Raw genomic sequence first — 130,915 nt, forward strand, 5'->3', positions numbered from 1 at the left:
TGACCCCAAGTTGCGCACCATATACATAAGCAAAGTCATCGTACCATGTCCTTGTTAGGTCGCCGGAGTCATTGGTTGGGGAAATAAACTGCCCCCCAATATTCACTCTAAACATGGTCTGCAAATTTGACCTCTTGCCGTCAAAAGTCTGGTCCGAAGACCCGACTATTGCAGCGTCGCCGAACATGTCAGGCGTTCCAATCAGCTCAATGCCATTCACAAATGCAAACCCCGAGGAAGGCGAAAAGGTGACCTCTAGAGAATCCTTGTTGAGGGGTGCCAGCAGATACTCTCTCATGATATAAGCTTGTGTAAGGGCCTTGCAAGTGATTGAAGCGCTAAAGTTTTGCAAGAGAGTGATTCCATTGGCGACGACCGAAAAATAGGACCCCTCAGCGTTGTTGCTGCCGTACACAGCCGGATAGAAATAAAGTCTAAGCATGTACCGCTGCTTCGGTTTCACAGGCAACTTGTATGTGGCATTCGCGGTGAAAATCCTGGCTTTCATGTATGGAACCTCGGAAAGAAGCTCAGGGTCCTGGTACTGCGCTTGTGCCGAGGTTGTCTTTGATGAATCGGCAAGGTACTTCGTGTCTGGTTGCCATTTCCTCCCATCTGCATCTTTGGCCTCATTTTCATAGCCGCAGCCAAGGATCAGCGGATCTGAGCCCGAGTTTGCAGCATTGAGGCCGTTCAAGAGCACGGATGCAAAGGCGAGAAAGAGAAGAATCGGGGTTTTGATGTACATTGCTAGCTAATAAAAAATGAAAACGAAAAAGAAAAGAGAGACAGAGACCGAAAGCTCTGTCAACGGCGTACAGGAAAACGGAGGACTCTGATCAATGAAGAAGTACAAGAAGTTCTCCTGTACGCCCGGAGAAACGACAAGGGTTTCTTTGGTCTCTGGTTTTTTCTTTGTATTCTTCTTCTATGGATGATGGTGTTAACCTAAGCCATACCTAACCAAACGCAAAAACGGTTAGCAGTCTTACCTGGACCTCAAGGACTAGACCAGGCAAGACGAAGACATAGGCAGAGGGTTGATTATTTGGTACTCTTCTATTTTTTGTAAAATGTGGGTTCTTTTGTTTGCTTAGTTCGTTTCGATTTCCATTTCTGAGACGTCCGTTGTTGTTTGACAGACGGGAATGTAGTCGGAAACCAATGGTTCGGAGCAAAAATCGAAGATTGTACAGGTTTTGGTTGGTCGTAACAACGTCTGAAGTTTCTGTTTGTAGTAAAAGAACATGCTAAATTTAGCAATTTCTTTATAATGTTTTTGTTTCATAATTTTGGAAAAATGTTTTGTGGAACCAATGAAATCTGAAGGAAGGAATCCACCGTTGATTTCATGGACTTATGAGCTGACTTCAATCAGTATATTGATTTCCATATGAACGTACCCCAAAAGCTGGAGAAACTACTCTAACGACCTCCTGCAATGTAGAACAGGAGCATTGCCCAAGCTTTTAGGTCTCTTTGCAGTGAGATTTTTAGCCCAATGACTAAGGGCTGGTGTGAAAGATACTTTTAAAATGATTGAAAGTGTTTTAGAGAGAATATTTTTGGATTTCAAAAGCATTTAAAGTGCTTCTTGCAATAAACGCTAATTGTAGAAAGCATGCTTTCAACCATTTTAAAAAGATGGTATTACGTAAGGACTATAAAAGTTGAATTTGGGAAAAGATTATACTTTTTTATCAACTAAGTGTTGTTTATAAGATTCGAACTCATGACTTCTTATCACAAAGTAGAATTTGGATGTCGGTAATTACGGTAGTACTTTAAAGATATTATAATAAGTTAGATGTTATTGACACTTCCAAAACTTCATTTGAAACTTCTCTTTAATAAAACACGAGAGAAAATGCACACAAAGGAGTGTAGGATAATAATTTTTGTTTCGTGCTAATAACAACTCTCTATATGAATGTTAAATTAAGAAACTTATTAGCAATGAACAGTAAACATCTGGCACTACTCTCTCTTATTTTTTGAATGGTATGGAGGAGTGTATGATGACTGTTTGGAGTACTAGTACTAATAACTCCCTTAATTTCAAAAGATCATTCAAAACTTTTCCTTAATTAAAACACTTAAAAGAGAAAATGCATACAAAGGGATTGGAGGGTAATAGTTTTTGGTGCCAATAACGGCTCTCTACGTGAGTTGCAACTCCTCTTTGGGGGAGTGTATAACGACTATTTTGGAGTATTATTAATGAAGTGCTACTAACAAATTCTTAAATTAAAAGATTATTCAGATGTGTTACATTATTCATTGTTATTTAAACTACATTTACTTATCACATTACCTGCAATACAAAGGTTGTCAACAATTAGTTCAAATAGTAGCACTCGTTTGTAAAGAGAAGTGATTTGTGCACATTTATTTATTTATTGTGTTTCTAAATTTTAGAGTGAATAAATCAAAAGAAAATTACAGAATATGAAATAAATAAATAAATTGTCCTCCATGAGCAAATTGGTCGGAAAATCCTAATTATCCACAATATTAAAAAATTGTAACTTCTAGAATGATACTGTTGTCAAAGGTAGGTAACCATTGATCATGTTATCATTCTTTTTTTAGTATCACCAGCTAAATCCAAGGACAAAACGTACATAAATTTAGGGAGCATGCCTGCACACGATATCAGAATGTGAGAAGATATGTACGTGCTATGTACCCTCCAAAATTAACAAATTAATTAGGGAGGGTTTTGGTTAGTGACAGTTAGAAATGGATGGTGGAAATGGCAACGGATGTGCGTGGCCACCGCAGGTCCATCCACCCTCGATGTCCCCATTAAAGCCCTTCACACAACATCTGTGTTGAGCTGGTCGGGTTGGTGAGAGATCATGCACCTCAGAAACCCTAAATTCCTCTGATCCTTTTCTCCTTCTGATTATCTTTTTTGGGGAAGAAATAAAACACCGCCACCCCACACCAACCCTCCAACCCGGCCCCGTACCACACTCAGATCGAAGGACCTACCTTGTTCGGTTGGTGCGGCGGCTTCCTTCTATTGCCGCTGTCACCACCACCACCTCCGTATTAAGAACACACACACTTATACACATACATAAACCTTATACCGTACATTCAATACCATACACCACCACGTACGCACGTGCATGCATTTGGTTAATCAAGCAAACTCATCGTTTGTTTAATTAATTTTTAGTTACGTAAAAATGAAGGACGAGAAATTACATCGACGGAAGATGTCGTCATCGTCGCCATCACTATCCCTTTCGTCCTCCTCCGAGGAGCTCCAGCACATGCCGCTGGCGCCACCCAAGATGTTGAACCGGAAGCGCCTGAGCAAGCAGCTGTCCATGTGCGAGACGCCTAGGGACATCGCCTGGGAGAGGCGGCGGCGCCAGATTCTCAGCCAGGAGAGGAGGATGCACGGGATCAGAGACTCCGAAGACATGCATCTGACCGACGAGGACTTGCATGAACTCAAAGGGTGCATTGAGCTAGGGTTTGGGTTCAATGAGGAGGAAGGTCAGAGGTTGAGCGCTACCTTGCCCGCTCTTGACCTTTACTTCGCTGTCAACCGCCAGTATTCCCTGAGCCCCGTGTCCACGCCGAATAGCGCTAGCTCCCGCCATTCTACGTCGTCAATGGGTGGACATTCCTTGTCGTTTGGAAGCCCTACGAGCGATACCGATGCATGGAAGATATGCAGTCCAGGTATGCCGACTTTCTATCGTAACAAAAGTATGACAAGGGAACATTTATTTATTTATTTTATAAATATACACAATATTTTAGAACTTTATCTAGTCAAATGGGAAGGATGCAATTCAGACTTTGAGCTTCTTGAAGAAAAATATTTTTGAACTATCAATTCATAAAATATGAAATATGAGAATTTAATATTATTGTTTACCATACTATGCATGGATATTGTAGACAATTGATGGTCATAGAATTAGTTTTTTAGATTTTAAACTTTTATTGTATTTTACTCCGAACTGTTTGTTTTGAAAAATATTAGTTTGATCTTGTGGATTTGTAGGTGATAATCCTGAACAGGTGAAGACCAAATTGAGGCATTGGGCACAAGCTGTGGCTTGTTCAGTGATCCAGTCTTCCTGAAGAGTGGAATCATCATCAGATGGCTTTGCTTGTACAGAGGACTAAAAAGCAAAAGCAAAAACATGAAAAAAAGAGGTTGTTCTTGTTCATGAGTGAGTGGTGCAGTTTAAGGAAATTGAAGTGTGAGATGGCTTTGCTTGTACAGAGGAAACTATTTATACTTTCTAGAGAGAGAGAGAGAGAGAGAGAGAGAGAGAGAGAGAGATAGAATTCTACAGGAAAAAAAAGGAGAAAGGAGATCGAGAGGAGGAAGAAGATCGATCGAGGTCGGCTTAAGGTTATGCTTAATAAGGATTTCTTGATTAAATTGTGCTACTAGTTACCATCTAAGAGAGATTGAACATGTTAAGCAGCATGCATGCATGCATGTATGCAAAAAACTGCTAATTAGAAGGATCTATTGGCACTCATCAGACCCTTCTGGTTGGTTTGGTTGGAGGATTAACGTATTTAATTTTCTAATTATTTATAATCCAATTAAATTTCTTTTGGGTGCTCTGCACAGCACTTTTATCATGTAAGATATCTTTTTTGGGACACATAGAGAGTTGATGATGTATATTGGGGACATCTAACATGCAACCACACCATTAGCACATCCGGCCTCATCGATCAAATATGAAAGTGGAATTGGAGGAATATACTGTATATGAAACAATTACCTTTAATAAATAGAACTCTTCTTAGAAATTTTTGTTACTTCTTATTATTTTTTCTTAAGGATTAATTGTTACTTTTTATTAGATATAGATGCTAATTGTAAAGACGTATTGCAATGATCATAAATTACAATATTTTTCATACCAATATTTGTCAAATGGAAAGGATGATTCAGACTTTAAGCTTCTTCCATCTTTGTGAAGAAAAATATCATAATATCAGCCGCAATAGATGACAACAAAGGATTTTCAGCATTTGGCTGCAAAACAAAAATAACCACACAATGAAATAATATAATCAAATCTCACCACATATTTCAGTGAGATAAAGAAGACCCTTTGATCTAATATAATTATCAATGAACGCTTTACCAGAATTAGTGAACCAAATATTAAAACTGAAGGTGAACAAATCCTACACAAAAGAGAGTTGTAGAGAATATATGCTGCATAAAACGAGTGTCCTATTGTTTATATGACAAAACTAGAACAAGGAGAGGCCTAAAAGCCTGAAAGTGGTAGCAGCAAACATAGTCGAGTTGCTGCTATCTTCACCGAAGGCTTGCAAGCTCAAGAAAGCCTTTAAAGCCAAGATACCTAGTCTGCAAGATAAAGGTAGGAAACTGCACAATCCGTGCCTATCTATCTAGGAAAGAGAAATGTGAAGGACAATATCCCTAACCAGGAAAGGACAATGCTCAAAAGAACCTTCCCTGCAGAACTGCAAAGCAAATAAGCACCTAAGTAAAACAAGCATCTTCATAAAAGCTTACATTAGCATGGTGTTCTAACAAAACTTTCACGGCATCTTGTTGTCCATGACCGTTGCCCATCCCTACTGGTGCCAAGGGAAATATTAGTGTTGGTGGTGCAACCCCTTTGCACATTGTTGCTGATATTGGGAACACACAGATTTTACAGTTATTGTTAAAAGGTGGAGGTGATCCCAGTATCACTGATGAGGTAGTTAACCATCCCGACGTATGAATTATCTTTCTTAATATTAGAAAATGGTGATTTCCTTCTTTTCTAATTTAGATTGTTCGATCTTTTAGTGGCACATAGATTAATGGTGACTTTTTGTTGCACCATAGGATGGTTTGCAGCTGGAAGAGGGAACCGCAGTGCCGTTGAGATTCTCTTTCCTTTGACATCAAAAGTTGAAAGTATCCCAAAATGGACGGTTGACGGCATACTTGAGTATATGCAATCTGAAACAAGCAGACAACAGGTACCAAGATCTTGACATTTCGTAGTATACATCCACAAAACTACATAATGGTTGGATTGCTTAGATTTGGCCCAATATTGCCTCATAAACTATGTTTTGTATATGAAGAGTGAACACATAACATAACATAACAGGATTCCCTGGATTTGGCTCCCATTCTTGAAGCTAACTCTGACTTGTCGAAATTTTCAGGAAGCGGTGGGAAATTTTAAGGAACTTAATGTGTCAAAAGACTCTGCATCCCTGAAGAAAGAGCTGCCTGAGGTGCTCACTTTTACCCTGTAACTTAATGTGCCATACTGGCTTATAGATACTTTGCACATTCTTGATATATGATTAGCATTAAGATTTATATTGTGTTTACGTCTAACGATTTATTCAGGTGACACCTGAAGCGAAGAAGAAAGCTGCAGAAGCAAAATCAAGAGGAACCAATGCTTTCAAAAGAAAGGATTATCAGATGGCCATTGATGCATATACACAGGTGTAGTATACATCTTACTCTGCTACTAACATTAATCATTTTCCCAGTTGTGTTGCAACTTACCAGTTACGATTTTCTTTTGGTCATTCCCACTCCCATACTTAAGACAAGTTTATTGGATGACTGTGGGTCCTGTTCTACATAGAATAGTCTAAGCGGTTGAAGCTGGACGAAAATTTCATGGCGCTAATAAACAGAAACCGTAGTTTTCCCGATCCTCGTATCCTAAGGTGACCAGTCCGAAGGAGGCGGACGGGCGATTGTACCGGATTGAGATCGTTTCCTCTTCTTTCTTGAAAGTGGCGTGTTGTTCTAATTAGGAACTGTGAGATTGCTGTAGTTCTTGCGGTAGCTTGCCTTTCTTCAGTTCTGCTAGGGATGAATGTTTGTGATTTTGTGGTAGTGATATTTTGAGCATTTTGTACCCTTTTCGTTTTTGCCTATTGCTCTTCCCGTCTAACTCGCGTAAGACTAGCTAAGAGTATCGCCAAATAAGTCAAATTGTCTAAATTAGCAATAACATAACAGAAAATAGCATTAATGTTTTCCAATCGAGAAGCCGAATCTGATGTGGTATAACATAGATTGACATCTCTCCTCCCCTTGCTGTCAAATTTAACAGCACCTTCAGATTTTTTTAATTAATTATTAAATGTTTTTTTTATTAATTTTTTATTAGTTTAAAGCATTATCCTTTTGTTTCTTTTTATTCGAAAGTACATGAATTATTATTTTATATTTAAAATTTGACATATCGGTTGGAAAACAAAAGTTTAAAAGATGTCAAAAAAAATGCCATGCAAGCCTTCAAATTTAAATTTTAGGTTTAAAATTTGACATCTCATTTGAAGATGGTCTAACTAACTTAACTCATGTTTAAAATGTTTTTTTTAATAAAAAAAATTAATCAAAAGGACCTTCGAAAACAAATTTGTATTAAACACACCTTATAATCATTTGGTAAGTGTTTTTTATTAATAAAATCTTCCAAGGAATAAGATAAAAAATAAATTTACATACACTCTCTTTTAAGTTGCGGTCTAAACTAATGCATAACTTTGGGTTTTCATCAATGCGATTCGGGTTTGAAACTTTTTGCTTCCCTCTTGAACGCTTTCCTTTCTCTTAATAATAATAAATTTAAAAAAAAATCTAGAAAATAAAACAAATAAAAAACTGAAACCTTGACTTTATACAGAAGGGCACCACACAAAATTCCAATTGAATTTCAACACAAAATACAATTTTCTCACTTAAAAAACAGAAAGGCTGCAAACAATTAAAAAATAATTAAAATAAATTAAATTTCCGAGCTTTCTCTAACATTCTCGAACTTTCAATCGATCCAGGTCAAAATCTCCCTCCGCCGCCCAAATTTCCGATCTCGCATCAAAATTTTCCGGATTTCCACCAACATGCCGCTAAAACCACCGTCGAGTTACGGCACCACCACCGTCACCGCCGTCCAAATCGACCCCAAAACGTCCAAAGATCTCACCTTTACCTCCCGCCCCAAACCCCAGACCTCCTCCCAACCCCTGTACCCCACTATCACCTCCCAATCCGTGTACCCGACGCGCCGCCCATGGCGCGAGCTCTTTTCTCTCACCTCCTTCTCCGTCCCATCCAACTACGCCGACGCCATGGCACGAATCAAGCGCAACACCGCCTACTTCCGCGTCAACTACACCATGGCGGCGCTCTTCATCGTCTTCCTCAGCCTCCTCTGGCACCCGATCTCCATGATCGTCTTCCTCATCATCCTCGTCGCCTGGCTCGCCCTCTACTTCCTCCGCACCACCCCCGTCGTTCTGTTCAACCAGAGCTTCGACGACAGGGTCGTCGCCGTCGCACTGGGATTTGTCACTGCCGTGGCGCTGGTATTCACTCACGTGGGTTTAAATGTACTGGTGGCGCTGATCGTCGCCGTCGTGATTATTGGGCTGCACGCGGCGTTTCGGGTCACGGAAGATTTGTTTCTCGACGAGGAGACCGCCGCGGAAAACGGGTTGGTCTCGGTTGTTGCCAGCCAGCAGTCCCTACGCCTGCCGACCACTTATACCCGGATTTGATTTGAACCCGGTTAAATCGGGTTTCCGGGATAATTCGGATTTAGAGTTTACTGAGGGGGTTGGATATTATTTTACCAGGAAAATTGGGATTTTTGTGGGAATTTTTTGGTTTTTGGAGGACTGTTATGCAAATCGTAGGGGGAAAATGTAGCGATTGCAGTGGGAAAGGTGTTTGATTTTTTGTTTTTGCTTGATATCAAATGGTCGGTAAAGATTTGTTACTACTACTACTTATGTAACAGTTTATGGTGTATTTTCTAGTATATTCAGAGTATTTTATACTTCGTTAATACTCCAGAGTAATGTAGAATTTTCGTTTGAATGTTGTTCAATTGATGATAAAATCTTACGGCAATGTTCTACAATTCCTGATGGACATGATCGAATTAAGTAGTAAGAGTATATTTAGTCTCTCTCAATCCTGAGACATCAGTAGGACTCTCCTGATTATGGTAGCTTTCGTATTGGGTATGACCGAAGTTTATATTTTTATGACAAGGATTGTCTATCCTTCTACTTTCGGTGTCTTTCTTTCGGTGTTTTTCTGTTTGTGTGGTCATAGTAAAGTTACGTCAACATTTTATATTACTATTCATTTTTATCTTATTATCTTTATAAAAAAATAATATAAAATGTTGACGTGTTTTAATCGTGACTACACAAAACAGAAGGGCACGGAAGGGCACCAGAAGTAAGAGGGTAAACAATCTTTGTCCATATTTTTGGGAGAGATGTCATACAAACGGTTTTGTCAGACAGCCCTGTCAAAGATTTTTTTAATGCTTGCATCCAAGTTTGAGAAGAACTTTAATAGAAAAGCTTGATGGTGTGCTTGGTTGGGCACTTTCACAAGGAGTGAGATGCCGTGTATTGAGAACTGTAACTATATGAAGTTGAATGGTACCTTAAGAGGGTTAGTTATTTTATAAAAGTGATGTGACCAATCACGTGATCAAACTAACTAATATTTTCTCAATTTTGATATTGTTTTAGTCGTCTTTGCCAAATGGTTGACATGGTCATTTTTCCTGTAATTTCATAATCTAATTTAACTCAATTTTTGAAGTTTAGAACTTGGAAATAGCAAAAACTCAATTTTGAGTCTTGGCATTTGAACTACCACAACTTTGATTCAAAGTTTTCAAGACAAGTGAAACATTATTTGTGTTCTTCAATCCACCATGTGGAGGGTAATTCGAGAAGTGGGCGCATTACATTAGCTAACAAACCTAACTCACGTCTGCCGAATTTCAAGGTTTTACTGCAAAATCTTAATCGATTTTCAGAAATAAAGAAGCCGATGAAGACAGAGAGACCATCCAGATGGTAGGAACAAGTTTCTTCATGTATTAAAAATATAAGTGAACAATTCCTTCTCAGAACAACATTCAACATCGCAATTCGTATCAACGACAAATCATTCGGGAAACAGAACTACGGAAACACAGGCCATGCTTTTAATCCTCCTCTAGATTGATGGAGTCCTTGAACTTTCCATACAGAATTTTCTTCAACTCGGCCATCTGTGCAAGAATAGAATCCTTCTCTTCTTCAAGTTTCTCTAAACTTTTGCTCGTCGCCTCTTGCATCGCTTCTATCCTGCTCTCCACTTCTTCTTTTGGCACGTGGGCGAAGACTTCACCTATCTGGAACCGGACCACCTCCTCGTCAGTCAGAATCAACTCGTTGCTAGCATCCTCCAGATTATCCGTTGATTCCTGGACGGCAACATTGGATCAAGAAGAAGGCACATCTTACAAAATACCAGGATAACAAATAAATAAACGCACTGGTCAATAGAAATGACGTTCAAGTCCAACTGTTAACAGTAAAACGTATGACTGAGTGTTGAGAGCCAACCTGATACAAATTCTTAAAAAGTTTAAGAGGAGAAAGGCAATATCCAAAAACAATTAATGTCACAAAGTGATGGCCGACTACTCAATGGACTAGAGATCTACGATAAGACTCCCAAGGAAAATAGAAAACGTACATCAAGTTCACAAGACTCGGGCAATGGAACAGTCAGGCATAAGCCTTTATCCTCCCATGGAAAATCAATGGTGCCAAAGTAAACTTTGACTTAAAGAAACACGCAAAATGATCATAACACAAAATCCCAGCATGGAGGCGTACTGGATAAAGTTGATGATTGGTAAGTTGGCACATAGCAGGAACCATATTCCACGCCGACCAACAAGTTTTTTCATGTTAAACCATCCACTAAAACCATGGAGTCATATGCATTTCCACTATCAACCTTCTTCGAGGCGACTTTCTGAACTTACTGCCAGTTGTACAACATAAAATTGGTTGCTTTCAGGGTAGTTTGAGAAATCATTTGACAAACCAATCCTGCAAAACCTAGAAGACTAATGAACAAACCAATCCGTCTTTAGCTTAGCAGCAGCGAGGCAATCGGTAATCATATGCAATTCCACTATCAACCTTCTTCGAAGCGACTTTCTGAACTTACTGCCAGTTGTACAACATAAAATTGGTTGCTTTCAGGGTAGTTTGAGAAATCATTTGACAAACCAATCCTGCAAAACCTAGAAGACTAACGAACAAACCAATCCGTCTTTAGCTTAGCAGCAGTGAGGCAATCGGTACCATCTCTTTTCTTTTCGTTTAATCAATAAACAGCCAGTTAGCTTCTCTCTTCACTGTTTTGCACTTTCAGATTGCAATCGCCCTCTCTTCCCGCACCCTTAATTCAAAACGCGTACAAGTTCTACATACCGTCGACACGAATCCATTTAAACAAGTGCATTTCTGATTTTATCAGATTCAAGACACAAACAGAATATGCATTCTACAAATTTTTGCAATCACATCGAGTATAGGAACAAAAAGACTTGATCTTTAAACAAAAATAAGAAGAAAAAAAACTAAGCAACCCCAAACCCATGAAATTTGAGACAAAATTACAACGTGGTTGGACGAATTTTCGAACCTCATCTCAAGAAATGCAACAAATCAAAACAAAATCCCATTAAATATAAAACAAAATAAAAAAGCCAAAAAATTAATTACCTTGGCAAATTTGATCTCGTCCTCGAGCTCGTGAAACCGGTTATTCAATCTGCCAAATTTGTTGATGTTCTGCTGGTCCTCCCATGTCACCTCCGTCTCAGATCCTCCACCCTTTTGCCCCAATACCAAAAATTCATAAGTTGAATAAATATAAATAACAAAACTTTTTGCACGGAAATATTTGAAGTAAATAAGTACAGAGACATTAATTATGCGAATGAAATATTGGGTTCGAATTCACCTGCTGCATATTTGATTCAAAGCGTTGAACGAACACGATGAAGAAGCTCAGTTAACGGTGAAGAGTAAAGTCTGTCAAGAACACAAGGGGGTACTGTGGGCATTTCCGTGCTTATACCTAATTAGTCAACGAATTGGGCTGTTAACAACACAAATACAGTTGTGGGCCTTCCAAGTAAAAATAAGGAAAATAAAATTTGGGACTTTTAGTGATGAATTGACAATTTACATATATAGTTCTACAACACTTATTACATGATTTTCTGTAACGACTAAATATGGCACCAATGTTTATTTGCAAACACTCATCATGTGTCTTCATGCGACGGGTATTTTTTTTAATCCAAATATAGCTTCAATATTTCTTCTTACAACACTCATCAGGCGACTTACGCAATAAGGAAGTTTTTTCTCCAAATGTCGTCTCAAATCTTCCTGCAACGTCTATCACATGACCTCATGTATTGAGAGAGTTGTTCTCCAAATATAGCCCAAATGCCCATCTCTTTAATACTCTTTTTGTAATCTGACTAGTTAAGTTTTTCTATAACACTTATAACGTGACCTAATAGTTCCAACTTTAGAGTTACCTTTTTCTTTGGCCTCATCTGGGCAAACTATGTTAGGATTTTAAAAAGCCCATTCCAATGCCAATGCATGACCTAATCTGGAAAGACATCCTCTCCAGATCTCACTTTCCAAAGCACAGAGATCAAGTGATTCGGGTCTTTAAAATTTGATCCAATAGCTAAAAACAGAGAAGTTAGTGAAAACTTTTAAAAACTATAATAATTTTATCCATTGGATTAAATTTTAAAGATACGGATCACTTAATCCCTAAGCTTTGGAGGAAAAGATATGGAGAGGATCTCTTTCCACCTAATCTGGTGGGAAATAAAACAAGACCCTAGAAATCAGGGTTTTGTCAAAATTAAGAAATGTCAAAGGTTTTTTGTGTCTAAATTCAAAAATACCCAAGAAATCAGGGATTGACCTGAAGAATTGCATCCAATTAGAAAACAAGTGGTAACAAAAATGCCACCAGTAAAATAATCACATAAAACTCTGTAGCTAACATCATCTAATTTTAGCCATTCTTGCAAATTTACCACCTTCTGTTTCTGGAAAGAGTTCTCCACTTCATGACCTAATTTTGCCTCAAAATTGCATGCATGCCAGCAAAAACTCATGACAGCTGCACATCAGACTACCCATCTAGTGACTATTAATCTTTTCTTTTATCTTGTATGTTCTTCTTCATCAGCAAATAATGTCAATGGTGGCCGATTCAGCGTCGAACTCATTCGCCGAAACTCGCCAAATTCACCATTCTACAATCATAATACATCTCCCCCAAAGAGCTTAAGCAATCGTTTTCGACGTCTATCGGAGCCGTCCAATCCAAACATACCGCAATCAGAAGTGAGACGCGACTTTGATGGCGAGCATCTCATGAAGTTTTCAATCGGAACTCCACCTGTGGATATTTATGGGGTTGCAGACACAGGCAGCACATTAATATGGACGCAATGTGAGCCGTGTATCGATTGCTACAAGCAGAAAAATCCCAAGTTCGACCCGATAAAATCGTCAACGTATAGGAACGTTTCATGTGGTGCACAAGAATGTAATTTACTCATAGATTCTGGCCCTAACTCTTGCTCAGCATCTTCTGATCATCGTCAAGAGCTCTGCAATTACAATTACAGTTACGTAGACGGTGCAACTACCATTGGATTACTTGCGAAAGAAACAATCACGTTGAAGGCCGCATCCGGGAAACCGATTCCCTTACAAAATATTGTGTTTGGTTGTGGACATAATAATACAGGAGAAACGTTTCAGGAGAACCAAATGGGAGTAGTAGGGCTTGGAATCGGAAACATGTCGTTTATTTCCCAAATTTCCCCTGCAGTTGGAGGCAAAAAGTTCTCCTACTGTTTGGTACCATCCCATGCAAATCCCTCGTCCACAAGCAAGATGAGTTTTGGGAATGGGAGTGAGGTTTTGGGGGAAGGGGTGGTCTCAACGCGGTTGATCTCCGAGCTTGACAATAACGCTTATCGCGTCACGCTCGAAGGCATGAGCGTTGGAGACAAGTTTGTGCCTTTCAATTCATCCGGTAATGGGGCTTCGCCAGGGAATACTATTCTCGATTCCGGAACACCAAACACGTACTTGCCTCAACAATTTTATGATCCTTTGGTGGCGGAGTTGAAGAAGCAGATTGCGATGAGCCCCAGTGAAATAATGGACCCAACTTTTGGGACACTTGTTTGTTACAACAACAAGAACATTTTCAAAGGGAAAAAAATTACCGTGCATTTTGAAGGTGGTGCTAAGTTGCAGTTGACACCAAGTCAGATATTTTTCTACCACCAAGAGTTTCAGAATTTCTGTTTTGCAATGCAGAATTCAAGTTATGTCACCCGTGATGATTTTATTGTTTATGGGAATTATGTTCAGTCTAATTTCTGGATTGGTTTCGACCTAGAAAGAATGGTGGTTTCGTTTAAGCCAACTGATTGTACAAATAGTAGTAGCAGTGTTATTGCTACTCCCTTTTCCTTTTCCTCCACTTATGTTTTGAATTTTCTTTTATTTGTAATTTTGACCTTCTAGAAAATTAGAAAAAATGGTGTATTGTGAATATTTTCTCTATTTACCTTTTTCAACTTATTTTCTCTATTTACCTTTTTCAACTTACTTTGTGTATTTCTGCATGCATGTTAGACAAGTCATATTTAAGTAACTGCACAATTTACGCTTTTAACTAAGATGATCTTTGAAATTATCATAATTCTTTACTTTGGTTTCTGCGATTTAAAATCGATATATAGAATTGATCTCTAAGATTATCCATCATCAATCATTTTAGTCATTTTATCATAAATCTCTGTTAAATTGAAAAAACCACCAATTTAAGGTGAATGATTGATTTGACAAAAATATCCTTAATTTAAAGGAGATTTCTCACTGAATGATCAAAATGATTGACGGTGAACAATCTTAAGACCACTTATATCGATTTTAAATCTTAATGATCAAGGTAAAAAATTATGCCAATATCAAAGATCATTTTAGCTAAAAAGCCTTACAACTTCTAGATCAATGGAATTCTTAAAAATAGACACAAACTAACACGCACGTGTTCGAATCCATCCCAGATGTATCAGAAATTCATACAAATGAAATCATAAACGTGTTCAAAGTTTTAAGTTTTTGTAAATTTTATTTAATATTTTAAGTTCAAATAGATTTTTTTCCATATGGCATATAGAGCTGGAGAAGTCAAAAGTTTGAAAACCCAAAAAATGAGGTTCAAGCTTTGACCAGGGTCGACAGTAACAACAGAACCTAATAAAACAAGTGGCATGCAGCTTTTCACACAAAAACGTGGCCCCTGTGTCCTCTTCCAAATATTCTAAAATTAAAAATAAGAACTCCATGGGTTACTAATGCATTTTTAGCCATTAACACAACCCTAGGCACCTTCTATTTTAGCACTAATTCCACACTTTCTCTGTTCTCTTACATCTTCTTTACTGAAATTGAATGTAATATATGGCATCTGCAGATGTAGTGACTATGATTTTGATCATTTATCTAATCCTATATTATAGTTCAGCTATAAAAGTGGTGAATTATGATATTAATGACGGGTTTAGTATCAAACTTATTCGCGAAAACTCTCTAAATTCACCACTTTACAATCATAATCATAAAATTTATCGACATCTTATAGATGAAAGTACCCCACAATCAAAACTAAGGCGTGACAAGGAGGGTGGTGAGGGTGCACAACTTATGAAGCTCTCTCTTGGAACTTCACCCTATGAGATTTATGCAGTGGCGGATACAAGAAGTTTGATGTTGTGGACGCAATGTGAGCCGTGTCCGAATTGCTACAAGCAGAAAAATCCCAAGTTTGATCCGAAAAAGTCCCCATCATACGCAACACTTCCATGTACTGCACAAGAATGTAGTCATGCTAATGGCACTGGCTACACCTCATGCTCAAAGGATGATCAAAAGGTCTGCAACTACAATTACACTTACATGGATGATTCAATAACGCAGGGGGTGGTGTCAAAAGAGACAATCACATTCGGATCCAGTTCCGGGAAGCCAGTTTCGTTCAAAGATGTTGTGATAGGTTGTGGACACAACAATACTGGGAAAACCTTGGCGAAAACGAAATTAATCGATTATTTCTCAACTTGCTCCTTACGTTGGAGGCCTTATGGTTGACTTAACAATTGGGATACTGGTTTCACCGTACTTATAATCCATCTTTCATTATATGCTAATTTCAGTCTATTAGTTCATAGCGAAGCTCAGCTGGGCTGAAGAAATTCTCACATTGTCTCGTGCCCTTTGATCCGGATCACCCCAATGATGCAAGCATCATGAGTTTCGGAAGGGGAAGTGAGGTTTCGGGTGAAGGTGTAGTTTCGACTCCATTAATCACCAAACATTGCAAAACCCAATATTTTGTCACGGTTGAAGGAATCAGCGTCGGAGAACAGTTTGTGCCTTTTAACTCATCAGGTTCGGTTTCAAAAGGGAACATGTATCTCGACTCGGGTACACAAGTGACAATGCTGCCACAAGATTTTTACGGCAGATCGGTAGAACAAGTAAAGAAGACGATGAATTCGTCACTAAAACCAGTCGAAGTAAATGACGAGTCTGGAACTTTGCTTTGCTACAACACCACGGAGAATCTCAAAGCACCATTATTCACGGTTCATTTCTACGGCGGTGCTAAATTGCAGCTGTCACCGGCACAAACTTTCTATCAAAACAAACAACATAAACTACACTGCTTTGGAACGCTTAACTCGAGTCATACCATAGGTGAAGGAATTGGTCTCTATGGAAGCCATGCTCAGTCAAATTTTTTGATCGGTTTTGATCTTGAAAAGATGTTGGTCTCCTTCAAGGCAGCTGATTGCAGAAAAACTAGCAGTACTAGTAGTTCTAGTCCTAATAGTGCTTTTGCTATTCATATTTCTTATTTTTTCAACTACGTTTTCAGTTTTATTTTGATTGTAATTTTGAGAATTAATTAGTTGAAGGAGCATATGGGTGTTTACGTAAGCATTTCTTTTCCAAAAACTAGACATTTTTATGATTAATGCTAAAACGTACTTTAACTAGCATCCTAAGTCAGCCTTCCTGCCTCCAGGGTGTTGGAGACCAAAAAAGGCATCCCATGACGAAGAAACATTTCACCTGCACATATATAATGTTCCAAGAAAAATATTAAGTCGCAACTTAATGTGCCAACCAAAAATATAAGACGTACAACAGCAAAACCAAAATGTAACTAGTTTTTTTGTGCTTTTTAATAACGAGACCGGGCGGAGTTGAACTTCGAAGCTCTCCCAATATTTGGAAGGAAAATAAAAAACTACAAAAGCTTGCTTGAATAAGGGCTTACTCTCCATAAATTCTTCTTTTTTTTACTTGCCCTCATGGATCTCCAATCGAGAAACTGTATACAAGCTCTGCGGCTAGTCTCTGCTCTTTGGACTAGTATGGTGGTTGGTTTTCTCGTTCTCAAAAAGGTAAAACATCACATATGTCTTGACACACGGAGCGTGACATTTACTTTTATAAAGTCTGTATAACTTCTTAAAAAAAATTCATTCTTATGAATAAAGTACCATTCAAAGAGTGCATTTTTGACATAAATAAAGGACCGTTCTCTACCAAGCCTCTAATTGGTAAGATATAACTTTGTGTAGTATGGCCAAAATAGTTCATGCGTAGTTTCGAACTTTCAATGTCCCAACTTTTTCCTAGATCCTCTTTTTCATGCAAAAAATTACCATTTCCTATATCCTCTTTTCATGCAAGACATCGATAGTGTGTAAGCGGGAGTGAATTTAGGACCTTGATCGGATGCATGGATAAATTAATGTTCTTAATCACTTAAGTTATGTCATGCTCTATTTTGTATTCTTAGCCAAATTCTCTTACATATGCACTCTTGTGCTATTTTGTAACCTTATTGAATTCCTTTTGAAGAGAAAATTTTCAGTGTGCTCAGAATACGGTCATGTACACCAAATATTATATTACAAGTGGTTGAAATTTTTTTTAAGTATCCAACCACTTTATAATGATTGTTGAATTATAAGTGTTGAGCTGAAAAGTTTAAAATAAGATGTCTTAAATTGGTGTATTCACTTATGCAAAATGATGCAAAGTGTAAAGTTTAATTTTGTTAAAAGGCCATGAGTGCCATGTGTTGATTGATCCATGTAATTAGTTAGATGAGTGACTAAGATGAAATGTAATGTGTGTGTGGTCCCAAGTTAAGGCCAACAGTGATGTAAAAAGCATGTTGAGTGCTCTCCTTTTATATATGAAGAAAGTCATCCTCTCTGCACCTTAGGCGAGAGTGAAAGAAAGAAAACCATTCAGTTTCCTCTTTGTGTTCATTTTTGTTCTCTGTCTAGCTCTTTCTCTCTAGATCGAAACCAGTGATTTCATATACACTAACAACTTAGTGTACCTCACCGTGTTCTGGACATATTGAAAAATCTCTCAGGTTCAATTTCTTTGCCACCTAGGACTAAGATTAGATTTTCTTGGTTTTATCAAGTGGTGGTGATGGCAGAAGACCCAGTAATATTCCAAGCCAGGAGCCAAGTATTTACTCATGTAAAATGTAATTAATATGGATATTATTATTACTGTGATATTAAAAAAAAAAAGTTGATTGCCAAAAAAAGAACTTGAAACCAAAGAAATGAGGTTCTTGCGCATGCATGCTTTGACCAGAAAAGCGTGGCCTGAAAACCTCTCCCATGCAAATTTTCTAAAAACAAGCATTGCTAGCTACTTTCTTATTAAACCCATCTTTGCAGTACTTTTCTTCTTCTTCAATCTAAATCCCTCTCCTAAGCTCTCCTATGGCAGCTGCAGGCACTACTGCTTTATACAATCATATAATTTTGATCACTGTTCTAATTTATCTATGCCATAATTCAGCTACATCTAGAGTAGCAGCATGCAGTGGTATTAGTACTAATGGCGGGTTTAGCGTACTACTTACTCGCCGAAACTCCCCAAATTCGCCATTATACAATCGTAACAAAGTTTTTCGGCGTCTCATGGGACCAGCCGGTGACCAAAACAGCCCACAATCAGAAATAACACGGGACACCATAGACGGTGAGGGTGCACACGTTATGAAACTCTCAATTGGAACTCCGCCATTTGATATTTACACCGTGGCTGATACTGGCAGCTCGCTCATATGGACGCAATGCGAGCCGTGTCCAGGATGCTACAAGCAGAAAAAACCCATGTTCGACCCGCGGAAATCCTCGACGTATCATATCATCCCATGTTATGCGCCAGAATGTAATGCTACTATTGATGATTTCTCATGCTCAAGAAGTGGTGATCAAAATGTTTGCAGTTACAATTACGTTTACATGGACCAGTCGAAGACACATGGAGTAGTCGCAAAAGACACGATTACCTTGGCGTCCGGATCAGGCAAGCCGGTTTCGTTCAAAGATGTTGTGTTTGGTTGTGGACATAACAACACTGGGGAGAATTTTTCTGAAAATCAAATGGGAATGGTAGGGCTTGGCCTTGGGAACACATAACTTGTTTATTGGAAGAAAGCATGGAAGAAGTTCTAGGGCTGCTTTACTTTTCCATGTTTCCTTCCATGTTTTCTGCTTCCATGTTTTCTGCTTTGTTTTTTCTTTCTTTCTGTTTTTGCTTTTCCTTGTTTTCGGCTCCTCCTGTTTCTTTTCCTTTCTTCCGCTCAGTTATATGAGCTTTCCTTGTACTTGGTTTCACATAATACAAATATAGACATTCAAAATTCAATATGGTATCAGAGCAGTGACCCTAACCGGCCTGTCTCTGTGGTGTTCTCTTGAGAGATTTGTGAGCTTCTTGTCCTTCAATCATGGCTGAAGAAAGCTTAGTAAATTTGGAAGGAGACGGCTTTCATGCTACTCCACCATCACCACACTCAGATATTGATATCAACCCAAATCAACGTCTTAGTTCTGTCTTGCTAAATGAGTTTAACTATCTTCCATGGGAGAGAGCAGTTTCTCTTGCTCTGGGAGGACGATCAAAGCTTGGTTATGTTAATGGTGCTATTCCAATGCCTGAGACTACCTCACCGGAGTATGATGCTTGGCTATGCAAAGACCAGTTGGTCATGTCGTGGCTACTCAATTCCATGGATCGTAAGATTGCAGAAATTTTTAGCTATGCTGAATCCTCCATGACTCTTTGGAAAAATCTCAAGGAAATGTATGGAAATCAGAACAATGCGGCTAGAGTGTTTCAGTTAAAGAATGACATTGCTGGTTTGCAACAGGAAGGGAAGCCATTTGTGCAACATCTTGGAAAGCTGACCACTATGTGGAACGAGCTGAATGTGTATCGACCACACACCATCGACGCTGCTGTGCTAACTAAAAGAGCCGAGGAAGACAAAATATTCCAACTCCTAGCAAGCCTGAGCCCTGAATTCGAAGATCTTCGAAGCCATATCCTCATGAATCCCGACCTGCCTTCTTTTTCAAGTGTGTGTGCCACAATTCAAAGAGAAGAGGTTCGAAGGAAAGTCATGACCTTGGACATGAAGGCAAATATACCAGAAGCTAGGGCTTACTTCTCTAACCAAAAACTTGGTGAGGAGAGAGGCTACAAAGGAAAGAAAACTGGCTTAAAATGTAGCCATTGTGATGCTGGTGGGCACTCAAGAGACCGATGCTGGATTCTTCATCCAGAGTTAAAACCAAAGTTTCCTAGGGATAACAAAGGTGTCTCGAAAGGCTCGTACAACCCTTCTTACAAGGCAAATCATGTTGCCACAACTTCTTCTGATGGAGCACTGAAGTTCACCACTAATCCAGCTGCACTGATCAACGAGTTTGCTATGTTTCTTCACAAGAAACAAGGTCTTGGAGATAGTGAAGGACCACTAAATCAGTGTGACAACAATCAAACTGCACTACTAGGACAATTTGCTGGCTTCCTGGCTGGAAATGAAGGCGTGGTACAAAGGGACATCCCAGGTATCTTACACTCCTTCTCAACTGCTCTCAACATTGGTAATGTGCATGATTATTGGATTATAGATTATGGAGCCACTGATCATATGACTAACAAGTCTACAAACTTGCATAAATTTGAAAAATTTTCTATTCCATCCCAAGTGTCAGTTGCCAATGGAAAAAATGCTATGGTTGTGGGAAAAGGAAAAATACATTTGATCTCAAGTGATGTCGAGTCTGAGGCTCTTTATGTTCCCTCATTCCCTTTTCAACTTTTATCTGTTAGCAAGATCACAAACTCATTAAATTGTCTTGCCATTTTCTCTCCCAAAAATGTGATCTTTCAGGATGTAGTCACCAAGAAGACGATTGGTGAAGGATTTTTCTTAAATGGTCTCTACTATCTTTCCAAGCATATTCAAGTTCCCAAGGTTTTTCAAGTCACTTCAAGCTTAGCTCAAGAACAACAACTTTGGCACCAACGTCTAGCACATCCTTCTGAAAAAGTTCTATCCACCTTGTTCCCAAATATGTGCAAAGTTACAAGTCCTTGTGATGTTTGTCATTTTTCTAAGTTTACTAGATTACCATTTACTTCCTCTTTGTCTAGGGCTAGTAACCCTTTTGAAATTGTGCATTCCGATGTTTGGGGACCAACTATAGAGTCTTTTGATGGATACAAATATTTTGTAACTTTTGTGGATGATTTCACAAGGATTACTTGGTTGTATCTTTTGAAATTTAAAAGTGAAGTGATGGAAGTTTTTCAAGATTTTCATAGACTTGTGGCCACCCAATTTGCTTCAAAAATTCATATTTTACGATCAGATAACGGCACAGAATATATGTCTCATAACATGTCACACTACTTGAGCACGCATGGTATATTACACCAAACAAGCTGTGTTGGAACACCTCAACAAAATGGGGTGGCCGAGAGGAAGAATAGAGATCTACTTGAGAAGACTAGAGCTCTTATGTTTCACATGAATGTGCCTAAGAAGTTTTGGTCTCAAGGAGTCCTTACTGCGGCATATCTCATCAATAGATTGCCTAGTAAAGTGTTGAATTTTAAATCACCTTATGAGGTCTTGAAAAATAGAAAGATCAACTTTTCCCATTTGAGAGTCTTTGGGTGTACATGCTTTGTTCACATTCAAACTCAAAATCGTGACAAGCTAAACCCAAGGGCTGCCAAATGTGTCTTTCTAGGTTATTCATCTACCCATAAAGGTTACAAGTGCTATAATTCAACAACTAGAAAAATGGTTGTTTCAAGGGATGTTAAATTTGAAGAACATGTTCCTTACTTCTCACAATCACTGGATTACTCTAGACAGAGGGAGCATTTGATGGACTTATTTCCTTTTCCATATCCAAACGGAGAAGATGCAACATGCACTCCTAGTGATCATGTGCCGGATGATGTTAACCTTCACTCGGTGGAACATCTTGAAGATGAAAACCCTTCCTCATCAGAGATTCACACTGCACCCTCCAGTGATCCTTCCAACCATGATGTTGTTCAAATACATGTAGTTCAATCTCCTACAGTTTGTCGCAATCCTGCACGAGAGAGGAAACTTCCATCCAAGTTGCATGATTATGTGACCTACACTGCCAGGTATCCCGTGACTGATATTATTGATTATAGCAAAGTCTCATCTTCTTTTGCTACATTCCTAAGTGCCATTAATGAAGCTCGAGAACCTCAAAGTTTTCAAGAAGCCAATCTTCACAGTGAGTGGAGAAATGCTATGGCAGAGGAGCTTCAAGCCTTCCATGAAAATAACACATGGACTATAGTGAAACTTCCAAAAAGAAAGAAGGCAGTGGGGAGTCGTTGGGTGTACAAAACTAAGTTTCATTCAGATGGCACAATCGAAAGGAATAAGGCTCGCTTGGTTGCTCGAGGTTTTACATAAACCTATGGCGTCGATTATAAAGAGACATTTGCTCCGGTGGCAAAAATGAACACTGTTAGAGTATTGTTGTCGGTTGCAATTAACAATGCATGGCCTCTCTTTCAAATGGATGTTAAAAAAGCTTTCCTGCATGGTGAACTTGAAGAAGAGGTTTACATGAAGCTACCCCAAGGTCATCCTCAATCAAACAATCCAGAAATGGTGTGCAAACTCCATAAATCCATTTATGGTCTCAAGCAAAGTCCACGTGCATGGTATGCCAAGCTCAGTCATGTTCTGGAAAGGGTTGGTTTTTGTCGAAGTATTGCGGATTCTTCCCTATTTGTTCGTTCCAGCTTAGTGGGTAAACTAGTTGTGCTCATTTATGTTGATGATCTAATTGTGACAGGTGATAATATGTCAGAGATTAATGCTCTTAGACAGTATCTCAACAACAAGTTTGCTATCAAGGATCTTGGCACTCTCAAATAGTTTCTGGGCATCGAGATGGCACACTCTCACAAGGGTTTCTTCCTCAACCAACTCAAGTATGTCATGGATCTTCTTCACGAAGCAAAAATGACAGATTGCAAGCCTGCTCGTACCCCCTTGGATAGCAACTTGAAGCTAAAAACTCACGGTGATCCAGTTCCCAATTTAAGTTACTATCAAAGAATGGTTGGCAAACTCATTTATCTGACTATTACACGTCCTGATATATCATATGTTGTCAGCATTGTTAGCCAGTTTATGCACTCTCCAAGCATGGATCATTTGAAGATTGTTCATCGTGTGCTACGTTATCTTAAGGGTTCCATTGGTAGAGGAATTCTTATGCGCAACAATAGTCACACTCAGATCTCAGGCTATACCGATGCTGACTGGGCAGGCAATTCTCTCGATCGCAAGTCTACCACTGGGTTTTGTACGTTTGTGGGAGGCAACCTAGTTACCTGGAAAAGCAAGAAACAAAGTGTTGTTGCACGTTCTAGTGCAGAGGCAGAGTATCGTGCTATGGCGTCCACTGCTTGTGAACTTATTTGGCTCAAAAGCCTTCTGTTGACTTTAGGTTTTCCTCATCAACAACCCATGTCCCTACACAGTGATAATCAGGCCGCGATGCACATTGCATCGAATCCTGTATTCCATGAGCGAACTAAACATATTGAAGTTGATTGTCACTACGTCAGAAATCAAGTTCAGTCCAAGGTGATCGACACTCACTACACGCGCAGTCATGATCAACTTGCGGATATTTTCACAAAAGGATTACCCTCTGCTGATTTTCAACGTCTTTTGTTCAAGCTTGGATCAATTAATCCCTTTGATCCAGCTTGAGGGGGAGTATTGGAAGAAAGCATGGAAGAAGTTCTAGGGCTGCTTTACTTTTCCATGTTTCCTTCCATGTTTTCTGCTTCCATGTTTTCTACTTTGTTTTTTTCTTTCTTTCTGTTTTTGCTTTTCCTTGTTTTCGGCTCCTCCTATTTCTTTTCCTTTCTTCCGCTCATTTATATGAGATTTCCTTGTACTTGGTTTCACATAATACAAATATAGACATTCAAAATTCAATATTGTTTCTCAAATCGCTCCCTACGTCGGAGGCAGAAAGTTCTCCCATTGTCTCGTGCCGTTCGACCCTGATCACACGAATGCTGCAGGCACGTTAAGGTTTGGGAACGGAAGTGAGGTTACTGGTGAAGGAGCGGTTTCGACGCCTTTGATCATTAAGGATCAAAACGACAGGTACGCGTACCAATATCATGTGACAGTTGAAGGAATCAGTGTTGGAAACACATTTGTGCCTTTTGACTCATCGGGGTCGGTTTCGAAAGGGAACATGTTTCTTGACTCTGGAACCCAAGTGACAGTACTACCACAGGATTTCTATGGCCAATTGATGGAACAAGTAAAGAAGGCAGTTGATCTGAAACCGGTTCTAGTAGGTGACCCGAAAAATGGAACTCGGTTTTGCTACAATACAAGCACGTTGGATCATCTCAAAGGAGCGACATTGACAGTGCATTTTGACGGCGGTGGTAAAGTGCAATTAACACCGGAACAAGCCTTCTTCCATACCGAAGATGATGGATATAAGCTGTTGTGTTCTATGTTGATGAATGCCACCGAAGTTGCAAGTGAAGACCTTAATGTTGCTATTTATGGAAGCAACGCTCAATCGAATTTCTGGGTCGGTTTCGACCTTGAAAGAATGACGGTCTCCTTCAAGCCAACTGATTGCAGAAAGAGTAGTGGAGATAGAAAGAGTAGTGGAGATGGAAAGAGTAGTGGCGATGGAAAGAGTAGTTCTACTGTCATTCAATTTTCCTATTTTTACACCTGCCTTATTAATTTTCTTTTATTTGTAATTTTTTCATTGTAGAAAATCGTTGAAAAGAAGAAAAATAATTTCCGCACGCTCTTTTCACGACTTACACCTCCATCAATTCTCTTCTTGACTTATTTAATTCAAAAATTAGAAATAAACAAAGAGTGTGCACATGAAGAAACAAGATGATTGGAAATTACTTCCTGAAAGAATATGAATATGAAAAGAAAAAGAAAAAAAAAAAAAATTTAGGGGGTGTATTCAATTGGGGTTTTGAGGGATTTTTATTTTTATTTTAAAAGAAGTTTATAACATTCTAGGTGTATTCAATTAGAAATTAATTTTAAAGAATTTGAGAAAGTTAAGGAATTAGAGGGAATTTGAGAGATTTCATAGTATATTTTAAGCATCCACAAATCTCACATCGTCCCATGGAATTTCAAGAGAATTGAATCAAAATTTTATATGTAATCTTTACAAATCAATTAAACTCCATAAAAATCCATGGATTTATAAATCTATTAAAGTCTCTCAAATTCTCAATTTAATACACCCCTTAATATATAGAAGGGTTATTATACAAATGGTCCATGAGATTTGCATGATCAATAGAAATGATCATCGACATTGAAAATCAATAGAAATGGTTCCTAAGATTGTCCACTATCATGATTTTGGTCATTCCGTTAAAAACTCTTTGGGCAATTTTCAAAACTTTGTAACTCAATCGATTCTTAATCAAATTCGACTCATAATATATCAAAATGAAGATAAGAAAGTATAGAACAAGATTATACCTATTTGGAAGCCCAATGATTGCCTGAGATGACTGGAAAATAGTCTGAAAGGTGACTGGTCCGCAGGAAAACTGGAAAACTCGCTGGAAACTGGATAAACTTTAAACATTCATAACTTCTTCAATACTCAACGAAATCGAGTGATTAAAAAACGAAAATCATACTTCTCGACGATACAAAGAGAATGGTATCTTTCTTTACTGCTAACTCGCTGTGGTTTGGCCAGAAAACGGCTCAAAAGTGGCTAACTCGAAAATGATTAGCCATTTTCGAATCGTTGTCCGACCAAACTACAACGAGTTAGCCTTCGAAAAAGGTACCATTCTCTTCGTCTCATCAAGAAGTATTATTTTCGTTTTTGAATCACTTGATTTGGTTGAGTATTGAAGAAGTTATGAACGTTTAAAGTTTACCCAGTTTCCGGCGAGTATTCCAATTTTCCCGCGGACCAGTCACCTTTCAGGCTATTTTCCGGTCATCTCCGGCAACCATTGCGCTTCCAAATAGGTATAATCTTATTCTACACTTTCCTATCTTCATTTTGATATATTATGTGTCGAATTTGGTTAAAAAACGATTGAGTTACAAAGCTTTGAAAATTGCTCAAAATCGTTTTTAACGGAATAACCAAAATCATGCATGGTGGACAATCTCAGGAACCATTTCTATTGATTTTCAATCTCAATGACCATTTCTATTGATCATGCAAATCTCAGGGACCATTTTGTATGATAACCCTGTATAGAACAAACATATGATCTAGCAGATAAACTCAGTTGAAATGCCAGTAAAATCTGACAACAGGTACTATACATATTGAACTGGTAAACGATGAAGACAACATGAGATGAAAATTTTATTTGTTCTTTCAGAGATTTCGAACCCTACGATCAACAACAAAAGAGAAACTTTCATTGTTTTACCTAGAAAACGAGAGTTTTATTGGTTCTTTCAGGGATTTGGAACCCTACGACAATAATTGAGGACCATTACAAAATCTTTAGCCGAGGAGCCAACTGTTGCCGGTACCCTTTTCGTTGTTGGTGCTGTTCGGCACCACATCTCAACTAGGGTTTCTAGATGCCATGTTGGAAGCACTGGCTGACCCCGACACAGTATCTCCACCTACAAGGAAAAAAAATTAAAACTTGAAGGCTTGAAGCATAAGTGGAAATGAAATCACGCCCTATTGCTTCTTTTATTGAAAATTAAGAGAAACATTCGTTTCAAAATGCATGCAATAAACATCAAAGTGTTCCAATGCGTCGCGTAGAAAAATGCTATGGCACTTAACTCATAGCATCCATGTCAGGGAAAATGCAAGCTTTGTGTATAATAGGAAACAGAAGAGAGCTCAGGTTGCGGTGTCAAACTATGGTTTGATATATCAAACGTGAAAATGAATTTCTAGGTTTTCATGAGCAGCCATAGTAATGTCAAAAATTCGAAATCTTCTCAGCTTTGTAGGAAGACAATCAAAATATACTCACCTCATTTTCACTGCTAAGTTCAAGTTTCATCGCAAGGTACTTCTGGATTATTGATACGGGCATTTTACCATCCCTACAAATTAAAGAAAAAGTAAAGTCAATACAACTTAGTCCCAATATAAACATGGAAAACGCTTATGCAACTTAAAAGCCAAATCGAATTTTATCTCCCACACTGTAATAACAAGCTAGATAACTGCAGGAATCCAGAATAACAAGTATGAACACTCAAAAATAGAAATATTGCAAGATTTAATACTTGTGTCAACCAAAACCATTTTTTAATCATGGATCGACGAAGATTTATTGAAATAATTTCTCAAATACTTCTTAAATCTAAACCTTGAACCAGTTACTTATAGTGCTCACTAACAGGAAAGTAGTCATGTAGTATTTTCAATATCGCTTCACATTCATGATTTTTTAAATTCACAAATTGGAATGGATTTGGAAAGACTTGGGGAAAATATGTGGTTCAAATATATATTTGGGAAGGGCAGTTGACCCAACACTGTTCTGTTTACGTTTCTGGTGTATACCATTCTTACCCGTTGATGATATATTTAAACCATGTGACAAGTTTACACACGGTAAAAGATTAAGAAATTGTAACCTAGAACCCTAAAAAAACCATAGACAGACACACAAAGCTGAACACACATTTTGGTACTCGTTGCTCTGTCCTATACATGTTTCAGATGATTAAATCACTAAGATATGACAACGGATCAGTGTAAAACAACATTACCATAACATCAAAGGAAGTAAAAGGAATACAGAAACTAACTTTATTTTCAAGCAACATGCTGATATCTGTGGCAATGAAATTTCTCCTTTCCTGAAGAAATTTACATCAAAATCAGGGATCGGCAGAAGTCAAAATTGAGCTCCCAAAATATAAAAAACCATATGAATTTTATAATCAATAGAACATCTCACCAGTCTTCAGATGCTACCAAGGAGAACCAAACAGGAACATTTCTATACTGAGCCCCACATACATCTAGCATAGGTTGAGTTGAGGCACTTGCTTCCCCAGATGCTGCTACCCTCTTCTGATTAGCTGCACGCACCCTTTTACGTTTCACCGGTCCTGATGCCCCTGCTCCATTACTATTGTTTTTTCCTCTTGCATTCTGGTTGGCCTCCTTTTTTTTGGTTTTGGGCGTATATGCATTCCTGATGCAGTCCAGAGCATTTGGCGATTCTCCTTCTGCCTTATTTTGAGACATATAAAGTTCATTATCAAGGGAATTGATTGGATCTGACGTGGCATGCAACCCTTGTGAATTTGGCTTCGAGGACTTGGTTCGGTTAGCAGCCTCTACAAGACAGTTTAAGGGCGTCCACAGGTCAGCTTTCCCTTCTGTTATTTCAACGTCATTGTTCATATCTTTGTTAGGATTTCGCTCATATGAATGCTCAAGCAAATCCTGCATAATTGAATAAACATGCAAAAATATATATCGTTAACAGGTTTCAAATGTACTCAGGTCCCCCAAAACCATTTATACCAGACAACAAATTGCTTCAGACTCTACTTCACATTGTATGTATGTTGCCATGATGTCCTCGAGAGTCTTTTTTTCTATAATTTATCCCTCATTGGTCGGAACAATTGTAGTTCATTACTCATGTTGGACTGTAGGCCATGGATCACCGTCTCACATCATCTACCTTAACTGGGCAGGTGTCTCGTCATTCTATGGTGTTTTTGACTTTTTCTTATTTCTATTAAACAACAATGTCAAATCCACTCCAACATTGCTATCATGTAAAGACATTGTGAATATATCGATAAAGAAAAATTCAAGGTACAATAAGTTAGGGGGAACATGAAGCAAAACCCTAAAACAGTGTTGGAAAGCCAATTAGAAACAGAGAATGGAAATGGGAAAGTGGGAAAAGAGGAACCCTGCTCAAACCAACAGCGAAAATCAAATCTAGAGGATGAGAAATCACTTGAAACAACTCCTAAAAGAAGTGAACGTTTGGGCCCCAAAAGATCATGAACAAAAACTGCACCAACACACAGAGGACAAGAATCCCACCAACGAACCCCGGTATGATCAACACCAAAGTTTGATAAGCAATCAGCTACCTGACTACCCTCCAATTATTATGAGAAACCCAAATCCACATGGAAGAGAGAATGATGCAACAGTTAGATAAACCAACCGATAAATGCAAGGGCACCTGGCAAGATCTTTGGGGTTTTTTTGACTTGAAAAAGGTTGAGCGTGATCATTTTCACTCAAGCTTGAGAGAATGTTGAAGAATAAAGTAACGAAGACCAGCTAGAAAATCTTATTTCCTACCATAAAAGAATATTGGTTTTCCTTTCTTTTTACAGGGTTTCCTAGTTCGTGTACGAGTGTGACCTGATTTCCGAAGTGAATAACTTGTGTTAGAGTTATGATGGATGTGCCGTATTTTCTAACTGTTGTCTCAACATAAAGCATTGGACTTGTTTGGTTTTGCAATGAAACTAAACATAAATGCTATTGTTTCTTGCGAATAACCAAAATCCTGCCCCCCTTTACCTGGCTCTTATTTCGTGCGAATTCAACAAGATTACCAGTTGAGTTAGAGCTCACTGGATGGTCTTCTGTAGAATCATCCTTCTTCGCAGGTTCTTCAGCAGAAAAACTGCATCCTCGTAAAGCAGCACCCTTTCTTGACAAAGCTCTTGATCTCTTTCCAGTCATACCTGACTGCACTGGAACTTTGGGGGCACTGACTACCAATGAAGATAATGATCTCTCCTTCCTTTTCACTGGCAACGAAGATGGCGTAACATCAGGATCATTAGCTTCGGGCTTGTTAGCTTCAGGTGCATCAACTTTCTTTCCTTTAACGGGAAATATCTTGGCTATAATATCGTGCAAATTATGGTCTGGCCTGCAGATCATCAAACAACATCCTAAGCATGTGTGAAACATTTTAATATAAAGCTCCAGCGCACATTTACGATGTTGTGAATGGAAATTCAGAACAACAAAAAAAACTATTGACTTGTATAAACTCACATGACAGAGTGCAAGTAGGCACCCTAATCACAGTTATTGGTATCTTTATAAAGCATTAATTATGGGATAAAAATCCACCTTTATCTCCATCTGGAAAGTTTCAAATTATTCTGATGATTGATTCTAAGCAAAACCACTATTCTGATGATTGATTCTAAGCAAAACCACAGTTACGTCGTTAATTTTTTTAGAACCATTAACCAAATCTACTTACTTTCCCTATTGCTAAACGATAATAAACAAGCGTTGATTTAATATCTCCCCTATGGTAGGTTGGGAAGCAGGGCAATGCAACTAACACTACATAAGTATAGGAGTCCACTAACTTCACTTCTATAAGTTACCAACAACACCATGCATTTACCTAAAACCGGCTAACCAATACGTGAAATTGTAATTCAAGGGAAGATGAAGCGTCATCGTTTCAGAATATAGGTACATTTACCTGAGTTTTTCGACAGGTAAAATTCCGAGATCAATTTCACAGACGGGACAGCAGTCCCCCTCGTCATCTGATAACTTCTCGTAAATGCACGTCCTGCAAACTGGTTTCGAATTCAACATTTTACAAAAGTAAGCATTGAATTACAGAAATAATCGAGAAAATTCTTCGAAAACAAAGCCTTCTCATTCAATTCTATGGAAAGGCATGGCAATAGAAACAAATTAAACAAAAATTCAAGGAATGACACGAAAATTTCACGACGTGCTCAGGTGTTGATCAACACAAACAAGAAAATCACACATTTTAGTGTCCAAATTGCAGAAACAATCGAAAATTTGCAACCAAAACACAAATTATGCAGAAATGGAAAAACAAGAACAGACCCAGATCATAAAATTAGCAGAAAATTATGAAACAATTAAGGGAAGAGGAGATTAAAAAGAAAACTCACACGTGTGGAGGCAGAGTGAAATAGTTGTAGCCTCCTTCAACAGCTTATTACAAAGAGGGCACGTCATGCATGCCTCCAGTTTCGCCCTCTTGACTTTCACCACCTGACCACCACCATCACCAGCCGCCATCTCTTCCTCCGCCTCCTCAGTCCTTATAATCTCCGAACCTCTGTGTCTACGTTCCCCTCCCCCACCCCCCAAACCACATTCAACGCCCGACCCGACAGAGACGCAGAGGTTTTCGTATGATTATGTGAGGAAATTAAGGAAAGGGTGGGGCTTTGTTTTGGGTTTCATCGGACGTGTCGGATGGTTGGAGGTGTCGGATCTGAGGGGAGTGAAGAAAGTGGCGGGCTTTTGGGGCGAAATTAAGAGAAGGGTTGTGATTGCTTGCGGGAAAATCACGTTCGGTTTGTTGGGGATTTTTGGACAAGGTTGAGCTTCGATGAAAAAACACGAGCGAGAGAGTTTGGAGTGAGAGAGAGAGAGAGAATGTGTGTGTGCGTGTCTGTGAGAGGAGAGAGGGAGTTTTGCCTGTGATTTTGGTTTTACCAACTCACTTGTATACACGTTACACGTAGCGGTGAGTAGGCCCTGCACCTAATAGGTCTAGGTTCAAATATTTTCTTCCAGGATAAGGTGGTTTTTTTTTTTTTTGGAAAATGACGGATTTGTTACCGTTTTAGGTGGCATGCTTATCCAACATGTAAGTATTTCCATACAACAAAGTGACTCTATTCGTTGTTACAGTAATATCATGTGATTTGTTAATCTTTTGAATCTTTTTAAGTTGGTGTCGTTTTAACAAGTTTTTAACGTTGTGAATCATTTTAGGAGGGTGTATTCAATTGGGAATTTGAGAGATTTTAATGGATTTATAAATCCATGGATTTTTTCAGGGTTTAACTGATTTGTTGATATTCTATGTAAAATTTTGATTCAATTCCCTCGAAATCTCATGGGAAAATGTGAGATTTGTGAATGCTTAAAATACACTACAAAATCTTTCCAATTCCCTCTAAGTTCTCAACTTTTCCAAATTTTCTAAATTATAATTCTAATTAAATACACCTTGAATGTTATAATTCTTTAAAATTCTAATTGATACACCCGGATTTATAATGATTTTAATAAACTATTTTTAAATCCTGATTAAATACCCCTAAATTCATTAAAAGAATTAAAATGTCTCAAAATCCCAATTGAATACACCTTCCCTTAAATTGGCAGCGATGTAATAATTGTTTAACGTTGTTAAGCATTTTTGATTGCATACTTATTCAAAGAATAAGTTTATTTCTGCAAACAAAAGTGACTCCATTCGTTATGACATGCTTATTTTGTGTGAATCGCTTTAACGATAAGGCGGCCTTGGCATTGCCATTTCCGTTGGTGCTGCACCGATCAACACTCCTCACTGTTGCTTGAACTCCAATTCCGGCGTTTGTCACCTACACACACACACATGCATACATACATTATCTAAGATTCTATAATACGGCCCACAAGTCGTAGTTGTTTTGCTGTGGATTATAGGGAAAACTTGTCGCTCTAACATTCGTCAGCACTTTGTCTCCATGCACCGCCCACCATGGCCAAAACACAGAAGATGACTTTGAAGATAAGGTGGGAAGGCTTTTCAACCTTGTTGAATGTTGGTGATGCAGTAAGATTTATAAGAAAGAGAAATCGAACGAAATTCCAAAGTTAGAATCCACAAGGAAATTGAGTAAATTCAAGTTTGTTGAATAATAGTCGAAAAGATGACAATTCTAACACCCAAGCGGTGTATTTATACATCCAAAACATAAAACCAAACCCATAAGAAAAAGTTAAAGAGAAAACAAAATAAACAATTAACAAACTGCCAAAGTTATCCCTATGTCAGGAGCAAAGCTACCAACACACTGTTCTTTTGAAAATGACATATTATAACCCTAAGTCCGATGCCAAAACCCTAATTTGTAATCCTTGGATCATGTTGCCTGCTTTGCACTTCTTGACCTACCCTTCAATCCAGTCATCCATCTGTTCATCAATTGGACTAATTACTTTTAGAAACACAGTTAAACAAACACTACTGAAAGTGCTTAATCTAGAAGCCATAAAAGCTAAGATAAAGCACACATAATTAATCAAAACCCTACCCCCGTTTACTAGCAACTTATTTTGAGAGGTCATTGCATGCGCAGGAGCTCACTGGATAATATTCTGCAGAATCATCTATTTCCAGAGGTTCTTCAGCAGAAAAACGGCATCCTCCTAATGAGGAAGGTGTAACATCAGGATTATTAGCTTCGTGCTCCCTAACTGCCGGTGCATCGACTTTCTTCCTTTTAACGGGAAATATATCTTGGCTATAATATTTTGCAAAATATGGTCTGGACTGCAGATCATTTAAATGACATCTTAATTAAACACGTGTAATTAAGAACATTTCAACGTAAAGCTCCCGCACACATTTGCAACATTATGATCGAAAAACTAGTGCAACGAAAAAAACTACGCACTTGCGTAAAGTCATATGACAATGTGCAAGAAGAAACCTTAGTTACAGAAATTTTAAATTTGTTAACAATTTTCAATGCAAAACCACAATTAGGTCATGATTTTTTCCAGAACCATTTTCCAAATCTGTTTCTTTTCCTGTTGCTAATCGATAATAAACAAGCATCGATTTATTATCTTCCCTACGGTACTTTTTTTTTTTCTTTTTTTTTTTTCCAAGAATAGAATTATCTTCCCTATGGTACTTAACTTTGGGAAGGAAGGTAATGTGACTAACACTATATACGTAGTCAAGTCCACTAATTGCATTTCTGTAGGATATTTACTTTCAAAATGAGTAAGGTTTATGTCTCCCCTCTTTTCTTGTATTTCGTTTTTCTTGCTCAATGAGGGGTAAGGTTTATGTCCCCTCCTGACTAGGTGTAACTTTTTTTTTCATATCAATAAATTTCTCTTGTACCTTCCATGTTTTCCTAAAATAATAATAATAATAATAAATGAATGAAAATAAAAATTTCGGTAAATCCTTAATAATGAACCCCAGGAATCAGCGACACGATGCATTTACCGTTAGAATATAGGAACATCACCTGAGTTTTGTCATAGGGAAATTGCCGAGATAAGTATCACATACTGGACATCTGTCATACTCCTCTGACAGTTTATCGAAGATGCACTTTCTGCAAACTAGTTTGGGATTCAGCGTTGAATTACAGAAATAATCGAGAAAATTCTTCTAAAAGAAAACCTTTTTCTTAAAAATTACTAGGAATGATACGAATTTTCGCAACGTCTTCAGGTGTTAATCAGCAAAGACAAAAAAATCACACATTTCAGTTTTCAATTGAGGGTAGAGGAGATTAAAAAAAGGAAACTCACACGTATGGAGGCAGAATGAAATGGTTGTAGCCTCCTTTGACACCTTATTACAAAGACCGCACTCAAGCATGCCTCGATGATCTCCCTCTTCACTTTCACCACCTGACTACCACCAGCGGCAGCCATCTCTTCCTCCTCCTCCTTAATCCTCATTATCTGAGAAAGACAATGCTTTTTTGTTGTGTATTTGTGCTTGCACTAAAAAGCTTTTACCAATTCTGTTATATAACACGTAACATATAGTGAGTAAGCCCAGCACCTAATAGGTATAGGTTCATATATTTCAATTTTATTTAATGTTCTTTCCTTTTGGGTAAGGTTATTTGAAAACTGATGGATACCTTACCATTTTTGGTGGCATACTTATCCAAAATATGGTTTTATTTCCATTAAAGAAATTGACCCCATTCATTGTGACAGTTATATGTTGTGAGTCATTTTAAGTTCGCGTCTTGTAATAATTGTTTAATGTTGCAAATCATTTTAAGTTGGCGGTGCCATGATAATTGTTTAATATTGTGAATTGTTTTAAGTTTGCGGCGTTATGATAAATGTTTAACATTTGAATCATTTTATATTGGCAGCGCTGCGATAATTCTTTAACAATTTGAATCATTATTGGCAACACTGTAATAATTATTTAACATTGTGAATCGTTGTAATAATTGTTGAATGTTGCCAATAGTTTTAGGTTGGTGGTGTTAAGATAATTGTTTTCGTGCAAAAACCAATGTGTCATTAATCGTTTTAACTTGATCGTAATATTGTTTACGTAATTTTAATATGAGAAGATTCGAATCGTCAGCTAAACATGCAACATAAAGTTTTTTTTCTAAAAAGAACAAAGAAATTACAAAAAAAAACTTCTCTCCTCGGGCAGCCAACACCAACAAAGTCCCAACAAGCAGACCAAATACGGGACTCAGAAGAGAAAGCTTGACCCACAGCAGCAAGGGCATGGGCAACAAATTCAATTGGCCTCACGGAACACATGATGGAAATCAATAGCAAAGAAACGACAACCAAGACTCTGGATGTTCCAAATAATAGTACGAAGCCTCCAGGGGACAGGATTTTAGAATCACCTTCAACTTTCATGTACCTTAGCCTGCAGTATTAAGGGCTGCATGCAGCCCATCTAGCAAAGCTTGACCCTACGCAATCAACACATTAATTAGCAGTACCAACTTTTCGAGCTCCAGCAAATAGAGGGGAACCGGACGCATCACGGATAACAAAAACACTAGCAGCTTGGCAATTGAGGATAACAGACCCATTAAAGTTAAGCTTGAGAGACGCACCATTAGGCGGAGACCATCTAATCTGGGAAGAGGGCTCCATAAGAATAGTGAGAATTGTGAGCTTAATTTATCACGCCCCGGACCCGGGGTTGGCAAAAAACCTCAAATCCGAAGTGCGAGTCAAAAATAAATAAACAAAAATGTTACAAAGACCTTTGGATGCGATCCAACAATTCATTAGGTCCCGAAATCATTTTTTATTGATTTTAAAGTTGAAAAATAGAAAGAGAAAAAAAAAAGTAATAGACTGTCACCCAAATATATTTTTATGTGTCAAAAATCTTCGGAATGTTCTAAATTAATTTTACTAAACATGTGGTGCGACGAGAATGAATCAAATTTTGGCTTATAATGAATCTTGTAAAATTCCCTAAATCGATTTGAAGTGGGTATAACTCACATTTTTGTGAAGAAAAAAAAATTGAAATTTTTAGTTTTTGAAAAAATTTTGCGTGGGACCTAAGGAAAATGTTGCAAGACCTTTGGATGTGATCCTACCATTTATTAGGTCCCTAGACTATTTTTTATTGATTTTAAGAGTTAGAAAATAGAGAAAATAATATAAACTAATTGAGGGCCCCCAAAGTGATTTAAAAGTGTTGAAATTCTTTGGAATGTCCTAAATTAGTTTTAGAAACATGTGGTGCAACAAGAATAACTCGAATTTTTGCTTATAATGATTCTTGTAAAAATTCTCAACATCGATTTAAAAACGTGAGTTTAGAAATTTTTATTTTTACGAAATATTTTATGTGGGAGTTTAGAAAAATATTGCAAAGACCTTTGAATGGATCCTACAATTTATTAGGTCCAGAAACAATTTTTTTTATTGATTTTTAAAATTGAAAATTTGAAAACCCCTAAATATATTTTTTTGTGTCAAAAAATCTTCAAAATGACCTAAATTCATATTAAAAAACATGTGGTGTGAGAAGAATGACTTGAATTTTGGCTCATAATGAATCTTGGAAAATTTTCCAAAATTGATTTTAAAACATGGGTTGTAACTCATAGTTATCGTGAAAAAATTGAAATTTAGTTTTACGAAATATTTTATGTGAGAGCTAAGGAAAATGTTATAAGGATCTTTGGATACTATCCTTGTCACATCCCGACCCGGGCGGGACCACTTCCCGGGCCCGCCCTCTATCGTAGCACGATATTGTCCGCTTTGAGCCCCGACCACGCCCTCAGGGTTTTGTTTTTGGGAACTCACACGAGAACTTCCCAATGGGTCACCCATCATGGGAGTGCTCTCGTGCGCTACTCGTTTAACTTCGGAGTTCCCATGGAACCCGAAGCCAGTGAGCTCCCAAAAGGCCTCGTGCTAGGTAGGGATGGGAATATACATATAAGGATCACTCCCATGGGTGATGTAGGATGCCACAATCCACCCCCCCTTAGGGGCCTGACGTCCTCGTCGGCACACACGCGACCAGGGTTAGGCTTTGATACCAAATGTCATATCCCAACCTGGGCGGGACCACTTCCTGAGCCCGACTCTACTATAGCACGATATTGTCCGCTTTTGGCCCCGACCATGCCCTCACAGTTTTGTTTCTGGGAACTTACACGAGAACTTCCCAATGGGTCACCCATCCTGGGAGTGCTCTCGTGCGCTACTCGCTTAACTTTGGAGTTCCTATAGAACCCGAAGCCAATGAGCTCCCAAAAGGCCTCGTGCTAGGTAGGGATGGGAATATACCCGAGCGGGACCACTTCCCGGGCCCGACTCCACCGTAGCACGATATTGTCCGTTTTGGGCCTCGACCACACCATCATGGTTTTGTTTCTGGGAACTCACACGAGAACTTCCCAATGGGTCACCCATCCTGGGAGTGCTCTCGTGCGCTACTCGCTTAACTTCGGAGTTCCCATGGAACCCGAAGCCAGTGAGCTCCCAAAAAGCCTCGTGCTAGGTAGGGATGGGAATATACATATAAAGATCACTCCCCTGGGCGATGTGGGATGCCACAATCCACCCCCCTTAGGGGGCCCGACGTCCTCGTCGGCACACACGCGATCATGGTGAGGCTCTGATACCAAATTGTCACATCCCGGCCCGGGCAGGACCACTTCCCAGGCCCGCTCCACCACCGTAACACGATATTGTCCACTTTGGGCTTACCATTCCCTCACGGTTTTGTTTTTGGGAACTCACGAGCAACTTCCCAGTGGGTCACCCATCATGGGATTGCTCTAGCCCCCTTCTCGCTTAACTTCGGAGTTCCTACGGAATCCGAAGCCAGTGAGCTCCCAAAAGGCCTCGTGCTAGGTAGGGATGAGAATATACATATAAGGATCACTCCCCTGGGCGATGTGGGATGCCACAATCCTACAATTTATTAGGTCAAGTAATTATTTTTAATTGATTTAAGCTGAAAATAGAGAAAATAATATAAAATAATATATAGGGGAGCCCAAGTATATTTTTATGTGTCAAAATTCTTCGGAATATCCTCTATTGATTTTAGGAAACATGTATGTGGTGCGACCACAATTGCTCAAGTTTGGGCTTATAATAATCTTGTAAAATTTTCCAAAATTGATTGGAAAACATGGGTTATAACATTATATAACTCGCAGTTTTTGTGAAAAAAAATTGAAAATTTTAGTTTTTTGAAATATTTTGCATGGGAGCTAGGGAAAATGTTGCAAGACCCTTGGAGGTGATCCTACTAATTATTTGGTCTCGAGACTATTTTTTATTAATTTTTAAAGTTGAAAAATAGAGAAAATAATATAAATGCCCTCCAAATATATTTTTATGTGTCCAAAGTCTTCGGAGTGTCCTAAATTAATTTAAGGAAACATGTGGTGTGATGAGAATGACCCGAATTTTGGCGTATGATAAATCATGTAAAAATTCAAAAAATCGATCTGAAAATATAGGTTATAAATCATAGTTTTGTGGGAAAAAAAATGACAGTTTTAGTTTTTGAAAATGTTGCAAGATGTTTGATTGTGACCTTATTATTTATTTGATCCCGAGACTATTTTTTTATTGATTTTTAAAGTTGAAAATATATAGAAAATAAAATAAACTAATAGAGGGCCTGTCACATCCCAGCCCGAGCTCGACTCCTCCGTAACACGATATTGTCTGCTTTGGGCCTCGACCACAACCTCATAGTTTTGTTTTTGGGAACTCACACGAGAACTTCCCAGTGGGTCACCCATCCTGGGATTGCTCTTGCCCAAACTCACTTAACTTCGAAGTTCCGATGGAATCCAAAGTCAGTTAGCTCCCAAAAGGCCTCGTGCTAAGTAGAGATGGGAATATACATATAAGGCTTACAGGATCCTTACCCCTAGGCGATGTGGGATCTTACAGGGCCCAAATATATTTTTGTGTTGAAAATCTTAAGAATATCCTAACTTAATTTTAGAAAACACATGGTGCGTTGAGAATGATTGGAATTTTGGCTTATAATAAATCATGTAAAAAATTTCAAAATGGATTTGAAAACATGGGTTATTACTCACAATTTTTGTGAAAAAAAAAAAATTGAAATTTTTTGTTTTTTTTTTAAATATTTTGCATGGGAGCTAAGGAAAATGATGCAAGACCTTTGAATGTGACCCTACTATTTTTTAGGACTCAAGACTAATTTTTATTGATTTTTAAAATTAAACAATCCATAAAATAATATAAATTAATAGAGGGGCCCCCAAATATATTTTTATGTGTCGAAAATCTTTCGGAAAATCCTAACTTAATTTTAGAAAACATGTAGTGCAACAAGAATGATTCGAATTTCAGCTTATGAATCTTTCAAAATTTTCCAAAATCGATTTGAAAACGTGAGTTATAACTCACAGTTTGTGAAAAAATTGAAAATTTTCGTTTTTTGAAATATTTTGCATGGGAGCAAAGGAAAATATTGCAAGACCATTGGATGTGACCCTACAATTTATTAGGTCCCGAGATTATTTTTTTATTGATTTTTAAAGTTGAAAATAGAGAAAATAATATAAACTAATATTGGGCCCCAAATTTATTTGTATGTGTCGCAAATCTTCAAAATGTCCTAGATAATTTTAGGAAACATGTGGTGTGACGATAATGACTCAAATTTTGGCTTAAAATGAATTTAATAAAAAATTTCAAAACGATTTGAAAATGTGGGTTATAACTCACATTTTTTGTGAAAAAATTGAAATTTTTTAGTTTTAGGAAATATTTTGCATGGGAGCCAAACAAAATGTTGCAAGACATTCAGATGTGATCCTACTATTTATTAGGTCCCAAGATTATTTTTTATTGATTTTTAAAGTTAAAATAAAAAAGAGAAACAATAATTTAAACTAATGATTTTGGACCTTATGAAATTCACCGAATGACAAGGAAATGTTCTCTTGTTTACATATAGCATGCAATCCTTTCATTAAAAGAAGGAAGCCCTTACTAATGGTGCAATCATTCACCATGATGATCACATCTATATTTATCATAAGGTTGAAGTACATTTCGATATCTGATAATACCTCTTGTTATAATACAAGAAGCGATTCCGCTTCAATTTATTCCATGGTGAAGCTTATTTATCAGCAGTATAAGTTAAGTTCACTACTAAGCTACTGAATTCATCCGGGGTTATAGGCTTTAGTCGCCGCAGTCGACAAAATCGTAGTTGACGATAAGGTGGCCTGATGCGTAGCCACTACCGTCGGTGTCAATTTGGTTAAACATATTCACATCCAAGTCTAGCCCTCCGTTGCTGCATTGATCAATAATTCTCACCACTGTTTGTGCTCCTGTCCCAGTGTTTGTCACCTGCACATATATAAATTCATCAAATTAAAATTGTACACACACATTTAGTATAAGAGCGTTCTGGTGCTAACAGTTAGTATGTTAAAAGGAACGTTCTAAGCTAATCAGCTAATATGTTAATGTAGGAGCGTTTTAATGCTAACTAACTAATACGTACCAAGAGGCACTTTCCGCAAACGTCCTCTCCCCTAGGGCCAGCAGGTCCGCAAAATGCAGTCCATCCATATTTGCTGCGCCATTCGTAGGATTGATCGGCATCCCATGTTGAGCAGAATGCACTAACAGCCCGCAAGTCGTAATTGATTTGGGCTGGATTGTAGAGGTGGTATGTGGATCCCACAGTAGCACTTTGTCCCCACGCACTTCCCACTAGTACACAGATAATGACCGAAACTAACAATACAAACCATGGTGCAATCTTCCCTGCCATTTCGTGGTTTATGTGATCTGTAATTTAGGGTTAGTTGAAGTTAGAGGCCGAGGGTAATCTGACCTTTGGGAAGTTGGAATTGTATGGGGCGTAGGCGAGTTAATTGGCTACCACTATCACCTTCACGACTCAGGACTCAACTGAGGGATGAGTTTTTGCATCGGCTTTGGATACAATAGATATAGAGGCTTTAAACCTTACTGTTGGACGTGACAAAGACGGCATACAGCAGCGCATTGTGAAATGTACAATACATATATCATATATACTGACACGAGAGAGAGAGAGAGAGACTAGAGCAACTAGTTGACTTGTGTACTACCAGAAAAATATAGAAAATCAGATCATCACAATGATGTTTTGATTAATCCCGGTTATTAGATTAAGATTTTAATTTTATCATTTTAATTATTCACATATACACATTATAATATTTGTAGGTGATAATTTACGCAAATGAATTAAATGATCAAAATGAAATTTAACTTTTTGATGAACTTCGACAAACCAACAATAGGCATTTACTTCAGAAGGCACATATCGCACTACACAAAGAAAATTGAGCCAAGAATGAAAAAACCTTTTTTTTAAATGATAAAGAACATTCATAAAACAATGTCCAAACAGACATAATACAACGTATGTAGCTCTAGAAAAATGAAACTAGAATACCCAAAGAAAGCATTGAACTTGTGTGGGCTGCTTTATAGCTCTTTAAGAGCAATCTAACACTTTAGGATAAATACTGATAAACCAAGCCATGTGGTGTATCATTTTACGTATCATTATAAGATGGACGACTTTGAAAATATATAAAGAAAAAAATTAATTCACATGTTATAATTTGAATAAAATGGGAACGCCACAAGCCAATTAGGGAGAAAGTGTTTTCTCACATCGAGAGTTTACCAAACATTATATGTAACACCAAAGTTAATTGGTTTGGATTATTTGATCCCGTAAATTCAAACCATCCAATGCTCATAACATTTAATTCTATTTAATACTAAAGTGGACCCTAAGAAAATGCATATAAAGCCAATTAATAAACCCGACAGCAAAATGCACTCCTCTATTAAAACAATATTGTAAAAATTAATTAAGAATATAGGATTATATGCAAAAGTTCATCGTTATTCGCATGTCAAATTTACATGTAAGTTAATATTTAGAATCGATGCAAAATTTCTCATTGTTGTGTACGTTTGTTTTATGTATCAACTTGAACCTAAGAGACAATGTTGAGTAACGTAACAAGGTGATTTCCTGGATGCATCGATCGATCTGCATGGCCACTTTGACCAGCTTTCTACATATCTGCCGTCGAAGCTCACGGGCATAACTCACATTTAACATTTTGCAAGTCTTATTATATATAGTATGATGAAAGAATCAAGATCGATTTAACATAATTTACATAAATAAATTAGTATGATGAAAGAATCAAGATAGATTTAACATAATTTACATAAATAATTTGATTTGTAGTGAAGTTTTGGAAGTTTACCAGAGCCCCAGCACTAATTTCGCATCTTATTAATAAAAAAATGGCATTAATAACAAGGATATCCTCTTCGTAAGCGCAGTTGTATATACAATATCAACTACCAAAAAAATGAGTGATTTGACAAGCCTCTTGATGAAACCTGGAGAAAGAAAAAAAAGTCACTAGAAGGATCCCACCTTTTTACGAGTGGTGAATTTCATGCCAAATACCGAAACAATGTGTATTGAGTGACGTGAAACACATGTATCTGTTGGACTTCATACATAAGAAAACCCAAATTTGATGCCATGAATAAAGTTGACGTTTCAATTTAAAATCAATTGATAATATGAAAAATAGCAAGAAGGAAGGCTAGTGCCACAATAGAAATCAAGCACCCTGATGGTCCTCTGCACTCGCTTCGTGACACTCTTTTCCACTAGGCCCTCATAACCCCACATAACTATATCTTGACAAAATGTAAGTTCAATTATTTATAAGCACATGCAGGTTTTTTTTTTTTGTTTTTCACCATAAGGGATTCATCCTTTATTATTCATCCTCTAAACATAATGGATAATTAATAATTATAAGTAGCAACCTGAGAAGTAGGCACATGACTGCTCTGGCATCGGCAGCCAATAAATACCACAAGTTGATATCAAAGGGAGCAGTTTCCATTATTTATTAATCCCTTTTGGCTATAACCATAAGAGAAATGAGAGTAGCTAGTGTACGGTTTAATCGCCACAACTGACAAACTGGTAGTTGGCCTGGGGCATCGCCTTTCCCACCAGTGTCCGGTCATTTAAACACACCCTCGTCCAAATCTAGGTTTCCATTACTGCACTGATCACCAATTCTCACCTTTGCCTGAGCTCCTGTCCTCACGGTTGTCACCTGAGGTGTAACAAATCAAATGAAATTAATCATTTCCACACTACAAGAAAACACGGGTTAGTTGACAGAATTTTGTGGTGCCGACTTTCTTTTGCGTTGAATAGGTGACTCGAACAATGACGCTAACTTGAATTTCGTAAAAAAAAAACATATAGTTAAATGTGACAAATTTTCATGTTTATGTGACAAAAATTTGTAGCCACAAAAACCTTGTTTTCTTGTAGTTCTAGTAAACTCTAATTGAGCATGTGTGTTTGTCGCAAAAAAAAATTACTTACTTCATTACGTACTATTCTTATATATTCACTTAGATGTGGAAGATTTGAATAACAAATTCAATATTTAATTATTACATTGTCTCATTATATAACTTATAACTTATATCCCATATAGGGTATCATTAATTGTATAACTATATCCATAAAAATTAAAAAATCATGTATGGACGTACCCATTAGCACTTGCCACAAGATGCTTGACCCCGAAGCCCGACGGCGCCGCTAAACGCCGTCCAACCAAACTTCCGACGCCACTCCAAGGGCTTATTAGCATCCCAAGTGGACCAAATCTAGGTTTCAGTCGAGGACCTACAAACAGTTTGTTGTTTTTTAAAATACCAAGAAATAAAACTTGGTCCAAGAAACACAACTAATCCAGTGGTAGATCTTCTATCATTTGGGTCTCTTGCCTAATTAGCATCACTGAATGCTATTAAATTAAACTTTTCTCGATTATAACTGATTCCCAAATGTAGTGTCCCTTTTAAGTACCTCAAAATTCTCTTCACATTGTAAAGTGTGCAACCATGGGATTCCGCATAAATTGGCAAACCTGATGCACAGAGAATGCAATATCAAGCTTGGTGAAAGTGAGATACTATAATGCTCCTACAATGCTCCTGTACAAAGTTGGATTCCCATATGGCTGACCATCATCTTTAAGCAATCTGTTATATGGTAGACATGGAGCATCACAAGGTTTTGACTCAAACATTTATGTCTTGACTAACAAATCCTGCACATATTTAGTCTGTGATAGAAATAACCTAGTTTTGGTATTGGAAATTTGTATTCCTAGAAAATAATGCAATGGTCCTAAGTCTTTGATCTCAAACTTAGCTGTGAGAGCTTGAATGACCTCTTGATTTGCGCTAGTTGCATACCAGTAATTATAATGTCATCAACATATAAAACATAATGACAATACCAGAATCCACTTGTTTCACAAATAAAGATGAATCAGAATATGTATTCTTGAACCCCAATTTAGGTAGAAATTCAATAAACCTCTCATTCTAAGCTCTAGGAGCTTGTTTTAAACCATACAATGATTTATGAAGTTTGCAGACTAAATTTGGATGATTGGGATCCACAAAACTAGGAGGCTAAGCCATGTAGACTTCTTCTTGAAGAATGCCATGCAGAAAGGCATTCTTGACATCTAACTGTCTTAAAGTCCAACTAAAATGTGTTGCAAGTGCCAATACAATCCTCACTGTAGTTGGCTTAACTACAGGGCTAAAAGTTTCCCCATAATCCAATCCTGGTTCTTGACTGAATCTTTTTGCCACTAATCTGGCTTTATGTCTAGCAATAAACCCATATGCGTGCTTTTTGATCTTAAATATCCATTTACACACCCACCAAATTCTTGTTTACAGGCAAAGACACCAGACTCCATGTACCCTAAGAATGAAGAGCATCAACCTCTTCCTTTATAGCTTTCAACCAAACATGAACTTTTAAAGCAATCTTGTAGGTAGCAAGCTCAGTCGGTGACAAATCAACACCACCAGATTCTTGTGGAGTATTCAAGAAAGCCTTCTTTTTCACAATTCCACTTTTGCCCAACTGGCGACTCTAACCGTCCTTACTGAACATGTGATCACTGTGGCCAACCTGGTCTCCAAATCTCGTTGCTATGAGATTATGGGTTACTAAAACAATATTTAAACAAGTAAAATGTACACATTCGAGTCCACCTGTGGATTTGAGATAACTAAGTAAAACCTATTGTTCATTTGATTAAACTACGCATCATGTTTACAAAAATTTAAAAGGAAAATATGCGTGGAGCATGAAGTGCACTTGCCAATATAATATGTATATTCGCTGCAAGTGAGTTGAATGGTTTGAATTTTAAAGTGTAAATTAAAGTTGCTAAAAAAAATTGTAAACTGGAAGAATCCTAGAAAGTAAGGGACAAAGTTTACAAATGCCAAGTTTCGTGTCGGTGTTCATGCAACTTGCGAGACCCTAGCCTTTTATACTATGGATAGAGTTGACATTTCCTGAACTGAAATCGAAATCAAAATTACCGAAACTGAAATTTACTAAACTTTTCGGTTCAATTTTGATAAGCAAACTTGGTAGGTTGGATTTTACCGTAATCAAAACCGAAGTTTTATTATTATTACAAATATATGATATATTATTGTATTTGGTTGAAATTAATCTCAACTATTGGTTCATAAAAACAATTTTATTCTGTTATTCTCTCTCCCTCCCTCTCAACTCATTCTCTCACTCTCTCCCTCACTCATTTGCTAGTTGTTTTCAATTTCAAGTTTCAACTTAAACTTAATTATATGCCATTTAAAATTTGAAGTTACATAAAAATTTGACACTCAAATTCAAACCCACAAATTCGCATAAAAATTACACCAAGATTTGGCACCCGACGTTATTTAATATGGCTAAAATTGGGAGAGCCTATAATATTTGACCTAACAAACAGAGGCCGATTTATTTTTTCTGTTTACCAAACCAAACCGAAGCAAATCTAATTTGTTCAGGTTACCGAAATTTTGATTCGATCGGTTTTGATTTGATTTTTTCGTTAACCAAAATTTCAGTTTGGTTTTTAATTTGGCATTTTCGATTTGGTTACGAAACCGAAACCAGCCCTAGGTTATAGATTAGAAAATAATTCACTTCCCATAAGGAGAAGGGATATACGAATATTATAAAAATGTTTGATTTATTATCAATATTTGAATAGTTAAACATCTTTGAAAGAGAAAATTAGATTCTCAAATCCCAATTTTTATGCTGGCGGGTGATCTTACAGTTGCACAAAAGAACTACCATCTCCGGCATTCCTACAATAATATATGGTCTTTATGCATTCATGTTCTTCTCTAATTTAATGTTCATGCTTCTGAGAATCGAGCTAGCTAGCTTAGGTTCATTTCATATTCGTATCGTAAATTCCTGCTGTGACTTGTCTGAGATGGTTAGTTCAAAGGCAGGGGATAGAGGCTAGAGGTGCATGAATGGAGGAAATGGTCCATATTATTTTTCAATTATTTGGTCCCGGTAGCTATCAATGCCATCAAAAGATATGAATACTGAAGAGAGTTAGGGTTTTACCATAAAACCAATTGATAATATGGAGAGTAGCTCAACTCCTTACAAGCCCTTGTGACGAATTTTCAGGCTTAACACGTGGACAACACAAATTAGGTGACGTGGAGCATGTATGACCGTTGGGTTTCACACATGAGCCAACCTGTTCTTTTACCATTAAAAAAAAGTTTGGGTTTCATCTTAAAACTAATTGGCAATATAGGGAATAGCTCAACTTCTCCCATTCTCATAAATACTTAAAAAGAAATACAGCCGGAGGGTGATTTTTGTACTCTTATTCACCTTCTGAACAATTTTTTAAATTTGAATCATTGATTTCTTTTTGTTAATCCAATGGTTAGAAAGAAAAATGTGTACAAGTACAAAAAATAATGTGCATAAATCATTTTCTCAAAATTTATCGAAGAATTGTTGCTTATAAAAGTTTCTTTTTTTGTTGGAAGGTGCTTATCAAAGTTAGATATTAACATTTTTATGCAGAGAACAGAGTGTCATTAGACTAAATAACCATAACCATGTACTTATTTAAACAGTGCTAGAAGTTTTATTAATTCCACACAATTACCAAATATGTTAGCAACTTTATACAATAGTGCAACCAATTTATTTATATTGATATAAACCAGCAGGCACCAGCATAACTATGCACGTATTGTTGCATACATTTTGTCCGTCCTTCCTATAGAATTTTAGAAATTGCGTATTCTTTTCGTACAAATAATATTGGAGGATGAATAAATCAAACGCAAAACTTCAAATGTTAAAATATGTACCCTTAATAAATTGAGCTACAAATTTCTCGCATGAATTGCGTATTTGATCAGTCGACAGCTCGTTTGTTGCGCATAGCTGTCTAGAAATTATGCTTGTCACATACATAATTGATCAATCAAAAAATAAATGCCCCCAACAATGTGCACATGTCCCTGCTCCACCTTATCACGTATATAAAATTCATGGATCTAATTCATCGTCTTCTCAACAAATGGAAATATAAATAAATGAGTGAGAATCATTATAACGTTTTATAAATCGATTATGTGTTATTGCACTGACACTTCTCGTAGATATGTAAAGAAATTTTAAGTTCGAATTTTACCCGTCAATTATCAAAAGTTAATATAAAATAATGTCTTTAAGTTACTAATAATGTCATAATTTAAAAGGAAATGTCAGATTATTCTGAAAACTAACATTAAACATTCATCAAAAATTAAAATAAGAAAACATAATGCAGAGAATCTCATCGTACACAAGGCATAAAGTACAGTGCCAAATTAAAAATTAGAGAGAATAAAATAAAACCACTATTGACAAGTAACACTGGCAATATATATTATATAATTATTAAACAGTAGGGCTATGGACAATAAAGAAAGTTGCACGTGAGCCACTATGAAGTATGAACATCTTCTATAATATATATTATTGCTTCTTGTACCTAACAAATCTCCGAATATATTCTTCCATGTAACTTTAATTAACAACATTAGACGACCAAAAACAAAAAGAAAAAAAAATACAGAGTCACAGACATCCAAACTTCGTGCTCTCCATCTGTGTAGAGCCGGTCTGCTTACATTTGATTGTGTCCATGGCAGAAATATCAACCCACGGCAATCTAGCAACTTCTGTTCTTGCACTTCTCCACCGCTCTTGGTGCTGCAATGCAGTGGAAAAAATTAGACCAAAGTAAAAGAAGACTACCATTTTATTTTAAGTTTTAGTTTAAACTTATTTGACAACTGTTTTCCCTTTTTAAAATTTTGCTTGATTTTAAAAACTGAGAGCTGAAAACAGTTGCCAAATAAGTTCTAATTTTCGTTCAATAAAAAATTAAAAACCGAAATTGTTACAAATTACTCTTGAGTTTTCATGACATATTTAATTTAAGGCACTAACCAAGTCCAATAGCCTCAGATCCCTTCATTATTCGCAGGCGTTTGCATGAATTGACAAACATTCTGTGACAATCCAAGATAAATTTAGTGATGTGCAGCCTAATTTTGAACTAGAAATAATTAAATTCGACTACTATATATGTATATGTATATGTATAATGTTAAGAAAAAACTTACTCCCATGGCACATCTCCAACAAGCATCCAATCTCCATCCTTGTCCTCATAACTAGGCACATACTCAGAACCACTCAGAAGGTCTATTAGTTTGCTCTCGTTCACGAAATCCTTCATTCCTTGTGACCCACAGTTACCTTCAATATTCCAAAATTAAGCAAAATTTTATCACTTGTAAATTACTAAGAGGAAAGGAGGGTATGAAAATCTACTTCTAAGCAATATATTCCTTGGTTTTTATTAATTTATCACAAACCATAAAACAAGGCTATGAAACTGAAAAATAGTGGGTTGAAGAGAAAATCCCTATCAATTAGAGTACCACTTGCTTTATTACTTTGAATGTTACTAAATATCCAAAGGTATGAAAAAAATTGTGTTACTTGTAATTAAACTAAGCATTATTAATTAATTAATTAAATTACCGATGGTGAAGGAGCTAAACATTTTGCTTAAGGCAGTAGAAAGCTCCTGGTAGCTTTTGTACAGCTTCAGGTCCACCTTACGCAAGTAGGGCGCGCCATCCACGCTGACTTTAACAAATGCTGCAGTGATACTGTTGGTCTTTTCACCCTCCTCAGAGCCATTCTTTTGGACGGCCAGGATGTTCTTTCGGAATGATCGGACAGGTGGCCAACCTACAGCTTGAGCCCTGTAATAATACAATAATGTGTAGTATAGTTAGGTAACATGACTTTACTACTTTACTCGTATTATAACACATTCTTAAGTCAACAAAGCTCCTTACTTTACAAAGATCGGTAAAAGAACGTTTATGTATGCATACTTACACTTACTTTACAAAGAGATTATTTCCACAATAAATTATTTTACTAATATATATCTCAAAGTATAACATGACAACTTTATCAACTATTATTATCACACGTAAAATAGTATATCTTTGGTACTCATAGAATTTAATCAATAATATACACGTGTGTACAGTAATGTTCTTGTCTATCTTGTTTTACTTTTGATGAGTTGTCCTTAATTCACGTTTAGTGGTTGAGAAAAAAAGCAAAATAAGATTCTATATGTTTTGTTGGTTTCCTTAGTCGTCCAGACAACCAACCAAACCATTCAAAAAATACCTATAATTCAATACGTAATGCAAACATTGTACGTAGTCCATACTCATGGCAATTATTTCTCTGGATGCATGTGATCCATGGAAAATAAAACCAAAAAAATAATGTATCAAACAAAACGACTTTCTAAGTTAGTGTTTCATGAATTGTAACAAGCGATTTAGATTCTAACTTGGTACAGAGAAATAATATATAACTTTAGTCAACTTAACAAGTGCTCGTTTTATGAGCACGTACTTAATTAATTCACAATTTTACGGTCGTCTTTCCGTAGATAAAAACCATTTGCATCGTCTAAACTAATAGAAAAATACTCTAGTAACAGTGAGTAATACTCGATGAAAATTATTTGTACCGTCTCAACTGACACAGTAATACTCAACTAACACACTAAGTAATACTCAAACTAAACAAGTAATTACGTAAAAAGAGAACTTACTTGGCAGCAGGAGGCTTAATTGGATTATTTGACCTAGGAACAGGAGCAACATTCTTCTCCTTCTTCATCTCCTCCACTTGATCTTCATCACCAGCCGATTGATCTTCAGATGAAATATTGAGCTTCAAATCAACAGTTTCAGCAAACCCTCTCTTTCCAGTGTTCTTGGAAGCTTCACCATCCTTTCCAGCAGTGCCTAATATTCCACCAGGCAACCCCAGACGCAGTTCTGTCTCCTCAAAGTTTATCAAGCTGTATTTCTGATCCTGCTCTTCGTGTATCAGACCACCCATCGTGCTTCTAGGGGTTTTTCTCTCTTCTTCTTCTTCTTCTTCTAGGATTTTTCTATGTGTGTTAGGGTAAATATTTGAGGCTGTAGCTTTCTGGATCTGAACAACTCGATGATGTCTGTGAAGAGGGTGAAAAGAGAAAACGTGCAACTTTGGAAGAAGTTGAAAACAGGTGTGGTGCGGGATGATATATGGTTTGCTGAAGAAATCTTTGGGTGGAATTAAACGGTTCAGATGACGCCAAGTGGAGGGTTCAGTTAGCTGGATCGCTCGGGCCTTGTCGGAAAATTGATGTCACGGGTGATGTCAGGTTTGGAATGATTGTGGGGAGGCAAATGGACACAAGACAACATGGCGCTCTCTGTTTGCCTTTTATTTGTTTCCTTGCCATGGCTCCGTCTTCACCAATGGTTAATCATTAATTTTAAGGGGTTTTTAACGAAAAATTCACGATATTATTTATTTTAATAAAAAATTATATTATTATATTAAAAAATCAATCCTGATACTATTCATTTTACCCATTATTTTGTCTTTATCATTAAAACTCAAAGTTTTCAAGCCATTTTCATTAGTTTTCCTTAATTTCAAACTTAATTTAATTAAAGATAATATTAGAAAGATCAAAATTTTTAAATTAAATTTACAAATTAAATGATGTAGTTTTAGATAATTGGATATTAATTAAGATTTTGTTAACGTACTTATATCTTATTTGATTTGTAAATTTAGTTTAAAATTTTATCTTTCTTGCTTTATCTTTTAATAAAACGTTATTAAGTAAACAAATTATTCTTAAACGTTTATTTTAAAATCCAACTATAAGTTATTGACACTCCTTCAAAAATATCTCTTTCTAACATAATTGGTCTACTTTTCCTATTCATTAATATTTTTTAATTAGTTTTTTAGTTGCCTAACTTTACTAATTATTACAAAATGTTTGGTCCTTTTTTCCTTTTAGGAGACAAGTCTCCATGGAGATGCTTTAGCTAGCCTACCTCCAGTATTAAAAAGTTCGGAGTGTCTTTTTTTTTTGTTTTGTGATAACGAATAATAATCATTGATCAATATTGATGTAGATCAAATAGCGATTGGGTTGCAAATTAAGTTGAAAGGCGCAAATTCGGCAACAAGACTTAACTTTAGCATATTTTGGGCTCTGAATGTTATATTTTAAGCTGAATTCTATAGTTTGATATGCTTTACCAGCAATTTAAGATTTTAATTAGGCCGTTTGTGTTCTTTTCCTAATTCGTTTCTTATACGTGCTCCTAAAAGGTATAAGGCTAAGAGACATCATAAAACAACTCCTTTTTATCTGATTATACAAACAGCCTTTAGGGTGTTAGAGCCGAGTTCGTTGCGTTAATTATTAATCAATAAACTTGAGGGGTTTTTCATATTTTCTAGTGGATTTCAGTTTATTTGTTTTTTAAGGTGGTCATTTGATGCACGTTGTAGCAAATATCAACCTAATAATCGGATTCATCTCAATCAACTACTCATACTCACCCCATAAACTATGTGAGATTAAAGATTATTTTTACGATGGAGAAGAACTTTAATCTTTTAAGTCCTCAATCGAATCAAGCTAACCTTGGATCGCACAACATAATGCGTTTGGCTACACTATTAGTTTTCAACTCGAAACTTATATTGGCAATGAGTGGAGGTATTATGAATGTTTATAAGAAAATATTATGGGCAATACTGTATATTTGGAATCTTCAAACATAAAATGACTACTACACGCTCCTCTTTACCTTCCACACACCTCTTAATTTTTTGTCGTCGAATAAATTGAAGAGGATCAAAAAGCAGAAGTTAACAAGCATACGTGAGAGATAAAAAGAGGTATATATGTGGATAGCATCACATTATAAAATGGGGAGATATATACCAAGCATATGCTTCTTGCGTTATCATTGATGTATGTTTACCATTTAACATGACGGAAAGCCATTTAGTACTACGGTCCCTTTCACTCATAAGTGAGAAGTATAATTAGGTTCGATTCTCGTCAAAGGTGAATTTGAATCATATTATTACTAGTCCATTGTAAGGTTAAATCCACCCCTTCTTCTTTAATGTAGATAATATCATTTGTTAAAAAAATAAAAAAATAAATAAAAAACATGAAGGAAAAGAAAAAATGGACAGGTTTTGAAGCTTTTACCTACTTCAACGTATCCCATCTGCTTGCGTCTTTTATATCACAAAGATGACCTTTGCGGATATGAACAAATTAAAGCAAAGGTTGAAAGGGATATCAAAGATTATCCAAAGTTATTCCATTACCATCACAACAAGTGTTACAATCTAATTCGAAAAATGTAAACTCAAATACCATTTAATTATAATTAAGTTGATGTCGACCTTGAGCTTTATAAAACCCTAGTTTTTTAAAACCATAGGCGTCTACCATTGAAATCTAACCCTAAAGCCCTCTCATCTCCCTTTCTTTTGTCCTAGGTCCTAGAAATGAACAAAAAGGAACGAATCATGAACAGTAAACCCTAATTTTTAACCCAAAAAAATGTAAACCCTAATGATTTCGTTGCACAAAATTTGAAATTTGAAGCCGTTGATTATGTTGAATTTGCATGAATCATTGAATCCAACGGATTTGATTTAGCCATACGCATGAACCTGGAGGAGGGAGAGAGATGGGAACGTGTGGGAAAAGTCAACTCGATCGACTGAGTGAAAACCACGTGCATTTCTGCACTATTCCATTGTAGAAGAAGATAGGAGCACTGACAGTATGGGGCCCACAACCACCAGCATTAGGTGCCATTGCCATTGCCATTTCCATTTCCATTTCCAGATGGGATTCCATTTTTTTATTTTTTTATTTTTTTGCGTGACAGACTTTTTGAGCCATCACATGTCGAGTAGCCTCGTACTATATATTAGATTAAAAAAAAGGAAAACAAATTATCAACCAAAATAAATTTATAAAACGAAATAAAGGCAATTGATCTAGTAATTCAGAAAGAGATTTCAGATTAAAAATAACAATCAAGTGTTATCTTATTAAATGAGGTTAGAATTACATTGTGGTTGGGTTTACGCCAAATCTTCTGTTAATTTTTATCTTTTCAAATTTTACTGAAACATTTATCGTTAGAGAAATATGACACCATATAAGTTTGTTTTTATCCGATAAACTTATAATTAGTTTTGTATATGGTTTAAAAACTTCCCCCTTTTATAATTTATAGAATATTACAGTTGTTCTTATCATTTCCCGTGAGTAGTGTAAATATTGTTAAGATAAGGAGTATTGTAAAGAATCTAAGCATGTCAAATGTTGAATAATTGCAAACACCATTGGCATGCATAATTTTGTTGCTGACTTTATATGTGATTTCGGTAAATAGTGTCTGAAACCACTTCAATTATTTTCGTTCTTATATATTTGCAAATAAATAAATGAAATCTTTTTATTTAATTACAAATAGGGATAAAGAGCAGAACGTGATTGGTACTGATGATATGTTATTCCATTAATTGGAGTTTACTTAATTATAAATTACATTATCAATAATCTTGTAGTGATCATATATAATGAAATAACAATATGGGATTTCAAAATGCCTAATGAGAAACTTCCCTTGAAGATTCAGTGTCACGATAATAATATTAATTTGCCAGTGTTCTATAACTTATAGTAAAAGTATCCAAATACCAGGTAATGAGAGTCCCTGCCAGTCATACCTGAACACCTTTCTAATACATATCGCTTCCATATAGACAGTAGATATATTTTTAGGCTTATTTGTCGATTTTTCTTTCGAACTTGTAAGGTGCTGCCAATTTCTTCTATGAAATTTAATTTTAGATGATTATCTCCTGAATTCTTATAATTAGCCAAATTCCCCCACGCCGTTAGATTTTCTAATTTTTCATCTGATTTTCCGTCCATCCTGAACAACAACGTCTTTTTACAGGCAAACTGACTCGCTCAACTTAATTCACCACAACCTCCTCCTCCTCCTCCTCCGAATATCTTATGAGCCCCTTTCATTTTCTATGCTTCTCTCTCCAAAGTTCACAACAGATTACACACAAAGCAATAAGAAATGCCACTCCTGCAAAATTTCCCATCGACTTCGACAGTTAAATCTCATTTCCAATTTTTCCACCCCACGTCTCTAAACCTCAATCACTCTCCCAAAACCATCTCCAAAAATCTACTTCCACCAATTAACACCCAAATCCCAGCCTGCCCACCACCCCATGCTTATTTTCTCTGCAACTACCCCACCAACACCCATCAATTTCCACTTTTACCCACCTCTTTCCCCCTATTTCCCACAAACTCCCGCATCCCTTAAACCCAACGCCACTTCCACTCCCCGACCCCATGACCTCTTCGCCATTAACGCATTTGCACCTTCATCCTCCAAAACTCTAGAAACCCCCTACCCACCGCTCGCTACGTCACGTCACTTCGACTTTGATGGGGACCCCAATTCCAATTCCATAGTCCCTCCGCTTTCGCCATCGCCTCCTACCTTCCACCTTCCCCATTGACTTCTTGCAGAGGTTTGAGAAGGACCAGAAGATCATGCTCCCCAACCTTCACTTCTAGAAACTTTGTGTTCAACAGTTAGACCTCTTTTGCCAAATCATCAACCCTGATGCTCTCTCTCGATCAGTTTGGCTTTGGTGAGTAGCCAAATTACTTTTATGCTCGTAGAATTTTCTGGCGTTGATAAAGATAGATGGAATATTTGACGGAAAATTAGAAAATCTAACAATATGGGATTTTGGCCAATTATAATAGTTTAGGAGGGTAATTGTCTAAAATTAAGTTCAGGAGAGAAATTGACAGCGCCTTACAAGTTTCAGGGGGAAATCGACAAATACCTTTATATTTTTATGTTGAGAATGAACCTCACATTAGTGGGAGGAAGGACCTTGCATGAGCTTATAAGTAAGTGGGCTACTCCCCATACTGCCAATTGTTTTATGGTGGAACCTCAACTTTCTTCATGATATCAGAGCAGGTCGCCCCATGTGCAAAGTCAAACGGTCACAAGCGTTCCACGTCACTCTGTTGTGTTGTTCATGTATTAGGCTTGAAAATTTGCCACACGTGAGTGACTTGTTAGGAATAGCAACCTTGCATGGGCTTATAAGTAAGTTGAGCTACTCTATATTGCCAATTGATTTATGGTAAAACCTCAACTTTCTTCATGGTATAAGGTTGTAGCACGTGTGAAAGCAAACGGCAACACGCGCTCCACATCATTCTTTTGTGTTGTCCACGTGTTAGGCTTGAAAAGTCACCACATATGAGAGGGCGTGTTGAGAATGAATCACACATTGTTAGGAGGAGGACCTTGCATGAGTTTATAAGTAAGTTGGGCTACTCCTCATATTGTCAATTGATTTAATGATGGAACCTCAAATTTCTTCACTTTATTAGACATGTGGTCAATTAAAGTGATATAAAAAAACATTATTCAATGATAAACTGACTCTCTTGAGATCATCTACAACCAAGAGTTATATGCTAGTTTTAGCTTGATCATGTAAAGTTCTTCTTCAATTAGGAGTGTATATCCTAGTCAGCAAGCAATGATGAATACAAATAGCTCTCAGTATGGCTACTTGTAGCCCTCTAGCGGGCTACATTTATCCCTCCGACAACTTTTTTGTGATCCTCGCAGACTTCTTATCTCTTTCCTCTCTCTCGCTCTCTTCAAATATAACAAATTCATAACGGTTGAAAAATAATGTGGAAACATTTCTATGACGTTTTTCAAATGCCACAAAACACGTCGTAAATCGAGGAGTCGTGGAAATTCTGAACGTACTATGACATCCACAAAACACGATAAAAATATTTTTGATGACGTTTATGCAACGTTATTGTTGATTCCTTTAAAGTTTTTGGTAAATGAATAATTATATTAAAAAAGAACCAATATAAGTAACAAACTACAACACATTAATGACAACAAAGATCAAGCTAAAATTGGCTGCAACGGCAACAAACTACAACACAACAACGGCTTTTATACCGCGCAATCCAAAAGACAATTAATATTAAAATTTTCAGCACAATCGCATTGAAATAACTCTATGAGGCTTTAGGAAAGGGGAAGAAAGCTAAAGCTTTGTGGGATGTTTGGTGTTGGAAGTTTTTTGGAACATTTAGTTTTAATTCAGATTGTTAGGTGCTAACCGTGCAATCAACTAATAAGGAAATAAAAACATCTTTGCATATGCTTCGAGCTAGGGTTGCAACCGTTACAGGGATGGCCGTTTCAGAAAGCTATAGACATGGGCCACAAGGCCATGTTAAATGTTGCATGATATTTCATGGCTGGCTCATCCATCGCCATGGATGGCCAACAAGAAACAAACTGCTCCATCTTTGATTCAATTTTCTCATAAAAGCTGACGAAACACAGAAACTCAGAAAAACACAAATGACAAGGACCTGCCATCCACCACCAAACAAACGACTTAATAGAGAGAATGAGAGTCCCTCGTGTGGCGTGGACCCTTCTCCTTCAAATATCCAGGACCCAACTGTCAGCATCCTACACCTCTCTAGACCCTACACGTGTGCAGTAATTAGCATGGAACCAAAAAACCCAGCACAACAATCCATCAGCATCGAACAGGAGACAGTACAGACAGACACCACACGTGTGACTTTAATAGGGCGATGCTGATGGTTTGAAGCTTGAATTAACCTTTTCTTCTTCTTTCATGGTCCACGAGTCTCAGTGACTCAGTTGCAGCTTCTGAATTTCACATTTTTATCGCGAATTCTCTAGATGCTATGGGAGTATTTTATCTACTGAAGTTTTCTGTCGTCCGTGTTTCCGTCAAGATCCAATGGTCAAGATCTATCTTCAAAAACTCCTGTAAATGTTATATACCGGAACAGCAAATTTTCTGTGGAACCAAACGGAACAGCAATCAATCTACTGTTTGATACGGAGAGCTCTTTATTCACAACCGTTTATTTCCCATCAAAACACACAGCATCATGTGCATGTCTTTTTATCAGAAGCTTCAAATCAAGTTCAAAAGGCAAAAAATGAAAACCCTAAACGTGGCTTTGTTGAGGTCACGAGTGCATTGTCCCCCTCCTACCTTGCCTTTAATTTAATGAGAAAACGAAACTTCCATTTCAAATTAGATTTATCATATGCGTTGAAATGTAAATTTTGGTGAGATAAATACGAGCCAAGTTGCACATATGACATGTGACTTATCAAAACCGGATGAGTCATCAGGCACACGTAGACTTTTAGAAAAAAAAATTATTAAAGAATTATCTTTAATTAATCTTGATTTAAATTAAAGAAAATAATAAACAAAATGAGTGCCAAATTAGAGAGATTGGTCAAATCAAGGATGACGACCAAATTAAGGATAAAATGTGATTGGTTTATTTGATTTAAATCAAAGATTATTTGATTAAATCAAGATTATTTGATGAAGTCAAATAACGAACCAAGGCCAAATCAAGTTTAGGTGATTTCGTCAATTAATTGAGTCCAAGATCAAGACCAAATCAAGCCTCAACCAAGGTGGAGATGCCTATAAATACGAGGCTCCAAGACAACTAATGTGTACACGCTACTAAAAACTGGTAGTAAACAAATATTGTACATGTTAAAGGAAGTTGAAGTTTTACCATACAACAAACACATGTGAGCCTTTGAAGCTTAGCCACGAACAAAACCATGGCCAATGAAGAATTAGACACAACATAATCTCTGAATATCGGCTTGTGTATTTCTCTTGTCACATTGAATAATATATTTGCAGTTGAACTAACCTAACTACTTCTACATGTACACTAATACGTATCTTTACTTGTGCACGTAAAGCCAATGACGCAGCACTTCTTTGTTTTTCTTTTGTTCTATCCAATGTTACCCAACATTTACAACCTATACTCTGAAGTTGGAAGAATTTGAAGTAGCGTTTTTCCTAAGAAATGAGAAACTATATATACTAATATGTTTGGTCACAGCTGACAAGTGAAAGAAAGTAGCTAGCTTATATATGAAAGCCCTGTAAGAAAACTAACAACATAAACAAATTGATAATACTAGGCAAGGATGAAGATGAAGAAATGTGTGTGTGTGTGTGTGTGTGTGTGTGTGTGTAGCTGCAGATGGCGTAAAGGTCAGAGGTTCGTTGTGGTCGGGTCCCAAAGGATGTGAACCTAACTCTATGGGGCCTTATTTATCGACCATCATCGGCCGAAGGAGGGCTCATTATCTGCTGTCATGAAAATAAAATTAATAAAAACTTGTGGACCCTTTGTGTCTCTTGTTAGTTTGGCCCTTCCCTCTAAATAATTGTCAAAATTGAGAGAAGTTGCAGATCAATCGTGCATACGTGAGAGCTGAATTCAACTATTTACGCGATGTCATAAAAGTAAAAATGATTAGGATCAGTTTACACATATGTTCGTGACTAATCGTAGCATGCCTCTTATAGGTTTCACTTAACTTTCTACACAAATCCAACATTTCTCCGAAGGAATTATATTTAAATGTATACAAATTGAATATAGTCTCACAATTATTGGTGAATAATTCTTACCTCTAAGGCCACTTCATAATACCAAAACTGGACAAGAGATGCACAAAAAAAGGGAAGGTTGTGGAATAATTTCGTATAAAAAGATACAATCAATCAAAGCCTTAATTTAGATTGCTATATTCATCCATAATGAATCTTGACATTGTTTGTTAAATTCTAGTTAATTTTAATATTTTAGTTATGCAACGATATTCTATTATGTGGGATGTGGGATTCAGTTTATGTGCATCACGAAACAACCCTAAGACCCTTTTTCTTCTGTGCGGAGCCCTAAAATAGTAACGGCGTTAAGTTAGTACGGTTCTCCTGTTACTAATTTAAATGTTTTGAATATGAAAGCTCACATACAATCTTTTTTTTGTTATGGTTTTATTTATAATCTACTAAGTATAATAAAAATTTTCAGTTTTAAGTCAAGAAAAATATCATTAAAACATGGTTTTAATAAGGATGATCATCTCATTTTGATTGAAATAATGAAAAGAAAAAAAAGTATATTCGTGGACTCGAAGGAAACGGAGCGTATTGAGGCAAGGGCTCATGGCGTCACATGCCAAAAAAACATGCCCTAACTTTTGCCCTAATTAAAGTCATGCCCATTCGGCTGCCCGGACCACCTCATTACGGAAGGGGATTCTTTCCGGATTCATTTTATAGGAATCCTAAAAGTTCTTATATTTTAACCATTCATCATACATTATGCAGTCAATTTTCATTAGATATTATTTATGTTTAATTTTAAATAAAATAAATAAATAATTTTATATCACACGATACAAAATAAATAATTAAGATGTTAGAATCCTCGTCATTTGAATTCGGATGGATCCAAATCCCCCCATTACACCATGCCCTGCCCATCAACGACAATCCATGTGGGCCCCAAACCTCACATGGTATGCACCCACCAGCCATAGCCCTTCTTGATCCGAGGGTCCCAGATACCGCGGAATCGATTGATTCATCTGGGTCGTTGGATTAGAAACTAAAAGTCTTCAATTTAGGCGGCTAAGTTTTGTCCCAAGCTTGTCCCAATTTGGAAGGACAACCGCCTCAAATGTGCTGCTCGTGTCACAAACACCATAGCTGCCCATGTCTAATTCATACCTGCCTAATTTTGCTCTGTCCACGCTATTTTATGGCGCGTGACATCCACTTTCTCATTTTATGTACATCTATGTAAATTACATGTTCACAGGTGTGTAAATGTCGGTAAAGTAACATGTTATGAGATTAGATTGTCAATTCACTGTCATTTTTTGTGCACTATATTCCATCTTTCTCAAAGACAATGTGTAACTTTTAATCAATATTCTTTAATTCGAATAACATGTGTTGGCATGGTTGATTGTTTGCTTATAGTGTAGAATCATCCCTTAAAGCTTAAAATCTCGATTTCTTGTCTTGAAATGGTTATTCAATTCTAAAACTAAGTTCACAACCATTTTATATCTTACACATACAAATTATGGGGTCAATTAAAATTATTGTAGCACGTTCTTATTTTTATTCTTGTAACAAAGGTGTACAAAGAGATTTATTTTTACATATCTATCAACAGTTCAACAACATACTACGTTAAATTATCACTTGAAAAACCTTTAGCAAGCACTACCTTCCATCCGTAAAATTTGTGTAATAATGTGGCATGCACGCGCAAAAGGAAGAAAGATGCAAGTACCTAACTTTTGTTAATTTCCCTAGACAATGTCCTTGAACTTTACGACTATCTCCACTTCTAATCTATATAATACCATTCAGCTTCATTTGCCCTCCACACAATTATATTCTACATCTCCCCTCTCCTCAAAGCCTCCATCCATCACCGAATAGTCACGACTTGGTTATTTGCTAGTTCATCGTCAAGGTTTGAGCAGAAGAACAATCTTTGAAGAAAACACAGAGAAATCATGGTAATGTTTGCGCAGGATCTTGAAGCCACGGAGCTAAGATTAGGGTTACCAGGCACCAAGGATTCCGAGCAGAACACATCTTCTACTACTTTGATTAGCAAGAGCAACAAAAGACCACTGCAACCCGACATGAACGACGAAGACAGAGATTCTTCATCCGCCAAAAGATCCGACCAGCAGATTTCTCAGCCTCCACCTTCCAAGTAAGCAATCTTGGTACATATAAACTAGATGCTAAATATATGATTAGGGTTGTTAAATAACATGGTTAGTGATTAATTTGCGGTCAAACAACTTAAACTAATCTGGTTAAGTATTGCAGGGCACAAATAGTAGGGTGGCCGCCGGTGAGACAATACCGGAAAAACTGCCTCCAAGCGAAGAAAACTGAGGCGGAGGCAGCCGGGATTTATGTCAAGATAAGCATGGATGGAGCTCCATATCTAAGAAAGATTGATTTGAAGGTGTACAGAGGGTATCCTGAACTGCTTAAAGCGTTGGAAGACATGTTCAAGTTCAAAGTTGGTGATTATTGTGAGAAGGATTTAGGGTACAATAACAGATCAGAATTTGTACCTACTTATGAAGACAAAGATGGAGATTGGATGCTGCTTGGAGATGTTCCGTGGGAGATGTTCATCGCCTCGTGCAAGAGGTTGAGAATCATGAAGGGTTCGGAAACGAAAGGCTTAGGCTGCTGCGCGCTCTGATCGAAGAACAATTAGACGAAATCAGAAGAGGTTAAGTCGTGTTTTCTCTCATGAAGACATAGAGCTCGGGCTTTCGATGAAGAAACAGAAACTTTGTTGAGTTGTAATAGAAAATATTTACAAGGAATTGTTAGAAGAACAAGGAAAATTTTCATGTATAGTTTGTTCATGTTCTCTTCAAAGAGAGTTGTACAATGAAAAGAAACGATTAAAAAAAAAGAAAAAGAGAAGTTTGGGTCCAAATTTTTCGTTGTTGCATTGAATTTCAGTACAATTTTTCTGTTGATATTTGCTGAGGTTAAAACAGATCCCAACTATTACAACCCAACATTGCAATTTGCCCTAATTTATGGTCCGAAATCTTGGTTGCCGGAAGCATCAGCTTTGATCTCTTCCTGATGGTGCATTCAGCCTTTGAAAATTTTTGTTCATTGCAATATCTCGCTTTCTTCCCTTCGAGTTCCTCAATCGTCGTTGGGACATTTTGTTAACTGCGGTTCGACATCAATCCTTCTCTTCCATTCGAGTTCCTCAATCGTAGATGAAACTTAGGCTGCTCCACCGGTCCATATACGTTAGGGAAATTTTATTTAAACTCATGTAACTTATTTTTACACCTAACTTAAATTTTAAAGGTTAATTGTCTATTTTACCTTATTGCATAATTACTATTAAGTACAAAATAAAATTAATAATAAAACTCAAATTTATCAATAAACCCAAATACTATACTTAAACCCTACGATTATTGTTTGTTCATCCTACTTCATTCTGGCTAAAACGCTAATAGCTTTCAAAGAGAAAAATGTCACATCCCGGCCCGGAGCGGATCACTTCCCGGGCCCGCTCCACCACCGTAGCACGATATTGTCCGCTTTGGGCTTACCATTCCCTCACGGTTTTGTTTTTGGGAACTCACGAGCAACTTCCCAGTGGGTCACCCATCATGGGATTGCTCTAGCCCCCTTCTCGCTTAACTTTGGAGTTCCTACGGAACCCAAAGCCAGTGAGCTCCCAAAAGGCCTCGTGCTAGGTAAGGATGAGAATATACATTTAAGGATCACACCCCTGGGCGATGTGGGATGTCACAAAAAACGTATAACATTTCTTACCTTTATGAATTGCACAGGGTAAACAAATCCTTTCGGGAGTACCATGAGACATTGAGCAAGGGCTTCCTGTGAGAATAATATCAGATTCAACATATACTCTTCGGATTACCATGGAACCTAATCAAACGATTTGGTTTCAAGACACAATACATAACCTATATTCACCTATAAATCAAGCAAGGAGAGGAAATATATAATGATATGAATCAAGCAAGGAGAGGAAATATATAATGATGTTAAGAAGAATGCTTTTACGGAAGCCATTGAAGGGGTCAATTATGAGAGTTTGATGTCTATGCAGGATTTGTCTAAGAATCATGCCTGGAGAAGATTTCAAAATATTGTCAACATCTATAGAAGTGTCAGTCTTGTTGTTAGCTATGGCTGAATTCACACCTCAATTCTCAATGTCCATTTCCAGACAGCGTAAATATAGAGTTAAAAATCAAATAGTTGTAAAAATAAATCCACATATTGAATTGGGTTTATGGGGATATATTAGGTTTAAAGATATATTAATAGTTTAGTTAAAAATCAAATAGGTGCAAAGAGTAAGTTGAGTGTAGAAATAGGTTACATGGGTTTAAATAAAATTTCCCTATACGTTATCAGTAGCATTATAAGAGCCCTAAAGACTAAATGTAAATATATCATCGTATTAAAAAAAAAAAAAAAAGACAATGAATTTATAGAACTTAAATATCATTGGGTGCTTGTTGATTATTCAAGTTTTCTACTGAGTTTTCCTTATACGAAAATTGCACACGTTTTGTTATAAAATTTGGTACACCTATATGAACGCGTACCGTGGAAAAACCCTTCAATATGTATGTTTAGTTGATGCATTGCTTTGCTTTGTAGATTATGTATGCAGTTCAAGCAGCCATTAAACATTCTTCAACCCTGGGTTAAAACTCAAATTGCCATTTCTATTCCCCTCAAAACTCAACCCAACCCAAGGCTAAAATGTGGCCTAAAACCTAAAACTCAAATGGAAGACAAATTTAGCCCAGGATTAGTGGGGCTGACCCACTATATATGTATATTTTATTTAGTTTTATATTTATAAATTTATTGAATCCAACGGTTAAGATCTAATTTGATGAAATTTAACGGTAAAAAATTTTTAACGGTCCAAATTTAAATCTAACGACTAAAATAATTTTAAAAAAAAATTTCATTTGTTTCATATTTTTTCATAGTGTTTAACGAGTTTCATGGTGTCGGTTAGTGATTTTTCAGTATTTGTCAGAATCTAAATATTTTTAGGTTAAAATATTCATAAAATTAAATTAGGATAGTTTACATAATTTTTTATTTTAAAAAAAGTTACTTTAAGAAAAAATATTAGTCTAAATTCATTCTTTAATAATCTGGGGCTAAAATTTTAGCCCAGAAATGTTAGAGCAGAAAAGCTATTTCTGGGTTAAAATCTAAATTTTCTGAGCTAAAAATTTTAGATTTTATGCAAGGGTTGAAGATGGTCTTAAAAAGCAAATTGTAGCACCTTAGGCAGTGGCAGCCAGAATTTGATTGCAATTGGAAGAAAAAAAAAAAAAAAAGCTGATTACACTAGAGACCTTTTTTATTGCATGCATGCATATATATATATATATATTTTTTTTTTTTAAGGAGAAGGGAGAGAGTTATAAACTATGACAATAATTTAGAGGGAGGGAGTTTCAAACCTAGGACGCATGAGTAGAAACTTAACACCTTATTCACTAGGGTAATGGACCGCATGGCGTGCATATAAGCTTACTTTTAAGTTCAACTTCTTGTATTTTGTTGGTACTAAATAAGTCTAGGTTTTTTTTTTATGCTTAATAAACATACACCAGAGATTTCACAAATGTTATTTTCATTGTATACTAACATCAAATGCTCAAATTAAACACATATTGGTTAATGGAAGACAACGACTTTAGCTACCTGGAACATGTATAAAATTGTCAAGCAAAGGTCTTTCAAAATTTTTGCGGGGAAGTCCTTTTTTTTTTTTTTAATTTTTTATATATATATTTATTTTAACAAACGATATAATCTACACATTATGTGGTTCAAATTCGCATTTGGCGATAATCAAACCTAAGACCTTTCACTTACAACTGAAGATGAATACTACTAGACAACAGTCTTAAGCGGCGAAGTCTTGAATTAAATTGGTGGAAAAGTAAGTTATTGGGTCAAATACATCCAATGCATCCACCTTCCCTCCGCTACTGACCTTAGGTTTGCTGCAACAGCAGCTTAAGTTTGAGTACGTACGTGCATGTTGGGTTCTTGAACAACCATTACCCTTCGTTATTCCGGAAAGCTTTTCATCCACTAAATTATTTCTTGTAAATACTTTTCCGAAATTTGATACAAAGCATCATGTCAATTTTGAAAAATACTAAATTCTAGATTCAACTTGCTTTGGATATGTGTATATTTTTTTTATTAAATGATTTTTAAATTACTCTAATTTATGAGAAGCACGAGTGGACACATTACCTTGACCAAATAACTCCGGATAAGTAATAGGAGTACAAGATTAACAAACAAGAAAGTTAAGATTTTATATCATTGAAAGAAAATAAAAATAAAATTTTTATATGGGATTTACTTAAATAAATATTATGCGAGGTTGTTCATACTGTGTGAATTTTCAGTAAAAAAACAACGTAATTAAAAGATGGTATGTTGATAAAATGAACGCATAAATTTTATTTTTTATACACATCTCATCTGTTAGGTATTATAACGAAGCCAGATTGACATTGCCACATACGTTTTTCTCCAAATTTGAAGATATACAATTTTTTTTAATTAAGTAAACTATTTTGTCATTCGGCGATTGTCACGTTACAAGAATGCAACAACTCCACGTAAATTTTTCTTCAAACATATACTTATTTAAAAGCGAATCATTTAACTTTTATTTTGCCACCCAACACATGCCACGTTGCGGGAATGTAACAAGTGACATGAAAGAAAAACAATTAAAAGGAAAAAAGAGAAAAGAAACAAGTTGAGTAGTGTTATTCATACCATGTTTTAATGCCATATTTCTATATTACCTTAGGTGTCATCTGATATGGACAAACACATCATTTGAAAAATTTGCAAAATCCAAGGAAATGAAGGAGAAAGACTTCTCGTATACCACAATAATCGTTTAATTAACTAGTTTTTCTTAATTATTAGTTTATTAAATAATGAACTAAATTTAAAATTCTGATTAATTCAAATGATGTAACTGTTTACATCAAATGTCATATTAGATAGTATAAAAATATAATAAAAAAATATAGTATGAATAACATCTGTCAAAGAAGTTTGGAAATTGGAACCAATCAGTACAAAGCAAAATGAATTTAATCCACCCTGACCCATGCATTTCACTTCCTCCTCCTCTCTCTCTCTCTTTCTCCCTCTAGAACTCTCAAAAGTTGAAAACTTTCGAAAGAATCAGAAGCCCTTGACGAACACGACGACGCCTATGGAGAGAGAGCTGAAAGAGCACAGTAGCTCCCTTCTCTCTCTCTCTCTCTCTACAAACCCTAACGCCCTAATCTTCTCCCAGCAGCTGCGGATCTTTCGAATCCCAATCTGATTTCTCTCAATTCCGGAACCACAAGAATGGCGTCGGAGCTAGGGCAACAGACGGTGGAGTTCTCCGCCCTGGTGAGCCGCGCCGCCGAGGAATCCTTCCTCTCGCTGAAAGAGCTCACAGACAAATCGAAGGCGGCGCCGGACCAGTCCGATACCGATAAGAAAATTGGACTGCTCAAGTACTTGGCTAAGACCCAGCAACGCATGCTCCGGCTCAATGTCCTCGCCAAGTGGTGCCAACAGGTCTCGTTATTCTACTGCCTCACTCAAGAAATCGATTTTGGGTTTTTATTTGGCGGCCAATTGGGTGTAAAAGTTATACATTTTGTGTCATATTTTGTGAATTATGCGTTAAATTATGTTACTTTACGGTTGTTTTTGGTGGGAGGATACGAATTCGGTTTCTTCGGTGGGTTCGTTTCTGTTCCTTAGAAAATTGTAATGCAAGTTAAAGGCTTTATCCTTTTCGGACTAGAAAATAGGTTTCGGTTTGTTGTAGCAAAATTTGTGCTTCAAAGAATATTAGAATGTAGGATTAAATTGTATTTTCTTTTTTTTCCGATTCGATGTTTGCTTGTACTTTTGGTATTGTTTTCTGCTCGAGGGTTCAGGCTTTGATTTGGCTTTCAAATGGAGTGGAGATTATACATTACAATTTCCCTTTCAAATTGTGTTAAATAATGTCAGTTTAGGGACTTTCGGCTAGGAAAAAGCTGAGGGTTTATGGGGTTTGATTTAGGACTTTGTAAATATGTCTGTGTCTCTTTACTTCTTGGGTTTGAATAATGGGAATTAAGGGTTTTGTTTTGGCTAGGAAAGGAAAAATGGGGTCTTCGGTGTTATTTGTGTTTTCTCCCTTCTGGGATATGGAAGATGATTTGCTGGTGCATGTTTCTTTATGTCTTTAGGTGGTTTAAAAGGTGACTTATACGACAGTTTATTAGCTCGTGATAGGAACTAGTTGTTTTATCGTAGGGTACACAGTGGTGTCTGAATTTTGAAAGTCAAAAGCAATGCCATGGATGTGTTTATTGGTTAGTGTGAAGTTCTATGAACCATGCCTTATGCTGATATGCCCAGAGTTTATAGTGTCCCCGATGCTTCATGTTCCATGAAATTTATTTTAATCCCTATAAGCACTTTTCAACTCGGAAGCTATAAATTTTCAGGTATTAATAATATCCATGCATTTCTATTTGCAGGTCCCGTTAATACAATACTGTCAGCAACTTACCTCCACTCTATCAAGTCATGATACCTGTTTCACTCAAGCAGCAGATTCACTATTTTTCATGCATGATGGGCTGCAGCAAGCTTGTGCTCCTGTTTATGATGTTCCATCTGCAATTGAAATCCTCCTAACAGGGTTATATAAGCGTTTGCCGAAATGTGTAGAAGACGTGGGCATCCAGAGCTCACTAAATGAGGAACAGCAGAAGCCGGCTTTGAAAAAGCTGGACACACTTGTGCGATCTAAATTACTGGAAGTATCACTTCCAAAAGAAATTACTGATGTTAAAGTCTCCGATGGTACAGCAGTGCTTCGTGTTGATGGAGAATTCAAGGTTTTGGTGACTCCAGGCTACCGAGGGCACCTGTCAATGTGGAGGATACTGCATTTGGAACTGCTTGTTGGTGAGAGAAGTGGACCTGTAAAGCTTGAAGTATCGCGGCGGCATCTTCTTGGGGATGATTTAGAGCGCAGAATGGCTGCTACAGAAAATCCGTTCATGATATTATACTCAGTTCTACATGAGCTTTGTGTTGCACTTATCATGGGCACTGTCACAAGGCAAGTACAAGCTCTTCGGCAAGGGAGATGGAAAGATGCAATTCGATTTGAGCTCATATCCGATGGGAGCATGAGTCATGCAGGGACATCTGCCTCTGCGCAGTTAAATCAAGATGGAGAAACTGATTCATCTGGTCTACGAACGCCAGGGTTAAAATTTTTATACTGGTTAGATTTTGATAAAAACAATGGTATTTCTGATTCAGCATCATGTCCGTCTATAAAAATTGAACCAGGACCGGATCTGCAGATAAAGTGTCTTCATAGCACATTTGTTATAGATCCATTAACTGGAAAGGAGGCAGAATTTTCTCTTGACCAAAACTGTATTGATGTTGAGAAGTTGCTTCTGAGAGCCATCTGCTGTAACAGATATACTCGTCTGCTTGAAATTCAGAAAGAGCTGGTGAAAAATGTTCAAATCTGGCGAGGTGCAGGGGATGTTTCTCTTCAGTCTCATGTGGAAGAAGCGGATGTTGACCATAAAAAGGTTGTTTCACGTTTTCTTGTTACTTGTTTCTGGTTCTTCATTCTGGTTATTCTTTTTTTTTTTTTCCTTCTTAAATGTAGTGTCAGGATAATACTGTATTTTCATGAATGTGTTTTTCATGGTTCATTTTCTTCACATTTTGATATCCTAATTTTCTGTGTGCAGAAAGAAGATAAGTCCCATGCTGGAGAATATGAAGGGCAGGAAGTATTATGTGCGCGTGCCTATGGCTCGTCATTTTTCACCCTGGGAATAAACATTAGGTATCCTTGCTAATACGGTTATCAGTATATTATTACAGGATATATGAATTAAGACTTGCCAATGGACTTAAAAAACTGATTGGATGAACTAAGAAAGATGTGCAGCCAATATTGTTTCTGGTTAGACTTTGGAACAAGTTCTTGATGTGCTTTTTAGGAGTTTTCCTGATTCTTAGAATCTGAGGACATTCTTGGTGGTTCATTCAGACGCAACTTTGGTATTCTTAAGTAGATGCTTTAGAAAGGTGTCTTCTGTAACATTTTTGACTTGCAGGAATGGGCGATTTCGTCTTCAGTCCTCTCGTAATATTCTTGCTCCTTCGGGAGTTTTGTCTGAATGTGAAGATGCTTTAAATCAAGGAAGTATGACTGCAGCTGAAGTTTTCATAAATTTGAGAAGCAGAAGTATTTTGCACTTATTTGCATCTACTGGCCGATTTCTAGGGCTTGAGGTAAACATTCTCTTTCTTCTTTTGACATTATTTTCAAGAAGAAAAATCACTAGGGCTTGCCTGCTGGACTGTTGACGGTTACGTGCGGATTCACTGTATATGAACTGTGTTCTTGCAGGTGTATGAACATAGTTTTCCTGCAGTTAAAATACCGAAGAACATTTTGAATGGTTCAACTATGTTGCTAATGGGGTTTCCTGATTGCGGGAGCTCTTATTTCTTGCTGATGCAACTTGATAAGGACTTTAAACCCCTATTTAAATTGCTTGAAACTCAGCCAGATCTGTCTAGAAAACCCGATTCTTTAAATGACTTAAACCAAGTGATGCGGATCAAGAAAATTGATGTTAGCCAGATGCAGATGCATGAAGATGATATGAATTTAAGCTTGCTTGACTTGGGAAAACTACAATCCTTTCTGCCCAGTTCCAGGGGTTCTAATCAGTCTTCTGAAAATGGTCTTCTTTCGGATATCAGCCACGAAGGTTCTATGCCTATTACAGGGTGTCCACCTTCGAGTTTTTCTTCTGTTGTAGATGAAGTGTTTGAACTAGAGAAGGGGTTATCTGTGCTTCCTTTTTCTGTTCCTGGTTCTCATTTTGGATCTGCTCCGATGAATCGTCCCTCTCCTAAATGGGAAGGAGTTATGCAGATATCACAGTTAAATAATTCTTCAAATCTTTCTAGCATGGCCACCCACTATAATGGATCCTTATATCCATCAAATAATTTGAAGGGCCCCGTACATTCTGCTTCTCTTGGTAATCTACCTTCTGGTCCAGGAAGGAGTGCCACTGTGAGGAAAATACCAGTGTCAAAATCTGATCAGGATTTGGCTTCTCTTAGGTCTCCACAGTCAGTTGAGTATGGTTCTGGTACTTCAATGGATGAAGATCAGCTGAGATTTATGAATGAAACTTCAAAGGGTGCAATATATGGGAATAAATCATCCCGGTTATTATCTCCACCTCGGTCTACTGGTCCCAGAATTTCTGGGCCTAGTGTGAGACCCAACGGGCCCAAAAGTACACCTAATGGGCCTTTAACTGGACCTTCCAGAGTTGCCGGATCAAACTCATGTGCAACCACTCCCGTATGTAAGACACTTTCTCTGTGATATTTATATTATGAGGGAAACCTGCATTGTGCATATTTTTTTAGTACTATTTATACTCTACTGAGATTGCTACACTTTTTTTTTCTTTGCCAGCCCAGGCCCCAGATTCGGGAGTATGTCATAGCCCTAACCATGATGTTTCGAAAAATGATATAAAACCTCGCAAACGCACAGTTTCAGATATGTTGAATTTGATCCCATCACTTCAGGGTGTGGAAGCCGATTCAGGAGTTTTTAAAAGGAGGAAAACTTCTGAAGTAACTCGTCCTCATCAGTCTTCTTCACAGATGCTTATGTCAAGGGATATAATTTCAAAATTTGAAGTATACGGTTACGGGGATCTGATATCTGAAGCAAATAAGGGAAATGCACCTTCCAGCATTTATGTTTCAGCTCTTCTTCATGTGATCAGACACTGTTCTCTTTGTATTAAGCATGCCAGATTAACTAGCCAGATGGCGGCTCTGGACATCCCTTATGTTGAAGAAGTGGGTCTAAGAAGTACATCATCAAACATATGGTTTCGACTTCCATTTGCCAGAGGTGATGCATGGCAACACTTATGCTTGCGACTTGGCAGACCTGGAAGCATTTATTGGGATGTCAAAATAAATGACCAGCATTTCAGGGATTTGTGGGAACTTCAGAAAGGAAGCAATAGTACACCTTGGGGTTCTGGTGTTCGAATTGCCAATACATCTGACATTGACTCTCATATTCGCTATGATCCAGAGGGTGTTGTTCTTAGTTATCAGTCTGTGGAGGCTGATAGTATTAAGAAGTTAGTGGCAGACATCCAAAGACTTTCTAATGCAAGAATGTTTGCCCTTGGGATGCGGAGATTGCTTGGTGTAAGAGCAGATGAGAAGCCAGAAGAAAGTAGTACAAACCCTGATTTTAAAGCACCAGGAGTCAAAGTTTCTCCTGAGGCAACTGATAGACTATCTGAGCAAATGCGAAGGGCATTTAGAATTGAGGCTGTTGGACTTATGAGTCTGTGGTTCAGTTTTGGATCAGGTGTCCTTGCTCGCTTTGTTGTAGAGTGGGAATCAAGTAAAGAGGGTTGTACTATGCATGTAACCCCCGACCAACTTTGGCCCCATACCAAGGTACATTCATCTGCTTTATTTTTTCTGGTTTGTTTGTTTTAGCATTTTCAATTGATGGCATTCTTATTTGGTGTGAAGTGATGTTTTATGAATCTTAATTGTTTACCTTATGTGAAACTGAGTCCTGCATGCATCCTTGGGATTTTGTTTTCTTCAGTGGTTGTGCCTGAACATGCCATCTTTAATGAATTTAATAGAAATCTTCGGAAATTTCAAAATATAATTTCAACTATTTTCTGGTGGTGTCATGGAAAAATCTTTTGATATTGGATTAGGATTTGTTAAGTGCCTTAATGACATCAAAAAGGTACATTAAAACTGCATGCACAATTCTATCAAAGTTGCTTTACGAAGGATTACATCAAAATGTAATCATTGAAAAATAGTTTTTGACATGCATTCGAAGCAATTTTGATATATGTATTACAGAGATAACTTTATATTTCTCCCCAATTTTTTTTTCTGATTAAAAATATTTGCATTAATAACAATACCTTGTCTGTTCTTTACAGTTCCTGGAAGATTTCATAAATGGAGCTGAAGTTGCTTCACTTTTGGATTGCATTCGACTCACTGCAGGGCCCTTGCATGCTCTTGCAGCTGCAACACGACCTGCACGAGCTAGTCCTATCCCGGGGGTCCCTGGAGGAGCAGTCCTCTCTTCTATCCCAAAGCAGGCTGGGTACTTACCATCTCAGGGCCTTATGCCTACTAGTTCAACCACAAATGCCGGACAGTCTCCTGGCCCTATGGGGAACCCAGTTTCATCTCCTTCTACAGGGCCTCTTGCAAATCATAGCCTGCATGGGGCTGCTGGGTTAGCTGGTGCTGGCCGAGGTGGACCTGGCATTGTACCCAGCTCACTGTTGCCCATTGATGTCTCTGTTGTGCTACGTGGACCCTATTGGATACGGATCATATACCGAAAGCACTTCGCAGTTGACATGCGCTGTTTTGCAGGAGATCAGGTTTGGTTGCAACCAGCAACCCCACCCAAGGGGGGCCCTTCCATTGGTGGGTCACTACCTTGCCCTCAGTTTAGACCATTTATTATGGAGCATGTAGCCCAAGAATTGAATGGTTTAGATACTAATTTCACCGGTGGTCAACAGACAGGACTGTCAAGTTCAATCAATCAAACCCCCAGTTCAGGCTCCCAACTGTCTACTGTAAATGGAAATAGGGTTAACCTCCCTGGTTCTGCTGCTATGTCCAGGACAGGCAACAAGCAAGTAGCTGGTTTAAACCGTGTCGGAAATGCTTCTCCGGTATCCTCAAATTTGGCTGTTGTGAGCTCAGCAGGGCCGGCTTTACGTAGATCCCCAGGTCCTGGTGTCCCTGCTCATGTGAGAGGAGAACTGAATACAGCCATTATTGGTCTTGGAGATGACGGAGGGTATGGAGGTGGTTGGGTTCCTCTTGTTGCTCTTAAAAAGGTGCTAAGAGGTATTCTCAAGTACCTTGGAGTTCTATGGCTATTTGCCCAGCTACCAGGGCTCTTGAAAGAGATTTTGGGGTCAATTCTGAAAGACAATGAAGGCACACTTCTAAATTTAGACCAGGAGCAGCCTGCATTGAGATTCTTTGTTGGGTAAGTGCTTTCAGGCGAATCTTTACACATCTCAGAAACTTTATTTTCGAATTCTTATTCTTAATCTTTTGATGGTGTGATTCCATCTTTTTTATCGTTGTTGAGGAGTTACGCTAAAACAAAGGGAAGTGCCCTAAGAAAACATCCTGACAAGGTGGACACACTGATACACGTTTGTGGTATTTATGTTTATTAAAACTTCCCTATTTTATGTTCAATACTTGTACCAGATCACTTTCAGTTAGTTATGTTACATGATAATATTCACCCTTAACATTAGTGGTCCTCAGGTGATGTTTATCCGTACAAGGTTTTGCTAAATACTTCCAGGCTTATCTACTTGTTCTTTGATCTGATTGCTTGTGTTTCTGCAGTGGCTATGTATTTGCAGTAAGTGTTCACAGAGTTCAACTTCTTCTTCAAGTACTGAGCGTGAAACGATTCCATCAGCAGCAGCAAGGGCAACAGCCAAATATAAACACTGCCAATGATGAATTATCTACAGCCGAAATAGGAGAAATATGTGACTATTTCAGTCGGCGTGTTGCTTCAGAGCCTTATGATGCATCTCGTGTCGCATCATTCATTACTCTCCTTACCTTACCCATATCAGTTCTAAGAGAATTCTTGAAATTAATAGTATGGAAAAAAGGACTAGCCCAGGCACAAGGGGGAGATGTAGCACCTGCTCAAAAACCCCGTATTGAATTATGCCTTGAAAACCACTCTGGCTCGAGTATGGATGGGAGCTCAGATAACTCATCTGTTGCCAAAAGTAATATTTATTATAATCGGCCTCATAACTCGGTTGATTTTGCACTGACACTTGTTCTTGATCCTGCTCACATACCTCATATAAACGCCGCTGGTGGAGCTGCATGGTTGCCATACTGTGTCTCAGTGAGGTTGAGGTATTCATTTGGCGAAAATCCTAACGTGTCCTTTCTTGGTATGGAAGGAAGCCATGGAGGTCGAGCTTGCTGGTTGCGCGTTGATGACTGGGAGAAGTGTAAAAACAAGGTTGCTCGAACTGTGGAACATCAGGGTAGTTCGGGAGTAGACAGTAGTCAAGGAAGGTTAAGAATCGTAGCTGACTACGTGCAAAGGACACTGCATATGTGCTTCAAGGGTTGAGGGATGGTAGTGGGGTTAGTGCAACCTCCGGGGCAACTTGATAGGTTGTGTCACTCAGATAGATACTTTTGAACTACTTCATTCGGGATTAAATCTCGATGATTTTAGCGCAGATTGACCGTGGCTAGTGTTCCATTTTTCAGTTCTCAGTTTGTTGCAGGAGGAGAAACTCGTAGTGATAGGGTGGGAGAGCAAATCTGGAGGTAGGGGAATTGCCGGGAGACGGTGGCCTTTTAGAATATAGTTGCAGAGGTTAGCAAGGAGAATGACGGGGCGGTGATGGCGGAGATGGCCTAATATCTTTCTTTCTTTTGCTGGTTTGGTTCTTTTGATGATAGGGTGTACATTATTTTGGACATTTTCTGATAATTGTTGTACAAATCAGGCTTTAATTGGTTATACTTTGTAAACATTTTGTTTCCTGCAGTGGGTCATTTCTCAAGTAACTGTTAACAGATGTGAAAATTTTACAACTTTTCCAGTTTTACCGCCCGGTAGTTTACTCAAACAAGTGAATTTCATTCGCCTAGCCCCATCTGAGCGCTAGGCAGCTAGTCATCATCATGATAAATCTCTAAGCATTTGAAAATACAAAAACAAAAAAAAGCTCCTGAACTTACCTAGGCAGCCGTCTAAACTCGTCTAGGTCGCTACTCTTACTTAGAATGAAAATAGATATCTTTCAAGTCGAACATTATGTCATTGCTATTTGATTTTGATCAATTTAGCAACCAGGATTTGATTTCCGAATAATTTAGGCAATTTTTTAAGATTAGACAAAGGGGTCAAATTACAATCGTATGAATTTATACAGTGATTGATCTGGAGTTACAGAAATTGGATTGGAAATCAACAACCAGCTTCATTTCACTTTCTAGGCACTGCAAAACAAGGAATTCTTTTCCAACGTAACTTGATCATTTATTTAAATCTCACTTGCCAGTATTAACTCTTCAACTTATCTTCCCAATAAATTAAGTTAAAAGGACACGTGTCACTCAAGTAGATAAGTCACAAAAAAACCACTGAATTTTAGGTGCAAAGAATTTAAACACCATTGGCACTTAGTAGTACTTTCGTTTTCGCTTTTGATTATTATTATTATTATTTTAGAAGATGTCATTTTCCATCTTTCTACCCCCAATAACCTTCCCTTCAATAATGATTCATCAAATTTGAAAAAAGTACTCGCCTCACTTTTAAAGAAACAACAAACTCAGATCCATATTTTTCTGCAAAACCAGAAGCTTCCAACATATCTTTACAAGACAAGCAACCATCATCCAACTTTCAACTTGCATAAAAAACAATATATATTTCTGAAAATACAATAATGCAAAACCCTACATCCCTTTTGGTTGGCCCCATCTCCCATTATCCATACAAGAAAAATTGAAGAGTTCCCACCACCAAATATTAAGGTCACACTCATTCAACTAACCCCACCATTGATATTACAAGAGGAAACACATCAATTTTGCTTTTGAAAAATTCTCCCCTAGGGTTTCCAATGGCATGACAATCAGTCCCTTGTTTGACAAAACTCAAAAAATTAGAGTGATCTTGACCTGTAAGTATATCCGTTGTCATGAGTGACAAGGATACTAGGCGGAACGTGGGGTCCATAAGCGTGCTGGGAGGCGTGGATGGGGGCATGTAGTAGTGGATGCTTTGTTGGATAGGCTTATGAGGAGGAGTTTGATTCCGGCTTCACCATTGTCGTTGCGTCAGGTTGATGTGTCCGGAAGATTGCTGGGGCGAGGGATATGGGCATGATGCAGAGTGCCTTGGACTGAAGGAACTGCATGGCAGCTCCTACATCTTCTTCCATCAGCTTAGCAACTTGCTGTTCTGTGCCATCGTTCGACCACTTCTCCCATGCTTGTTGATTGGTTCCTCCTTCCATGCCCTCCCCCTTCATTGGAATAAAAGCAAAAACCGAAAAATAGTCAAAATACAGTAGACAGAAAAGGCGAATTAGTACATAGACTACTCTCATTTATCAATACATTGTAAACTGTTCATCAAGCCTAGTTATGTATTAGAGAAACTTTTGTAATTATAACATATGTGCATTTGACGTGGTGAACTGTATGAATCTAATAGCGAATTCTAATACACATGCTGCCTCCATAATATGTCGATCAATTTAAAAAATGTGCAGTTAAACCTCAACTGCTGATAGGGGTACGTCAGCAACAAGCTGAGCCACTGCACCTGCTCCCCCGAGTCGACTCATACTCAAAACCTGTTTCCATAAAAACAAAATCAGATCGATAAGCATCAAGAAAATAAATTGATTAACTCCAAAATTTTGAACAACGTTGTATAACTTGTGTCCTTTTCTATTTGATTATGACTTCATTGAAATATAGAGGTTCCAACCAGACAGTCATTTCAAGTTTGAAAAAATAATTAGTTCATACAAAGCAAGTATCAATGCCTTTAATGATGCCTCAGATATGCGACATGACCAGGACCTACCTTATGGTGAAAACATTTTGAAGACTTTAGCTTTTGGTACAAGTTTCCGAAGTAATAATGATTCAAAAAACACGTTTAATTTCGAAGCAGAAAACGTTTTTTTTGTTAAAAGGATGAGGAAGTATAATTATTTATTTTTTTGAGATGATGAATATATTTGAATTTTGATTCATATACCTTGACTTGGAGCCTTAGAAATTTTACATAATCCACAATTTCGTCAAGCATAGCTGCCCTGTCTGTCTGAACAAGGATATCATAACGTGTCAATACGTTTAGAATTTAATATTAAAAGCTAGGCGTATTCAAACATCGTTAATAATTTGACACGACGAAACAAGAAAAAAAGCGCAATTCATCCAGCAAAAGGTTCAAAAACTCGCTTTAAGACACTAACCTTGTTACAACTGGGTACCAATTCCTGCAAAGCCTTCATTCTTTCTGCAATTCTTTCCCGACGTAACTGCACCAAGAAGATAAATACGCATACGTATATTATTACTTACAGCACTGGATAAGCCGGCATAGGATTGGATGCCAGGATGAATTCTTAAGTATTTTCAGAAACGGAATCTTTGTTACTACAAAACTAGTACAGCCCTCAACGCTAATGAATAACAGATGACTTTATCAGTCACGATAAAATTGCGTAGGCTAAATATATGCAGAAGCGATTTGGACGTCTTCAATGAGAATGAACTTACTGCTAACTCTCCCACGAATAAGTGTCTAGGTTCTCTTAGATATGAAAATTTTAGCTTACCCGTTCAGCAATACTGTGGGGATCTGTTGCTTGGCCTCGCCTTGCTCGAACCCTTGGGCGGATGGCAGGAGAGTGATGGACAGCATTAGCCGGCCCTGGTGGTGGTTGGCTATGAAACTGCGGCACCAAGATTAACAAAATTAAGTCAATCCACAAATTATCCACATGCGTTGGGTTTGAACTAATGCATACTTAATCATCCGATGTGAGTACAGATACGTCAAAATTTAGCTGGACAATTGAAAGCTTTTGTATGATGTGCTCTTAATCAGCATAAGATAATATGTTTCAGATCGATCTCAATACAAGATTTCAACTTGGATTTCCATCAGATTAATCCTGACAGTCCGTAGTGGAACACTAACTTAGAACACCATCTTACAAGTCATTTCACATCCTTATTTAACTTTCCTATCATATGTTTTACAAGGAAGAGATAAACGAAATTACACGACAAGTCATTGAGTAAATTCTTGGCAACAGCTTGTGGGCGAGGATGACTGAATATTTAGTTGGACAAGTCAAGATGTTCTTAAGTTGTTTGTGCGTCTTTTGACCGTTTCAGTTTTGCCATTTAGAAGAAGTTTTACCCTGTTGAAATTCATATCTTGAACACATCTTTGATGTATTGTTCGTAGTTTTCAAACGAATATCAATCGTTGATTTGGTAATAACAAACAATTCATGCCTAGAACAAAAATAACCTATCAAACTCATTAAAAAAATTAAATAAATTCAGGATCCCCAAATTATGCACAAAAATCTGCATAAATCTGAATCAACCCTAGTCATCACCAGAAGTCAAAGTATTGAAAAAGTCAAACTAGTATGAGTCAACTCCATTTGAAGAACAGGAGCGCATGTTCCCACACTCCAAGAGGCTCGTGGCCACCATTAATCTTAGTATGACAAAGATTGCAATTAGAGAAACTCGAAAGGACCAAAATGTCCCTCGGACGGCAGAACTCTTCTACACGTTCGAACAACCCACGCGTTTATGGCGCCTTCTGTATGTCGGACACGTCTTACTAACAATTCTCTCCACTCTCTCTCAAGCGCGTGCACGACACTTCTTTACCTACTACTAATGTGATTGAAACAAAGCCCTTGATCACTACAATATTATCAACTGTACCCCTCACCCTCTAAGACCATCCACAATCCTTGGACTAAAAGTTAAAATTTTTAACCTTGAAAATTTAGATTTTAATCCATAAATAGTTTTTCTGCTCAAACCTTTTTGGTCTAAATTTTTTAGCCCGAAATTATTAAAGAATAAATTTAGGCTAATTTTTTCTTTTAAAGTAATTAAAAAAATATATATACACTATCATAATTTAATTTTATGAAAATTTTAACCTAAAAATATTTAAATTCTGATAAATATTGAAAATTCACTAAATTTGGATGAATTTTGAGTTCAATAATTTTTTTTACTTATTTTAGCCGTTGGATTTAAATTTGGTCGTTAGATCTTTTTTTTTACCGTTAGATTTGATTATATTCGATCTCAGCCATTAAATTCAATAAATGCTGAAAGACATGCCCATGTGGGTGGGGGCCTGCTGGTGGTTCCCACACCATTTTCTGGGCTAAATCCTGGGGGAATTTTCTTTTATTTGGCTTTTAGCTTTTAACCTACACATTTAGCATGGGTTGGATTGGGTTTTTTTTTGGGGGGGGGGGGGGGGGCGGGGGGAACCCGGGTTGGGGGGCGGTGGGGGGAACCCTAAAAAATAGCATTTTGCCTAGGTTGGGTTTGGTCACATGACATTGAATTATTAAATTAGAATGTCATATAACTGGTGAATTCGTTTTATGTAAGTTTCTCTCTCTCATAACACTTCAAGTTCAATAATGGCAACAATCTTACTATTTGGCCTTTGGAGAACATAACAGACATGATGGCATAATGCAGGACTTTACTTGCTAACGGTAGGTCAGCGTTGCATTCCAAACGACTATCGCGATGCTATGTGTTTTTACTTTTGCACATGACATTGCATTATCTATTTGAGATTGTATAGGGAAGTGTCTCGTACATGAAAGAGTGCATCTTTCAAATATCGAGGGCACTATAGTCATTATGAAATATTGGAGTTGGACGTACCTGGTGAGGAGGTTGCGGAGGGCGTGGCATTGGCCGGAGAGATGAGTGATTTTGCAAATGTCCAAATGCTGGAAACAAACTTGACATATGAACCGAATCTCTTTCCTGCCACACCAGACAATTACTACACCGTCAAGATTTGCAGACGTAAATTAGGTCAGTTAACTACGGCAATATGTCCGTCTCGTGACAACGGATAACAAGATTCGTTCACCAAATTAACCTTACAATACTTTTCATTTACAAGCACACCCTAACCCAGCTAGCGTCTACGTTCTCAACTCTCAAAACCAACAAAAGGAAAAGAAATTCTGGATTCCAAAATTCTTCCAAAAAAAGAAATATAAAAAAATAACAGAATAAAAAGAAAGAAAAATTCGTGCGTTTCAAATTCCAAAGAAAAAGCTGACTGAAACTGAAGGGGATCTTCTTTTCTTTCTATTTCAACACTTTTCTTGCAGCAAAGCAAAGGAATTTTCCATGGAAAACTCCATTCATTTTCCCGGAAAATGGCAAGCAAATCCGAAATCCGAAAAAAAAAAAAAAAAAAAAAAAAAAAAAAAAAAACATGTACACAATAAAAAATTGACAACTTGACATATTTTTTGGGCAAGAAAATACAATATTCGATGACTGCTCTAATTTACGAAAGTAGAAAATTCGAACTCTAAGACTGCTCGAAAGAGGCATTCAAACTCGGTACCATTATTCTGACCAACTGAACTAGCTTTCGAGAACTTTGATATCATAATCTTAAAACAAAATTAAGGTTAAAGTGGAGTGAGAGAGACTTACGTTAATTGAAGCAGAGACATTGGAAGTGTTTGTGTTGTTAGTATTATTGGCTTCAACAACTTCATCTCTGAACCTGTTGTCTTGCCCAAGAAACCTACCCTGCTCCAAGTTCAAACCCAACGGCATACCCAGCCCCATCCCAACTCCTCCTCCTCCTCCTCTGTACCCAGCACCACCACCCGAGGACCCAGCAGAACCCAGCTGCAGAGCCATGGGCATGGACCCCACTTCTCCTCCGTAGCCACCACCAGCTGACTCACCACCACCACCACCAGCACTATACGATGGCGGCACAGCTAGGATCTGCTCAAAGAAATCGTCTCCAAGTCCTTCTGGCGCATTTCCCGCCATATTACTTTCACTTGTACTGACAAAACTCCACCGGTTACTAATTTGTAACTGCAACTGCTCAGATGGGTTTTGCAATTTACAGTAAGAAAACGAAGGGTTTGGTGGGTAAACAAGTAAAGATGGGTTCTTGATGCTCTTTTTAGAGAGCGAGTCACAGAGAGAGAGAGAGAGAGAGAGAGAAACAGAGTGTGTCTGTGTATTGGGAAGTGGGAGGGAATTTGAGAAGTGGGGTTTTGTGTTGGTGAAATGGGTGTCAGACCCGATAACCCGGAAATGGTATTCAGGGATTTCGAGCTGGTTTTTCCAGAATCCCAGAGTGATGGGTTTTTGTTGGAGTTTTCTGGTTAGTTTTTAGAGAGAGAGACAGAGAGAGCTGCTCTTCTGAAAACCTTCTGTCTTCGGCTTTCTGAATTGCTTTGCTTTTGGGCTCTGAACACTCCGACTTGGGTTTGTGTGTGCGTGTGATTTATGGTTTCCAACTTCTAGAGAGAGAGAAAAGGAGGAGAGAGAGAGAGAAGCAAAATTTGCAGTCTTCGTGGGACGACAGTTTCTATAGTCCCACGCGCTTACAAGACAAGCTGTTTTTCTTCAAGAAAATAAGAAACAAAGCAATTTTTTCCTTGTCATTTTTGACAATTGAAAGAATATAAACAAAAATTTGAACTTAAACGCCAAGTAATAGGATGGTTAAAAGTTAAAACAAATCTTTTCTTTAAAGCCAAAATTCTAAAGACTTTTAAGGCGATTTGGTCTGAATATATTTTTACTTCTCATCTCAAGAACTTCGTTGCCATCCGCATATATGCTTATGGTCATTATTGTTCGACAAGGATTTTATGTGCGGTTTGACCATTGGAGATTGAATCTATCCAAGATTCGCTCGTTGCTTTACAAAAATTTCTAAAGATTTTTAAGGCGACTTGGTCAGAGTCCATTTTTACTTCTGAGACCAAACTCAATCCTTGGCTAAATGCTATTTTTTAGGTTTTATTCCCTCCAAATCCAATCCAACCCATGCTAAATGTGCGGGCTAAATGCTAAAAGCCAAACAAGAGCCAAATTCCCTCTAGGATTTAGCTCAGAAAATGGTGTGGGCACCACCAGCGAGACCCCACCCGCATGGGCATGTCTCCTAGGATTTATTGAATTTAACTACTGAGATCGAATATAATCAAATATAATGGTTAAAAAAAAATAATAATAATAATCTAACGGCCCAAATTTAAATTTAACGGCTAAAATAATTAAAAAAACTATTTAACTCAAAATTCATCCAAATTTATTGATTTTTCAATAGTTATCGAAATTTAAATTTTTTTAGGTTAAAATGTTTATAAAATTAAATTATGGTAGTGTACATAATTTTTTTTTAAATTACTTTAAAAGAAAAAATTAACCTAAATTTATTATTTAATAGTTTCGAGCTAAAAAATTTAGGCTAAAAGAGTTATAGAAGAAAAGTTGTTTATGAGCTAAAATCTAGGTTTTCTAGGTTAAAAATTTTAGGTTTTAATCCAATAGTTGAAGATGGTCTGATTTGAAGAACTTCATTGCTGTTCGCATATATGCTTTTGGTCGTCATTATTCGACAAAGATTTTTAATCGGTATTATGTGCAGTTGGATCACTGAAAACTGAAACTATCCAATATCCACTCATTGCTTTACAAACTTTTGAAAATGTTGTGTGTTATGTAACGGTGTAGTTACTATTCGTGGTGGTACTCGCAATTTAAGCGTATAAATTTGGTTAGAGTTTTGGCTATTTTGAATTAAGTGAGCTTAGGTACAAATCATGCTAGTTTTGAGAGCATACTCTCTCATACATGATTTAGCCACTTTACTCTCATACCTCGCCGAAATGAGAAATATTAACTCGTATAGAAGTGTTTTTAAAATAACTAAAAGCATTTTTAGAGAATATTTTTAGATTTCAAAAACATTTGAAGTGTTTCCTACTAAAAACACTAATTATGTGTTTCTTGCAGAAAACACTTCAAGTGTTTTTCCTGAATTCACTTTCAAAACACTTTTAAACAAGCCATTAATTAGATAGATTCAGTTATTTTAAAAACATTTTGAAAATAATCATCTCATAGATGATCCTAGCCGTCCAATGCATAAAAATATTGCAAAAAGCAAGTCCAACTTTTTAAAACGAGACAAGAGTGTTTCCATCAAATTTTACAACCTGAAAATATGGTATTATGTTTACTTCACGTAATTAAGTTTCTATGATTGGTTCATACATCTAGCTTTTGGTCCTCTTTCTTTTGCTTTCTTAAGTAATTAGGATAATCTTTTCTTAATTTCGTCCTTAGTTATAAGCCCTTCTCTAATCAAAGATAGCAACTCACTCCTTGCACGTTTTATGCGGATAATGCGACCTTTTTCATCATTTATTTCTAACGAACTGTTATTCACACCTTAAAATATAATCATTTCGAACTTTTTTTATTTGTAGTTTTATTTGTTTAATATTTCTAGGAAAATATTATTAGCATTCAAAAAATATAATGTGCTCTAGCAAAATGGATTGTGTTTGCCGTGTTAATGTCTTTTCCGTGTTGTATTCATTATTTTAACGGATCGTGTCATGTCAAACCTGTTATCTTAACGTGTACGTTAAAAATGTCATTTTGTGTCGAGTCAATCGATCTTACAAATGGGTCGTGCTCGTGTCGTTTACATGCATACACATTATCTTAACGGGTTCTTAATGACAAACCTGATAAAGACCCCATTTATTAACGTTTTCTTAACACATTTCGTATCGAGTCAATGGGTCATGCAAGGAATTACCATTTCTAATTTCTAGACCTTACAAATGGGTCGTGCTCGTGCCGTTTACATGCATACACGTTATCTTAACGGGTTCTTAATGACAAACCTGATAATGACCCCATTCATTAACGTTTTCTTAACAATCGACCCGATAATAACCTGTCTCGTTAATATGTTGACCCAAAACCTATTATTTTCGTGTAGTTTTGTGTCGAGTTACCGGGTTGTGTAAGAAATTGCAAACCTAATTGTGCACTCCTCATATTAGAATATTTTTTCAAATATAAAAAAATTAAAGCACATACTAGATTTTTGAAATGCTAATACCAATTCCCGTTTTTAATAGTGAAAATATGTCATAAACTTGGGTTCGATATTAGCAGCCCAAACAAAAAATTGCCTAGGGTTGACAGGGATCTCGGTCGGGCGGCCTAGCTGATTCGTGACAAACATTGTCCATTTGCATCTTAAACAATTAGAAGACACAAAGGTTGCTATCTTTCTAGTTTTTAATTATTTTCCCTTTCAAGGGACGGTGCCCTTTGTCTAGTGGAGTTACTTTTTATATAATACAAGGTGTATTATACACCTATATGAAACACCACAATACACCTATGGTATACAACTCTAAAACTTAAAATACCCTAATCCTACTAAGATAAAGCGTTTTCAGAGGGAAATCTTAAGTGTAACCAGAGATATATCCTCACGTGAATGTCTTACTTCGTCCCTTAACTTGTTTATGGGTTCAAGATGGCGAGACCTAAATCAAGAATGAGACTTGCATGAGGAACTGTTATTTATGATAGAGTAGAATCTCACGTTAACGTGAGGCCTTAAGGAGAATTTTGTGGTGTTATAGAAGATATATCATAGGCAAACATAAGTCTAGAAACGCCCAATTAAACTGAGGTAGAGTGGTTTCATAAAAAAAAAATTGAGTATCACCAAAGATATATCACTGTATGAGCATAGACCTCATCGCATGATCTGGTTGCATATAGAAGATGAGAGAGATTTTGTGGTGTAACCACAAACGTATCCCCCTATTAAAATATTCATGATTACTCACGTGATAAAAGATATACTAATTGGTGGAGATACAATCAACTATAGATTAAAATTTATTCAAGCAATAAGTGAGATACTCACATGGCGATATAAGCTCGGTGAAATGGTAAAATCTTTCACTTAGGCTTTTAGCCTTAATAAGGGACCTAGCCTCATATGTGTAAAGCCAAAATCTAAGGGGAAAAGCCCTAAGTTTATATGATAGCAGTTTGATTGTTAATTATGCCCTGTTTCTAACGTGAGTTCAAATTTTTATGCAATTATTTGTGGATGGTTTTTCTGTGGTCTCTATCATTGATTAACATGTATTAAGTTTATGAGGATAGATTCAAGAAGGGTTATGTTTATAGACACGTGTCAATCAATGTTAGAGACAACGAAGATGTCACACACAAAATGAATTCAAAATATTTGAACTCTTTTAAAGTAGTGTGGTATCCCACAAAGAGAAGCTATATCTATCATTAGTGCATCATTACCCTTTCATTACATATTTTTTTAGATTACTTTTGATATATGATTGAAGCCTTTTGAAGCAATCCGTTAAAAAAAAAAAAGCATATCATATAAAATTATACAAAGCAGAAATGTGGGAAAACAAACAAAGAAGAAAAAGATCATGCATTTCTTGTATTAAATTAATAATTCTATACATATATTATCTATATATATATAACAAAAGAGCTTCCAGTTGTTGCAACCAAAGAAAATAAAAAATAAAAGAGCTTTAGAAATGATAGAAAAATAGTGTCAACTATTCAAGCACCTGTTTAATATCAAAGTTTTGTAAAAGTAGGACCAACTTCATAGCAGATATCTCGCTTTATTGAATCAAAATTAAGATATATAAAGATTATTGTGTTGATTAGTTATTCGTCACATATACTCTTATAGAGTGGGGCTATTCACACTTCTTTTTAATTAATCTCACACATACTTCTGAACTTCTGCAATCAGATCGAATAAATTGAAGTAGATAAAAAAACAGAAATTACCAAGGAGCGTTTGGGAGGTAAAAATGAGTGTGTGGATAACACCGTCCCCTCTTAGATATCTCATTGTTTGTCATTCATTTGCTCCAACATTACGATTGTCCAATACGATAAATACATGGTCTATACGGAAAACCCTTTCATCTTGATTTTGCTACAGTTATAATTATGTTATTTAACTAAAAACCATATTGTTTACTCGAAAGTATGAGTATATAATTAATAAATCTTTGAGTTGGGATGATGCCATGGCCTAATGGCCATTAATAGCAAATTTGGACCACTAATCCATCATCTGTGAAAATGGTTTAGGGTTGCGTACACTACAAGACACATTTAACCTACTTTTAAGGAAAGCAAAACCCCTAACTCAGAAGCTCCTCCTTTACCTTCCAAAGCAAAAGGTTTTTCATTTCTTGGGGTAATATTCTTCCTCCCCTCCTAATTAAAAAAATCTTATATCCCTCTCCCTGTATATGGAGGAAAATTCCTACAAGCAACTGGCCGTCCCCTCTGCACATGGGTCTCATCTCGAGTTCACCACTTGTGAGTGCTGCCATACACGATCAACTAGACATACGATTTTTTTTCACCGGCTTTTTAGCTAAAATGGTCTATAAGATTGACATAACTCTTCTATTTGGTTCCGAAGATTTAAAAGCGATAGAATGAGTCCCTGAGTTTGTCCCCATCAATCATTTGTCATTCTGTGCAAAATCTCCATTATATAAGGATGAAATAACAAAAATACCCTTAGATTTTGTCATATCTAACTCAAAATTTGTTAAATTGAGAGTATTTTTGTCATTTAGGTTTTTATTTATGTTTTATAGAATGATCAAATAATTTATGATGAACAACTCAAAGCCCGCTTCTATTGATTTCAAATTGACAGTAAACAACTCAGGACCCGCTTCTTTCGATTTCAAATCTTAGAGACTAACATGAGGACTTATATACCAATCTCAGAGACCATAAAAAGCCATTTTCACCTAATGAGCATGGTTGGCAACACCAACACATTAGAAGGGGCACATAATTTGGACAAATTTTAAGGCAGTTTGAGTTGACGAGAGAGGGAAAAGTGCAAAGCTATCCTTAACTAAAGAAAGGAGTTTTCTGATACAAGCAACAGTGCAGGGGGAGGACTCGAACTCAGGAGTTCGGACCTGACTGTGTAAGGATAAATGCGCTTAATCAACTAAGCTACAAATCCCTTCCAATGAAAAGAAGGGATATTCAGCTGAACTAACTTAGCATATTCGCAAAACACTACAAGTAGATTATAAAAGAACGAGAAAATTGATCTGCATTATTCTTGTTCTAAACTTACAGCGCAACAAAAAATAGAGAATGTGTCGGATTGAGTGATCACTAAAACCTCATGCGTTTTCCTGTGAGATTGCGACCTTGGCTTCTTGTTTTTCTTCTTCACTCACCGCTGTAGGTGTCTCTGTGAGGCCCTCGGGTTCCTTTTTAAGCTCTGTCTCGAACTCCTTTGCTGCCTGCAATATTTACAGAGAATTCAAATACACTCTTTGAGAATTATGAGAAGCACAGAAAGGAGGCTGGACAAAACGAGATAATTATTAGTTATTAGAAGAACAGAACTTCGATAGGCGACAGGTGTAAGCACCTCGAGGTGTATCACTGGGTTCAAAATTTCTAGTGAGTACGTTATTCACTTAATTAAGCTCACTGAAGAAAGAAGCAACATTTAAATCAGTCTTCGAATGTGTGCTACCATATACACAAATAAACCATACTCCAATCAAATAAAGGGTTAGATGCATAAATAATGCATCCTTATTTCTTCTCTTACTCCCCATTTACGAGTGCTTGATCAATTACACTATGAACTAAACTTTTTGTTAAGGTGCCTACTGCTCAGCATTCCTTGGAATTTGATCGTTCGACAAGGGCATACCGAATTTATTTGGATATGTAATGATTAGACTATTACTTTTAGATACTCTACCGATCAACAACTAAATGAGCCAAATCTGTCTCCTTCTGGCTTTTAACAACTTATGAGAATGCTTCCATTGTCGTCCTTATTACTTAAAAAGAAACAGAATATCCAACTAGAAGACTTTATGCTTACGCTAAAGTAAAAAATATCTTCGGAATGCTAGAGAGAGTTGTACTTGGTGACCAAAAAATGAAACTCCAAACTGAGTAGATGTGCAACATAATCAACTATTTGGATTTGATATCTATATGCATCCCTCTGCCCATAATCATTTGATCCTTCTCCCGTTCTCCCGATTCCCACATCACACACTTCAAAATAAAATACAGTAAACATAACATTAAAGGTTCCATACGACTAAAATAAAAACTAATTCGCTTGTTAATATATGCTAACTTTCAATGACCAACTCAATTTCAGACCATACTGCATAAAGGCAAATTCAAAGACATATTTTCCCCTTTTTCCCCCTTCCCCAAGATGTATAAAGCCCCTAGAGATATGTAATAATTATTTGAAAATAGACCCCCACAATTTGATCACTCAAAATTTTGCGATTCACATTGTTCACTCCAAGAGAGCAAAAACGGGGAGAATAGAAAGGAGTTGCATTTTGCCCGCTTGTTGTTTGTCATTCATAAACAACAGCAAGGGTTACCATTGTATTTGTTTTCCTTCCTATCGTCATCATTTTGAACTATGTTATAACTTTGAAATCTTTTACCTTCAATACTGAAACTTCTGAGGAAAACTACCTTTGATTAAACCAATATGTTCACAATAAAAATCACTGTGAACTCTACTACGACTGAGAGGTTACCGTAGTTTCTTTCTCCAATATGAAGGCACCAACGAATGTACAGTTACTTAAACCAAAAGTCATACACAAGGTGCCAACAACTTCTTAAAACATACAACTCCACTATAATCAACAATCTACAACATTTCAAGAGTTGCCCTACTCATAACAACACAAAGCCGGAAAGGGAAGTAAATGGAATATCAGAATTCCAACTTTTCGCCATTTAACACCCGAAGTATAAGGCATTTACTTACCTAATCACCAATACAGCTATGAGCTATCCCACTTAATTCACTCCACTTTAAAATGACTTCAATTCTTCTTCCCCCTTCTTACACATAGTGTTTTCTCCTATCGATTATTACCACTAACAAGCATGTTCTTCGACTAGAGTCCAGCACGCGTAGTACAATCATGGCATGTCATTTTGTTCTTCCTAATTTGACTTTTAACTTCCCATTTTAACACAACATCCTCAAACATAAAAACCCAATTTTGCTTCTTTTATTCCTCTTTTTTCCACAGAAACTAAAGCCAGTGCAACAATAATTCCAGATATTGCATAAATTTTCTCAAGAACAAAACCCCTATTTAGATACATAAAACTACCGAATTTCTTCCAATTCCCAAATACACAAACAACACTAACAATAAAAACAATCCAATAAGCAATAAAGTTCATAAATTTTCTCGAGAACCAAACAGATCCAGTTGAAAAGAAACCAACCTGCTGGAAGCTCTTGACAGTCTTCCCAATGCTCTTCCCCACTTCAGGCAACTTCTTGGGCCCAAACACCAGAGCCGCCACACCAGCTATAACCACAATCTCCGGCATCCCCAGACCAAACAGAGCGTTACACGTCATACCCTTCTGGGCTCTCTCGGTTCTCGTTCTGCTTCTTCTCAGACCAAACGCACTGTCATTGACAGTGCTTTTGCTGAAGGACAAAGAGGTGGTGCCATTGCTGGACAAGAAGGTGGATTGGGATGATTGGAAAGGGAGAAAAAGTGGTGATCTTGGAGTGGACAGAGTAAAAGATGAAATCTCCATGAATTTTTTTTTTTTGTTAATTACTTTATCTGATTTTTGCCTTCTGGGTTTTGAAGATTTTGTTGAACTTTGCGTGTAATTGTATTGGGGTGTGGAAGATTAGATAACTTGAAATTGAAGGGGACGGTGGCTCCAGCCGAAAGAAGAAAATAAGAAGGGAAAGGTAGGACCTTTGGATGTAAATATTGACCAGTGATTTTCACGTGGGCTACTAAAGTTTGATCCACTCTGAGTTTGCAATAAATTCTAACATTTATGAAGGGTAAGGTATAAATATTATAATTTGAATTGTTTATTTTTTTGAATGTGGTAAGAAAATCAACGTCTAATAATAACAAATAATATTTTCACGATTAAGGTAAATTGTTCGAAGAAAATGGTCTCCAAAAATTGAGAAAATTTCTAAGAACGATGATGAAGAAAATAAATGATCTAAATGATAATCTTTTATAGTAAAATGATGTCTGTCATCGTGCGATAATTTTATTAAAACAAAAAATGATTCATGAAATCCGACATCTTCATTAGCCCATTTTATTAATATTGGTCTCACGGTCGCTTTTTCGTTTGTTTGAGGTCTTTTTGCAATTATAGTTTCAGCATGGTAAAACTTTACTCTTATATCCAAATTAAAACTTGAGTAAAATAAAAAACAAATACTAAGCTAGTTTGATCAACTGATCAACTCACGATTATTTTTCTCTTGAAGACATCCATATAATTCGTCACTTATTTTGCTTCTTTTATTCAATTAAAAATTCATTATCATTGGTCCCTCAACTTTAATCTAACTGGAGAAATGATCCCTTGATTTTAACTCAATTAGAGCAATGGTCCCTCAACTTTTTGCCCAGTTGTAGCAATGGTCTTTCAACATAACTCATTTTGACAAAATTCTAACGAAGTTGACGAAAATGACCATAGCTACACGTTTTGATGAATTAAGGGACCACAATTGTAGCAATGGTCATTCTAACATAACTCATTTTGACAAAATTATGATGGGATGGACGAAAATGACTATAGCTACATTTTTTGATGAGTTGAGGGACCAATGATAATGAATTTTTAGTTGAATGACCATTGCTCCAATTTGATTAAAATTAAGAGATCATTGCTACAATTTAATCTATTAAATGTTCAAAAGTTGCCTCTAAAATAAACTTATGACACCCAACGTCTTCGTTAGCCCATCCCACTTTATTGATATTGGTCTCATGGTCGTCTTTTCATTTGTTTGAGGTTTTTTTGGCAATTTTTATAAATAAACTTTGAACTTGAGTAAAGAAAAAAAATATGTTCATTTAACAAACTGATCTAACTCACGTCTACATTATTTTCAAACATCATAAAATTCATCACTTATTAGCTTTTTTTTTTTTTTTTTTTTTCTTTTCCCTTCAGCAAGAGCACTTGGTAGCTAGCCTCTCCATTTCAAGTTCACTTCCAAGAACTCACATGCACCATCTCCCAAGAGCCAGAGCTCTCTTTCTCCTAAACCTAAACCTAAAATCCACGCACCAACTCAAAAAAATCCATGCCCAATTGATCACCAATGGCCTCAAATCTCCCTCCCTCCATGCCAAACTCATCCAGCAATACTCTGCCTTCTCATCCCCAAAAAGCACCAACCTTTATGCCTATTTGGTATTCCAACACTTTCAAGGACCAAATTTGTTCCTCCTAAACACTTTGATCAGATGCTCCCGACCCAGTGATTCACTTCTTGTTTTTGCCAATTGGGTTTCTAAATCAACCTTAGTTTTTGATGATTCTACCTACATTTTTGTTCTTGGAGCTTGTGCTAGATTGCCTTCGGTTCCAACATTGTTAGTAGGCAGACAGATACATGGTCGGATTGTGAAACATGATGTCGTATCAAATATTTCGGTGCAAACAACGTTAATACATTTTTATGGTAGTAATGACGATGTTGTTTCGGCACGGAATGTGTTTGATGAAATGCATGTGAGAAATTGTGTTACGTGGAACGCAATGATCACGGGGTATTGTTCGCAAAGAGAGAGTGTCCGTGATGCGTTGGTGTTGTTTCGGGATATGTTGGATGATGTTCGTGGGGTGAAACCTACGGATACTACAATGGTTTGTGTTCTTTCCGCGGCGTCTCAGCTGGGCGTGTTGGAAACTGGGGCTTGTGTACATGGTTATGTGGAGAAGACAATGTGTGTTCCTGACAATGATGTGTTTATGGGGACTGGCCTTGTTGATATGTACTCGAAATGCGGATGTGTTGATAGCGCTTTCTCCGTTTTCAAGCGAATGAAAGAGAAGAACGTATTGACTTGGACAGCAATGGCAACCGGGCTAGCCATTCACGGCAAGGGAAATGAAGCATTGGAGCTTTTGGATGTAATGCAGGGTTCTGGAATAAAACCCAATGCAGTGACTTTCACCGGCTTGCTTTCGGCTTGTTGCCATTCGGGTCTTGTTGAAGAAGGCCTCCATTTGTTCCATTTGATGAAGAGCAAGTTTGATGTCGTGCCTCGGATGCAACACTATGGCTGCATTGTTGACATGCTTAGCCGCGGAGGGCACTTGAAAGAAGCCTATGAGTTTATAGTAGGGATGCCAGTTGAACCTGATGCCGTCTTGTGGAGGAGTTTGCTAAGTGCTTGCAACCTCCATGGGGATATTGCAATGGGAGAGAAGGTGGGGAAGAAACTGCTCCGTGTACGGTCCACTCAGAGTAACGTGGATTCAACTCTAAAGAGTGAGGACTATGTAGCGTTGTCGAACGTTTATGCTTTTGCTGAAAGGTGGGAGGATGTGGAGATGGTAAGACAGGAAATGAAGGTTAAGGGAATCGAAAACAAAGCCGGTTGGAGTTCGGTTCAAACTTCAAGCCATTAGCAATATGTTCCGAATGACTTGTAGATCAGCGTCGAATGATTTATTCTTTATTTTCCTATAGAATTTGTTCGAGTTGTAACATTTGATGCTGTGTCAAAGAAGGCCACGAAAATGAGCGTATAATCTGTTCCGTGCATGACAAGAAAAATTGAAAGTGCTAGAAGTATCGAACTGTTTAATTCAGTGTGGTACAGATGAAGAATAGCATTGTTTACATGACTAATCCAAAAGTAAAGAGGCAATACAATGGTTGTTCAAAGCATCCTTTAATCAATCTTTCCTCGTGCATAGATCACTCTGTTTGTAACTATTGCTCCCAATTGGAGGGGTTTCCGCCCCTTATCCGCTTTTGCAGATGCTCTAAGCTAGCAACTCGCTGAAGGGAAGGTGTTCGTCCCATCTTGTTCCCCGACACATCTGCTGATGATGTTGCTGCAGAATTCTTCTGCACGTTTTCAACAGAAGGAACGTCTGCAGAATCATTCGTGACTCTCGGGTCATGAGTTGGTATAGGGTTATTAGAAACAGGTTGAAAGAAGTGATGATTTGGGTCATCTTGCTCCGGAACAGCAGCGTCTATTGATGCCTCTGAAGGGCTTCCATCAAATGGTGGCATGCCGATTGATGACACCTCTGACATAGCATGGAACATGGGGTTCAACCCAGTAAATCTTTTCACCATCTCCTCAGCCATCTTTACCTGGAATTTAGTCACAAATGAAGTAACAAATTTTATATGATTATTTCCGGTTCATATTCTAAGAGCCTTCGAGGAACCAGTTACCAAGGCATTTAACTTTCGAGTAGTTCTGAAGACAGGGTTACCTTTGCTCTCAATGCTTCGATATCAGCTTTTAAAACTCTATTGTCAACAGCCGCTTCGTTGTACTTCTTCTCCGAATCAGTCAGACGCTTCAACAGAGAGGAGTTCTCGACTCTTAATTGAGATACCTACAAAGAAAATTGCGTTAGGAAATCCATAGAAGACCAAAAGACAGATAAAACAGGAAGCCGAGAAAAAAAGAACAAACCTGTCCCTCAAGATCAGTCAAATGTGCCTGCTTTCTTCTTCTCGAGCGTCTAGCTGACTCTCTATTAGACAGCATTCTGGAAAAGGCGGGATGAATTAGCGAAAGGCAATGAAACCAAACGTATTTGAAGCCAAACATTTGAATCAATAATTAAGAGATGGAGATTAGGCTGTGCTTGTTACAACCAGAAAATCAGATGCCGCTGTTACCTCCTCACGCGTTTGACATCAGCAGGGTCCATGTTCTCATTCATTGCAGTTTCACCTTCAGCTTCCTCATCGTCTGTCATTTCTCTCGATGATCCGCTAGTTGCCTGCCTTTCTGGGATAGCGGATCTATATTTCGTTGCAGGTAACGAAGGAATGGCACCAAGTGGTGCATGAGCATTCTTATCATTTGACCTGGATAAATCATACCCAGCTCCTACATAGGTAAAAATAGTAAAAAAAATATATGACATTCTAACAACGTTATCTAGCACAAAAGCAGAAGTACATGCGAATTATGAACATGTTTTTGTTCAAATGGAAACCTTTCGAAGGGGCTTCAGATCCGAGTTGTGAAGTACTTGAAGCGTGTGATCCGCTGTTAGCTAAAGCCGCAGATTCTTGTACTGTCACCAACGATCCCTATTGACACGACCAGAACATATCAGTGAGCACTTTGTCAATACATAACATAACTTCGTAAGAAAAATTCTTGAGAAATTCATGAAGATCGAATTAGATCTCAACAGGAGAATCGGCGTTTTACTAGAAAAAAAAAAAAAAAAAAAAAAAGGAATGGCTTTTAACTCTGTTTCTACCAAAAAATTGGCGTTCCAAAAGATTACTTGATCTTTAGAACCCTACCACAGAAAGTTCCTCTGGGAAAACACATTCATCTGTTCGGTTTCACTCGGACTTCAAAACCATGTTTCAATTGTTAATGTTTTAGTTTTAGCAATACGCGGTAGCTAAGCGATTTTTCTTGAGTACCTACAGGCTATAGTGTCGACGCATATTTTGACCGTTGGATTTCATCCACGGATGGTGGGCAGCAGCCCTGCTTTTGCTTTCAGACAATTCATCCTTTTGTGGCAGTAAGTTTCCTTTCCTTTCCATTTTAGCTCCGTCAAATAATATTCAAGCGTATCGAACAAACCAAGTTAACCAACCAACCAGTTATAAACACTTCGTGTATAAGTACTTTTTTGGGAAGCACCTGTCAGGCCTTCCACTTAATCTTCCTCATTAAACAATTCGGATCCTTAAAATTTTATCCAAAGGCTAAAGTTATAATAGTGCGTCTGCGTTTTTAACCGTTGTATTAAATTTTAAGGATTCAGATTGTTTAATGAGGAGAATTAAAGAAAAAAAAAACTCGAATTTTTAATAATTTTTTTGACACGTTTATAATAAAAGCACTTCTTAAAAAAAACGCTTATGAACGGAATTGTAGTGTTTTCCTAAAAAACAATCCCAAGGGATAAGACTCTGTTTGGATACCGAGAAAAAGCGAGAAACAAAAAGAATGAAACTTTAAATATTGAATTGTCAATTCACAAAGTAGAAAGCAGCTTACTTGAGTTAAACATTCCACTCACAAAAATAAATAAATGATAGATTTCAAATTCAATTTTTTTTTTTAATAAAAACTAATGAGAATAGTTTGAAAACTTTTAATTTTAATCAAAAGATAAAAAAATATTGTAAATGAATAGTATCAGGAGTGATTTTTTAGAGTAAAAATATCATTTTCGTTGAAAAGTGAACATTACCGAAAATATTTCGTTAAAACTCCGATTTTTGTTTCCTTCAACTTTCTCAGCAACCAAACAGAAGTTAAGCTCATTCCCAACCCATTGGTCTGACTTTGACCATATTTTCTCGGAAAAGCAGAGCAAAACAGAAAATGAAACCATGAGAATAAAATGCCCAGAAAGAGAGAAAGGACGAACCTCCCGCGACAAAGCCACGGCGGCACAGGCGAGGTCGAGCTTGGTCTTCAGGAACGCCCGGTACTCATCGGAATCGACGGTGACATTAGGCGGCCGCATGTTGTTGTAGTGAGTGTGAGTGGGGTTGTGGTGGTGGGCATTGATCATCTTAATCTCTTCAACGTCGTTTTGGTCGTGATGGTGAGCTGTAGAAGAAGAAGAAGGATGCGGAGGTGGCGGCGGCGTCGGCGAGGGTGAGGGGGAGTAGGGAGAAGCTTCTTGGAGAAAACGCTGGAAGGCCCACTCCGATGCGCTTCGGTTCAATTTAGACAAGTTGTCGTCGTCGGCTCCGCCATTGTCCGGCGGCGCTGTGGAAGACCACAGCTGGTCGGACATTTCCTCCACTGAAAACACCCTATCCATCTCTCTCTCTGTTTCTCTCTCTCTCTCTCCTATTGTCTTGCTTTCTAGTTTTGGTCAAGGATTTTATCCGATTTGGATCCTTAAAGTTGGACAACAAGTCATTATATTTTGGTTGAATATTATTTATTATTTGGTATTTAGCCTAAATTAATATTAAACGTGGATGATTAATATTCTGTGGGGTTCTTGAAATAAGAAAACTTTAAAAGAATTTTGGATAGGGAAATTTTCCTTTTGGTTGATCGAATGTGTTTGAATTCCATTGATTTTAGTCCTCGCATTCATTAGGTCCATTGATCGGAGAAATATGTCGTTTTTCTATATTCAAGTTTCTCCATTAATGATTGTCAGAAAAACTTATAAAGATTTCAATCATTTAATTTCTTTGTTTGTTATCACTGTTTGTTAGAAAATCTTGTAAGAGTTTCAATCAAGGTAAACTCGACTTTGATTCCTCTGCCATGTTTAGAGTGGTTAGATCATCGTCTAGTTAGAAAAGCTAATATTGATTTCAATTGAGTTGGATTTTGTTAAAAAAAAAAAAAAAGTCTCAATTTCCTCTCTTTTACATTACGTAACATATTTTGCTTTGATTTCTTTTGTTCAAGGGAACATAAATTCCCCACTCCTCAGAAGGGGCTCATTTTTCATATACATTGATAGTAAGAAACGACTTTTTGTTACGTTCCGAATCTAAGCCAAAACAAACAATACATGAAATGAAAAGATTTCAACAAACTCTTATCTTAACTCTCATTAAATACATTTTATTTTTTTACGTAACAATACATAATTGACCTAAAATACCATTAAGATTCTAAACGCCTAGAAATTCATTTCTCATGCATGTTGATAGAATGAGACGACCTCTTCTTTCACATCCAAAACAAAAACAAAAAGCATACCAAACGAGAGGCAATGAGTTTTTTCCCAAAAAAAAAAAAAAAAAAAAAAAAAAAAACAAGAGGCAATGAGCGAATTGAAAAGACTGCAAAGGAGCCTTTCCAAGTGGATGGGCATTGAAGCCATGCTGGCGCCGTCCATTTGTGGATAAACACTAAACTACCCCCACACATTTTGTTGGGCCCATTTTTTTGTGGGGTCCATTATGTTCTCTCTTTTAAGGCACCCAATGGACAAATAAAAAGTCCCTTTTGTCTCTTTCTCTTTGTGCTACCACCACCTCTATCCTATAGGGGTCCCAAATGAATTTAAAATAAATAATAATTAATAAAAGACTTGTCCTTTTTTAATTTGGTGGCCAGAAAAATGTTATCTATACTATTATTATTAAGAGAACTATTCTTGTCAATTTTTTGTTTTTTTTTTTATTTTTTATTTTGCTCTGACTTTTGATACACAATACATATATGAAAAGGGTAAAATAGTAATTTTGTATCTTTTACCTTTTTTCTATTTTACCCTCACTTTTGATACACAATACTTACATAAAATGGCAAAATAGTAATTTTGTATCTTTTGAGAAAATGACAATTATATCCCTATTTTTCTTATTTTACCCTTACTTTTGATAAACAATATTTATATAAGAAGGATAAAATAGTAATTATGAAATATTATGATAAAATATGCATTTATTAAGAGAAATTATCTCACCATTAATTTTTCATACTCTTTTTAAAATTTAAAAAACCAATCACAATTCTTAATAAAAAAAACAAAAAACAAAATGAAATTGTTCACACAGACAGTGTGTGTGGTCATTGGCTAGGATTAATTGAATAGAGGTCTTCTTCCAATCTTACTGTTCGAAATTCGAAGATCAGACAATTTGAATTTCTCAAATTGAATTTAAAAGTCTTCATTAATTGATTTCGTTCGTTTACCTCACACAAATTAAGAACTCTAATCTCTCTTCCACACAAATTAAGAGTCCAAATTTCTGGTTATTAAAATTCCGCAGAGTCAGACATGCAGAGAATATAAATTCATATTAATCGAGACCTCTTTTGTATATTAATATTTTATGAGGCCAATATTTTATCTCTCATCTCATTGGTGAAAGAAAATAATGTGGAAATTGGTGGCGGCTCTTTGAATATTTCTTTGATGATCTGGGTTAGAATTAAAATATTTTCATTTACTTTCAAGCTAATCCATTCACGATCACTGTGAGTTAACAAAGGTTCTCTCGTAAGAGAGTAACTTGCATAAAATAGATTCACCGTCATGTGACGTCTAACTCTAATAATATGCTTCAATATTGTAATATCAATTATTAAACCAGAACGCCACGTAACAGCTACTTGAGCTGGAATACACACGCCACACTAGTGCGCCCCAAACCAATCTCGTAATATCGTGTGTTTCAACTTTTCTACGTAATAAGGTGTAATTAGTTGCGTATTGAGGTTTGCAGTTTGCAGCGTTTTTCTCTATCCATGTGGAAATTCACCAAAAAATGCAACATGTATAAATAATAGACTTGTCCCTTGACATGGTGATCATTACAAGGAGAATAAAATGACACACAATTTGAATTGGTATTTAATAGATAAGGTTTTAGGAACAAAGGAACCTAAATACAAAGACATACCAACCAACCATCAGTGAAGAGTACAGAACTTGGTGTGAACAGAATGGCAAAAACACACATAGTATCGAAAGCAATACTTATTTTTCGCAACCTCTCGGGTAAAACATATCGAAAGACTAGATGATCACCGCCTTCCTGATGCCACAGATTCAGTGTTGAAGAGGTACTTCACTCGTGAAAGAACCGAGTCGTGTGCAGGGTCATAAGGATGATCCTTGGACGGGATTTCCAAAATAGCTGGAACCGGCTTATTGTAGCTATCGACGAGAAACCTTATCATGTTTGCAACCTGGTAAGAGAAGAACAGGGTCACTTCCCTTTGAAATAATCTTGAACCAACATCCGATTTGGAAGAAATGCATACATTTGAATTACATACAAAGATTGCTATAGATTCTAAAAGGTTGGGCAAGTGCTTGGGCACTATGCATATTGCCTTGAGAACCAGAGAAGGCGCATTCATAACGGTTGAAGAACTTTTAAGTACGAGAAAGAACTTACATATTGGCTGATCAAGACAATTGCAATGTCATCCTTTGTTGTAAACTCTTTGAATGCATCTTCAATTTGTTTCACTGTTGTTTCTGAGAAGAAAACCGGACGCACATACTGTTAGAAACTTACCACCGTTCTATAAACCTTGCTTTAAATATTAATATGAATTTATTAGCTAATGAATTACAGAAAAAAAAAAAAAAAAAAAAAAAACAGAAAAGGAAAGAAAAGTAGGCTTTTTATTTAAGGGACCAGGCTGTGGGCCAACTTCAAGTTCTGTGATTCTCGTTTAAGAAGAAAGACATAAGGAACACCAAACCGCTGTCACTGCAGCCAAAACGCAACTGACCAAAATGTAATATTACACCTTGCTTCATTAATGAATGATGACGGGCTATATTGTTTGTTTTTTCTTGATAAACAAGAAGGGATTTCAGATAGATTTCATTTCCTAGAAGTTTGAGATTTCCTTCCCCTTGCCTTACTCCTCCTTTCACTTACCCACAGGATTAGACCGCAAAAATACCTGACTAATAGACTACTAATCATATACTAGAACTGGCATTTTGGTCCATCAGCTAACCTATCTGCATCAAATATTTAGAAACAGACGACCAGTATAAATGAAGTTTCAACACTCGCGCATAAATAAAGCTCATAACGTACTTGAATCAACAATAAGATAATTTGTCTTTCTTCGCAAGTCAACGTTACCCACTCCAGCTAGCAAAAATCCGGTCACAGTGTCCTATACATGATAACAATCATCTCATCAGAACGACAAATCGAGAATACAAGAACAGATTTCAACCAAAATATTACCGAAAAAGACTATCCATACCTCATCAGCAATCATGGCAATGAGCGCTGAACTCTTATTGGGGATGTTAGCTCTGCCGGCCATTTTAAGTTAATATCGACTACAACAAGAAAGAAGAAAAAACGATATCAACCACATCGGAAAGTCAAATTTACAAAATGTACAGAACTAGTTCCCACCGATATACTTCTCAATCCTAGCGGAACAATTCTATGACTACGATATCATGTTTATAGACAGATATCAAGCTCATAAGCAAATATGTTTAAACCGACGCAAACTTTCTGGAACTCCCCAGTATAAAGATGAATGTAACCAAGATAATTGAATCAACGATGCCAATGTCAATGAGAACATAATTCACACAAGTGATATCAGTGATCGAAAATCGGAAAATGAAGACGATGCAGTTAGTTGGCAACAGTTCCAATTCAGTATTCAAAATTAGCTGAAAAATGATTAGCCAAATTCCCACCCTGCAAACAAAATCTGGATCCAAAAAATTTCCCAGCTGAAATCAAAGACTCAAATTCTGCATTCAATCAGAAAAATCAAACACCCAAATGTTCAAATCATAAACTGACAGTCTGAAATCTAAACAATACAAATAAACAAATCAGAAATCAACCAAACAAAACATTTAACAGTAAAAAAATTAAATTAAAATTAAGACCAAATTCACACACGCAGCAATTCCAACTAATCAGACAACAGCAGAAAAAATGAAACTTTGACGGATCTAGGGTTGCAAAACGACGGCGTATCAAATCAATTTGGGAATCAGCATACCTCTAGGGTTTGAATCTGAGCTTCCGATTCAGCTTCGCAGTACCAAATATCCTTTTTCCGGTGGTTTATTTCGTGCGATTTCTAGTTGCGATCGAATGCCTAATTTTATTTTTATTTATTTTTTATTATATAGCCCAACGGGCTCATAGTTTCTTATGAGCCGTGTGCTAATGTACGCCCAAACGGCCCACTCTTTAACTCGATCCAAAAAAAAGCCCAGAAATCTAGGTATCCCCGAATTTCGGGAATTTGCTAAGATACCGTTTGGTGCGCAGATCAAATAGAACAGAACGGGACAGAAAGGAACAAAACGAAACGGAATGGAGATTTCATGCTAGGTTTGGTGTACACTCATGTCGGAATTGAACGAATGATTAAATGACACGTTTGATGTACTCTTCATGCTGTTTTTCTTCTTTGAATAAAGAAATCAAAAGCAAAGAAAATTGCTTTTTGTTGGGTTTTTTGTCACTTAGTTTCTCAAAAAATTTGATGTGCGATCAAAGAAGCTTGTTATCCCGGAAAAACAAGAGAATTCAGTTTTAGAATTTATCTGTTGAAGTAAATTTCGATTTTTGATGAATATTTAATGCTAATTGTGAATAAATGTATAAATCTTTGGAATTTTCATTAATTTTAAAGTGAAATTAATGAAAAAGAGAAGGGGTATTGTTGTCCAAAAAGTTATAATTTTGTGTTCCATGTACTTGAACAAGTCGTTCCAGAGAGGAGGTTGGTACAAAAATTTGACTAAAATCTGTTCCACGAGACAGCGCGTAACAAATTGATGCACAAAACGTGGAATGTTGCGTCACGTTCCACTGCGTTCCGTCTCATTCCACGTACCAAACGGTACCTAAGATTCGGGATCCTAATTCAAAATCCTTAATTCAGCGATCCTATTCAAAATCCCTAATTTCAAAAGCCCTAATCCAGAAACCCTATAATCAAACAATCTCCATGAACTTTGGTTGAGTTTATATCGCAGAAATTTCTTACCTTGTGCAGCGAAGGGGGAGTGAGGGCTGAGATCGAGAGCTCGATTCAGGCAATGGATTTGGGTGACGCCATTGATGTGGGAGGACTGAGGAAGGAGGAGAGGTCGATTCGGTTCGGGCGGAGGAGACGGTGAGAGTGCGGTGAAGTCGGGAGAGTGATTACTCAGGTTAGGAAAAAATGAACGGTTGAGATTTTTTTTCTTAACCAATCGGACGATCCACAGAATTACGTATGCAAGCAATGAAAGCTGCTAAGATCAGAGGACCTTCCGGGTAATTTCATTTGGGCCCCAACAAAAACAGGCCTTTGCACTTTCAGTCCATCTTTCTATGAACTTTCTCCTTTGGACACGTGGTGGGGCCCATCCAGTGATGGCCCTCTCACTACGATCCGTACATTACGAAGCCACCCCAGAATTTCACGATGATTGGTTTTTTGTACACCCAAACTTTGTTCTTGAACCCTAATTAATTTTATTTTGAAAAACACTCTCGTATTTGTATGCAAAATTACCCTGAAAAACGTAGTGATTTTTAAGAAAAATAATTATTTATTTGGACGTTGATTTAAAGAAAATAATTATTTTCTTTGTTCATCAATTTTAAAACAAACAACGTGGTAATCAAGCTACTGATGAACTTTGCTCTCCGTGCTCTTCCTCATCCTCATCTACCACATATTCTTCTTTACCATGTTTGCCGCGTGGCTCTCCCTATACTTCTCACATAAACAGCGCTCGAGGTGTTTGGGGTTTGCTGTCTCAAATTGGGTCGTGATAATTCTGATTTTAGACCCATATAAAGTTTTTGATAAAAATATAATCTAGTTTGGTAAAAAAGAGAATCAAACTCGACTGTAAAAATACTCAAAATAACCTCATTTTTTAGCTAAATGATCTAATATGCATATGCAAGATGTGGTAAGTTTGGTAATCTAATTTATGAGACTCTTTAAGTTGGTTCGATATAACTCTGAAATTTTTAATTTTTAAATCAATAACAAAGAATAATTTAACCGACAAAATTTTAGTATATAAAATATTCATAGCTTAATAGAACCTTCTACCAATTTTACAAGATAAATTTGACCTCAATCGCAAAACGATATGTGAAGTAACACTCATAACCAACTGACCAAATCCATGTCTTCGTGGTGGTACAAGTTTGGTAGCTTTATACGGAAAAAGGATCCGGTGGATCCTTTTTTTGGGGATCTAATTGTGACCGTTCATCATATATCATGCGGTGAGAAATCATTTAAAATTTAAAATTAAATATTAGTACCTAACAAAAACTGACCTTATGATATACAATCAATGGTCACGATCATAGGTCCCCGGAATCCTCAGAAAAAAAAAAAAAAAAAAAAAAATCTAGCAAGGATCCTTTTCCGCTTTATACTGCCTCTCTCTATCTCTCCCTCAATAATTTATGGAAAACCCATGATATTATTAAGGAAACTTTAACAAAAAACTCTAGGTACTATTCATTTTAACGAAAAATCACATTTTCACACTAAAAAATTAATCATGATAATATTAACTTTACCCTTTATGTTATCCTTATCGTTAAAACTCAAAATTTTTAAACCATTTTCATTAATTTTTCTTATTAATGAACGAGTGGCGTTGCATCGTTGGCTGTGTTCATATATCCTATATATAGTAGCAGAGCGTTACAGCCAGAGAGCCCATACCCCCATATCATAACCCCTTTAATCTCCTCCGAACCCAGCTTTTGCCAATCATTTTCTTCTTCCCAACTTCTCAAAAGCTTCAAAGCTCCAAACTTTTGCTCTGTCCAGGTAAAATTCCCAAATGGGTTCTCTGGGTTTCTCTCACTTACTCTCTCTCTCCCTCTCACATGCTGGTTCCAATTGTTGTAACATTTGATGGGTTTTCTGGGTTGTAACATTTGATGGGTTTGTTCCTAACAACATTATTCTCTGTTCTTGAATTCTTGGAATTCTGATGGTTTGTATAGCAGGAGTGAATCTAGTTGTCTGCTAAAATTTCATTCCTTTTGTATACACTACTTGATTTTAGCAAAATCTTGAAGATATAATTGTTTTTCCATGTGATTTGATGATGTTTTCATTTGGGTTGGTTCTGAAATGGTCAATTATACTTTCTTTACATTAATTTGTAGATATTTTGATCTTAATTTGCTTGTGTAGGTACTGGTTATACTCTTTTCCCATTTTTCCAAACTTTCTTGGGTGGTTTATTATTTTTTATTTTTTTTCATTGTTCAATTTCTCTGCAATATCTACTCAGTGGATGTGAAATTTTAGTTAGTGGGTGAAATTTTCATGTTGGTTAGGTTGGGGTTCGTTTTCGTTTATATTGTTAAATGATTTGTTAGAAGTAATGACTTTCTGAGCATGTATAGCAAAGCAAGTTAACTAATCCGTAAGGGCTCATAAATTGTAATGCGAAAGTGCTAATCTTTTTCCTGTGTATCTAATCTTTCAGAATGGGAAGTACCGGCGAAACTAAGTATGGTGCGTACACCTATGAGAACCTCGAGAGGGAGCCTTATTGGCCTTCTGAAAAGCTCCGAATTTCCATTACCGGGGCAGGTGGTTTTATCGCCTCCCACATTGCCCGGAGATTGAAGAATGAGGGTCATTACATTATTGCTTCTGATTGGAAGAAGAATGAGCACATGACCGAAGACATGTTCTGCCATGAATTCCATCTTGCCGACCTCAGGGTCATGGATAATTGCTTGAAGGTTACGAAGAATGTTGACCATGTGTTCAACCTCGCAGCTGATATGGGCGGAATGGGCTTCATTCAGTCCAACCATTCTGTCATATTTTATAACAATACCATGATTAGTTTCAATATGGTCGAAGCTTCTAGGATCAATGACGTGAAGAGGTTTGATCTCCCAAACTTGCAGTTATAACTTTGATGTGGTGTATGAATGCTTTATGTTTGAGTTGGAAAGTTGGGACTTTAACTCCAAAAGGCTTTGAAGGACTCAAATACTCAAATTCTCTATCTGTTATCTGGGTTTCTGCAGGTTTTTCTATGCTTCTAGTGCTTGTATTTACCCTGAGTTTAAGCAGCTGGAAACCAATGTCAGCTTGAAGGAGTCTGATGCCTGGCCTGCAGAGGTATGTTACTTTACGGTTATGGTTTTGGTCTCTAGTTTTGGACGAATTAAATGAATTCAGTCTTTTTGTACCTTTATTGTAGCCTCAAGATGCTTATGGCCTGGAGAAGCTTGCAACTGAGGAATTGTGCAAGCACTACACCAAAGACTTTGGAATTGAGTGCCGTATTGGAAGGTTCCACAACATTTATGGCCCTTTTGGAACCTGGAAAGGTGACTTGAATTGCAATGATAGCTGATAAGTATGCATGCTCTATTGCTTTTTATCCTAATTTGTGTTGCTCACTTGTATCTGTTGTATAGGTGGAAGGGAGAAGGCTCCTGCTGCGTTTTGCAGAAAGACTCTCACTGCTACTGATAAGTTTGAGATGTGGGGAGATGGACTTCAGACCCGATCCTTCACTTTTATTGATGAATGTGTAGAAGGTGTACTTCGGTAAGAACCTTGTTACTATCACTTTTTCGTTTCAAAACTTTTCTAGCTGAACCAAACTTCTTTTTTAGGGTTTAAGCTTCAAAAGACTTGACTTTCTTAGATGTTGTCGATTGTTTTTTTCTGTTTTCACAAGGCTCTGTGGAGTCTAGTTTTGTTGATCATAATAGTCATCATAGAACTTAAACCTTTATGGATTTGGTTTTGAATCCTTTGCATTTTAATGTAAGTTCTCGTTGAAAGTGTTAAGAGGGCATTTTCTGCAAGTAATTGTATGACAGTGCTGGATATGAAGACAAATGAATTTATTACATTGTTTAAATCTCTTTCTGTTACATGTTTGATTTATATCTGCAGAACCTTACAACATTGTATGGTAGATTAACGTAGCCCTTGTACAAAAACTTCCATTATTTGTTCTTCTTGGGGCAAATTTTATTAGGTATATGTTGGGTTTCACATGAAACCCCTTTAAAATTTGTAATTTATGTCCTCTCTTTCATGATTTAGGTTGACGAAATCAGACTTCCGCGAGCCAGTGAATATTGGAAGTGATGAGATGGTTAGCATGAATGAGATGGCTGAGATCGTTCTTAGCTTTGAGGACAAGAAGCTGCCTATCCAACACATTCCTGGGCCAGAGGGTGTCCGTGGTCGTAACTCAGACAACACACTGATCAAAGAGAAACTTGGCTGGGCTCCTACCATGAGGTTGAAGGTAAATAGCTTGAGAGTACCCATTCTGCAGTTTCTTAAATCCACCGAGTTTCTTTAAAGTCGGGGTTTATTGTTGTCAGTTTTGTGTTTGCTCCCTGTTTACGGCATAGTTTGAACTCACATTTTCATTTTGTTCATTTAGGATGGTCTGAGAATTACATACTTCTGGATCAAGGAACAGATTGAGAAAGAGAAGGAACAAGGCGCTGACCTCTCAGTGTATGGCTCATCTAAGGTTGTCGGAACCCAAGCCCCAGTTCAACTTGGTTCGCTGCGTGCTGCTGATGGCAAAGAATGAAGGGTCCGACAAAACTGCACCGGAAAATATAGTATTCATTAGTTCTGGTTATGATAGCAGGGCACATTCCATGTGCGTGGACAATAAGGAGGGAAGCTTTTATTCCGCTCCCGTTGAATATCTAGCTTGTTAGTTAAATCTGCCACCTTAGGATTGCCTTTGTATTTTGTTTCCCTATCTTTAGCATTATTCAGTTTATGAGTTCAGTTGATTCTGTATAAGATTTTTTTTCGGGTTCAAATTTCAGTATCGACCTGTCCCGAATGTTGAGACCGGCTGTTTTCAACCGGCGGTCAATCGGAGATGTGCTTGTCTGAGTTATGCTGTTTTATGCTTGCAAAAATTGATCTTTGGTACCTTTACCTCTGCTTTTTTTTCTGCCTGTAATTCGCAATCCCTTTCCTTGCAATGGTTGATAAGATGGTTGTTAGTTGTTTACTTGCAACTAACAAAGCTTCATCTTTTTGGTGGCTCCCACCATTGCCTATTGCTAATGCTCGGGAGATTCTTGCATACGATCGGAGATATATCCATTGAAGAGAGATATAAGAAGAGAATGATTGTTGTAAGAGAGAGCCAAGTATCTCTCGCTCATTCATTGTATACTTGTTAATCTTAATCGAGCTTAAAACGTGCAACATCATTAGAACGAGAAACATTATAGTGAAATTTTACAGTACAAGCACAATGAGAACCACTCCCTAATGCTTTTCACTCTTCCCTTGCCTCCTCCTGTGCATCCCTAACTTCCTTTTTTTTTCCTGTTGTTTTACTGCTTATTTATTCAATCATGTGGTTAGAAATGATTTGAAAAATCACCAAAAATTTGTGGATCAAACCCAAGCAAATGTAAAAGATATATACCAAGATTCTTTGAAGCATAAAGAATATATTAATTCAATCGTTTCAACTTGGCAACTTGATTGTGAAAGATGATGATGATATTTAAATTATAATTATGAGATGATAGCGTTGATGGAGGGGCTTTTAATGACGGACGGTGGAATCCGTGGCTAAAAACTTTGGATGGTAACGTGGCAGAATTGTTTGTGTTAAAGACTCACCTACAAAACCCTTACGTGGATGCTCAGCCGATCCAAATACCAACTACATGCTTTTCCCTTCCTGCCCATCTCTCTGTTCACGGAAAACAATTTATGTGAAACGATTTTATTGTTATTGTACCGTCTTGATTCAATAACGCATTAACATGTGAAGAATAATTTAGACATGGCAAAAAATTATTGAATATAAGGCTCATTTTGGAATTGTTTTTAAAATTACTGAAAACGTTTTTTGTGAAAATGTTTTGGAATCATTTTTTTAGTAAAAATGCAAGTGAATCATAGAAAATAATTTTAAGTGCTTCCTACAAGAAGTATATAATTGATGCTTCTTGCAAAAACACTTTAAGTGCTTTTGGGACACATAAGTATTTTTTCTAAAATTTTTTTCAATTAGTTTAAAAACATTTTTAAACGTGTTGTTAACCATATTTGATAGAAAATGTTAAAAGTGGTTTGTATAAAAGCATCTAATGTGTGATTCTTTTAGGAAGAGCTTCAAGTTTTTTCTTTCAAGAAACACTTGTTTTTTTTTTTAAAACTTCTACGTACTTCTCATAAAAGCGTTTTTATTAAAAGTGCTTCTATAGAAAAGAGCATTTTAAAGAAGCAATTTCAAACAAGGTCGCATACGTGCAGGGTATTCATTAGTGTATATTTTTATGGGACAATGACTTATAGCCTTGTAGCTAACAATTGGCTCGACCAAATCCTCCAAGGATTTTGGGACATATCAAATCACATACTGGCAAGTTTTCACATGCGGCTCCTGTCACATTCCGTCCGGGGCGGATCACTTTCCGGTCCCGCTCCACCACTGTAGCACGATATTGTCTGTTTTGGGCTTATCATTCCCTCATGGTTTTGTTTTTGGGAACACACAAGCAACTTCGCAGTGGGTCACCCATCATGGGATTGCTCTAGCCCCCTTCTCGCTTAACTTCGGAATTCCTACGGAACCTGAAGCCAGTGAGCTCCCAAAATGCCTCGTGTTAGGTAGGGATGAAAATATACATATAAGGATCACTCCCCTGGGCGATGTGAGATGTCACAATCCATCCCCCTTAGGGGCCCGACGTCCTCGTCGGCACACACGCGACCAGGGTTAGGCTTTGATACCAAATGTCACATCCCGGCCTAGGGCGGATCACTTCCCGGGCCCACTCCACCACTGTAGCACGATATTGTTCGCTTTGGACTTACCATTCCCTCACGGTTTTGTTTTTGGGAATTCACGAGCAACTTCCCAGTGGGTCACTCATCATGGGATTGCTCTAGCCCTCTTCTCGCTTAACTTCGGAGTTCCTACAGAACCCGAAGCCAGTGAGCTCCCAAAAGACCTCGTGGTAGGTAGGGATGAGAATATACATATAAAGATCACTCACCTGAACGATGTGGGATGTCACAGCTCCGCTCTTTCCATAACACCTTTTCGATCGAAGTGGTGTCGGTCGGTCACGTGAAATTTTGTGCATCACTTGTGGTATTTCATAAGCACTTTGATAATCCAAAACATAATGCAGTTGAACTAGAAAGCAATCTGTATCAGATCCTTGTATTCAAGTAATGTGAAATTCAGCTTAAACCAATCATGCTATCAAAATTCAACGACGCAAAGTAATGTGCACAAACATATTACAAATCGTAATTTCGTACGTATTCCGGCTGTATGGATTCAAAGAACGCGAATGATAATCTGAAATGTGTTATCTGCACAAACAAGAAGCTCTGCCGGGTTGAGACTCCATGATCAAGCATTGTAAAAAACAGGACTCGCTTCCAGCTGATCTGCGAATTTCTCGAGTATCTCCTTCACAAGATTTCCACATTTGTCTTCCGGAGCACTCTTGTCTGCGTCTAGATCATCAAACACTGCATCATACAAAAGATCAACTGCCTCGGCCTCGTATGGTGGCAGACCCAACTCTTGCCCATTTTTCACAAGAAAACTCCTAATTTTTTCTGCATTCCCCAATCCGTCTTTTCCGTGGTGATCTTCATGCAATATCTTCTCAACGACATTGTTCAATTGCTTCTCATCAGCCAGAAGCTGCATAGTTTTCGGCAGTTTATTAGAGACTTCATTGAACTTTCACAACAAAAGACTAAAACCCATAATCGACACAACAAAAGATTAAAACCCTTGAACTTTCACAATAAAAAAAGGCCACTAGACAAGATATATTTGTTTCCATCAAGGAAAGTTATAAAAACCAGTTGACGAAAGTTATAAAATCCAGTTGACTCGACATGGATTAGCATAATCCGAACTGTTTGAAATTCTCGGTCAACCTGGCTACCAATGTTAAGCAAGTTTCTTTTAGTTCTCCAGGTAACGAGGGGTACCATATAAAATAATGGGGAAAAGGAGCTACCTTTCTTAGCTTAGAACCGTTGACAATCTTGATGCTCTGGATAAAAACAACATGCTTTTTAGCCAAGGCCTCGGCTAGTTCCTGCAGGACAGGCTGGAGTAGCTGAGCAAATTGTGCTTGGCCCAGTTCTTCATCCCCATCAGCTTCGTGTTTCGTCAAGATATCACTTAGGGGAGGAAATTCTGTTAAATTGCACCTTGTAAATTATCGACTCTATGAAAACTGACACTCCAATTTGAGAGCGATGCAATATACGAAAGAACGGAAGATGAGAATCCAGGTGATTGGTCCCATATGCATAGAACAAAGCATATGAGCAAAACATCATGCATATGCATGTATAATATGCCACAAATATAAGTTCACACGAATGGATGTTAGTTGTTAAAATCACTCAAAATACGTACAAACGAAAAATGTGCCAACGCTAAATTATTGTAAATGAGCCTTGTAGTAATTCTTGATTCACAATTTTGCAAAACGGAAAATATGAATACACTCAATGCTCAAAGTACTTTAGGCCAAATTTAAACAAGTTGAGGAAAACAAAAGGAGAAATCTGGGCACCAAACCAAAAAGGTTCAACCCCAACCCCCCCCCACCCCCCACCACACAAAACAACAATGTGACCAATTAGTATGATAAAGGTCTGCAGCATTAGAAGTCCGATAACAAGCTATACTAGCACTTGCTGGGATACAGCACGGACTAAGAATACACCGTAAAGTAAGAGAAGGTGACCAATAACAAACATATACAAAACAAAGAGAAGGCGATGCTAGAAGATGAGTTATAAAGTCAATTCACAAATCTGTCTGCCTATCAATTTTAATGTGGTCCAAAATTGATCCTTTTGCACTGCATAGTCCACATAGATATCCCGCAACAAACAAGCCACTCATGGACCGAAAGTAGCGCAGTCTTTTTCTTCTTTTTCTCCAAAAGAAGTGCTTGACTCATACAAGAACTTTTTGGAACCAAATTCAAGAAAACCTTAATTTAATGCCTGTGCAGAATTCATAATTCAGTTACACATAACGCACCTATATGTATATTTGAATAATCATAGAATTAACAGCCAAAGCAACGAATTCGAGATAAACCTGAAACGGGAGGAACGCCCATCTCAACTCCCATGTGAACAAGCGCATTCTGGATCTCATTCTTGTTGATCTTTCCTTTATCTTCTACATCCAGATCAGTGAACAGATTCTCTGCTAACATTGCAAAATCATCCTCGTCCTCTAAAAACAATCGAATAGTGTATCCGTCCAAGACAGATACGACAAGTGGATCATCTGAACATTGAAGACAAAATTTCAGCATAAGCAATAAGCATGCATTATGTTCAGTTCACCATAATACTAAATACCAGCATAATCAACCAATCATTAAATCATTAAGCTGTCCAACGTCCTACATTATACAATCAAAATTCTCTGAAACCAACTTATGTTCTTGCCAAGCATTTTTGCATCCGCCAAATGACGCAATAAAACTATACATTAAATTAAACAACCAAGTTACTTCTGTCAATCCGTCATTTAAGTACTTCAAAGTTCAAACCTCTTATTCCATTTCGGGCCTGAAAACAACTGATTCTCATCATGTCAGCACGAAAGAACAAGCAAGTCATATGTATTAGAGAGACCCCAAGACAATAAGGCTCTCTGCTTTACGAGGGTTGGGAGAACGTCTATTGTACCCTTACCCTTGTGCAAATAGGCTGTTTCCATGACTCGAACCTATGACCATTCGGTCACAAAGGAGCAACCTTTCCGTTGTTCCAAGGCTCGCCCTCATGTATCGGAGAGCCCGAGGACGAAAATTTTCATGCATCCTCAGCAGCACTTAGGAAAGGGAAAACAAAACAAACAAGAAAAATGTATTTTCCTTGTGTTTTTCATGTCGATATTTCCCACATTTCTAGCCACCAAACAGGTTCAAAGTCAAACGACAACAATTCATATTAAAATTACACCTTAATTTCTTCAAACTCGTTTAAGTACTACATCAATTACCGATCCTCACTTTATTAGATCCTAAATCACACAAGACATCCTTAAAACTTCATCGGACCCTCGTTTTCGGATTATACCACAATCCATCAAGCAATGTATATAATTAACATTAACAATTGTATTTACGCAGGTTAAATTTAGCACCTTTCAATTCATCGGCGATCGCCGTGATGTACTCGCCGATCACCTTCAGAGCCTGGGCGCGATCGAGCTCCGTGCTTCGGAAACCGTCGTCTTCTTGGAGGCTGATGCGTCTCAAAGCAGAGGACTTGAGGCTCTGAGGCAGCGAGAGGCCGAAGAGGGAGGAAGAGGCTTTGGAGACAGCGAGGTCGAGGACCTGAGCTCCCGTTAAGCTGGCGTCAGCATCCGGCAGAGTGAGGTCGACGGCTCTCAGGTGGCTCCCGTCGAGGACCGTTAAAGCCCCGTCCGACATTTTCAGTTTAGAGAGAGAGAGAGAAAGAGAGAGAGAGATAGAGAGAGGTGACTTTGAAAGTTGGTATTTGGACCAGGAATTGAACTGGTCTAGACTCTAGAGCTTTGTTGGTTTTGTGTCTCTTTTTGGTCTGAAAAATCAAATTTTAGATGGCACCTCAATTTCCAAGTAATTACAATGGGAAATGTTGCACAATAATACCGTCTATTGTTTAGGTCATTCGTCAATTATTAACTTTGTTAAGAATTAACTAATTCGAAATACTTTATCAAGGTGAACAATAAAATTTTGACAACATTAAATTAATGGTATTTCTGATTTTATTGTTTTCTTCCGTTCAAAGTTGATTTTTAAAAGGCAGGCTAGAAAGTAGATTATTCTAATGAAGAGTAGTGCTAAAGAGACTAAATTTATACACAAAATTTTGTAAACTAAATGACATAGAAGTTGATGATTGAAATATTACTTGAGTGTTAATGAACATGCTCATTTCTATTAATGACACATTATTTAATTGTGTGAATAGCACCACCCTTTTAATAATTTTGAAACATTGTAGGATGGAAAGGAGAGTCGTAGAAGTAAATCGAGAAAGTCCTAGTGAGAATGACAGTATCATTCCCAAATACAAAACGTCTATGACAATCAAAATTCAAGAACTTTTTTTTGTTGTTGTTATAATCAAATTAATGTGATGATGAATTCCAATATACAGTTACTACAAATAAATTGGGAATAAAAGTTTGCCATCCCTTAAATCTCATATGGCAATGTCCGTCATCGATTAGATTTTATAGGATGGTAATGTTTATTATCTGTAAGTCACACACATTTTCTTTACCTCTCTCAATATATCATAGTATATCAAATTTAGCTCTTTTAGTGAAGGGTTGGGTATTCATCTGCAAGTGAGATCACCTAAATGAAGTATCGCACTATTCTGACTTGTTTACTGAGTGACTTAGTCTACATTGTATAGAAAAATAAAAACAAAATCAAACGGTTGGTAAATTTGACCAAAATATATGTTACGTAAATCGCTATTCGAGGAGAAAAAAACGTATAGCTTAAGTAGTTAAGAGCTTTTTCATTGTCAAGTCAGCACCTAATCCCAATTATTTCAAATTTTAGGCCACTTGAATGCCTTAAAGTTAGACTAGTTTTAGTGTTTTTGTGGAGAGATTTTTCAATGTGACCGGAACAACATGTCACTATACAAATAGTGGGATATGTGTGTTAAAAGGTTAATAACTAAAAAAATACAATTTTTCACCACTTATATAAAAGCACGTGATGTACCATCCTTGTTCCGGTCACGATGAAAAATTTCTCGGTTTTGTGTTTTCACTTGTTTAGGTCGGAAACTGGATTCAATTAAGACTAGGGCAAAGGCCCAAAACCAAACTGTCCGACTTGAATTGAGAAAGCTTGGGAATCAAGAAAGACTGATTAGGGCAAGCTACGGAAATGTTCCTTTTCCTACTTGACTCAGGATTTAGGAACAGCTATAAATAAAAATATGCGTCTCAACAGTAATATTCATCTGAAGAACAATTTTTTTCCTTGAATTTCAAGCGATTCGTTGAGTGAAAAAGAAGAGAGTGAAAGAAAAAGAAATAACATGCACAATGCGGAAAGAAGCAGGAGGATCTAGGAAGCGGCAAGCGGCGAGAGAGATTAATATAGATATGGAAGAAGCTGATCGCTGCAGCAGCTGCTGCAGCAACAGCTACATGCCAGACACCAGGCAGCAGCAGCAGCCGTTGCTAAAGAGGATGAAGAAGACGCCGTCCCGAAACATGGAGGATCTGTGGAAGGTCGCCTTTCCTGTTGGAACAGCATGGGATGATCAATGGGAGTCGGTTTACAACCACGAACACTCCCAATCCAGGCCCTGGGATTTCTCAAATCTCGAACAAGCATTCGAAGACGGGGGAAAGTTCTGTCCTGAAATTATTGGAGAAAAGAACAAAGTGTATCTGTTTGGTACAACAGAAGAAGCTCGTGATAGTGATGATAGAGTTGTTTTGATCCCTCTAGTGTTGGCTATTGTATCGCCTTCCCCGCCTTCCCATGATCTCGGTTTCTTCAAGTCCAAGGCACCCGGGGATGGTGGCGACGAAGATTTTATTAGGATTCCGATGAAAAAGATGAAGATGGACTGGCTTCCGTACATTCCTCTGGACAAGAGAAACACACAAGTTCACGAGATCGCAATGAAGAAATCTCCTCCTAATATATTTGTCTTGGGCTGTACACAAAGACGGGCTGCTTTGAAACGCATCAATGAAGACGGTTCCATGAAATTCCGGTACTCAGTGCCTTGTTTAGATTACGATCACAAGGCTGTCAAGGAAGAAGAGGAAAATCGTTCTGGTAACGAAACGAAGTTGAATTGGCTTAAGGAGTTCTTACTTGAACAATTGATACAAGAGGATGAATTTTTAGCTGCGGAGAAAAAGGAACCCCTGGTAAGGTATGTGACGGAGCAACTATTGGAAGCGAGGAGGGAGGCGAAAAATCGGCAGAGAATTGCTAGGGACAAAAAGATTTACAAGTTCTACCCCCTGCAAACACCGGATTTTCCTCGTCTCACTGTCCAAAGGTCTCCATACATCAGCTTCTACCGCCTCGACGCTCATGAGGTTCTCTGAAATTACTATGGCTAACTGCTGTATCTGCTGAAATCTTGATTATTTACCTGTACCAGGCTTTAGTTTAATTTTGTCAAAGAGTAGTTTTTTTTTTTTGTTCAATTTTCTCCGTCATGGGTTGAATAATATATGTTTATGAATTGCTATTTTTGATCAATTATGTATATACGGAAAGGCTATAAGCACCTTTGCTGCAACATGTAACAAAGTTTGGAAATGAAAAACAAACAAAAGTTTTCAAGAGTCGAGACGACATTTTCTAATTTAATGAATGAATGAGACACTTTTTTGAGAACATTGCGTTTCTTTTATACACAACTTCAACTGCAGGTTAAACTATCTTAATCACTTGAGCTACAAACTCTGCACTCAAAAAACATTATTACATACAGGTTGTAGGGCACAAATCACCGATTTTAAGGAACGCGGCAGAGATGACCAAGTGACATATGAAATATGACGACGACAACATGATGTCGTAGAAGGAGATAACAAGTGGAGCCAACGACCCACTAAGACTAACATATCTACAACTACATCTCTGTCGCCACATTTTCCGTCTTGACCATAAATCGTGACCCACCTCCACGTTCTCAAGTAGTGCACTATTGTTGTCATCTCCTTCTCTTAGACCAACCGAAAAAATGAAAATGAGGTTTCAAGAGTCGTGGTCACCAAGGTGGAATTGCTGAATACTGACGGCAATTCAACAAAACGTTCTCATTTAAGGTAAGACAAGTGAAATGCCTTTGGAAATAGCAAAAATCAAATGTGAAGGCAGCTTCATATTTTACATCTTTTTGTCCATGTTAGCTTAGCCTTCTTTTCCATGCCATCTTTGACATCTCGGTTGGAGTAAATGATATGTTATTTATTATTGTTATATGTCCATGTGACATTTTTAAAATTTCCGTTGAAGATGAAATATATATATTTATATATCAAATAATATATATGCCTAAAAAGTCTTTGACTAAATGATATATTATGACAGTGTAACTTTCTGTTCTAAACAAAAAAATGAGACAAGTTTGACTATATGTCACCTTCCAACATTATATATTCTAACAGAAGAACGGACAACAGTTTACCATATCTTATTAACTATTCCTTCTTTCTCGCCTTATGTATGTTGCTGCATGTGAACATATTTATACATATAGTTCAAGTACAGCAGCTCCATCTCATGTTAAGCACAAAATTTGAAGGTTATGATCAGACACAGCATGGGAGAGGTCACTGAAGAACAGATTGCAGAGTTTAAGGAAGCTTTCTGTCTTTTTGACAAGGATGTAGATGGTAAGTTTGATCTTCTTAATTATTCTGTATCTACATATAGCAAATGATTATAGAAACTCTGAAAGATTATTCTGTATTATCCGATCATGCTTAAGTTTTAATACATGATGAACATATAATTATGTCTCTAACCTACTTACTAGAGTCAGTTTTTGTACTTAAAACAAAATTAAGGCAGGCTGTTCAGCGGCCCTTGATGACAAATTGTTTCTGTCAGTTTTTGGATACCCTGCAGCTCCGCCATGCGCAGTCTGTGATACACTTGAATGCTTGGATGCCATGGCAGCTACTGCAGCTAAGCTTGATTAATAGTAGAGGTGGCAAATCAACCCATTCGGTTGTTAGAGTAACAATTAAGACCCACTTAGTTTGATTTCACCATTATACGGTGGTGACATTGGTACTAGTGATAATGTGTAATAGCGAACTCTTTCACTACTATCACCATTATATGGTGGCTGCTTTACTATTGAAGAACTCACCACTGCTGCCAAATCGTTGGATCCAAACCCTACGGAAGAAGAACTGCAGAACATGATAAGCGAAGTTGACGTTGATGGGAACAGAACAATAGAGTTCGGGAAGCTCTTGAATCTCATGGCAAGAAAAATGAAGGTAAATTAATTAGTTTGCATATTTTAGCGGACACTTGATTGCTTTCCCTAACAATAATCTTCTGACAGCAACAAAAATTAACTAGTTAGCGTGTTTACTAATGTGGTTATACATAGGAAAACGACGGAGATGAAGAATTGAAAGAAGCTTTCAAAGTTTTTGACAAGGATCTACATTTCACCTAATGAGGTTGAATAATTATTCTCTATGACATTCACATAGGAATTTATTTGACGGCACGTAGCTAATGAGACTTTACCACTACATGGAGATCAAAGTTCAAGCAATATTCCAAGACATCTGCTTCACATTTGAATTCAAATATATTTTAATCAAGCAAAGTGTCCTACAAATATGAATCAAGAGCAGAAATCGATATCCGAGTTCACCAACTCGGACTTATAGTATATGAACTCAGTGAGCAGATCGAGTACTATTACGTTATCTATTAGATGGTTCAAAAATTTGAACTAGATTCATAAAAGGTTCACATTTCTTGAAAGCAAAATGGATTCCACTCTCCTAGTCCTCGAGCTACTTGTATGTTATGTATATGTGTGCGTGTGTGTATATATATATATATATACACTTCTATTAATTAATGAAATCATCTTTGTCAACCAAAAGAGGGTAAAAAGATAACTTAGTCTTCTATCACACAAAAAAAATGATGGGCAATAATGTAATTTCACAGGTCCAAATTTTACTGTTTTTTATTAAAACCTCACTTACAAGTAATGTTAAAATATCTCTAATATTTAAAAATAATAAAATAATAAAATAATAAAAAAAACCAAAAACAAAAATCTCCCACTTCCCCAGGTTCTCTCCTTCCCTCCCTCCCTCCCTCTCCTTCTCATTTAAAAAAAAAAATATGTTCACACACACAAAGTGTGTAGGTAAATACTAGTATATATAATGCGTTCCCATTCTATTTAGTTTATTGTGACGATGGTTAACATTAACATTTTCCTGCAGTTACGGCATGTGACGTCAAAATAGGAAACGGTTTGTTTTCTTTCTTCTTTAAAGCCAAGATTAATGTGTGAGTTAATTTTGACCAAAACGAAAAGATTGTGAATCAGATCTAGAATTCTTCATTCTCTACGGAAATCAAGCACAGGAAGCTACAGTGAACTTTCATCCCTCTTTCCATGCACTTTCCTTGGAAAGATTCAGATCATATCCTATATAAACACTACTGTTACATATATCTCCTCACTCTTGAAATCCTACTTAAGTTTTGATATCTTGTTCCTGCGTTTATTTCTTCTTAATTCTCTTTGTTATTGATCAACATAATTGTTGTTCTTTTCGATTCTCATGTCACTGAGGTCTCGAAAACCCGCTGGACAACCAGCCATCGTCAATCAAGAAGATGTTCCAATCCCGAAACCCTACAAGCGGAGGTGGCGGTTGGCACTCACTGCCATATACTTCACCAGGGCTCTTGCTTCACTTGCCAAGAAACTACTACCGGGTAACAATTCCCAGTTGCTGCGCTCCCTCTCGTTTGTGGCCATAGACGTGCAACCCAGGAATCAAGACGATCACGACAATGCACGTGACAAAAAACACCTTCCTTTTCTCAACATTGATCAGAAGACACTTGCTGACATGGTGAAGGAAAAAAACCTTGAGCTTCTGAGTCAATTTGGAGGGGTTCGAGAATTGGCTGCAGTTCTTGAGACTGACGTGAAGGGCGGCGTTAGAGGCGCTGAACCTGATCTGATGCATAGAAAGAATGTTTTCGGCACCAATGCGTTCCAGAAGCCGCCTGCGAAAGGGTTGCTGAGTTTCGTGCTTGAAGCTTTCAAGGACACCACAATTATAATACTTTTGGTATGTGCATTACTTTCTCTGGGGTTTGGTATTAAACAGCATGGCTTGAAAGATGGGTGGTATGACGGTGGCAGCATTATCTTTGCTGTATTTTTAGTTGTTATCGTGTCTGCACTTTCCAACTTTAAGCAGTCAAGACAATTCGAAAAGCTTTCTTCAAAGAGTGATGACATACGTGTGGAAGTTGTGAGGGATGGACAGCGCCGTCCTACATCAATCTTTGATGTTGTGGTTGGTGATCTTGTGTGTTTGAAGATCGGTGATCAGGTTCCGACAGATGGTTTGTTCATAGAAGGGCATTCGTTGAAGGTGGATGAGTCTAGCATGACCGGAGAAAGTGATCACATTGAGATCAATGATGGAAGCAACCCTTTTCTTCTATCCGGTACAAAGGTGACAGATGGGTTTGGCTTGATGATTGTGACTTCTGTGGGCATGAACACGGCATGGGGAGAGATGATGAGCTTGATCAGCCGCTCTTTGGATGAGCAAACACCTTTGCAAGTGCGCCTCAACAAGCTGACTTCGTACATCGGGAAGGTTGGTATGACAGTGGCTCTCCTTGTTCTTGTGGTTTGTCTAATTCGTTATTTCACAGGAAACACGGTAGATGTTAGTGGAAATAGGGAATTCGGAGGCAGAAAGATGAAGTTTGATGATGTGATGAATGGTGTTGTGGGGATTGTAGCTGCAGCAATTACCATTGTTGTGGTGGCGATTCCTGAAGGCCTGCCTCTGGCTGTTACTTTGACCTTGGCTTATTCAATGAAGAAAATGATGAATGACAATGCTTTGGTACGGAAGCTCTCTGCTTGCGAGACAATGGGATCGGCAACAACAATCTGCACAGACAAAACAGGTACACTTACTTCGAATAAAATGAAGGTTACAGAGTTCTGGCTTGGTACACAACCAATGACAGAAGAGAACATCACCTTGATAGCGCCTAATGTCCTACATTTACTCCGAGAGGCTGTTGGTCTAAACACAACTGGAAGTATTTGTGAACCAAATTCTTCATCCCCTGCTGAGATTTCGGGTAGCCCTACTGAAAAAGCAATACTTTCATGGGCCTTGTTTGATTTGGGTATGAACATTGATGAAGTGAAACAAGGTTGTGAGATAATTCATGTAGAAACCTTCAATTCGCAGAAAAAGAGAAGCGGTGTTTTGATTAGGAGGAACAACGAAAAGAGTACTCAAACGCATTGGAAAGGAGCTGCTGAGATGATACTTGCAATGTGCGCAAACTATTATGATAAAACAGGGGCGCTAAGAGCCATGAATGACGAAAAAAGAAAGCGTGCTGGATCAGCCATTCAGAACATGGCATCCAAAAGCCTCCGGTGCATTGCCTTTGCGCATAGAATGCTTGAAGACGAGAATGGTCAGGTTCCTGAGAAGCTTGAAGAGGGTGGAATGTCACTTTTAGGTCTTGTGGGTATAAAGGATCCGTGTAGACCAGGAGTCAGAACAGCAGTAGACCGTTGCAGAGCTGCAGGAGTGAACATTAAGATGATAACTGGCGACAATCTGCATACTGCAAGAGCTATTGCGGTTGAGTGTGGGATACTCAAAACAGATGAAGATTTGGAGACTGAGGCTGTAGTCGAAGGGGTACAATTCAGAGGTTACTCACCTGAAGAGAGGATGGAAAGGATCGACAAGATACGCGTGATGGCAAGATCCTCACCATTTGACAAGCTTCTGATGGTGCAATGCTTGAAGCAGAAGGGCCATGTGGTTGCTGTCACAGGAGATGGTACGAATGATGCACCGGCGCTAAAAGAAGCAGACATTGGGCTTTCAATGGGGATCCAAGGCACCGAAGTTGCAAAGGAGAGCTCAGATATCGTCATCTTAGATGACAACTTCGCATCTGTTGTGACAGTTTTGAGGTGGGGAAGGTGTGTGTACAACAACATTCAAAAGTTCCTCCAGTTCCAACTCACTGTCAATGTCGCTGCGCTTGTTATCAACATTGTTGCTGCTGTTACTTCTGGTAAAGTTCCACTAACTGCAGTGCAGCTGCTATGGGTGAATCTCATCATGGACACCTTGGGGGCTTTAGCTTTGGCCACGGAAGAACCGACGAATGAACTCATGGAAAAGAAGCCCGTGGGACGAACGGAACCACTCATTATTAGAATCATGTGGAGAAACCTCATTGCTCAGGCCTTGTATCAAATCACAATCTTGCTAACCCTACAGTTTAAGGGAAGATCCATCTTCGGCGTGGATGAAAAGGTCAAGAACACCCTTATCTTCAACACATTTGTTCTCTGCCAAATCTTCAACGAGTTCAATGCAAGAAAACTTGAAAAGAAGAACATATTCAAGGGGTTACTCAAGAGCAAGCTGTTTCTGGCAATAGTCGGTAGCACCATAGTTCTTCAACTGCTGATGGTGGAATTTCTGAAGAAGTTTGCCAGCACTGAGAGGTTGGACTGGGGACAATGGGGTGCTTGCGTCGGAATCGCAGCGTTGTCTTGGCCGATTGGCTGGCTTGTTAAGTGCATTCCAGTTTCTGGATGGCAGGTTCCAAGGCTAAGAGCTCCGGCATTGTCAAACACACAGAAATATTAAGTACTCATATATACAGTCTTTTTTAGGTATTTTACTATTCAAGTTTTATGCTTGTCAGTAGTTTTTCTTTAGAGATTTTCTCAATCTAGGGTTCGGAATATTTTATTACTATGGGGATTTTCTCAAGCAGTTTCAGATATATATTTTTATTTCTTTGGGTTTCTGAACTTTAATCACATGAAACAAAAACTAGTGCCTTTTCTTCTGATTTAAATCGAGAATAAATATATAACCGTACAAAGAGCTTACAGCTCAAGTGTTTTTCAATCAAGCAATTTTTTTAATACGTTCAATACTACTTTTTACGAGTAAGGGAGTAGGCTAAACCTCAAAATGAATTAGCTATAGTAATTTAGTTAAAATTCATCTTTAACAATAATTAAATGTAAAATATTTCACTTATATGTGAAAAAAATCACCAAACCGTAATATTAAGTAACTTCTATCAAACAATTTATTCATATCATATTAACTAAAACCCAAACCCTATAATTCACTCCGTTCAGATGGGCCCCTATTCCTAGGTGACATTGTTTTGCAACATCCAAGACAATAGTAACAAAGAATTTCAGTGCCACTGATTTCTCAAAATTTGCCGGTAGTTAACCAAACCAAACAGAATATAAAAATGAATATATAATAATTGGTAAAGTTTGAATCACATCAATTAAAGGATACGGATTGCGACTTCTCAATAAATTAAAAAAAAATACTAATGCAAATAATTTGAAAACTTTGAATTTTAACGATAAATACAAAAATAAAGGATAAAGTGAATAGTACTATGATTGACTTTTTAGTGTAGAAATATGGTTTTTCGTTAAAGTGAACAGTATCGAGAGCTTTCGTTAAAGTTTCCTAAATAAAAATGTGAAAAGTCTTAAGTTCGATACTCCGAGCTGATGAGTCTGCTTGACTATGGTCACAGACAGGTTGAAATTTCCTTGGTAAAGTTTGCACATGCATCAAATGAATATCATTCACTGTGTTATGGACGATTAAACAATTAAAACTCTAATCAGTGGATTAATTAGCTTCTCACGGAAATTAATTTATAATGGTTTTTCCGCTTCCCTAAGTATACATGCATAGTATATAAGATTAACATTCACAAGAAAGAATGCAAAATCGAAACTTTTATGAGAGTGAGCTTCTCTCGGCCAATTGAAATTAATTTATAATGGTTTTTCTGCTTCCCTAAAGATACATGCATAGTATAGGTGATTAATAGTCCCAAGAAAGAATGCAAAATCGAAACTTTTATGAGAGAGAGAGTGTTGACATGTATAAAATTTCTTACAATTTAGGATTCTCTGGTTAGGATGATTCCTTGTAATATGGGATTGTAATTATTGTATGAGAATTGTTATTAGCACTTTAAAAATTTCATTTGGTATTCCAAACTTTCTATAATTAGAAAGAAAAATACATTTGTGAGGAGTGTATAATGAGATTTTTGGAATACTAATAACAGTTCTCTTATTGTATTTATCCTTTCCCTTTTATGTAGGAAATTATTTATCCTTTCTGCTCAGCGAGAGACCTGTTTTTACCTTGTCGTTGCTGTTCTCAACCAAGCATCGAACAACCTTGTGTTGTTGCTGTCGGTTCCACTGATTCACCAATCTGTCAATCCCGTCGTTCTTCCTTTTTTTTTTATTTTTTCCATCCGCATCACAAAAGCAACCATTTTCATCCATGGCAAAGAAGGGTGATGAGAAAACTGTTGTCCTTGTTGGGATGCACTCAGACAACTCGAACAACTCAAACTTTAGCATTGGTATGCTACTTGATGAGAAGAAGTATGATTTATGGGCTCTTCTCATCCAAACTCACATCACTGGAAGAAATAAATAAATAAAAAAGAAAAAAAAAGGGATATCTTCATGGGTCTATCAAGGCTCAGACAAAAACGATCCCAGGTACGATAATTGGTTATCTGAAGATAAAAAAAACTAAAGAGTTAGCTACTGTCATCCATGAAACCAGAGATTATGAAACGATATATCCATTTACCCACAGCAAAAAAGATCTGGGATTCTCTCAAAATGACTTATTTTGATGAGAACAATGAAGTTAGAATTTACACTCTAAGTCAGAAAGCATCATATCTTCATCAGAATGGCCATTCCTTGGCTACATATTTTGGAGAATTGACTGAAAGTTTCCAAGAATTGGATCACTGTAATAGAGTATGAAGTGTGCAAATGACATCAAGGGTTACAAAAGTTTAATTAAGTGGCAGAGAGTTTACCTCTTCCTTAGATGACTAGATGATGATTTTGATCAAGTGCGTGGAGAAGTATTGCGCAAGGATCCCCCCTCTTGGGCTCCAAGCATCTTATGCATATATTCATTGTGAAGCGGATCGAAGAGCTACTATGAAGACTTAAGTGGACAAGGCTGAACCCACGACTATGGCAGCAAATGCACATGGGCCATCAACCAGGTCAGACATAACTGGGGGTGAGAATCAGTCAGGGTCTAACCGACCCAACCAGGCAAACCGAGACCGTCCTGTCGGAAAGTGTCCATATTGTGGTATACCGGGGCACTCCAATAGTCGTTGTTTCGAGTTGATTGGATATCCCGAGAATTGGGATAAAACCCGCGATCCCCCTTGCAACAAACTTTGCGTCCATCACTGAATCTAAAAATGAATCGGATTGTCTGGTTGACAAGGCATCGGCTCTAATTGCTATGTCAGGTAACGATGGTAAGGCTCTAAATACTTCTACCCTTGTTATGAATACTACATGGATAATTGATTCAGGAGCTACTGAACACATGACTTGTGATTTTAGATAGGTTCTATCCTTAAAACCCTCCACTCAAACCCACATCAATGTTGCTACTGGTAATGCTGCTCCGATTATCGAGGAAGACACTGTTACTCTTACTGATACCATGAAACTTGATACTGTTCTTGTGGTTCCATCCCTAAATTATAATTTATTGTCCATTGCACAAATAACCATTGCCTTAATTTGTTTGGTCATTTTTGGCCTTATTTTTGTGTTTTCAAGGATATCCGAACACAGAAGATGATTGGTTATGGTATTAGACGAGGGAAGCTGTACTACTTGGAATTGACAACAAACAATACTGGATTGTTAACACAAGCTCTTTCAGTTGATACATCTTAGGTAGAGACTAATAAAGTATTAGACGTTTGGATGTGGCATCGTTGTCTTGGGCATGCTTCGTTTGGATACTGCATAAGTTATTTCCTAGTTTGTTTGTTAAGAATGATGTTTCTCAGTTTAAATGCGATGTTTGGGAATTGGCAAAAAGTCATAGAGCCTCTTTTCCTCCTAGTTTGAATAAAAGTTGTTTTTTCCCTTTATGACTGTGCATTCTGATATGTGGGGTCCATTCAAAATTGGGACTCTTGGTGGTGCTCACTGATTTGTTACATTTATTGATGATTGTACATGAATGACTTGGGTTAGTTTGTTGAAATCTAAAAATGAAGTTAATTCGGCCTTTGAAAAATTTCATCACATGGTTACTATGCAGTACAACATGAATATTTAGGTTCTTCACAGTGACAATGAAGCTGAATTCATCAATGCGGAGCTTCGCACATTCCTTGACAAACATGGTATTATTCATCAAACTATGTGCCTTTACACTCCTTAGCAGAATGGAGTTGCTGAGAAAAAGAATCGACACTTGCTAGAGGTAGTTCATGTCTATCTTTTAGTGGCACACCTTCCCTTGCATTATTGGGGAGAAGCCCTGACTTCGGCAACATATCTTATCAACCGTCCCCCATCTCCCACCATTGACTTCTAAATGCCTTTGCAGGCATTCCAGACTAAAACTCGTTGCCCACCTGTTTCTAATCTATCTCCCCATGTATTGGGATATGTCGCATTTGTTCACCTCCACCCACCTCAAAGACAAAGTAAGCTTGACCCTCGCATCGTTCATTGTGTATTTTTGGGATATGCCATACTCAAAAGGGTTACCGTTGTTATCATCCTCCAACCAAGAAAATGTTTATCACAATGGATGTCGTTTTCATGAACATGATATCTATTATAGTTCGTCTGGATCCTCACTTCAGGGGAGATGCTAGATGAAGAAGTTCGGGGCCTTGATTATGCTAGCACGATTGGAGTTGATATGCAGCAGCCCATAGTAGGAAAGGAGCCCACAGAATCTGGGCCTCATGAGAGTCAACAGTTAGTTATGTAGCCCAAAAAATATGGGCCCCATGACCTACCCATATTTTCTGGGCTTCAGGAGAATCACACGCCCATGTTCTCTAGGCTTCATAACGTGGAAGACCAGCTCGTGGTCTCTGGACAGCTGGAATAAGGCACAGACCAATAGTAGCATGCCATGGAATCTGGGTATGTGACTCAACAAGATGGCACATATCAGTCTCACATTCACTTGTCTCCAGTCGATACCCATAACCAATCATATTCCACTTCGGATGCTCCACCTATTCGTCGTCTTCCAGAACGCATTAACCGAGGTATCCCTAAACCAACTTATAAGGCCGATCTTAAGTGTAAACATAAATATCCTGTGAGTGAACCAAAAATAGATTCAGGGGCTCAAATATCCATTGAATAATTATGTGCCTACCTGTCACATGTCGGAATCAAATAAGTCATTTTCCATCAATTATCTACTATATCTATTCCTAACAATGTGCAGAAGGCTTTAGCAGATGTCTGCTGGAAAAAAACAATGAACGAGGAATTGAGATTGGAGTAGAAGAATGCTACTTGGGAAGTAACCAATTTGCCAGTTGGCAAGAAACATGTGGGATGCAAGTAGGTCTATACAGTGAAGTACAAAGCAGACGAAATAGTGGACCTTTTTAAAGCAAGGTTGGTGGCAAAAGGGTATACACAAAAGTTTGGGATTGACTACACTGATATGTTCGCACCAGTGGCTAAAATCAACACAGTCCGGCTTTATTATCCTTAGCAGCAAATTTAGATTGGTCGTTGCAACAATTTGATGTAAAGAATGCCTTCTTACACGGAGAGTTAATCGAGGAGATCTATATGGAACTCCCACCATGGAGTAACGTTCCGCACATGCATAGACATAAGGTGTGTAGGCTTAGGAAATCATTGTATGGGTTGAAGCAGTCTCCGAGAGTATGGTTTGGTAGATTTACCAAGTCAATGAAAGCATTTGGATATAAGCAGAGTAATTGTGATCACACGTTGTTCTTGAAATGTCGGAATAGAAAGCTTACATCACTCATTGTATATGTGGATGATATGATAGTTACTGGTAACGACCCTAATAAGCGTGTAGCCTTGCAGAAGTATTTAGCTACAAAATTTGAGATGAAAGATCTGGGGTCTCTAAAATATTTTCTCAGGATTGAGGTGTCGATGTGTAAGGCAAGAATTTTTCTATCCCAAAGAAAGTATATTATTAACCTATTGAAAGAAAGCGGTATGTCTGCATGCAAACCTATGACTACTCTGTTGGTAAAAGGAATGAAGCTGAGTATTGATCCTAACCAAGTACCAGTTGATAAGGGAAGATATCAAAAACTAGTGGGAAGATTAATGTATTTGGCACACACTAGGCCAAATCTTGCACATGCCTGGAGTGTAGTTAGTCAGTATATGCATGATCTAGGAGAACAACATATGAGTGCCGTTATGAGTATATTGAGTTATTTGAAAGGAAGTCCGGGAAAAGGTATTTGTTCAAGAAGAATGGTCATTTCAGAATTAAGGGTTATATGGATGTTGATTGGGCTGGTTCACGAATGATAGGCGCTCTACATCCAGTTATTTTACCTTTGTTGGTGAAAATCTGGTCACATGGAGAAGCAAGAAGCAAAATGTAGTAGCAAGGTCAAGTGCAGAAGCAGAATGTAGAAGTATGGCGCTTGGTATTTGTAAGATTTTATGGCTTAAGTTTCTATTACATGATTTGGGAGTTAAACAGAGTCAACCGATGAGATTGTTTTGCGACAACAAAGCTGCTCGTGATATTGCTCACAATCCGGTGCAACATGCTAGAACCAAGTATGTAAAGGTTGACTGGTTCTTTATCAAAGAATAGATAGAAGGGAAAGTAATTGAAGTTCCCCCAATCAAAACGGAATATCAGGTAGTGGACATTCTCACCAAAACAATCTCAAGTGAAAAAGTTTGCTAAGTTTGTAGACAAGTTTGGCATGTGTAATATATATGCACCAACTTGAGAGGAAGTGTTGACTTGTAACAATTTCCTCCAATTTAGGATTCCCTAGTTAGGCTGATTCCTTGTAATATGAGATTGTAATTATTGTATTTATCCTTTCCCTTTTATGTCTGCCCCAAGATTGTATATTATACCTCATACTTGGAATGAAACATACAATTTCAACGCATTCTCTTCTGAGAGAACCTCGATTGCTTTGCCAATATAAATAGTTGTCCTCCCCGGACCCCTGGGCCCTTTCTCCATGTTTTTTCACTATTTTCTGATGGAAATTGTTATACGTAGTTCAAATGTTTGCATTTTGTGTTTTCGGGTGGGAGAGCTGGTGCAAAGTTGTTTCCCTGGAACACTTGACTTTCTGTGTGCGTTACGTAGAGTAATGTAATTTACGGTAATGGGTTAGTGAGTTTCCAGTAAAGAGTATTTATTTTACATTCGATGTTTTGTGTTCAGTTATGTCACCTTTATTTTTTTCTTTTCTGCTATACAATATGACATTTTACATTTAAGCCTGAAGGATTTGGGGTTGAACTCCACAATGAGAAAATCATAATAATTTGGTAAAAAGTAATTTATATTAATGAAATTGTATGCAAACTGAGGCCTCAGGTGAAACTGAAATGAGGCCTTTCTAAGTTAGTACTTTAATATGAATTTTTTTTTTCACAACAATATGAATTTGAGGTACATCAGATTAAAATTATGAATATAAGATTTTTTTTTTCTTTCTTCTTTCTAGTCAAGAATACGATGAACAATGAAAATTTTAAGATATATAATAAAACCATAAAGAAAATACGAGGCCTAATTTAAAGTGAGACCCAAGGCGCATGCCTTGTTCGGCTTGTGATCAAGTATTTTCTAGTTAAACTTAATTATAGTTTTTTTTTTTTTTTTCCTTTTTTTTTGGTCAAATGATAGATTTGTTAGATTAGGAAACCAACGGAATTTGAACCCACAATGTGGTGCAACGGCACCGCTCTTCTCCAGTGATTATGAGTTTCCCATCACTATGTATGTAATCTTGGATTTGTGGGTGTAGTTAACTTAGGTAGTGATCTTGAGTTTAAAGAGATATTAATAAATAAGATAAATATAATATGGTGCAGAAAGTAAGTTTGGTATAAAGAGAGAATATGAGTATAAATAAAATTTTCCGATCTTTTATTTTTGAAATACATCAATGCTTCACATATTTGAAAGACTTTGCTGCGACATATTCATGTGCTTTGTACCTATCAAGTCAAATCAAGTCTATATATTGTTTGCTGTTATGCGCAATTGGGTCGTTGAGTACCAAGTCAATTGTGCACAAGTTCTTTATGGCGAGGTGTAATGAGCTCTATGGCGGTGGTGGCAGCCACGGCTTAGGATTATGGCCGGTTATTTGGTCACTCTGGGTTGTATGGTTAATTTGGTTTTGAGTCTTGCTAAAATGTTATGATGTGGGTAGGTTTTTTTGGGTTTATTTCTTTATTGTATTGATGTTTTTAGACGTCTTGTATGTTTATAGTTTTTCTAGTGCAATAAAGTTCATTCTAAAAAAAAACTATAACTGTCGGGTATCTCTTGAAGTATTTTTATATAAAACTTAATTATATTATATTCAAAATATAAGATTAAAAAAAAAAAGTTACAGCTATTGGGGTGTCTTTTCTATTTTACTAGGTAATATTCTTCCAATCCGACCATTTTTGTAAAGATTAAAAGAGATTAATTTTTTTATGACTAACATATCTTTTATCATCAACTTGGATAAAATTTAAAAATTGGTTCTTTCTTCTTACACACGTTGAAACTTATCGAGTCATCTAATCATTTATACCATAACCTCTTATCTCATGTACATTTTGAGCTTAAGCAACAAAACTATACTTGTGTATGGGTGAGTGACATTCGAAGTAAGAGTATCCCTTTATCGCTTGATGAGTGCTATATAATTGTGATGGTGGATATTCTCTTAGAGACTATACCCAGCTCATGGTCCTCCCTAATTATAGCAGTTAACAAACTCTAGCAAGCAACCACTCGAACCAGTTGTTGAGGCAAGCCTGCAAAGGCTTGTAAGCAACAAATGGTTGACGTGACGGTGCACTTTATCTCCATGAAGCTTATTTGGAGCGAAGGCATATGGGGTTGCAAACAAAACGAAGTGTTCAGTGAGCTAGCACACATCTATCCAACAACCAAATTAAAAGTTCCATGCCCATCAATCAAACTTGGTTTCATATCATGCACAGTTGCTAACATTATGTAAGTTTACACTACTACATACGTTTGGTATCAATAATACAAAGATATTTATAAGTTTTTTTTCTGTATGACTTTGTATTATGAGTACAGATGTCACAATAACAGCTAATTATCCGTACTATGTAAGTTGCTCGAAAAAGAAAAATGTTATATTGATGAAGAATTAGGTAATAGCTTCTTATCCTCAAATTAAGATGCATGTTGTACATTCAATTCATGGCGTAATGAGATTGATCACTATTGTCACACATTATACTTGCCTCTTGCCTCGAATAGTTGTCTTCGTTGAGAGAGAGAGAGAGGTGTTCTCTTTCATGCATGTAGCATACTGTATACCTTCACCTTGAGAATGTAAAGTTTGGTCCACAAAATAATGTATATAAAATTATGAAATCCTCATCCAATGAAGAGATGTTTGCCCAATTTCGGTTACACATGATTTATGGAATAGAAGAAGGCATATACAACCACATGCGTTTCGGGGCACTGCAGAAGTCTTACGTATTTATTTCTCCATGTTACATAAATTTATGCACTATCTATCTACCTATATATCTTTATCTCTCTCTCTCTCTCTCTCTCTCTCTCTCTCGATAAAGATCAAGATTCAAAACCGAAAGAAAAATATGGGTTCTCTTCTCCTCTTCAGATCTGAAACTATGTTTAATTCATATCATGAAGCTTTACTACGGCTGTTAATAAGGGTCTTTGTCCATAGGATCATATCTAGCTATCAAATCTGCAATTACTGTTGTCATGTTATTAATTACTATGTTTATATAAACCAGGCTAATTAATCTCGCCAGTTAACATTACCCTTGATTGATATTGAGAGAGAGAGAGAGAGAGAGAGTTCAGTATTTTATACACATATACATATACATACATATATATATATATATATTACATACATAGAGGGTGTATTCTTGAAAAAAATAGTTAATTATGCATCCCAAAGATTCTTAATCATATCAATTTGAGAGGAACCACACATTTGATTTGCATTCAGCTTTAAGTAGGTAGTTTAGTTAAATTGACTAGAACAATGTGTTTTTCTTTCTGCATTCAAATTCGAATCCAGCTTCTCTTAATTTAAATAGATTTAATTAGATTATAATATCGTTACCTTGAAAACAAAAATTAATAATATTATTTGTTAAAAGAATACATTCAGTACTATTTATTCTATGAA

At 37.2% G+C, this 130,915-nt stretch overlaps 20 protein-coding genes and 1 pseudogene across 21 annotated transcripts in view; 11 read left to right on the forward strand and 10 right to left on the reverse strand.

Annotated features, from left to right (window-relative positions):
- LOC137745881 (receptor-like protein kinase ANXUR2) overlaps window positions 1-1,044 on the reverse strand; it is a 3,157-nt gene extending 2,113 nt beyond the window's left edge. The window contains exon 1 of the mRNA XM_068485915.1: window positions 1-1,044. This exon is cut by the window's left edge and continues 2,113 nt beyond it. Within this exon, the coding sequence (XP_068342016.1) occupies window positions 1-748 (748 nt within the window). The 5' untranslated portion in view covers window positions 749-1,044.
- A 1,813-nt stretch (window positions 1,045-2,857) lies between these two features.
- On the forward strand, window positions 2,858-4,309 carry LOC137746254 (uncharacterized). The gene is made up of 2 exons (XM_068486330.1): window positions 2,858-3,702; window positions 4,031-4,309. The coding sequence occupies exons 1-2, from the start codon at window positions 3,198-3,200 to the stop codon at window positions 4,108-4,110; spliced, it is 585 nt and encodes a 194-aa protein (XP_068342431.1). The 5' UTR covers window positions 2,858-3,197; the 3' UTR covers window positions 4,111-4,309.
- Window positions 4,310-7,709: 3,400 nt separating this feature from the next.
- Window positions 7,710-8,837, forward strand: LOC137746124 (PRA1 family protein E-like). The gene has a single exon (XM_068486196.1). It carries the CDS (start codon window positions 7,900-7,902, stop codon window positions 8,554-8,556), a length of 657 nt encoding a protein of 218 aa, XP_068342297.1. The 5' UTR covers window positions 7,710-7,899; the 3' UTR covers window positions 8,557-8,837.
- Window positions 8,838-9,880: 1,043 nt separating this feature from the next.
- On the reverse strand, window positions 9,881-11,972 carry LOC137745601 (probable prefoldin subunit 4). Its single transcript, XM_068485577.1, has 3 exons — window positions 11,834-11,972; window positions 11,593-11,703; window positions 9,881-10,274 (listed from the first exon to the last, which is right to left on the reverse strand). The coding sequence occupies exons 1-3, from the start codon at window positions 11,840-11,842 to the stop codon at window positions 10,014-10,016; spliced, it is 381 nt and encodes a 126-aa protein (XP_068341678.1). The 5' UTR covers window positions 11,843-11,972; the 3' UTR covers window positions 9,881-10,013.
- A 956-nt stretch (window positions 11,973-12,928) lies between these two features.
- LOC137744740 (aspartic proteinase CDR1-like) lies at window positions 12,929-14,454 on the forward strand. The gene has a single exon (XM_068484532.1). The coding sequence runs from the start codon at window positions 13,021-13,023 to the stop codon at window positions 14,452-14,454; it is 1,434 nt and encodes a 477-aa protein (XP_068340633.1). The 5' UTR covers window positions 12,929-13,020.
- A 942-nt stretch (window positions 14,455-15,396) lies between these two features.
- On the forward strand, window positions 15,397-16,907 carry LOC137745421 (aspartic proteinase CDR1-like; annotated as a pseudogene).
- Window positions 16,908-18,614: 1,707 nt separating this feature from the next.
- Window positions 18,615-25,163, forward strand: LOC137745422 (aspartic proteinase CDR1-like). The gene is made up of 2 exons (XM_068485384.1): window positions 18,615-19,458; window positions 24,349-25,163. Exons 1-2 carry the CDS (start codon window positions 18,759-18,761, stop codon window positions 25,161-25,163), a joined length of 1,515 nt encoding a protein of 504 aa, XP_068341485.1. The 5' UTR covers window positions 18,615-18,758.
- A 1,417-nt stretch (window positions 25,164-26,580) lies between these two features.
- LOC137745172 (E3 ubiquitin protein ligase DRIP2-like) lies at window positions 26,581-31,838 on the reverse strand. The gene is made up of 7 exons (XM_068485076.1): window positions 31,322-31,838; window positions 30,871-30,970; window positions 29,940-30,297; window positions 28,336-28,829; window positions 28,184-28,234; window positions 27,397-27,469; window positions 26,581-27,031 (listed from the first exon to the last, which is right to left on the reverse strand). The coding sequence occupies exons 1-7, from the start codon at window positions 31,449-31,451 to the stop codon at window positions 26,858-26,860; spliced, it is 1,380 nt and encodes a 459-aa protein (XP_068341177.1). The 5' UTR covers window positions 31,452-31,838; the 3' UTR covers window positions 26,581-26,857.
- An 8,778-nt stretch (window positions 31,839-40,616) lies between these two features.
- On the reverse strand, window positions 40,617-41,217 carry LOC137744704 (pathogenesis-related protein PR-4-like). Its single transcript, XM_068484488.1, has 2 exons — window positions 40,945-41,217; window positions 40,617-40,787 (listed from the first exon to the last, which is right to left on the reverse strand). The coding sequence occupies exons 1-2, from the start codon at window positions 41,215-41,217 to the stop codon at window positions 40,617-40,619; spliced, it is 444 nt and encodes a 147-aa protein (XP_068340589.1).
- A 7,150-nt stretch (window positions 41,218-48,367) lies between these two features.
- LOC137745192 (auxin-responsive protein IAA16-like) lies at window positions 48,368-51,039 on the reverse strand. Its single transcript, XM_068485099.1, has 5 exons — window positions 50,579-51,039; window positions 49,474-49,700; window positions 49,050-49,185; window positions 48,874-48,935; window positions 48,368-48,633 (listed from the first exon to the last, which is right to left on the reverse strand). The coding sequence occupies exons 1-5, from the start codon at window positions 50,869-50,871 to the stop codon at window positions 48,593-48,595; spliced, it is 759 nt and encodes a 252-aa protein (XP_068341200.1). The 5' UTR covers window positions 50,872-51,039; the 3' UTR covers window positions 48,368-48,592.
- Window positions 51,040-61,237: 10,198 nt separating this feature from the next.
- On the forward strand, window positions 61,238-62,313 carry LOC137745251 (auxin-responsive protein IAA4-like). Its single transcript, XM_068485169.1, has 2 exons — window positions 61,238-61,576; window positions 61,696-62,313. Exons 1-2 carry the CDS (start codon window positions 61,371-61,373, stop codon window positions 62,081-62,083), a joined length of 594 nt encoding a protein of 197 aa, XP_068341270.1. The 5' UTR covers window positions 61,238-61,370; the 3' UTR covers window positions 62,084-62,313.
- A 4,254-nt stretch (window positions 62,314-66,567) lies between these two features.
- LOC137744850 (mediator of RNA polymerase II transcription subunit 14-like) lies at window positions 66,568-75,205 on the forward strand. Its single transcript, XM_068484658.1, has 8 exons — window positions 66,568-67,035; window positions 67,995-69,074; window positions 69,240-69,337; window positions 69,612-69,789; window positions 69,908-70,886; window positions 71,000-72,015; window positions 72,528-73,606; window positions 73,981-75,205. Exons 1-8 carry the CDS (start codon window positions 66,820-66,822, stop codon window positions 74,738-74,740), a joined length of 5,406 nt encoding a protein of 1,801 aa, XP_068340759.1. The 5' UTR covers window positions 66,568-66,819; the 3' UTR covers window positions 74,741-75,205.
- Window positions 75,206-76,035: 830 nt separating this feature from the next.
- Window positions 76,036-81,801, reverse strand: LOC137745930 (transcription factor UNE12-like). Of its 2 annotated transcripts, none has more exons than XM_068485962.1 (7): window positions 80,893-81,801; window positions 80,098-80,202; window positions 77,988-78,104; window positions 77,622-77,687; window positions 77,402-77,467; window positions 76,917-76,988; window positions 76,036-76,655 (listed from the first exon to the last, which is right to left on the reverse strand). In XM_068485962.1, the coding sequence occupies exons 1-7, from the start codon at window positions 81,241-81,243 to the stop codon at window positions 76,425-76,427; spliced, it is 1,008 nt and encodes a 335-aa protein (XP_068342063.1). In that variant the 5' UTR covers window positions 81,244-81,801; the 3' UTR covers window positions 76,036-76,424. The 2 variants fall into 2 exon arrangements, with proteins under 2 accessions (XP_068342063.1, XP_068342062.1); XM_068485961.1 differs by having other exon boundaries at window positions 76,911-76,988; window positions 80,893-81,797.
- A 5,372-nt stretch (window positions 81,802-87,173) lies between these two features.
- Window positions 87,174-90,044, reverse strand: LOC137745076 (sec-independent protein translocase protein TATA, chloroplastic-like). Its single transcript, XM_068484949.1, has 2 exons — window positions 89,590-90,044; window positions 87,174-87,593 (listed from the first exon to the last, which is right to left on the reverse strand). Exons 1-2 carry the CDS (start codon window positions 89,911-89,913, stop codon window positions 87,471-87,473), a joined length of 447 nt encoding a protein of 148 aa, XP_068341050.1. The 5' UTR covers window positions 89,914-90,044; the 3' UTR covers window positions 87,174-87,470.
- A 1,324-nt stretch (window positions 90,045-91,368) lies between these two features.
- On the forward strand, window positions 91,369-92,793 carry LOC137745125 (pentatricopeptide repeat-containing protein At3g18970). The gene has a single exon (XM_068485013.1). It carries the CDS (start codon window positions 91,372-91,374, stop codon window positions 92,782-92,784), a length of 1,413 nt encoding a protein of 470 aa, XP_068341114.1. The 5' UTR covers window positions 91,369-91,371; the 3' UTR covers window positions 92,785-92,793.
- A 56-nt stretch (window positions 92,794-92,849) lies between these two features.
- Window positions 92,850-96,242, reverse strand: LOC137745126 (light-inducible protein CPRF2-like). Its single transcript, XM_068485014.1, has 6 exons — window positions 95,755-96,242; window positions 94,348-94,444; window positions 94,025-94,238; window positions 93,816-93,891; window positions 93,610-93,735; window positions 92,850-93,484 (listed from the first exon to the last, which is right to left on the reverse strand). Exons 1-6 carry the CDS (start codon window positions 96,154-96,156, stop codon window positions 93,092-93,094), a joined length of 1,308 nt encoding a protein of 435 aa, XP_068341115.1. The 5' UTR covers window positions 96,157-96,242; the 3' UTR covers window positions 92,850-93,091.
- A 2,403-nt stretch (window positions 96,243-98,645) lies between these two features.
- Window positions 98,646-100,956, reverse strand: LOC137745127 (V-type proton ATPase subunit F). The gene is made up of 5 exons (XM_068485015.1): window positions 100,818-100,956; window positions 100,050-100,128; window positions 99,875-99,956; window positions 99,215-99,297; window positions 98,646-99,002 (listed from the first exon to the last, which is right to left on the reverse strand). Exons 2-5 carry the CDS (start codon window positions 100,110-100,112, stop codon window positions 98,838-98,840), a joined length of 393 nt encoding a protein of 130 aa, XP_068341116.1. The 5' UTR covers window positions 100,113-100,128; window positions 100,818-100,956; the 3' UTR covers window positions 98,646-98,837.
- Window positions 100,957-103,483: 2,527 nt separating this feature from the next.
- LOC137745129 (GDP-mannose 3,5-epimerase 2-like) lies at window positions 103,484-106,699 on the forward strand. Its single transcript, XM_068485016.1, has 7 exons — window positions 103,484-103,619; window positions 104,290-104,700; window positions 104,846-104,939; window positions 105,022-105,151; window positions 105,242-105,374; window positions 105,882-106,089; window positions 106,231-106,699. The coding sequence occupies exons 2-7, from the start codon at window positions 104,291-104,293 to the stop codon at window positions 106,384-106,386; spliced, it is 1,131 nt and encodes a 376-aa protein (XP_068341117.1). The 5' UTR covers window positions 103,484-103,619; window position 104,290; the 3' UTR covers window positions 106,387-106,699.
- A 2,274-nt stretch (window positions 106,700-108,973) lies between these two features.
- On the reverse strand, window positions 108,974-112,361 carry LOC137745265 (uncharacterized). The gene is made up of 4 exons (XM_068485183.1): window positions 111,991-112,361; window positions 110,929-111,123; window positions 109,826-110,007; window positions 108,974-109,500 (listed from the first exon to the last, which is right to left on the reverse strand). Exons 1-4 carry the CDS (start codon window positions 112,277-112,279, stop codon window positions 109,201-109,203), a joined length of 966 nt encoding a protein of 321 aa, XP_068341284.1. The 5' UTR covers window positions 112,280-112,361; the 3' UTR covers window positions 108,974-109,200.
- Window positions 112,362-113,907: 1,546 nt separating this feature from the next.
- On the forward strand, window positions 113,908-114,933 carry LOC137745423 (protein HEAT INTOLERANT 4-like). The gene has a single exon (XM_068485385.1). The coding sequence runs from the start codon at window positions 113,908-113,910 to the stop codon at window positions 114,931-114,933; it is 1,026 nt and encodes a 341-aa protein (XP_068341486.1).
- Window positions 114,934-117,935: 3,002 nt separating this feature from the next.
- On the forward strand, window positions 117,936-121,275 carry LOC137746252 (calcium-transporting ATPase 12, plasma membrane-type-like). The gene has a single exon (XM_068486328.1). It carries the CDS (start codon window positions 118,171-118,173, stop codon window positions 121,273-121,275), a length of 3,105 nt encoding a protein of 1,034 aa, XP_068342429.1. The 5' UTR covers window positions 117,936-118,170.
- The last annotated feature ends 9,640 nt before the right edge of the window (window positions 121,276-130,915 follow it).

This window comes from Pyrus communis, chromosome 9, assembly GCF_963583255.1.
Source record: "Pyrus communis chromosome 9, drPyrComm1.1, whole genome shotgun sequence".
Taxonomy (NCBI): domain Eukaryota; kingdom Viridiplantae; phylum Streptophyta; class Magnoliopsida; order Rosales; family Rosaceae; genus Pyrus; species Pyrus communis.

Bases quoted from the DNA above. Each gene is read 5' to 3' on its own strand.
- LOC137746254 (XM_068486330.1), top strand. From the start codon at position 3,198: ATGAAGGACGAGAAATTACATCGACGGAAGATGTCGTCATCGTCGCCA. The intron at 3,703-4,030 runs GTATGCCGACTT...GTGGATTTGTAG, and splicing joins ATGGAAGATATGCAGTCCAG to GTGATAATCCTGAACAGGTG.
- LOC137746124 (XM_068486196.1), top strand. From the start codon at position 7,900: ATGCCGCTAAAACCACCGTCGAGTTACGGCACCACCACCGTCACCGCC.
- LOC137745601 (XM_068485577.1), bottom strand. The intron at 10,275-11,592 runs GTAATTAATTTT...GTTGCCGTCCAG, and splicing joins ACGAGATCAAATTTGCCAAG to GAATCAACGGATAATCTGGA.
- LOC137744740 (XM_068484532.1), top strand. From the start codon at position 13,021: ATGACAGCTGCACATCAGACTACCCATCTAGTGACTATTAATCTTTTC.
- LOC137745422 (XM_068485384.1), top strand. From the start codon at position 18,759: ATGGCAGCTGCAGGCACTACTGCTTTATACAATCATATAATTTTGATC. The intron at 19,459-24,348 runs CATAACTTGTTT...GACATTCAAAAT, and splicing joins AGGGCTTGGCCTTGGGAACA to TCAATATTGTTTCTCAAATC.
- LOC137745172 (XM_068485076.1), bottom strand. From the start codon at position 31,451: ATGGCGGCTGGTGATGGTGGTGGTCAGGTGGTGAAAGTCAAGAGGGCG. The intron at 30,298-30,870 runs GTAAATGTACCT...GATGATCTGCAG, and splicing joins TTACCTGTCGAAAAACTCAG to GCCAGACCATAATTTGCACG. The intron at 27,032-27,396 runs GTGAGTATATTT...TTTTCCTTGTAG, and splicing joins AACTTAGCAGTGAAAATGAG to GTGGAGATACTGTGTCGGGG.
- LOC137744704 (XM_068484488.1), bottom strand. From the start codon at position 41,217: ATGGCAGGGAAGATTGCACCATGGTTTGTATTGTTAGTTTCGGTCATT. The intron at 40,788-40,944 runs GTACGTATTAGT...ATATATGTGCAG, and splicing joins TTTGCGGAAAGTGCCTCTTG to GTGACAAACACTGGGACAGG.
- LOC137745192 (XM_068485099.1), bottom strand. From the start codon at position 50,871: ATGGGTGGTCTGATACACGAAGAGCAGGATCAGAAATACAGCTTGATA. The intron at 49,186-49,473 runs GTAATTTAATTA...GGAATATTGAAG, and splicing joins GTTTAGCTCCTTCACCATCG to GTAACTGTGGGTCACAAGGA. The intron at 48,936-49,049 runs GTAAGTTTTTTC...GGATTGTCACAG, and splicing joins GTTGGAGATGTGCCATGGGA to AATGTTTGTCAATTCATGCA.
- LOC137745251 (XM_068485169.1), top strand. From the start codon at position 61,371: ATGGTAATGTTTGCGCAGGATCTTGAAGCCACGGAGCTAAGATTAGGG. The intron at 61,577-61,695 runs GTAAGCAATCTT...TAAGTATTGCAG, and splicing joins TCTCAGCCTCCACCTTCCAA to GGCACAAATAGTAGGGTGGC.
- LOC137744850 (XM_068484658.1), top strand. From the start codon at position 66,820: ATGGCGTCGGAGCTAGGGCAACAGACGGTGGAGTTCTCCGCCCTGGTG. The intron at 67,036-67,994 runs GTCTCGTTATTC...TTCTATTTGCAG, and splicing joins TCGCCAAGTGGTGCCAACAG to GTCCCGTTAATACAATACTG. The intron at 69,075-69,239 runs GTTGTTTCACGT...TTCTGTGTGCAG, and splicing joins CGGATGTTGACCATAAAAAG to AAAGAAGATAAGTCCCATGC.
- LOC137745930 (XM_068485961.1), bottom strand. From the start codon at position 81,243: ATGGCGGGAAATGCGCCAGAAGGACTTGGAGACGATTTCTTTGAGCAG. The intron at 78,105-80,097 runs GTACGTCCAACT...TTGGTGCCGCAG, and splicing joins CTCCGCAACCTCCTCACCAG to TTTCATAGCCAACCACCACC. The intron at 76,989-77,401 runs GTATATGAATCA...TTATGGAAACAG, and splicing joins TTCTAAGGCTCCAAGTCAAG to GTTTTGAGTATGAGTCGACT.
- LOC137745076 (XM_068484949.1), bottom strand. From the start codon at position 89,913: ATGGAGATTTCATCTTTTACTCTGTCCACTCCAAGATCACCACTTTTT. The intron at 87,594-89,589 runs GTTGGTTTCTTT...TAAATATTGCAG, and splicing joins CTGTCAAGAGCTTCCAGCAG to GCAGCAAAGGAGTTCGAGAC.
- LOC137745125 (XM_068485013.1), top strand. From the start codon at position 91,372: ATGCACCATCTCCCAAGAGCCAGAGCTCTCTTTCTCCTAAACCTAAAC.
- LOC137745126 (XM_068485014.1), bottom strand. From the start codon at position 96,156: ATGGATAGGGTGTTTTCAGTGGAGGAAATGTCCGACCAGCTGTGGTCT. The intron at 94,239-94,347 runs GTTTCCATTTGA...TTACCTATGTAG, and splicing joins ATCTGAAGCCCCTTCGAAAG to GAGCTGGGTATGATTTATCC. The intron at 93,892-94,024 runs GTAACAGCGGCA...CGCCTTTTCCAG, and splicing joins GATGTCAAACGCGTGAGGAG to AATGCTGTCTAATAGAGAGT.
- LOC137745127 (XM_068485015.1), bottom strand. From the start codon at position 100,112: ATGGCCGGCAGAGCTAACATCCCCAATAAGAGTTCAGCGCTCATTGCC. The intron at 99,957-100,049 runs GTATGGATAGTC...TATCATGTATAG, and splicing joins TTGCCATGATTGCTGATGAG to GACACTGTGACCGGATTTTT. The intron at 99,298-99,874 runs GTACGTTATGAG...TTTTCTTCTCAG, and splicing joins TTATCTTATTGTTGATTCAA to AAACAACAGTGAAACAAATT.
- LOC137745129 (XM_068485016.1), top strand. From the start codon at position 104,291: ATGGGAAGTACCGGCGAAACTAAGTATGGTGCGTACACCTATGAGAAC. The intron at 105,152-105,241 runs GTGACTTGAATT...TCTGTTGTATAG, and splicing joins CCCTTTTGGAACCTGGAAAG to GTGGAAGGGAGAAGGCTCCT. The intron at 105,375-105,881 runs GTAAGAACCTTG...TTCATGATTTAG, and splicing joins TGTGTAGAAGGTGTACTTCG to GTTGACGAAATCAGACTTCC.
- LOC137745265 (XM_068485183.1), bottom strand. From the start codon at position 112,279: ATGTCGGACGGGGCTTTAACGGTCCTCGACGGGAGCCACCTGAGAGCC. The intron at 111,124-111,990 runs GTGCTAAATTTA...TTCAATGTTCAG, and splicing joins GATCGCCGATGAATTGAAAG to ATGATCCACTTGTCGTATCT. The intron at 109,501-109,825 runs GTAGCTCCTTTT...AAAACTATGCAG, and splicing joins ACGGTTCTAAGCTAAGAAAG to CTTCTGGCTGATGAGAAGCA.
- LOC137745423 (XM_068485385.1), top strand. From the start codon at position 113,908: ATGCGGAAAGAAGCAGGAGGATCTAGGAAGCGGCAAGCGGCGAGAGAG.
- LOC137746252 (XM_068486328.1), top strand. From the start codon at position 118,171: ATGTCACTGAGGTCTCGAAAACCCGCTGGACAACCAGCCATCGTCAAT.